This window comes from Lactuca saligna, chromosome 7 (assembly GCF_052625555.1).
Source record: "Lactuca saligna cultivar CGN05327 chromosome 7, ASM5262555v1, whole genome shotgun sequence".
Taxonomy (NCBI): domain Eukaryota; kingdom Viridiplantae; phylum Streptophyta; class Magnoliopsida; order Asterales; family Asteraceae; genus Lactuca; species Lactuca saligna.
In genome coordinates this window covers 19,883,565-20,027,743 of record NC_136423.1, presented here as the reverse complement: position 1 = coordinate 20,027,743, position 144,179 = coordinate 19,883,565, and the positions used below count along the sequence as shown (strand labels likewise).

The following is a 144,179-nucleotide window of genomic DNA, read 5'->3' as shown; positions in this document are numbered from 1 at the left end:
TGTGACCCTTTTGATCCTTGGAGTGTGATTTGGATCGTTGAGTATGTCTGGTTTGAGTGATCGGTATCCGATTTTTGGAATTTGACTTGTTTCTACCAGTAGCCACAAGAGAATCTGAAGGGGCAGTGAGTTATCTGGGCCTGTTATTCGAGGAACCATTATCATGGTGATATCTAGTGAGGGCGGTCTTGCATGGAGACAGACCACTAGAGTTTCCAACTTCTGAAGAGTCAGAAGGGGTAATGTAGCGGCATGAGAGCCTGTCCATTTCAGGTCTTTAGGTTCGATATGTGTGACGTTGAGAAGTGATTTTGAGGGAGACATATAATTCAAGTGGGGGAGAATTGTTACATCTGGACTTTCAGGTGCGCTAATATGTGTTTAACTTTGAGATTCATGAAGTGACTCGACGAGTTGTGAGTCCAACTTGTCGTGTCGACTCGAGTTGTCTGCATGTCATTAATGAATGCACTCGACGAGTCAGATAACTGACTCACCGAGAAGATGTTGGGCAGAGAAACCCTATAGACAAATTGCAACAAATTTAACTTAAATACTGCAAAAAATTACTAATGCTTGAACCTTTTATCATTTTTATAAACACAAAATCTTTAACTAGCTTTGACAACACTACTAATTGATATTTGTTGTTCTTTTAATATATTTATATTTACATATAAAAGAGTGGTTTTGGTATTTGTTGTTTTTTTATATATAATATACATAGAAAACTATATTTATATATATAAAACGATCATATGATTTTTTTTTAATATCGTAAAAAGCAAGTGTTCTAGAAACGTACATAATATTTAATTTAACTTTTAAATATGTTTAGATAAATATAAAATAAAGTTAAATATGGAAAAAGTTTACATTCGACACGAATAAAATAGATTTAATGCTTTTTGGTACCGCCGAGAAACTTATGTTTTATACTAGTTTATAACACGTGAGAACCACGGTTATAAAATTAATTAAACTTTCGTATAAAAAGTCAAAATTATTAATTAATTATTTTAGATAAATTGTTATTTAAGAGATATTTTTTTAGTTATATAAAATTATAATCGTTGATTTAATTAAATACATGAAGTTATATCATTTTATAGTATATATCAATTTTATTTTATTTTTTCAATCTAATGTTATTAATTTAATATAATTAGAATGGGAAAATTTAAATTTTGAAATTTAAATAAAAGAATCAATTATTAGTTTAATGTAATTAGAGTGAAAATTTAAAATTTGAAATTTAAATAAAAGAATCAATTATTAGTTTAATGTAATTAGAACGAAGAAATTTAAAATTTGAATTTGAAATGAATAATTAATAGGTTGACAAGTGGCATGATAAGGAATATATAACATTAATGAGGTGTTTTAATTATATGATACTTGTCAATAGGACATTAAACCTATTCTTTTATTAGAATATGGAGATGGAGATTTTTAAATATGCATAATTATCAGCAAAGATAAATTTCATAAAAAGAATATAAGCGTCAAAGTAGGGATTGAACACGAGTTTCTTTTTTACCAAGTAAGTTACTATTAGATTGTTTTCTTCTTTCAAAACAAAAATACATACACAAACACTCAAACACTAACATATTTAAAATTGGACCACAAAAAGTAAAGGCCCTCAACCGTTGCCTAGTTTGCCCCTTTCTTGGGTCGGGCATGTTGGCCATAAGAGTTTCATTTATTAACATGTTTATAAAAATTCTTATTGTGATTTACATAAAAAGTTCATTTGATTTTTTTTAACAAAAACAGTTTATATGTTTAAAAATTTTGTATATTGGCAGGTTTGATCCTTGTTTAGAAAATAAAGTATAAAAATTGTTCATATAATTTATAGAAAATGTCCTAATGCAAATTTTTTTACAGACACGATCTCTCTCTCTCTCTCTCTCTCTCTCTATATATATATATATATATATATATATATATATATATATATATATATATATATATATATATATATATATATATATATATATAAATGATATGCACATAATAGAAAATTTACAAATTACATCTCCAACAATTCATGGGTAATATCACCCTAGTTAAATACTAGTTCTTAACGATCGATTTTTATTTTATAATAATATGCAATATTTTTATACTTTATTTATATAACAATGTTAAAATATGGACTTTAAATTTAGGAGTACTTATACTAATTTTGCTAATTGTATTATACTTATTTATTAAATTTTATTTTTATTTTTATTTTTAATAATATTATATGTGTCTAAAAGTTTTAGATGTTGGAGATTTCATAAATTACTTTATAAAAAAAATAAGTTTGTTAATTTAAAAATATTTTGAAATTGATCATTGATTAAAAAATTATAATAACAACTATTATTAAATAAAAATCTATGATAGAGAAAAAAATATATTAAAAAATGAAGATTTTAAATAACGTTAGGCGTGACTAGGCGGCAATGTCAAGTTTCGAGCTTTTATGAGCCGTGAATCGTGACGTTGTTTGTAAGGCGTGATTTAAACCGGTAATTTTGTGTATATATTCTATTATTAATCATTTTTATATACATTTAAAACAATATTTTGTTAAAGTTTTACATTAAATACAAACGTTGAAGCCATGATGCGTTATGACGAAAGATGACAAACATGAGTTTTTTAGAACTTTGGAAAAAATCGATATACAAAATGGTTATGTATGTTCTAACTTTCTAGCGTCTCGCTAAGACCATGAGGTATCGGGGATTTCCTACGCGTCAAATCCTATGTGGCAAGCCTTGTATACGTGTAAATTCCGCTCAATTTAGACGTAGTCGTCTTGTAATGTGGTGACCTTCACGCAGTGTTTTAAAACCCGGGTCGACCCGGCCGGTTGAACCGGTTGGACCGTGACCCGGGATAGAAGACGGGTTAATCAAGACCGGGTTTTTGTAAAAATACCGACCGGATCGAACCGGCCGGGTTTATCATGACCCGCGGTTGAACCGGGTATTATGAACCGGTAAAAACCGGGTTGGACCGGTTTATTAGGGCTGGCTTAATTATTTGACTATCTTGTATCGCTCCAGCCTCCAGGCCACAAAACAGACTTCCGTTTTCGTTCTTCTCTGGGAAACAAAATAGCACGTCGCAAACAAGATCGCAAGTCGCCTCCAATCACCGGCGACGCAGCAAGTCGCCTCCATTCTCCTGCGACTTCATTCTCGATCGACTTCACTCTCCGGCGACTTGCAATCTTCTCCAGCCGCCTCCAGGTGAGTTCATTCCTTTCTTTTCTTTTTTCTTTTTGCTGCTAAATCAACTTCCGATTTCCTTTCTGTTCTTTTTTCTTTTCTTTTTTTGCTGCTACAGTGCTACATCGACGGTGTTTCAGTCCTTCTCTAATTGATTAGCTATTGCTAATCAATTGCTAACCCAATGCAGTGACTTTTTTTTTTTTTTTTGATTAGCTGTAGAAACTAGAAATCAATTGCTAGATTTGTTTTATTTTCTTCTCTAATTGACTTTGAAATCAGGTGAACTTACAGTTCATTTATTGTTAATTATCAATTGCAGGTGATAGATTTTGTTAGTTTATTTATTCTTAATTATCAATTACATGTGAAATCAATTACAGTTCATATATTGTTAATTATCATTGTTTCAAGATTTTGTGACAAATTTGGTTATTTACTTTTCATTTATTGTTAATTGGTCATTGTTTCAAGGTTTTGATTATGTAGATTATGAAATTAGGATCCAATTGACATATGTTTATTGATTATAAAATTACTTTTCAATGCAGTTAGATATGGAATCAAGGGAAGAACAACCATCGCAAGCACAATCTCAAGCTCAATCCCATTCTTCGGTTCAATCAAATGTACGAACAAAGACGGATATAGCATGGGAACATGTTACTCAAGTCGTTGATGAGAAGGGGAAAAAGGCATGGATATGTAACTTTTGTCAAAAAGTTATAGGTGGTGGTGGAATAAACAGGGTTAAGAAACATCTTGCTGGTATTAAAGGTGAGGTAGCAGCATGTCCAAAAGTTAGTCCAGAAGTGCAGTTTACAATGCAAGGAAAGTTGAAAGAGACTGCCCAAAAAGAAAAAGAAAAACGCACCACTAGTGTTACTATCTTGGATGATGATGAAGAGATGGAGGAAATAGAAATGTCAACTGTGAAAAAGGGTAAAAGGAAATCTACTTCAAACTTGCATCCATTTTTTACAAAAGGTATAAATGATCCTTCCCAACCCACTATTAAATCTGCAATGCAAAGTAAGGCAAAAATACATGATGTGGATTTAGCTATTGCTATGTGGTTTTATGATGCATGTATACCTATGAATGCTTGCAACTCTCCTTTTTTTCAACTTATGGTAGATAAAATAGCAAGTATTGGTTATGGGTACAAAGCACCTAATTATCATGCTCTGAGGGTTAATTTATTGACAGATGCAAAAAAGTCAGTTTCATTGATAATTGATTCGTTAAGAAGTCAATGGGTTGATACAGGTTGCACAATTATGAGTGATAGGTGGAGGGATGTTTCACAACGACATTTGATTAATTTCTTGGTTTATTGTCCGAAAGGGATATCATTTCTTAAATCTGTTGATGCATCTGATATAGAGAGCAATGCTACAAATTTGTGTAATTTGTTTGCTGAGATTGTTGAAATGGTAGGAGAAAAAAATGTGGTTCAAATGGTAACTGATAATGCTGCTAATTACAAGCTTGCTGGTACTAAGTTATGTGAAAGATATCCTTCTATTACTTGGTCTCCATGTGCAGCGCATTGTCTTAATCTTGTATTAAAGGATCTTTCAGAATTGGATAATGTGAAAAGTTTGGTCAATCTTGCATCGAGGGTTACTATTTTTGTTTATAATCATAAGTGGTCGTTGAATTGGTTAAGAAAAAGACCCGGTTGGAAAGAAATTATCCGTCCAGGTGCTACTCGGTTTGGTACCGTGTTCATAGCATTGCAAAGTTTGTATGACCATAAAGAAGATTTACAAGCAATGGTCATATCTAATGAGTTTAAGAAGATGTTGAAAGTGGGAAATGCGGTTGAATGTAAACAGATTGTCTTGAATGAAATCTTTTGGAAGAATTGTTTGATTACAGTGAAAGTGATGACTCCTTTGTTAAAGCTTTTGCGGTTGTGTGATTCGGATGAAAAACCTGCAATTGGTTATGTTTACGAGGGAATGCGTCAGGCAAGAAGAGGGATTAAGGAATTATTTAAGAAGAAGAAGGAATTATATAGGCCTTACACTAACATAATTGATAGCCGTTGGGATAGGATGTTAAGAAAAAGTATTTATTGTGCGGCTTATTGGTTGAATCCTGTTTTCCAATATGATCATGCAAATCTTTGTAAGAAGAATGAGGTGTTTCAAGGCGTTCTTGAAATGGTTGAGAAGACTTTTAAAGGTGATGACGTGTTAAATATTACCTTGAATTTAGGGAGGTTTCGTGATGCTGAAGGTACCTTTGGTAGATCTAGTGTCGTTGCTTCTCGTAATCTTACTCGTCCAGGTATGATTTAAACTTAACGTGTCATTATTATATATAAAATATTGTATTTTCTAATATATTTTTTTTGCTGACTATATCATTTGTAGATGAGTGGTGGAAGTTATTTGGCGGAGATATTCCGGTTTTGCAAAAGTTTGCTATTAGAATATTAAGTCAAACGGCATCTTCTTCCGGTTGCGAACGTAACTGGAGTGTATTTGAAAGGATTCACACGAAACGGAGGAATAGATTGGAACATCAAAGGCTAAATGATCTTGTATTTGTTCATTACAACTTGCGTTTACAAAATAGGTATGGTAACTTGCTAAGATATACTATGCTATAAAATGACCAAGTTATATTTGAGATTTTTTTGAATGTTTTTGTAGATTGAAGGTTGATATGAGGTCTTACGATCCTGTTGACTATGAAAATATTGATAAGACGGGATTTTGGGTGGTTGAAGAAGAGCGGGAAGGAGAACTTAATTATGATGATTTGGAAAATATGCTTGATGAGCAAGAGTATGAACCGGCTTCTGAATCACAAGGTGACCATGTTGATCATGAAGTTGATAGTGAATTTCAGTTACTAAGTGACCACGAGATCGATGCTTATAATACTCCAATTTCTCAAGATCCATGATTTGGTTTGGTCGTAACGTGTTTGGATTTGTCTAGAACTATGTTTTCTTTTGTTATTTATACTTTATGTTGTTTGTTGTGTTAAGATTGATCTATAACATATTATTAATACTCTATGTGGTTGTTTGTTGTGTTAAGATTGTTTTTTGTGTTTAGATTAAACTTTGTTGACATCAAATTATTGGTATTATATGTCTATGTAGTGTGGAGGAAAGCAAAAATATATGAAAATAAAAAAATGTCATAAACCGGGTTGACCCAGCGGTTGAACCGGTTGACCCGTGAACCGGTCTTCACACCGGGTCAACTAAAAACCCGGGTTTTAAAACATTGCCTTCACGGATGCTTACCAGAGCGCTGATTGATTGTTGAATAAAATAGTCACATCACAGGTAAATTGGATGGACACCTTCGTCATTTTCATTTTCAATTTAAAGTTAATTTTATATAACACCCCTTTTAAGTTATATGTTATTTACATATATCACCTCTTTCATTTATATATTATTTATATATCTTCTTTCTATTTCTATTTTTCCAATATATATCATTACTAATTATATTATATTAGTTTAATTTTCTGAAAAATATGTAACAATATGAAAAACAAATTACACAATTAAATTTCTATGTTTTCATGTATTTTCATTAAGTTAGGTTTTAAATTTCTACATGTAATATTTTTTTAAGTAATATAAAATATTTGTTTATGTTAAGTAATTATGTTTTTTATTTAGTGATTTACAGGGGCGGACCTAGGGGTGGTCCACGGTGGCACCGGCAATTCCTAAATTTTTCAGCCGTAGTGGAAAGGTTTTTAAAAATTTTAAAAATTTTTATTTTTTCTACTACCGTGCAACCTCTAAATCTCCCGTGCAACCCCTACCGTAAAATCATGCGTCCGCCCCTGGTGATTTAGCTTTTAAATTTCTATACTTTTTAAGTAATGTAATGAGTTTTTAATTAATGCAAAATATTTATTTATATTTTAAATTATATTTTTGATTAATGTAATAGAAAAAAGTTAAAAGAATAAAAAGATTAAAACTATAAATAAGATGTAATGGTAAAATGGCTAGTAAATATATAAAGAAGGATATATATATATATATATATATATATATATATATATATATATATATGTATATATGTAGGGTAAAGTGAATATACCTAACAACCTTATATAAGTTTAGGTACCTAACCACATCATATTACGTAATTTTGTATCATATTTGCATTGTAATCACCCAAAGTTCTTAAAAGTCAACCTCATAACTTGATTGCTTCCAAAATCTTTGGAGTTTCACCATTATCTTTCTTCAAATGACGTATTTCTATCGGAGACCCCTTGGTGGGCTTCATATACTACCGTTACAAATCAAATGGAGTAGGAGGGATATAATGGTGAATGTCTGAAAATCTTGGAAGTAAATCAAGTTAAGGGTTGAAGTTTAAGAACCTTAGACGATTGCAATGGAAATATAATGCAAAACATGTTAGAAATATGGTTTAGTGGCACTTGGAAATCTGAGAATCGTGATAATCACTTTCAAATCGAAGTATTTGGGTGGTACTCCTAAATCCTCAATTGGATAAGACTCAGATAAAATCAAAGAGAAAGAAAGAGAGAATGAGATGGTGTAATTTTCGTGAGTACCAGAAAACTGACTAAAATTGGTTATATACATTCCTTGTCTGAAAAACTGTCAAAACTGTCATATAACAGTTTTCTCAACAGTCAAAACTGTTATAAATCCGGGTTTGGTATAAGGATTAATGCAAAGTCAAAACCGGGTCAAATATTCAAAATTTGGATTTTCTGATGCATTTTTAATACAGCAATACAAAACTCGATCCCAGCCAGGGGCTCTGCCCCTTGGACCCCGCCAGGGGCGCTGCCCCCGGACCCCCGTTCGTTCAGGGGTTTCGACCTTAAATGACAGTGTACTTTGATACTTGATCAAACTTAAACAAGTGTGTACTCCACACCTTCCTTACTTGTTTAATATTTATCAAGATCATTTTTAGTCAACAAAGTAATCACATTACACTTAAATAACATTGATGATAACAAATCACCAACAAAACAATGTAGTATAATGTGGTTAGGTACCTAAGCTTATATAAGGTTGTTAGGTATATATTCATTTTACCTATATATATATATATATATATATATATATATATATATATATATATATATATATATATATATATATATATCTTTACTATATTATTAAACATATTGCCCATTTCTTGAAAATTAAGAGGTACATCTATTATAACACCATGTACAAATCTATTAAGCATAATGAAAACATACCATATCCTTATCTTTAAACATCCCTATGTCTAAACATGTAAAACCCTAATATCATCTACACACCATTGTTTCTCCCAAATCTCTTCTGTCTCTTTACTTGCTCTCTTGAATCTTCAGCATGCCTCCATTACCATCACCCTCACGATGCCGTCACTACCACCCGTAAGTATGTTACCGGCCACCATGTTCTTCCCTATCAACTAGATGATCGAGCCCCTGGAAGTCCGCCTTTTCTGTCATCGCCCTTCACCACCTCGTCTGTCACGCTGCTTCTACATTCTGTCGAGCCTAAAAACCCTAACCCTATCCCGCCATCCCTATCAACCTCAATGTCACAAACCTTAACCCCTAACCCTAAGTCGTGATGAACCACACCACAAGAAAATGGAATTTCGGTATCTTAACTCTAAGGTGCTTCTTCTTTATTTTTTCATTAGTCTCAATTGTGATTTATTTGTTTTTTTTTTGTTGTTCCAATTAGGGTATTTTTTAATGCTGATTTGGTACCGTCACGACATTTAGTTTCAAGAAAATCTGCCTCTTAAATATCTTTCCAAGGCTGAATCCGCTGCTTATGCCTTTAATATCTATGTGTTATTGATTATTGATCTTCTCCAAACTCCAATCAAGTAAATCGATAATTACTTCACCTTTCTTGAATTTTGATTTTTTTTCACTAATCATTAGGTTCTTTATAAAATCATATGTGTAATTGTTGATATATTCAATTGATTTTTAAGTTAAGGTTGGTTGGGGGTGCACCCACTTCTCCTGTTGTCATTCTTTGCTCTCATTCTCCTACAATCTTCAATTCTAAATATCTTAAATTTTAACAGGAGGAGGTAAAAGTTATTGATCATTCCATTTACTGTTGACTGGTTTATGTTTTGTCTTCTTATTATTGTATGACTAATTCGTGGAAGTATGACTAATTATGTTTTGTGGTTAGTTTCATATCTTTCATCTGCTAAAATTATGTTTCTGTCAAGTTAATGTTTTTCTGTTTTGTTGTAATCTCAATTATTTTGACTGTTTTAACCTTATGTAAGTGAATTGTGATTGCATGAGTTCACATTTCTGAATATTGGAAATTAATTTTAGTAACCTCTGCCCTTCATTTTTTCATATCAATTTGGCCTATCAGGTCCATTAGTTGTATTTTATTCGTCTAAATTTCCCAATTTACCCTCCATTTTGTTGCTGAAGTGACATATTTGCCCTTTATTTGGCCTATTAGGTTGGAAGCAAAAGAAAAGTATGTGAATAGTTTTAATCTAGAGTTTATTGGTATGTAGCAAGTATTACATTGCTATTTCTTTCAGCTTATGTTATAATTATCACAGGATTAATTAAAGTCATTATCTTTCTTTCAGCTTGGAAGCAAAAGAAAAAAGAATGATTATCATGTATCGAAAAGAGTCCAGGGGTCGCAGGCTTCCGTAAGTTGACCATCTTTCTCTTTCACAATTACTAATGATCCAAAACCACATTTAGTTGGGTATTAAATCATATTGGTCCGATATGGAGTTTTTTTTTTTTTTTTTTTTTTTTTTTTTGTAATATTTAACATAGAATTTTGGAGAAAATGGTGAATAGGAGGAGAGTTTCCATCTAGACTTGTCTCGCTCATATACACATTATTTTTTTAACAGATCTCGATGTATTTGTATGTATGCATGTGTATTTGTATGTGTAGATTTGTGTGTCCTCTTAACATCCTTTGTAAGACCAAGCGATAATTTTGAACTTTTTTATAGCAATTAATTTCATTGTTTTGTCTATTTAAAAGAAATGGAAGTATGATGCCAAAATTGTTAAATAAACATAAGCACGATGTTATTCATGTTCTGTGTGTGGAAATATCAGGTGCTATAACTACTTTTCTGATTTAAGTCAATGTAACAAATCTGGGACAAAAGGATGGGATGTATGTAAATGTGTTGGGGTAATTTTTATAAGTTCTGTCATGTTTCTAGAAATCTGTAGGCCTTTCTAATATAAACTGATAAGTTTTATTCAGTTTGTTGCAATAGTGCTTTCTATAACTTCTGTCATGCTCCCGGGAGAAGTGATATTAAAATAGTCATAAATTATCGTATTTTTTTCTTTATTATAGCTTAATATAAATATATTTAACTCTTTGGACCATTTTTTTTCCATTGCAGGTCATTTCAGAGTTAGTTTGCACCATAAAGTAACCTATTGGTGATTTCAAAGTATAATGTTTTTTCTGTGTATGAACTGAAAGTACATTTCCCCTTTTAAAGTAATCTGTTTCAGTACAACCCACCTCCTACCAATTTCTTCAAGACATTTTACTTTTTTTGTTCTTTCTAGAAATGTTGTCGATGATGCTCTTTTTCGGAACAAATGGTTGCAAATACTTTCCTCCTCTTGGATGATCCCAATTTAAACAATGGTATGGAATTTGCCTTTTTTGTGTTGTATAAGTTCTTTACACGTAGTTGATTCTTTGTTTTATTTATCTTCAAGCTCTCTTTTGTTAACAGGTAAAACAAGTTTCAATGACATCCAATAATCTTATGAATTTTGATGAGTTTCTCATTGATGTTACATGTTTTTTTATAAATCTTATTTTTAGACACGAGTTATTGAAGAGGCAAAAGAAAGAGGCATATGTATTCGTATGTTTATTTATGTTTTTAAGTTTGTGCACCTATGTGCATTTCTGTGTGTGCCTTTATGTGTATTTGTTTCGTATTAGCTTAAATTAGTGTTAAGTTGCTTGTGTTGTAGATATGAAAGAGGCATGTATTGCTGAAAGAGACAATAGCTTCGTTCAAGCAATCAACCATGTAAATAACAATAAAAAAATACTTTATTTGTAATCTTTTTTAAGTTATTTCTATTTAATATTGTTTTGTATTTGTTTTGCAGGGTTCTAATGATCAGCAACATCTTTTGTGCTTTAAGTTCTAAAAGTTTTGTTAGACTTAGTAGGCCAATAACTCTTATTCCATGTATAAACTTATTTTGATTGTGTTGTATTGTCTATACAAAAAAGTTTTTACATTGTTTTTGTAATATACAAGTATTGGCTATATTACAATAACTATTCCTCCAAATTTCCAGCTTTCTTCCTTTCCTACTTATTGCATGTATTTTTCGTCCTTTACAAGTACGGTAACTCGAGATCACGAGCTATTTAGTTAATAAAAATTATTATAAAATATTTTGATAGTTAAAGATAAGTTTTGAAATTTTTGTAGAGGGGTAACTAAAAACTGTATGATTACGAATCATACCAAACGTTTGGAAATTATGAAAATTTTATGATAACTATTTAATAACTTAGAGTTGATAATATCTACCATTTTAGACTATGAACGCAATACAAAGAAAATCTAATAAGAAAATAAACCATATATGAAGTAGTTTGACTTTGCGTTTTTTATAATTCGGTTATTGATATATTTAATATCAAATTTTTCTTGATAATTGTGTTTTAAATATTTACATTTTTATTTTTATTTTTCTAATCAAAGATTAAAATTATAAAAGGAATATGTAATTTGTAAAGATATTATTACAACCAACAAGATTTTAAAACTAAAAAAAAAAACAAAATATCATTATGTTATGTTAAAATAAGTATAAAACACCAGTCCAAAAAGTCAGAAAGAGCCCCCTCTCTTTCCCACCCCGAAACTCAATTGGAAAAAGAGCATGTAAAGACAAAAAGACTAGACTAATTATTGAAAAAACTATTCGCACCCTTCGCTTAGCGCAGGTAAACGACTAGTATATATATATATATATTGAACAGCCGAATCACATCGTCTAATTTCCTTTTAATGTGATTTGGCCGTTCGAAGAAAACAAAATGATTATGTCATCATAATAAAGTTGAATGTCGTCATAAATCAATTCGTCCACTTTGATTATGGTTTATTTGAATTTTGTTTTCACGGTTTTCAAGATGGATAGTACAATTGGTTGTATGGAGTATGGACCACACGAATTTAGAACCTTTATTTATATATATATATATATATATATATATATATATATATATATATATATATATATATATATATATATATATATATATATAAATATATATATATATATATATATATATATATATATATATATATATATATATATATAGGTTCATGTGAGACGGCTTAATTTTGTGAGACCGTGAGACATATTTTTTTATTTTTTTTTTTATTTTTTTATATTTTTTAGTTAATTCAAGTTCCAAAAATAATATTTAAAAAAAGAATTTTTTGATTTTTTCATTTATTTTGCATTTTAAAATTATTTTTAGAATATATACAGTGTAATATTCTATTTAAAATATTTCACGTATTTTTCAAAAAAAAATAGAATTTTTTTTAGTTAATTAAAGTTCCGAAAATAATATTTAAAAAAAGAATTTTTAGATTTTTCCATTTATTTTGCATTTTAAACTTATTTTTTAGAATATGCCAGTGTAATATTCTATTTAGAATATTTCACGTATTTTTCAAAAAAAAACGGGATTTTTTTTATTTTTTTTTATTTTTTTTGGTTAATTCAAGTTCCGAAAATAATATTTAAAAAAAGAATATTTTGAATTTTTCATTTATTTTGCATTTTAAAATTATTTTTAGATTTGGTCTCACGGTCTCACAAAATTAGAATGGTCTCAAATGAACCTGAACCTATATATATATATATATATATATATATATATATATATATATATATATATATATATATATATATATATATATATGAAAATGATCAAATGAGAACACCTAAAAGGTTGAGAATGCAAGAACAGTTCTAGACCAATCAATATATACGTGCATATTAGTAATTGTATATTTAAATTAAATTAAAATAAAATAAAATCAATCAAATTCCCTTAAATTTAGGATCAGTTACCAGAATAGAAGGAAATATTTGATTTTTTATTTTTCTTATTAATGTAATATAAAAAAACATTTTTATCAAAAAAAAAATTAACTAAAAAATTTAATTTTTATTTCTTAAAAAATGTTTTTTTCTCCAATTTCACATCTATTTTTAAACAATCAGATTATTAAAAAAACATTTATACCATGATTAAAAAATGTTTTTATTTTTTATTTTTTACCAATATATCAAAAAGATTAATCATTTCAACCGAATATGTGTAATCATACAAAAATAAAAACATGTTTATAGTCATATATGAATCTGTTGTAATCGTGAATGAATAGATGAGTTAAATTATAATAATAAATGAATATAACACAATTTATAGAGAAAAACTACAATACAACTATAATCATAAATAAATAAAAATATATCTAGATTACACATCTATTCATAAATAATAACACAACAAGTTACAATGTAATATAGATCTATTTTTCTATAATCACATTTGATTACAACATAAACAAAAACTATAATAAAAATAATTAATTATTCATAAATGAATATATATCATTGATCACAAATGAATACAAATCCAATCATAATGAATACCACTCTAATCATAATGAATACCACTCTAATTAGAAGAATCAGAAGAATAACTCAACCAGTCAAAAAAAAAAGCCTCAAGTCAAATTTAACCCTGGGGAAATCAAAAGAGGCAGCAGCCTCTTGGCTTTTCCTCCTCACCTCGAACGCTTGTAGTGGAAAGGATGACAAAATGTGACGCGAGCCAGAGGAGCACCACAGTCAGGATCGTGGATGATTTCGCTGATTACACCCTTGAGGTAACCATTGTGTTCTCCAAAGTCGAGGTTGCGGAACCTAGCAAGCCCCATCCGGTGGTGGGTATGGGGCTTAAAGAACGACCCTGCTGCCTTACGTTGTGCCCTAATCACACACCTGATTTCTGGTTCTCTCTTACCTCTTTGTCTCTCTCTCTCTCTCGCACATACTCGGTGGCTAGGATTTGGGGACGACGACAGCATCTGGGGAGTGAAGATCCTGATATATGGTTTAGCAATCGACCGTAAGTAGTAATATGGGCCGAGCTATGTTGTATGGATAATTTAGATGGCTGTTACAGGCATCAAGAATCCGTATACTAATCTTCAAGAGTCAAATTTCAAACAAAATTGAACCATGATAAATTCACAGCAACAAACCAGCATAATCGGTGGTCCTTTTTCCCCCTCCTCTTTGCGATCAATCTGCCACCACCGAGCCCCCTTCTTTCCCTTTCTTCTTCTTCTTCATTCACTGCCAAGAATAACCACCGTGAAGTTCTGATTTAGATGGAGCAATTGAGACCGATGTACAGGTGAGGAGGCGTGCCCTAGGTATAGAGAGAAAACTGAAGTTGAAAATAGTGGAGTGAATAATGAAGTCATAGGTTTATAGAGAGATTGAGAGATTTTAGGAGTTGTTTAAAATAAGGGAATGATTAATTACTATGATACCCTTTTCTTATTTTTAATTCAAATTAATTGAATTTAAACATTTTAATAATAACAAAATTCCTAATTAATTATAGCCTTAGATCTAAGATAATAGATGGATGAGATTTGTTATCGTGTTCTCAACCTTTTAGGTGTTCTTATTTGATCCTACTCCTATATATATATATATATATATATATATATATATATATATATATATATATATATATATATATATGATTTTTTCTGACAGTTAGTTCCTTTTCAACATACAATGATTCGTTTTAATTTATTGGTTAGTGTGCTTTATGAAAAATTTCATATAAAAAATAAAACACAATATATTGGCAAGTATGCTAAGCACTTATTTTCTGCATACAATGTATTAATCACTTTTGTATACATTAGATAGGTTTCTCCATTGTGTCTCAAATAAACCATTTCTAATTCAATATAACATATTTAAAAAAAACATTTTCTATAATGGTTAAAAAAAATAGACATTGGTTTCAAGGGTGCATATTTATAAGCACGTCTTTGAATGTTTTTATCTAACTAAGACATAATAAGAAAGTGTAGAATTTTCAAATCTTATAATGTTTGCATAATTCATAAAGTTATTGTTTAAGATGACAATTTCAAAATGCTATAAATAAAATTTAAAGCCAACAAATTAACATGAGTGTCAATGAGCATATCTCATTTTGTTGCATACGAATACATTCAATTATAGCATATTGGGCCATATTATATACAAATAGGAAAAATAACTAACCTTGATTGTTTAATTTGTGAATGGCATATTCCTCACAAGAACGACTCTACATGAAACTTTTTTTTATCAAATCAAGGGCATTTATGCACAGAGCAATAAACATAAGAAAAAATCAAGTTCAACTTTTCTTAGGAACTATTTAATATTAAAATCTTTATGAGGATCAATAGAACCAAGTTTCATTTAGTGTAATGAAGAACTGGAGTACAAATCAATAATTATAAGCACAATAAATGAAATATCTGGTCCATTGAACCTCGAAACATAAATTATTATGCACTAAAGTTTCACTAATCCTTCAAAATGTTGAAAATGTTATGCATAACACTCATCATCACCTATCTAATTTTTTTTATTGTTTTTGCACTGATTAAGGCTTTGCCTATTTATTCTTCATTGGTGCTTAATTCACATTTTCAGTCTATAAAAAATCATTTGTCTCAATCTTCAATTGGCAGTTTTCATTTTCCTGATCCAAATACCATGAAGATCATCCTAAACAACAAAATCACCTCAAGTATGTTGTCAAATGTTCGTATTGAAACAATAATCATCAGTTTTCAATGTGGATCAACCAACATATCTGCAAAACCAGAAATAATATCATTATTAGTAAATAAAAAAATATCCTTGATGCATGCATAGCATTGAGCTATCAAATTTACTATTATCATTATCGACTAATTTAGAAATGATATCATTTGTTGAGAGTGGGAATAACTTACAATCACATTATAATTGCAAGACCATTATCTACAAACATTAAGAGGGAAAAAGCCATGTCATCACTAAAAATGCAAAACAAATTGAACTGAAACCTAAAATCCCAAATCACCATCAATTTGTAACTATTGGAATTATACATTAAATGCACACAAACATGAAAAGAAAATTAGATTTCCTTTGGAAGCCAGGAAACACACATCATAACTTGTATTAATCTTGACACAGTTACAATTATCCATCAAGAAACATACAAATTGAAAACCTGAAATTTAGAAACATGGAAAATATAGAATGTCTAATATCAAGTGATGAATCACTTGCTTTCACACTTCCACATACACATATAGCACATACATATACACATGTAGCACATACACATACACATACACATACATTACATAAAAGTACAAATTTCAAATTCTTAAAGAACATAAAAATAAAAAATTATGAGAACGATGGAAATACATACATTGTATTTGTATTCATGGCCTATCTCCATGAATATGTTGATAGTTGAACCCTCCAATCACCCGATTACATGGAGAAAATCACCAACAACCTACCACGAGAAGGCCTAATTGATTTTCACTCATAATCAATTAGAAACATATTTGTAACAATAATAAATAATTCAATTATAGATAGACAAATTATAAACTAAAAGTGTTTAGTCCATATCTGGAATTGCAGGTCCAAAAGTGATGTCAATTCACCTATACCTACACAACATAGATGACTTTGTATCTATTAACAATAAAATCATGATACAAGCAACATTTAAATCATATAAAATATAAATAAATACTAACATGAATGTAGCAACAAATTGTTTGCACTTTCCTGAAAGACACATATTATAACCTAATCTCCTTACTGAGCAATGTAATTAATCAACACCACATTAGGGGTTGTTCCAAGGCTTTCTGTAACTTTAACATGCAACATTACAATCACAACTAAAACCCTACATTAGCTATTGAGATAAAAAAAAAATATTGTAATAAAATTAGATAAGATATTTTAGGGTTAATTTTTCAGGTAGAGAAGAGAGGGTACCATGGAGAAGGCAGGATATCTCAAAGGATCTAACTTTTTTAAAAAAATGTTCCAAGTTTAGATGGTCCTATAATCTGCACAAGATTTACCCAAATAAAGATGTTTTGACAAAATTAATACATACACATAATATTTTAAAGGTTAAATATCAAACGAAAATCCCAAACATCTAATCAATTTACAAGAAAAACGTTTGATGGTGGTGAAGCGCATACCGGAGATCGAAGAAGAAAAAACTGTGAAGCATATTTGATAGTGGTTGTGGGCTGGGCGGCTACAGTAACCGGTGATTGTGGTGGCGGATGTGGTGATCGATAGTAGTGGTGGTGGTGGTGAGTTAGGGTTTGTAGAGAGAAGGGATGGAGAGAATTAGTGGGGGAGATTGTAAACCTAGTTCTGATAACGTGAAGACTGGCCTGATATTCCGGTAAGTGTCTGGTAACATGAATGTGTAGAGGTAGAGATCAGGTCATTGTTTTCAGCGGACAGTGGTCGCCTAGGGTAGGATTTTTAGTAGAGATTACGTTTAGAGAGAGGCGTAGGGATAGAAATCATACAGAAGAAATATGAACAACAAAATAAATCATACAGTCAGTAACATAATGGGAGGATGGCATGCGTAGTGGTTTGATGACACTCTTGGGGAAACCTAATCCTCTTTTGTTCTGATGATGATCTTGATGTTTCACACACTTATTGAAGGTCGATCTAGGTTTCCTGGATCGAGAGAGGTGGGAGAAGAACACCGACATGATGATGGATGATCTTGCGGTGACTTTATAGCAGGGAGAGAAACAAAGGGAAATAGACTTCAAATTTTGTAAATTGAATCAAACATGCGACATTTAAGGATATTTGCGGAAGCCTATTGGATCTACAAGGTTCAAATTTTAAATACACCCGGATATCAATGGGAAGGACTCAATATGATCAGATTTTGGGAGAATTATAAGGGGTCAAACGTGGATAAAAGGCTAAGTTATAAACTAATATTATTTTATTGATGATTAGTTGTACATTAAGCTTAGAGACTTGAACGTCTTAAAAAAATATTATTATTATATTCAATCTATTTTTAGAAATAGTGAGATTTCTTTTATAAGATAGTAAATATATATATATATATATATATATATATATATATATATATATATATATATATATATATATAAGTTCAATTGAAAAAATAAAAAAATGTTGATAACGGGGGAATCATTCTCACCCAATCATTTAATTAGCATCTTAGCATAAAATACACGGTGATAAATTTGTAAATATGATATATTAACCTTCAATCATAGATACCATTTCTTTTGGATCGTTTATCTGTTCTTCATCAAAACCATATATTATTCATTCATCTCGATTGTTCCTTTATGTTCTTCATCAACATCATACGTTCTTCATCAACACCATACGTTCTATTACTTGTTCGCTATCAAAGTCACATGTTCTTCATAAAAAAAACATCGACACTTCATAAAAACATAAAATCTACATCAAAAATCTTCATTTATTCATCAAAATGTTGTGATTTGTCATTAAAAACATTTATTCGTACTATTAAGTTTAAATTGTGATTTAATCCTGTTAAGTTTCGTTGACATCAAGCAAAATTGTTATAAATAATCCACATTTATCGATGTCACATCATTTAGCGATCACCAATCATCGAAACTTCATCAAAGGAACCTTCTCCGATATCAAACAACAGATAACAATCAAAAGTTCATCAACATAACCATATATTTGAAGATTTTTTTAAAAATCGTTTTTCATACATTTTTTTCACAATTTTTGATATAAACCTATTGATTATTAATCGATTTTGATAGGATTTGATTTGTTTTGTAATTATTGGCTTCAATGGTGAGTTTTTTTTACCATAGTTATATAAGTTAATTTACACGTCAATTGTTCGATGAAATGCATAAACTAAATAAATCATGTAATATTCACAAGTGAATATGTCTTTATACGAGAATCAATGTATATCTTTTAAAAACACAAAGCAAGTATGTAATTAATATGTGAATAATATATAAAAAATATATTCACATGCGAATACATATAATATTCACAAATAAATACAGGTAATATTCATAAATGAATACGGGTAATATTCATAAATGAATACAGGTAATACGTCATTTTAAAGTCCTAAGCAAGTTTGTAATTCATATGTGAATAACATATAAGAATTATATCCGCATGTGAACATATGTAATATTCACAAATGAATATATATGTAATAATCAAATGTGAATATATATATATGTATTATTCACAAATAAATACAACTGTCATTAAAACCGATGACTACAAAATATATAAAATTAAAGATAAAAAAAGTATTTGATAAGAATATATATTTATTCACATACAACTAATCTTTTTAGGTTAATAAAATAATTATATAAGCATATAATTATTTTGAGGCCCGAAACAGTCCCGAATTGCCGAAAAACACCGTACGTCACGGCGAAGCGGTGAGTTTTGTAAATTGCACCCTTTTACATAAAATATGTGAATTTCGTCCAATTCTGAGACTAAACTTCGTTGCGGCAAATTTTCATTCCTAGTAGTGATGACATGATCATGACATGCTATTTATTCCTATATGAATAAAGTTTAGAAATCATTACGACATATTTACTGATGATGTTACTAACTTCAATCCCACTAATAAAAATATCATTGTAATCTATTATTTTTATTTATGTGAATAAACTATACATGTTGATTTATTTATTTTGTGAATACAACCTTTATATATAAAAATAAATAATACACTATAAGAATTGGTTTGTGAATAGTTTTTTTTGTATATTGTAACAATCTATTCACTTATGAATATTAGATGATATATTCATATGTGAATATTACACATGATATATTCACTTATGAATATTAGATGATATATTCATATGTGAATATTACACAGTTTATTCACATATGAATATTATACAGGATATTAACATATGAACATTACAAGGTATATTCACAAATATATATAATTTTTATATGTTATTCACATATGAATAACATATAAAATTGTATATTTGTTTTGTGTTTTAATAATCATATACTGATTAAGGTGCGGAAACATATTCATATGTGAATATAACGTGGTAATTTAGTTCATGCATTTCATCAAACAGTTGGAGTGCACACAAGTAAGCTTTTTTTAAAATGCTAAAAACATGATACTTTGACTATTTAAAACTTACAAAATAGTGGGTAGAGAATTATATGAAATTTTTCAAAAAATAAAATGATTTGATGTTTTTCTAACCTTAATTTTGAAGTTTTGTTTGATGATCGATGTTGAAGGAATGATATAGTTATTTTACCCTTAGATGGATTTGGTCATGGTCCAATTTAGATCAAAGGGGTAAAATAGTCATTTTACCCTTAGATGGATTCTCAGTTTTTGACTAAGTGTTTATTTTAGTCATCATAGCCGAGGAGTCATTGGAGCAGCTGACAGAGATAACCTCGCCCGAGTTTTCAGCATCCAGTTTGAGAGGTGAGTTTTCCTCCAGTAGGAACGGGTCTAAGGCACCAATGTCAGCCCATTTAAGTAGTAGAGGATGTCAGGGTTAGCCCGATGCAGTCTATATGTTTTTGGACTCCGGTCCGATGCCGTGGCGGTCCCGAGAAGTAGTTAAGTATGCTTGATGTCTTTGTGATTCATGCATGTTTATGTGTTATGTGTTATGTGTTCCGGACTCCGGTCTGATGTCGGGCAAACCCGATTGCTTGGTTGTCAAACCAACAAATAATGGGATATAATAATATTAATAAAGCTCAAATCACTGCTATTTCTTATACTAAAGTTAGTATAGAGTAAGCAGGGTCGATCCATAGGAATACAGGACTTCTTATCTTGCCATATTTTCACACATAATACAAATAATATTAAAATAGGGGATTGTGTTTGAACTAGATTTAGACTTCATGAATAAACAATATTTTAAACAGAATATAGTAAAAGAAATACATTTCCGATTCTGATTCTTATACATGTATTATGTTGAAAGATGCAAAATGAATATGATTATGTTCTACCTAGGTTGGTAATTTAGATACTAATAAACTCTAATATCCAAGTTGACAAAAAATGTTTTATTCAAAACATGTTCTTCAAATAAAACTTCATTTAATTGATTTAATTCAAACAAGCTCTTTCATCAAATCATTAAATGACTTCAAGTTCTTGTAACAATTACCAACAATGATCAATATTCCTCATAAGCTTGGGATTATGAACATTTAATATTTGATTACACTCATTCTGATTTAATTACAATCAATTAAGTGCATGTTACTAGCATCAAATCATAAAACATATACGAATTTTACAATTTGATTAACTAGATTGATAAGAACCCTAATTCATTGATCAAGTGAAGAAGAGAATAAACCAAACACATGATTAAGATCAAATCAAAGATTACTAGATATTAACACAAATCAAATTTAAGTTACAATCTAACAACACGTACCTTAGAATTCAGATTCGGAAACGATAATGAAATCAACCACACATGTCTAGGTTAAACTACAAATCAAACAAGTTTAAACTTCAAATTGACTTACAAAAAGGAAATTTAAGTGTTTCCAAGTGTTAATCTACTTCCAAAAGTTTTGAAAATCGCCTTCTCTCTGCCCAAAATCCGACTTAACCTCCCACTAAACTGATTGTCTAAATTATATGAGAGTAAAACCACTTTAAAACTGTCGAGACTTTTACACGACCTGTGTAAACTAAAGGGTGTCATTTACACAGCTGTGTAAACTAGAAAAGTAGAATGCTCAATCCTTCCAGGCATTCGAAGTATAATGCTCCTGTATATGCATTTACACGGCTCGTGTAAACTATAAGCTATCATTTACACGGCCGTGTAAATTCCTGTGAAGCCAAATTCTTCATTTCTTCATTCTCTCTCTCTCTCTCTCTCTCTCTCTCTCTCTTCAATGCTCCAAAACTTCTGAAACGTTGTCTCCAACTCTTTTTAACTTCCCCCATCAAGATCCAACCATCAAAAATCCCTAAAATATCATAAAAGTGTGTGAATGGAATTGCATCATGAAAAATCCCGAAAAATATGCAAAATGCATGAGTTTAAACCTAAATGCAATGCACTTTTATGAACTAAAACTACAAAATGAATGGATGAAATGCATCTAACACCGATGTAGTATTTGTGATTATGTTATCGGTTTATGATATATGTTATGTTGCATATGTGTCGGGGTAAGCCCGATGTCGGGGCAAGCCCGATGCCCGATGCGGTCGGCTGCTGGGGTGAGCCCGATGTCGGACAAGAGCCTGATGCCAGATAGGATTCCGATGTCGGGATTCGTCCCGATGCAGTTACGAGTAGTCCCACAGTTATGTTATTTGTGATATGTGCTTTGTATGATGCGGTAGTTTGGGGGGAGCTCACTAAGCTTCGTGCTTACAGTTTTAGTTTTGATTTCGGGTGCTTCAGTTTTCAAAAGAGGAGCTCAGGAAGACTGCAGTGCACACACCATTTGTTCAGCCTGGGATGTTTATACTATGATATATTAGACAGATGTTATGTTATTCTTGAGATACATAGTTATGATTTTTATATGTTGAAATATAATTATGGTTTTATTAATGAGTTAAAAATGAAATTTATGGCTTGTATTTTTGGGGTGTTACAACCACATTTATGGATCTCATGAACCACGTGTTTAGACCGATGTTCGATCGGTCTGTGATTATGTTCATCGATGATATCTTAGTTTATTCCAAGACTCAGGGGCAAAATAAGGAGCACTTATGGGAGGTTCTGGAGACTTTGAGGAGGGAGAGACTTTTTTAAAAGTTCTCCAAGTGTGAGTTTTGGTTGCGCGAGGAGCAATTTCTAGGGCACCTTGTTAACCAGAACGATATTTTGGTCGATCCGACCAAGGTCGAGGCTGTGATGTAGTGGGAGGTTTCGAGGTCTCCATCTGAGATTTGGAGTTTCCTTCGTCCTGGAAGGTTATTATCAGAGATTCATCTAGGATTTCTCCAAGATAGCTGTTTCTTTTACTCGATTGACAAAGAAGACAGTTACTTTTCGTTGGGGCCTGAGCAACATGAAACTTTTGAGACTTTGCGACAGTGGTTGTGCGAGTCATCGATTTTGACCCTACCAGGAGGGTATCGAGGATTTTCTGGTTTATTGTGATGCATCAGTCATAGGATTGGGGGCAGTGTTGATGTAAAGGGTTCGCGTGATCGCTTACGCTTCGAGGCAGTTGAAGCCTCATGAGGTGAATTATTCGTCATATGATTTGGAGTTCGGGACTGTGGTTTCTTCCCTTAAGATTTGGCGACGTTACCTCTATGTGTTCTGTTGTACTATTTAGTATTTAAATGGATCACAAGAGCCTGAGGTATTTGAAAGATCAGCGAAATCTGAATAAGAGGCAGCGTCAATGGTTGGATGTGGTGAAGGATTATGATTGTTAGATCTTTTATCACTCGGGGAACGCTAATGTGGTGGCCGATGCTCTCAACTGCAAGGCGGTTGTGGCTCCGATTAGAGGCATATGTTTGAGGATGACCATGATTACTCCACTTTTGGAGCGGATTCGTGAGGCTTATGTAACATCCTAAAAATACGATCCAAAAATTTCATTTTAAAACATTAATAAAAACCATAATTCTCAATCATAAACATAACTCGTTATATCAAATCAGTGTATCATCTCAAAACAAGTTATTTTTATCAGAGTAAACATACCAGGCTAAACCTTCTTGGTGTATGCCTATGCAGTCATCCCAAGCTCTTCCTTCGCTACCAAAAGTACCTGAAACCAAAACTGAAAACTGTAAGCACGAAGCTTAGTGAGTTACCCAATCTACCACATACCATACATAATCACATAACACAAACATTGGGCCTAGCCCGCTACATCAGGCCCCGCGTGACATCATATGAATCCGGCATCAAGCCCCGCCTGGCATCAAGCCCCGTTCGATATACATATATGTTTCTACCAAGCCATGCCCGCTACTCACATACAACAATAACATATAAACATGCTAACACAATCACTATATTATAACTGCTCGTCTCAAGGCCCCACCTATCTTGGGCTCCGCCGCTATTCTGCTACTAATGAGATATGGAACCCTGTTCGCACTCATATAGTGATGAGATACGGCCCCCATCCCACACTCATCCCCATACCAGGAACATACAAGTATCACAAAGAAAACACGTATAACTACACATACACTACTGCCTCGGGTACCACCCGATATCAGATCTAAATCTAGTATACAGTACCATACATAAACGGGACGGCAATGGTGACTTAGACCCGTTCCTACTGGAGAAAACTCACCTAGCACTGTTGACTGTAGAATCCTGCGAATAACCCCTCGCTACTAGCTGACAGATCCTCAAATTGCTGATTACTCAACTCCTCGGGCTATCAATTACCAAAATGACACTTAGACCAAAATACCCTCCAAAAGTCAAACCAAAACAACCCTAGTCTAAGTCAACGGTCAAAGTGAACGCTCAAGTTGACCCAACTCGCCGAGTTGCTCCTTCAACTCGCCGATTCCAATAAGTCAGAATCCTGAGATCGCGATCTAACTTGTCGAGTCAACCCTTGCCTCGCCGAGTTCACATGATACTCAAGGTCGCAATTTATCAAGTCAATTCGTCGAGTCATCCCTCAAACTCGCCGAGTCCCAGCATAAACAAAACTGGGACAATACACTTAGACTCATCGAGTCCCTCCCTAGACTCACCAAGTCCCCTAGTCTAATTGACTATCTTAATATATTAATCCCTTACACTTCAGATCCAGACCCCAAACTTCGTCTACATGTCAAAGATGACCTCATGAGGGTAAAGTTTCCAACTTTACCCATTCCCAATCCTTCTTAATGGGTCAAGCCAAACCCTAGCTCCTTAAAACATAACTCTAGGTCCTAAAAACTCTTATTACTCCAATCCAAGGCATAACAACATAGATCTAGGCCTTATGCACCAGAAGAACACATCAAGTCTCTGCCTTTTCTTCCAAGCATGGCCTTTTGAGGCTTAAAAGGCCATAACAACACCTTAAAGATTGCATGAGTGTTCCAATGGCATAAAGCTTTCACCTTTATGCCTTAACCACTCTTATAGACTCCATATTTGAAAAGATCTTTCCTTGGGACATCCTTGCCCCATAGATCAAGCTCTATGGACCAATACTCTTATAAAGTGGACATAAAGAGATCTAAGAGGCTATAAGTCAAGATGAAGACTTGATTACTAGAAAATGATGGAAATGAGTTGGTGTTGCTGGATCTACCAGTTCCTCCTTGAACTTTCAACCTCCTTCTTCTTCTTCTAGCCTCCAAGAACACCAAAACACTCAAGAATGGATCATACACTCACTAAACGATCTAGGGTTTCGTGGGTTAAGTTCTGGACAATGGGGGATGGGAATGGAATCAATATGAGGAGAATAAGATGCTTAAATAGGGTGCCAAGTCCCGAATATAGGGTTTCCAAACCCTGACCAACTCGTCGAGTCAGTCCTCCGAATCGTCGAGTAGGTCACTTAACCCACGACCCGGAATGGGCTCCTACTCGTCGAGTCGCCTTATGAGTTTGAGGTTTTCCTTTCTTTTCTAGGTCTTATAAATTCAAGGTGTTACAAATATCCCCCACTTAAACTATACTTCGTCCTTGAAGTCCGCTTTGGCCCACTACCCTGCAACCTCTCACGATGCTCCGATACAGTGCATACTTTGTCCGCTCAGACCAGTCCTCGAAGCACCCATTCCATTTGTCTTCTATCCGACCTTTCTTGAGAAAGATGCTAACCCTAGAGGGCATCCTCTGGATAACCATCCAATTTCCATAAACCTTTAGTGCATCTCTCTTACCCAACCAATACTCCTTCCGGAGATCCTGCCATCTCTTATCGGCTTTCAGGATAAATCGAGACCACCCTAGTCCCAAATAAACTACCATCCTCCCGGTTTCCGGACTTCCATTGGTTACTAAACCATAGACCACTCTCCAGGTGCTCCCAGCGACTTCTGTATAAGGCTTCAACTACCGAAACTACTTTATCCCCATTCCCACTCATGGCTCTATAGATCCTAGAATTCCCGATCCTGAATCTTGACCCTAAGGTCTCTACCAAGTCCCACCCGTGCTTCTTTAATCACACGGGACTCGCCCACGGGTCTCACCCAACTATATCTCGAAGTGGACTTTCCTACAGGTCTCACCTGTCTAGGGCTATGCAGGACCAACTCCATCCTAAAACTCAACAAACTGTCCTTCCTATATCTCTATCCGACTAACTAGGAGATACGAGTCTCGCCCAAACTTCGCTAACTCAACTGCTAATGAATGTTACGACTATCCAGCAGTCTTATAACACTTTCCCACACTGTCTAACTGTTGGCTACTAGCCTAAAAACATCCAAACATGAGCGCTCCACAGCCTAACATCCTGATTGACTCGCATGCTACCGGGCAAACACCGACCTGGTTTCCCAAACCAATCCTCAACTAATGTGAGTACATGAACTCAACGTCGGGATGTTTCTCAAACCCTCGATTTCCACGCTGCTCTAACCAAACAGCTACCTAGGCTGGTTTCCTTCTCAGCAAGGATGTGAACGCATCCGAGTTGCACTCCTATCCCAGCTCCTGACTATTGGGATAACACTCCCCCCCCCCTTCGATTCAACTAGATCCCTACAACTCCCATCTTAGAAAGGATTCCCAATCTTTTTCTCCATCTAAAGGTCGATCTGCTGAAAACCACCGCTATAGCTCCAAAACTAACCAATATCACATCTAAACCACTCTTGCAGACTAAAAAAACACCTCTCGAGACCTACTCACACTTGCTACAATGACTGCATCCTAAGAACCTGCTCTAAAGGGAAACATCTTCGAACTACTACTTTCACATTCATGGTATGTAGATGGCATATAACTAAATCATAAGCAGGAAACATAATATTCTAAAATAACCTTACCCATATCGATGTAGTACCATAGCAATAAAATCATAAACAAAAACTGATAAGAAAGGGAAAGACATGCATCTGCCACATCAGGGATTGCTCACGTCTCCTCTGTAACCAACCAGAATGCCCTGCTCCTCACCGTGGGCGCCTCTTCCTGGCCTTGACGGTCGTTGGTGATTCTCAAAGTCGTAGGGGCAGGTGCTATCACCTATCTTGCAGTAACCAAACTCATACACTGGGCCTTCTTGTGGCCACACCGACTGCAATGAAAACAGATCAAATTCGATCCCTAGGTAGTGGTAGCATTACAATCCCTGCTATAATGACTGATCTGGTCGCACCCGAAACAGCCAGAATCACCACCACTGCTACTCCTACATGTACCCTCGTGCGTCCTGCCACACCTTCCACAATGGCTACGGTCTTGATGGCCTCTTGATCTAGAATATGATGTCTTGGGCCTCTTGCCCGGCCTCGCGAATGTCTGCACCTCGACTAGTTTCCTTTTTCTGTCTGCCTCTAAGTCAATCTCCCTCTCCCTGGCTCGAGCAATCATATCCTCCAAGGTCTTGCAGCTCATCCGACTCACAAACTACCTGATGTCGCACTTCGGCATCTCGTGCTACCGTGCCTTCTTCATCTCCTCATTCGCCACATACTGCGGAAGAAGAAGGGCTCTCTCTCTCTCTCTTTGAACTTGGCGGTGATCTCCACCACTGTCTCAGTAGTCTACTGGAGGTCCTGAAACTCCCGTGCTAACTGTTGCACCTCAATAACTGGTGCAAACTCGGTCCAAAACCTAGCCGAAAAATCGGTCAATGTCATCGCGTCCAACATGGCATCATCTCTAATTGTATGTCCAACCTCCTCCCACCAATCACGCGCTCTGTCCTTTAGGAGACAGGAGGTGAGTTGGACCTTGTCCCGCTCGGGACATCGGCTAGTGTGAAAAGCGTTGGCAACATCTGCCAACCATCTACTTCTAGCAATGGGGTCTCTGGCCCCATGATAACCTGGAGCTCCACAAGCTCTAAAATCTCGAAATGTCAGTGCACGCGCCCCAATCATGGCTACTACCTCAGCGCAGAAGGCTCCCAGCCTCTCATCCAAAATCTCCAATATGCCTTCCTTGACCGTACCAAATATCATAGGAGTCTAATCTAGAATATTGCGCGTAATCTCGGCTAATATAAACTCTCTCATCTGCTCCCTGAGCTTTTCGGCTCCAGAACCCGAGCCTGATCCCTCATCGGCGCCTGAACCGCCTACTGGTCTCTCACACAACGTCACCATTCTGTACATAGCATAACTATTATCATAACACTCATCTCTACTGAGGGATCACACACGCATTACAAGTTCCTTGGTCTTACCTTAGCCCTTCTTGAATCGAGTATGGATCCTCTGTTTTCAGTAGTACGGGACTATACTACCTTCCACATCTATCCGTACTTTCCTTGAAAATTACCTCGACTCCACCAAGTCCCTTCACTACTACTATTGCTCCCAACACTACTCTTATCCTAGGCTTGAACTAGGGTGACCTTCAAATTGCACCCAGTCCTCAGTTACTGAAGTTATCTTCATGATGCCAATTAGACACTACCAGAATACCATCACGTGTGACGAGGCTCAAATAAACCTTCAAGTAAAGGTCTCATCCCTACGACAGTTAGACTCAAACAAGAGCTGCGCAATAGGGCCAAATCCAACACTCTGAGATTATTTAACACTGGTCACATGTGACTTGGCGTATTCACCTAATGGCTAACTCCCATCACTCAAAGTCCCAGAAAGCACAGAGCAAGTAGCATTCAGACAAAAAAAATCTAACTACATAATCCAATCATATTGTTCTATCCCCTACTCAGGAATCTATACTAGCATGCAACTCATAAAGCTCATACACATAACAGGCACATAAGGAATCCTCCTAGATCCTTAGTCCTAATCTAGCATACAATTCTCATAAGCGTATCATATCTAAAGTAATATGTATGGGTAAATTGGGAGGACTTCCTTGACCCCGACTAATTGCATGCACCACACCCTTTTTCTTCTTTTTCAAAGTTCTATTCTCTTTTCAAAACTCTTTTCCTTTTTTTTTTTCTCAAGCTTGTTTGTATAAAAATGATTTTCTTTTGAAAAATTTTCTCATACCAATCCCTTAGTTTGAGTCCAAACACACTCGAGAGTGTGTCCGAATCCCTCAAACCAAGGCTCTGATACCAACTTGTAACATCCTAAAAATACAGTCCGGAAATTTCATTTTAAAACATTAATAAAAACCATAATTCTCAAACATAAACATAACTCGTTATATCAAATCAGAGTATCATCTCAGAGCATGTTCTTTTTATCAGAGTAAACATCCCAGGCTAAAACTTCTTGGTGTGTGTCATGCAGTCATTGCGAGCTCTTCCCTCCGCTACTAGAAGTACCTGAAACTAAAACTGAAAACTGTAAGCACGAAGCTTAGTGAGTTCCCAATCTACCACATACAAAACATAATCACATACTGCAAACATTGGGCCTTGCTTGCTACATCAGGCCTCACATGTCATCGAGTCCAACTCGGTATACAGATCTGTTTCTTCCAGGCCCCACCTATCTTCGGGCCCCGCCCGCTACTCACATACAACAATAACATATAAACATGCTAACAAAATCACTATACTATAACTGCTAGTCTCAACGCCCCGCCTATCTTGGGCCCGCCCCTATTCTGCTACTAATGAGATATGGAACCCCGTCCACACTCAACTAGTGATGAGATACAGGCCCCCGCCCACACTCATCCCCTACCAGGCACATACAAGTATCACAAAGAAAACAAGTATAACTACAGATACACTACTTCCTCGGGTACCACCCGGTATCAGATCTAAATCCGGTATACACTAACATACATAAACGGGACGAGATTGGTGCCTTAGACCCGTTCCTACTGGAGTAAACTCACCTTGCATTGTTGACTGTAGAATCATGCGAATAACCCCTCACTGCTAGCTGGCAGAACCTCGAACTGCTGATCACTCGACTCCCCGGGCTATCAATTACCAAAATGACACTTATACCAAAATACCCTCCAAAAGTCAAACCAAAACAACCCTAGTCTAAGTCAACGGTCAAAGTGAACACTCCAAGTTGACCCAACTCGCCGATTCCAATAAGTCAGAATCCTGAGATCGCGATCTAACTCGTCGAGTTAACCCCTGCCTCACCAAACTTCGTCTACATGTTGAAGATAACCTCATGAGGGTAAAGTTGTCCAAACCCTAGCTCCTTAAAACATAAATCTAGGTCCCAAAAACTCTTATTACTCCAATCCAATGCATAACAACATAGATCTAGGCCTTATGCACCAGAAGAACACATAAAGTCTCTGCCTTTTCTTGCAAGCATGGCCTTTTGAGGCTTAAAAGGCCATAACAACACCTTAAAGATCGCATGAGGGTTCCAATGGCATAAAGCTTGCACCTATATGCCTTAACCTCTCTTAGGGACTCCAGATCTGAAAGGATCTTTGCTTGGGACATCCTTGTCCCATAGATCAAGCTCTATGGACTAAAACTCTCATAAAGTGGACATAAAGAGATCTAAGAAGCTATAAGTCAAGATGAAGACTTGATTACTAGAAAATGATGGAATTGAGTTGGTGTTGTTGGATCTACTAGTTTCTCCTTGAACCTTCAACCTCCTTCTTCTTCTTTTAGCCTCCAAGAACACCAAAACACTCAAGAATGGCTCACACACTCACTAAACGATATAGGGTTTCATGGGTTAATTTTTGGACAATGGGGGCTGGGAATGGAACCAATAGGAGGAGAATAAGATGCTTAAATAGGTTACCAAGTCCGAAATTTAGGATTTCTCAAACCCTGAAAAACTCGCCAAGTTGGTCCTCTGACTCGTCGAGTAGGTCACTTAATCCGCGACCCAGAATGCGCTCCTACTCGTCGATTCACCCCATATACTTGACGAGTCGCCTTCTGATTTTGAGGTTTTCCTTTCTTTTCTAGGTCTTCTGAATTCGGAGTGTTACAGCTCAGGTTAAGGCTAGGAAGGAAGAGCACCGGAAGAGTATGCATATTGTGGGTCATGTGTCTTCCTTCGATTATGGTAGTCTTGGGTTGTTGACTCTGCATCGACGGGTTTGGCTTTCCTATTGGGGCAGTGTGCGTCAAGTTTTGATGGAGGAGGCACACACATCTAGGTTTTCCATTCATCCCGTCGTGAGGAGGATGTATAGGGATCTTCATCTTGATTATTGGTGGCATGCATGAAGAGGGATGTGGTTTGGTATGTGGAGCGGTGCCTAACTTGCAGGAAAGTCAAGTGTAACACCCTTAAAATCATGCCAAATTAAAACTTTTTTGACACACTAAAAAAACCATTTAACCATTACTTAATTTGTTTTCAAAATAATAATCATCAGAGTATCCCAGTTTCCAATCATAAAACATAGCAACAGGAGGAGCAGTATGATTAGGCCTTCGCCTTCCCTCGATCACCAGAAGTACCTGAAACAACAAACTGAAACTGTAAGCCTAAAAGCTTAATGAGCTACCCCAAGATACCAACACCATACAAATACAACCATATCATATAACAAATATAGATTACCATGCATAATGAGCCTTCATCCTAACTGGACCACCTCACAGGGCCTACAACCTATTTGGATTGCTCTCGAGCCTTCGACATGACTAGACCGCCTTGCAGGGCCTACAGCCTACCCAGACCGCTCACCAGGTATGTTGGCCTACAACACAAAGCAGGACCGCCTCAACCCAACCCCCAAATGAAACAAACATGTGCACATAAATATCATATGCTAGCTCATATCATATAACAGTCAAACCGATCTAATGGATCACTAATCATAGCAATATCCCAAAAATCCGGGATACAGACCTAACCGGTCACTAACATAGCATCATTCTATAATTAGGACACTGACCTAACCAGGTCACTAACATAAGCATATCACCATCCCAACTACCTGGACGTAACCAATACACATATCATGCCATAAACTAGATACAATCATAAAGGGCCAGCCTTGGTGCCTTAGACCCTACTGATATAGTGAGGGTAACTCACCTCACAACTGTCGACTCGTAAGATACGCTCAAACTCTTAGATCACTGCCACGAACTCCACCACCTATATTCAATGTAAAACAATACTTGTAAATTTCCAACCTCCCAAAATGTCCCTAGAAGCCCACTAGCTAACCCTTAGTCAAAGTCAAAGTCAACTGTCAAGGTCAACAGTCCATGTTGACCTCAACTTGTCGAGTACCCTCAGCTACCCGCCGAGTTCCATGTACAACTCACCAACTCGCCGAGTCACTAAAGTGACTCATCGAGTTCCTAAGGTTTGCGTCCGTAAACTCCTTGGCCGACTCGCCGAGTTTCCCTTGCAACTCTCTAAGTTCATATATGTCCAAAAGTTAGGAAAACCCCATCCGACTCGCCGAGCGCACGACAATCTTCATCGGACTCACCGAGTTGACCATGCCACTCGTTGAGTCCCTCCAGTCCTTCATCCATATAGATGCTTTTTACGCCATGCAAAGGCTCCATATTACAGATTAATCTTCCCAAGACATGCTTATCACGCAAAGTTGCAAACTTTATGTGCATGCAAAGCTCTAAAGCCTTAAAATGACAAAACTAAGCTTGCAAAGAAGCCTTACACTTGAGGGGAGGTTCATACTTGCCAAAGCTGGCAACTTTATGAACTTAGAGACCAAAAAGAGTTCAGATCTGAAGTTGCAACTTCATATCTTAGCTCAAACACAAGATAAGCTTTTCCAAAAACCATCCAAAAGAGATCTAGGAAGAAATTAGTCAAGGTAACAGCTTAATACCATCAAAAAGGGTGCCTACTGAAGTAAATCTCTGATTCACCATGAGTTCCTTGCTTCTAATCAATTGTATTCCCCAAGCTTCTCACCAAAATCCCTATTTAAATCTTAACACACCAAGAAAGCACACGCACACACACACACACATAAATTTGGGGTTTGTAATAGCAAGAGGTTGTAGAAGGGAGGATGGGGAGGCTAATGATCCTTTAAGTAGGGTGCAAAACCCCAGAAATTAGGGTTTCATCCTCTAGCTCCTACTCGTCGAGTCCCTCCTTGGACTCGGCGAGTAGGTCACTTAAACACGTGGACCAACCCGCTGCTACTCGACGAGTTGAGCCACCAACTCGTTGAGTAGACCTTGAAATCAAAAATATTTTATAAAAAAAGAAATCAATACCTGGGAATTGTGGCGTTACAATTAGGCCGAGCATAAGAGACCTCACGACAAGATGCAGCCGTTGGAGATTCTCGTATGGAAATGGGAGGATATTACCATGGATTTCATCATGAAGCAATCTCAGACTGTGCAAAGTGGATTTGATTTGGATAATCATGGATCGTTTGACCAAGAGCGTGCATTTCATCCCGATTCAGGAGAGTGTTTCTACAGAGAAGTTCGCTGAGGTTTATATCAGGGAGATTGTGGCACGCCATAGGTTGCCAATTTCAATGTTTTCCGATAAAGATGTACGGTTTACTTCCAGGTTATGGAAGAGGTTCCATAACAATTTGGGCACTCATATCCATTTTAGCACAAACTTTCATCCGCAAACCGATGGTCAAAGTGAGCAGACTATTCAAACCCTAGAGGATATGTTGCGGGCATGCATATTGGATTTTGGTGGGAGTTGGGATATGTATCTTCTGTTAGCAGAATGTTCATATAAAAACAGTTATCACGCCATCATTGATCGACCTCCTTTCAAGATGCTCAACAGGAGGATGTGTAGGACCCCGGTTTCTTGGGGTGTGGTTGGTCGGCGGGTTATGGGTAGTACTGAGGTGGTACTCAAGACCACTGAGCTGATTCAATAGGTTTGAAGTAGGCTCTAGATAGCTCAGAGTCAGAAAAAGAGTTATACCGACAGACGCCGATCAGATTTAGAGTTTTAGGTGGGAGATATGGTTCTTTTAAAGGTGTCACCTTGGAAAGGTGTCATCCGGTTTAAGAAGCGGGCAAGCTGGGCCCTAGGTATATTGGTTCTTTTAGGGTTTTTGCCCTGGTGGGCTGGGTTCCTTATTGTTTGGATCTTCCATAGGACCTCAATCAGATTCATAGCACATTCCATGTCTCTCTACTGTACAAGTGCTTAGTGGATGATTCCACAGTGGTACCATTGGAGAATATTCAGGTGGATGACTGTCTAAATTATATTGAGAGATCGGTGGTGATTCTAGATCGGGAAGATGAAAACCTTGAGTAACAATGTTGTAGAGTTTGTGAAGGTGCAACGACATCACCGAAAGGGTTCAGAGTGGACTTGGGAGCCGGAAGATGAGATGAGGGAGACCTATCCGGAGTTATTCGGGGCAGCAGACTTCAAGGACGAAGTATGATTCAAGTGGGGGAGAATTGAATGATTGGATTTGGGTATGTTTCCTTTTAGCCCCTTTATATTTAATTATTGCAATTTTGGTCCTTAGGGTTAGTACGTGGGGCGTACCATTAGGTACGCTTAGCGTATTAGCTGAGAAGCTAGTACGCGGGCTACACCATGTGGTAAGCTTAGCATACTAAGTGGTATTGATCGCGGGACTGAGGCCTCGTACCTTTGGCGTACGAGGATTACTCTAGGAGTACGAGGGTTTAATGACTCCTTAATTTTAAGGTGTTGCACCCTATATAAACTCCTTAAGTCCCTAGGACTAGCCTCTTTACCAGCCTCCATATCTCCTAAACCCTAGATTTCGACCCTTAGCCATCATTTTGGGTCTTTGAGCTCTTGAGCAGAAGTTGGAGTTTATTTTGCTCATTTTGAAAGGATAGAAGAATATTAAAGGTGCATTGCTTAGTGTGAATCTTATAGATCCAGAATCATCACTCCTTTTGCAAGTCTATTGAGGTATAAAGTTCATACATTGGCTACTTGTTATTTATATCTTTTCATGTTATGGTTACACGTAATGTTCTAAATGGCGTGAGGCCTGGCGTGGCGGAAAGGCCAAGCCTCAATCTTAACGAGTCATGGCGAGCCATGACGTTTTTCAAGACGTGATGTAAGGCGGTGATTTTTAATTAATTTAAAATTATATTACCACATAAATATAACTTTATATTAAATATAACTTTTTCTTAGAAGTGTTAGATCAATAACTAATAACAAAAAGTTACAAAAACCACAATACTTATATCTCCGATTAGAAAAAGACATAACAAAGAGCAAAAAACCGTATCTCAAACGAAAAAACACGCGCCATAACACGCCATAACGTGCCATGGCGCACCATATCACGCATTGCCATGCGTCACGCCTAACAACAACGTTATGAGGCTTTTCCTAAGGGTGAAACCACGCCTCATGCCATGGCACGCCTTTTAGAACACTGGTTATATGCTTCTTTGTCCCTTTTTGGTTGGTCTCGATGGGCCAAGTTCGTTTTAGAAGCTAAATCTTATACATCTGGATGTTTGAAGAGCTCTTTAAGCTTAAAGGTGAAAATTTTATGGTGTTTATGGTCTCATGCATGCATTAAGTCATCTATTAAGTCTTTTTGAGCTTTAAGAGCTTCATTTAGCCATGCATGCACGTAAAGTTGACAACTTTATGTGGTAAACCACCTCAAGGATGTTAGATCTATGTTTTGGAGTGGGTATTAATCAATTAAGAGTTGGAAAGTGCAAGTTGGCCAAATAGAGGAATACGTTGGGCATACAAGCAGGTACGCTTAGCATATGAGCCATAAAGCAAGTATGTTGTGCGTACGTGCTGAGCACGCCCCACGTACTCAGCCAGTTGGGCTTCGGATGTTTGGATCTTCGGTTTGGTCCATGTTTAGACTTAGATGCATAGGGCCTTGTTAAGTCATCGGGTTTATGGGTTGATGCTTATCCTAGGTTCGCTTGGTGAAGGCCCACAAAGGGATTGGGGCCCAATTTGGAAAATTAGGCCATGATTGGGGCCCAATTTGGAAAATTAGGCCATGATTGGGCCTTGGTTGGTTATTTTGGATTTTAGGCCTTTTGGATTATAGGTTGGGCTTAGTCTTGAACCAAATAAGATAAGGGGTAAAATGGTATTTTTACCCTAATTTTGTACTGATGGTTATGGATTTTAATCCAATTATTAATTGGATGTTATGGTATTGATAGCATCGTGATTTTTCGGACCAGCAGCCATAGATTTATCAGTGTGATTCAGAAGCTCGAGGTGAGTTTCTTCACGGTGTAGCGGGTTGAAGGCACTAATATCGCCGCATAATTTTGTTATGTTAGGATTCTAGATGTCTATGTGACTCTTGTATGTGTTATGTACTCGTATGCTTATTGGGCGGGGATCGATGACCATTTTGTATGCTATGTATCTTTGTGATTATTGCATGTGTATGTGTTTATATGTTATATGTTTATATGTATACCGGGCGGGGCCCGATGACGGGCGAGGTCCATTATATGTTTATTATGTATGCTATGTGGTATCTTGGGGAACTCGCTAAGCTTTATGTTTACGGTTTTCAATTTATGTTTCAGGTACTTCTGGTTCCAAAGGGAAGGGCTCGGTATGATTGCAGAGCACACACCACTCATTTCCGCATCTTTATGATTTACTCTGATTTTTAAGGATGTATTGATACATATTGATAAATTTGGTTTTATGATAATGATTTGGGTTGATGTTTATTAATCTAAAAACAAAAAAAAATTATGGACTTATATATATTTGGGACCTTTCAGTAGGCAATAGGTTGCAACCAAGTTTCGTAGGTACTTATTAGAGAACTAGTATTGAACTGAAATGTATCAAGATCATCTCATGGATCTCTATCATGAATGATACTTGATTAAAAGGTATTATCTTTGTATCCTTGACACCTGAGATCATAGTGGGACGTAAGTGTGGGGAGTACTGTGCTTAGATATGGTCAAACGTTGGTCCTTAACCGGGAAATTATAAAAGTCATTTTCAAGTATGGTATGAACTATGCAAGAGGTTTGTAACGTCCCGATTCCAGGTATAAATTTAATTTAAGAATAATTGGTCTTATGTCCTACTCGGCGAGTTGGTTGCCCTACTCGCCGAGTAGCAGTGGGATTGGAACGCGAGTTTAGTGACCTACTCGGCAAGTCCACCAAGGGACTCGGCGAGTAGGAGCTGGCAGATGAAACCCTAAATTCTGGGGTTTTACACCCTATTTAAAGGATCATTGGCCTCCACCAGCCTCCCCTTATGCCTCTTGTCTCTCTCAAACCCTAAAACGTGTGTGTGTGTGTGTTCTTTGGTGTCCAAGCTTGAAGGAGTAACTTTGGAAGGAAGCATTTGAAGAAGAAAGGAAAAACAAGGCCAGGAACTCGGGAAAAACTAAGGGATTGCATCAGACATCACTCTCTGGAAGGCAATCAACTATCCCTTTAAGCTCTTTTCACTTTGAACCTCCCTTGGATGGGTGTTATGAAGGACTCTCCATGTTTAAGCTAAGATCTGAAGTTATAACTTCAGATCTGGACTTCCCTTGACCTCTAGATCCATAAAGTTCCCAGATTGTGCAAGGTTGAAACTCTCCCAAGGTGTAAAACTCCATTAAAGAGATTAAATTGATCATTTCGGGCTTTAGAGCCTTGCATGTACGTAAAGATTGCAACTTTACGTAATAAATGTGCCTTAGGAGCTTGGATCTGTAATTCGGGGCCTTGCCATGGCTTAAAGAGCATCTGCATGGATTAAGATCTGCATGGACTCGGCGAGTTGATTAAGGGACTCGGGGAGTCCATTGAAGATGGCCATAAACTCAGCGAGTTGGATGAACAACTCGGCGAGTTCGTTGAAGATTGCCTTGAACTCGGCGAGTGTTAGAAAATTCGGCGAGTTGGCTAGGGTTTCTCCTAAAATATTGGCCGTATATGAACTCGATGAGTGAAAAGGAGACCTCAGCGAGCAGGTCGAGGATTCCACGACTTCTCGAACTCAGGAAGAACTCGGTGAGTCGGAGACTTGCACTCGGCGAGTCGAGTCAACATGGACTGTTGACTCTGACTGTGGACTTTGACTTGGACCAAGGGGTTGACCAATTGAATTCTGTGGGATTGGGAGATTTATGAAAAAGGTTGTGTGGTATGTTTAGGTGGTGAAGTTCGTGTTGGACCCGGGAGTTGAGCTTTCTTATTTCTGACGACAGTTGCGAGGTGAGTTATCCTCACTATACTAAGGGGTCTAAGGCACCAAGGCCGGCCCATTGGATTTGATATCCTAGTAGTTATTGTTATGTAGAGTTTGAGTTAGTAATGCATGCCAGTTGATGTGCTAGTCGGGTAGATCTGTAGGACTGTTTGTGATACTGATTGATTACCTGTGTGCGCATTTATCTGTTACATGACGACATGTTATGTGGGGTGGGTTGAGGTTGTACTGCTCCGTGCGGTAACTAACAAACCCGAGAGCATTCCAGATACGAGCTGAGGGCCCGGTAGGCATTCCAGACTCGTACTGAGGGCTCGATGGCATTTCAGATACGAGCTGAGGGCCCGGTAGGCATTCCAGACTCGTACTGAGGGCCTAGGGGTAGTCCAACTTGTAAAGTTGTGGACCTAGTGCACGCTGTTCTGTTTTGATTGATATGATATGCTAATGTAGATATTGTTATGTGAACTGTATGTGTATCGGTATTTTGGGGGTAACTCACTAAGCTCTCGGGCTTACAGTTTCAGTTTATTGTTTCAGGTACCTCTAGGGATCGCGGCAAGGCTAAGACTTGATCGTACAACTCCTCCTATTGTGTTATGTTTTTGGGAAAACTATGATATGAATGTATTTTGAAAACAAAGTTGTAATGTTTTGATGAATTTGTCGTGTTTTTAAAAATTTTAAATTTGGCTTAAATATTGAGTGTTACAAGGTTTATGTAGTCAATATGAGATTTTTCCTTTTGTGTATTGAGAGTTAGACATCTAATGCGCCTTACCAAAAGTTGAACACCATATGATATTGATTGCGATTCATATCTCATGTTTAACATGACGTGTGTGACAAAGGGATGATTGATAAACTTACCTTATACACCAATTGTAGCTTGGAGCTTTAAGGGGATTGGGTGGTGATAGAATGGTACAAAGTCGTATGTTGATGGGGGCAGTGAAATGTTGCTAGACGTTCACCACCGTCTATATCAGTGTAATATGAATCTTGCGCAAGTGGGAGATTGAAAGATCTGGTATACTCAAGAATCATATTAAAGTGATATTGCTAATTAACATATGATATTAAAGGGTTACATTAACAACAACTTAATATAATTGATTATTTAGAAATTGATTCTAATAAATATTCAATAAACTCTTATAATTAAATTGGAAATTATTTATTTCTAGGAAATAATAATTTTCATTAGTAAGTAACATTATATATAATTCATATGATATGAATCAATAAGTCATGCACAACATTTTGTACTAGATAAAAAAAATTCTGTTACCAAAAAGTTAAAGTTTATATTTTATAAATTCGTTTTATAAAATATAAAGGTTTTGTCTTCTTCCTTTTATTTATTATTATCTTTTTTTATAAAATAAGAGTTAAAATACAAGAGTATGGTTTTCATGTTAGTTATTCTAAAGTAATGTCTAACCATACAAGCATGGAGGATATGGTGGTCTAGTGACAAGTAGGGGTGCAAACGAGCCAAGCTACTCGCGAGCTACTCGGGATCGGATCGTTAAAAGCTCGACTCGAAATCAATTTTAAACGAGCCCGAGCCGAGCTCGAGCTTAATATTAAGCTCGTTTATTAAACGAGCTCGAGCTCGAGCCTATGTCATTAAGCTCGATTAGGCTCGCGAGCCTAAACGAGCCTTTATATAATATAATCTATTATTATTTTTATATATATTAAAATAAAAATATATTAGAGGAATTACGGATTTAGGGTATTAGTAAACGAACTTCTTAACAAGCTCGAGCCGAGCTTAAGCTTATTTAGGCACGTCAGATAAAAAACGAGTCGATCCCGAGCCCGAGCTGAGCTTGGATAATTCTTTACGAGCTCGAGCCGAGCTCAGTACAAGAAAGCTCGAATCGAGCCGAGCTCGAGCTCGAGCCTCATATAACTTAAACGAGCCCGAGCCGAGCCTGGCCAGGCTCGGGCTCGGCTCGGCTCGTTTGCACCCCTAGTGACAAGAGATGGCTTAAATGGTTAATAACTTGTTTTCAAAAGACAGATTTTATGAAGGCTTTCAACTCTCTCTCTGGTTAGCTGAAAGACCCCAACTTTCGTATTTTTGAAAGACCCAAACTTTCATACTTCACAATATCATTACTCCAAAACATGCTACTTGCGTATTCATAAAAGCAATATTTTACATTGATGAAGGGATTACAAACTATTGGATACAAACCGTCTATTACAAAGTGTTATATATATTACATAACTACCCAGGATATTGTAATTTATACAAACATAAACTGTAGTACAAAAGTACTATTACAAACTATTCTAAATCTTTCAATAGTATGTGAACATATTAGCTACTTATCACTTACAATTGTTAAACATTGATAGGGTAAGCGATGACGCTTAGTGAGTTCAGTAATAGATACAATATAACGTTATGCCATATATATACTTCAATGTGACAAAAGCAAAGAGGAACAAGACATATGTGAGATCATGTGACAAGCGTTCATATCAATCAAAGACTTTATTCAAAGATATACTTTTCAATGCTTGATATACATCAATAAAACTTTGGCCCAAATGGCATAGAAGACATGCAAATTTCTGATCAACATCTTGTTAGATTTCAGGCTTATAGTTCTGTCTAACCATTTGCCAATGCCATAGAATAGAAGTCATTCTCTTACAGAGACATGCTCTACATGGCCAGAGGCTACGTACCAGTACCAATGTGAATCTAAGTCCTTTCACTGATCACATGGTCAAAGGTATTACAATTTCTATAAACATAGAGAATAAAACAACATGGGAAAATAACTCAGAATAATAACACTGAAAAGCACATAGCACATATAACACATAACATACAATTGTTCCTATATATTGAACTCACCTTAAGTTAACCAGGGGTTAAAATAGTAATTTGGGCAGCACTTCGACTTTAAATATGACTTTCTATGTTGAAAACCGAGAGCTTAATTGAAAACCGGGCTCTACGAAGGGATGCGTTTCGGGTGCTAAAATTGATATCGGGGCTTCGGGGAAAGTCAAAATAGTGAATATATGAAATTAGGGTGAAAAAGTGTTAATTTTTCAAAGTTACCCGAGAAGGCTTGCAGCCTCCCTTTATATAGGGTGAGAGGGTATGGAATTAGTGGCTGGGAGGTGTCCATGTTGCACCTGCGAGGCTCGGTCCGGAGGAGGGTGACGAAGCTACTCGGTGGCATCAGCAGCGAAGGGCAGGTGGCGCGAGAAGAGAAGGCCACGAGGCCTGCTGCGAGGCTCAGACGTGGAGGTGATGCGAAGGACGCGTCAGGGGCTCGTGGCTGCTTCGGATTGGGACATGCGTCGCTTCTCAGGCTGGGCCACGTCTCCGGTGACGCACCTGCTTCGTGCGAGGTGACGTGGTCGGTACTATTCATGCGAGATTCCTCGGTTTTCGAGCCCCGAACTTCTAAAATCCATAACTTTCGCATACGAGCTCCGTTTTTGACGTTCTTTATATGCACGTGTAGCTAAAATTACGCTCTACAACTTTCGTTTAGACTTCGTGGGCTAATTTTGACTTTATTTTTAATATTATTATTTTTAACAGATCGGGACAGGAAAATCCGTTAAAAATTCACAACTTCTTCATCCGACATCCGTTTTCGACAGACTTTTTACCGTTGTACTACAAATGACGAGACCTTCGATTCTCGTTTAGGATGTATCGGTTAAATATCGCTCGATCTGAAATTTGAGTTTTTAGTTGTCTACTGCTAAGTTGAAACTTCGAAAAATCATAACTTTTTCATACGAAGTCAGATTTTGGCGTTCTTTTTATCGAATTTCTCGGTTTAACAAATACCACGACTTTCATTTAGATTACTAAGGCTAAAAATAGTTTATCAAAAACTCACTTTCTATGTCATTCGGTGCCGTGTCGGTTTTGTCGCGGATCTTCGGTTGGTCATAACTTCTTCGTTATAACTCGGATTTCGACGAGGTTTTCGCCTACAAGTTTCTAACGAGATTTTCTACAACATCAAATAATAAAATTTTATTTATTTAAAATTTTATATTTTCACTATTTGACTTTTAATTGGAATCTCATAAGACTTCCAATATTTTCTGAGTGATTCTAAACATAGTTTTACTTCATTTCTAGTAAAAATCATCTGTTAGAACTCAACACTCAATTTCACATAGTATTTCACAATTTTATTCATTATAAAACATGATTTCAAAACGTGTATGTTACATTAGCACAAAAAAATAAAATAAGCAGCATGCATTTGTGTATGCTCTCTTACTTTTGACCATCTCTTGAAGTACACTTGCATCTTTTGCTCTCTTTGTGTTCTTATTTTGATAAAAACATAAAGCTTAAGAGTTAAGAGCTTTAGACTAGCATCTACATCAAGTTGGCTTTTTGTTGGTGTCTCTATAATTCATCATTCTTCATCAACTTCCAAACCTCTCAAGAGAACCTAAAGAACAACAAATATGGTAATTTCTCAATCCCCTTATTTGGTTAATGTTTGTTTTCTTTCCAAACTTTACAAGAAGATTCTTAATGGATTATAAACTTATTTTATGTTATTCAAGTTATAGAATCTTCTGTAGCTAAATTTGATGTTGTTGAAACTAATTTTTGAATAAAATCCAACACTAACATGATATAGCATTATATCATGTTAAAATTGTTATTTTAAAAACTATTATGGTTTAACGGTTTTATTTCGATATTTAATATGAAAAGTTTCAATAAAACTCTAAAACACAATATTTTTTTTAATATTATTATTTTAATCTGTTGTAACATGTCAAATCAAATCGATGAAAAAGCTAAAATCTAATGATTAAATCTTAAAAATGTTAAATTATAACGGTTTTTATATAATTTGACTTTTTAATATTCTGTTGTTTTTTATTAAATATCAAAAAAAAAAAAAAAAAAAAAAACAATATTTGTTAGAAATTTGGTGGGAACAGAGACAGAGGAGAAAGACTATCTGCGCCACCGTATGACCATTTCTATTTTCTCCCACGCGCAGTGGAACAACATTCAATATATTGAAAAATCAGAGAAGGTATTGACGGATTTATCCTGAATCAGTGGTCGAATCCTCTTAAACTCTCTCGTTAATTTAAGCAAGTCAACTATAATCGCTGATATTCTCGTTTGATCTTTCAAATCATCGCATTCGTGGTTCCAGTATGCTCCGGTGAATTCGTGCATAAAAGGTAATTTCTGCATCTTTTTTATGTTTATCATTCCCGTTAAGAAGTTGTTTCAGTTAGTGGTTGTGGATCTGAGCTTGATTTTGCTTTGAGGAGCTGTTGTTGATGAGTTTTAGTGATTTATTTAATTTATCATATGATTCCAGAGTTAAACGATTGAAATCTACCTTTGCTTTGAACCGATTAAGCCGAAAAAACTTTCTCTAGTGCTTCGCTTGTATTGATTAGTTAGAAACTTAAGACTGTTCTTCGCTTAGCAGCAGATGAAGATGAAAGCAAACTCCGCCTTATCTTTCGATTTGATTCAGCTCACTTGTACGGATTTGGTAATATGAAACTTTTGTTGCTTTTCTTAGACATAAAGAGGTACTTTCAATTAACAACGAAATTGAAGCAGAGAGTAATCTAGCTTTTTCCAGCCTGTGACTTTGTAACTTCTTGTGACTTTAAGAAAAGTGGTAGTCCTTTTGTAGATGGTGAAACACCGACAATTATAGGGCAAACGACAACTTGTACCACATGCGGTATAAATGATGTGTAATCAACTATTGTCCTTCAAGAATTAATGAACATTGATGAATAATTGAGCTTGGTAGCTGCTACAAAATATGACTTTTCACACATCATTTTTTCTGTGTTACAAGGTTGAGCATCACAAGAAAGTGTTTGTGAATCAAACAGACATGGGTTGGAGCTGCTTTGGTTCCAAACGCGTACAAAAGAAAGAGATAAACACTCATCCGGAATTAGAAGGTATGCTCATAATCTCAACTGTTCATTTACAAATCAATAACTTCACTCTTATCCAAAAATAAAAACCCTAAATCTAACCTTTACATAATCACACAGGTTTTCCTCTTGATAACATAAGGAATTTTTCATATAGAGAATTAAGATTAGCAACCGATAACTTTGATCGAAGTGCAAAGATCGGGCGAGGTGGTTTTGGAGTCGTTTACAAGGTACACACACTCACTCTCTCTCTCTCTCTCTCTCTCTCTCTCTCTCTCTCATATACATATACATACATACATACATACATATGAACTGAACATATATGCTTGATAAAAAATGTTAGGGAATCCTGAATAATGGAACACAAATAGCTGTAAAATCGCTTAGTGCTGAATCAAAGCAGGGAGTTCGTGAATTTTTAGCAGAAATAAATGCGATGTCAAATGTGAGACATCGAAACCTAGTCGAGTTGATCGGGTGTTGCGTTGAAGGAAGTCATCGTATTTTAGTGTATGAATTTTTGGAAAATAACAGCCTTGACTCGGCACTTTTAGGTAATCAACAAACTTAAAATGAGTTTTTTTTTTTTTTTTTTTTTTTTGATTGTGTGTGATGTAAGTTGATTACAATGTACAGGTAAAAAAATGCATATTGCAGAGCTGGACTGGAAACGAAGATCTGAGATCTGCATTGGAACAGCACGTGGTCTTGCATATCTTCATGAAGAACTTGAGCCACATATTGTGCATAGAGACATTAAAGCTAGTAATATACTTCTCGACAAACATTTCACACCAAAAATTGGAGATTTTGGATTGGCTAAACTTTTCCCAGATACCATCACTCATATAAGCACCAAAATAGCTGGAACTACGTGAGTTTCTAAAATAGCAATGTACTTTCATTATATCATTCTACTTTCCATATTTCCTAAAAGTTGAAAGTACAATGATGTAATAAAATGAAACGAAATTAAATAAATAAAATTCGTTATTGTTGTTCCTTTTCAGTGGTTATTTGGCTCCTGAATACGTATTGGGAGGGCAGTTGACTTTGAAAGCGGACGTTTATAGCTTTGGGGTTCTCGTTCTTGAGATAATTAGCGGTAGAGGCAGTTCAACGTCAGGCTGGGGTCCATCACAGAAACTTCTATTGGAATGGGTATGTTGTTTTCTCAATGAGGGCAAATTTGTAATTTTAAAAAAAAAAAAATTAGGGTTTAATGGTCTAATTTGAGATTTATTATTATTATTATTATTTTTTTTTCTTGTGATATAGGCGTGGGAGCTGTATGAAGAGGAGAAACTGTTGGAGCTAGTGGATCCAGAGCTAAAAACATATGATTCGGAGGAAGTGATAAAGTACATAAAAGTAGCTTTCTTTTGTACGCAAGCAACCGCCAGCCGTAGGCCAATCATGAGCCAGGTTGTCGACATGCTGTCAAGAAACATTCGACTAAACGAAAAACAACTGACGCCGCCAGGTTTTTTCCAAGATTCTAACGGGAATAAAAAGGTATCTTCTGACGCTTCCACCAGCCGCCAGATAACTTCTTTTCCCACCACAATTACACAAGTAACCCCTCGATGAATTATAAGAGAACATACATAGTTGATCATTTATTTATAAGCCGCCATATTCCTGTGGCTGTCTTCGCTTAGCTGTCATTTGTAACCGACGGCTAATGTTGATCTCAGTCGGTGACGGCGAACCTGCAACAGACAAACCTGACGGGGTCCAGGGACGGCTTTCTTTTCATCGTATATGTCGAGGGATGGCAGTTTTTTATTTTTTGTGGTCGAAAATTGAAATATTAAAGTAATTATGGGTTAATTTGTATATGATTAACACTTGATTAGACTAAAAGATATTGGATTGATTAAAGAATTTATAAGGGTATTTGCAAATTACAGGTTGAAGTTGGAAAATACAGATCAAACTTATGTTCAAGAAAACAGGTTCCGTTTAATGATTTAAGATCAAGTGGAATTGATATGGTAGCACGATAAAGTTTTGGTGTTGTCTCGGATTGATCATGCAAGTTTTTTTTCACAATTAGTCCCTCAACTTTTAAATTACCTGTCAATTACGCCATGTTGATCGTTTTTAGTCGGTTGTCCAATTATGAAACTTATTTGGCAGTGCAAACGTGTGAGAGAAGTTAAATTGTTACTGTAGCTACTCAGCCACATCACAACCTGGTCATCACACACCTAATAAATGATAGAGAAATCCACAAAAAAAGTCTCAAACTTTTACGAAAAAATTCAAGAAAATCCTAAAAGTTTTTTTTTTTTAAATAGAAAAGTCTCGATTATTTAATATTTTGCCCAAATTGATAAAAAAAACCATTTTTTATATTTGAACAACAAATGACAGATTATATGATTTTCTCAAAATAATGAGACTTTTCTGTTAAAAAAAAGACTTTTAGGATTTTATTGAAACTTTTCCCAAAAGTTTGGGATTTTTCTATAGATTTTCCTAAATGATATCCTCATATAGCACACTCACGGTTACGTTGTTTCCTTAATCCAACCATTCGAGCAAAGTTTTTCAAGTTAAGAGATCTCCTGATGGCTTCCTCATCTTCCTCTATCAGTCAAACGCTTTGACTGAGGCTACGAGCTGGGAGCACCGGCGACTTACACAACCTTCCCGATTGTGTCTGTAACAAACCCTCATTGCAACGAACTTTGTGGTGCATTGGAAATCCTGAGAGGAGATTATTTAACTATCAGAATAAAATGGTGAGCTTCCGATCTACCCAAATTTACTTTTATTTTGATAACCCTTTACTTAAACTAAGCTTTTTTTAGAAATTAGGGTTTCGAAAACCCTAATTTGTCTCATAAATACAAACCTTAGCATTCTTTGTTTGTTTACTGGATTAACATACCAAGATTACTTGATTAACAACAATGTTTTGTGCTTGTTAAATTGATTAACAGACCAAGCTTATGAAATGCAGATTCTTTGAGTGGATAAATGATTTGTTAGAAAATGGTTGCTACAAAACACTAATTTACTCAATGAAGCAAAAGTTAGATAGTAGAGAGGATTAGTCTAAATTGTGTAAGTGCAGGACTAAAGTAGTAGAGTTGGAGTTTCTCCTATCGAAAGAGAAGGCTGAGGTTGAGAGGTTGCAGGAGCTCCTCGATCAGTCAAACAAGGTAGCTGGTAGGTTGAAGCTTGTGATTCTGGTTCTTATAGTGGTTGTCCTTTTCCTTTGGCTATTGTGAAAGTGAAGTTAGTCAGTCAGGGGTGGGGGTTTTTATATATGTCTTAGGCTTTGGTTGATGATGAAAATTCCAACCTAATTTTGGGGGCTTTGGTATATCATCGGTTAATGATAACAATTCCAACCAACTTTAGGGATCATTGTAGTATGTATGCGATTCATAAATACTGCCAAGACTGAATGATGGGGACTTTTATACCAAAAATGCATGCTTTTGTAAAGTTTGTTGACATTATTATAATATTGGAATGAAATGTGTCTTATATTATTGTCAATTGGAAAGTGTGTGTATTAGATTCTTTGACCTTATAAAAGTACACTGTCTATGTTGTTTACAAGGAACTGAGTGTATTGCATGTGTAGAAATTGACCACATTAGTTTAATAATAATATGGGACCAGAAATGTTGTATTATCCCGAAGTAGACCACTTTGATCCCTTTTTATGTGCAGAAATTGACAAAGTAATAAAAAATAAGGACCATATTGTTTTGGTCCATGTATATCATGCACATTTTAGCATAATGTACCATATTACCCATCCGTGTGCATGCATGCATTAATAAGGCAACCTACTTTCATACATTTTAAATTCAAACATAACTTATACAATCAAGTATCAAGGGATCCACATTAAAACATCGCCACCAGACTGTCTTGCCTAACTTCAAACATAACTTAAAACTACCAATTATCCAAATTAAAAACAACATTATCGTATTAAAACAAGATTACCAACAGTATCCTACTCTATATCAACATTATCGTATTAAAACTACCAATTATCCTTTGAGTTCACTAGAGCATGCTTATCACCCACTCTCTTACCCAACTTCAACTTCAAGATTATCTCTAACTTTTTATTCCTAGTCCTCCTCAATAGGTCAGATATGTGTGGTACTAGTGGGACCTCTTGAACTTGAACATTAGCACCATTATGCTCTTGAACTTAAACATTAACACCATTGAGCTCTTGAACTTGTACATTTCCAACATTATCCTCTTTAGTTTGCACAACATTAAACAAATCTTCAATGTCAATAACATCATCATCTAATCCCTATTCAACTTGCACCCCACCCAATTCATCTTTAATTTGAACCGACCTACTCCATCTTCAACTTGAACCTCAACTTGGACATCCTCCTGAACCTGTGTTAGAGTCACTTACACATCAAATGGACTGACTTGAATTTCTTCGTGTTCTTAACCTTCATTTGTAGTTACCTATATAGCAAGGTAAAAGATTCATATGTAATTCATGAAAGCCTTAATTTAATATTTGGGTCTTTCTACTAAACAAGTAGCTTTATTGAGACTTGGTTCCTTGCAAATGTTTCACTTCACCCCTTTCTAGTTTTGGAAACCTTCTTGGTGTCATTAGTAACTATTGAAGCCTCCTTCTCTTTTGTTTGTGTTCTACCATTATTTTATGTGGCATCCCTCATCCTTTTAACAGTTGGTCTTTCAGGCATCCTTCTATTCACAAGGGGTAGAGGTGGTGTGTATTCAGCTTCTGGCCATATGTTAGACCCATTCATCCCCGCAATTCTATACATATATGATTTCATGTAGGTATTGCTACTGAACATTTTGTCCATATAATCATCTATATTCCAATTGAGATACACTACACTAGCAACAAAATGGACACAACCATATCCATTGAGTTTCCATAACCTACATGAGCAAGTTCTCTTCTCCAAATCAACCTCATATACATCTCCAATTCCTCTCATGTAACGCCCGTAGATCAGGGCTAGTCAATTTAGAGACAATAAGCGTCAAAAATGACTTTTTGATAGAAGATTATTTAGGATGAATAATCCTAACTAAGTTGTAGTATATGTTACAAGGTTTCCGTGCATATAAAGAACGCCAAAATTCGAGTTATAACGAAGAAGTTATGACTTGTTAAAGTTTCGCGACAGAATCGACACAACGCTGAATGACGTAAAAAGTAAATTTATGTTAGAGTGATATTTAGCCTTAGCGATCTACACAAGAATCTAATATCTCGTTGTTAGTAGAGAAACGACGAAAAGTTAGGCGAGAACAGACGTCAAACGAAGAAGTTATGAATTTACAACGAAATTTTCTGTCCCTGCCTACTAAAAATAAATAATAAAAATAATGTCAAAATTAGCCGACGGGATCTAAACGAAAGTTGTAGAGCGTAGTCTCACCTACGCGTGGATATAAAGAACGTCGAAAACGGAGTTCGTATGAAGAAGATATGAATTTTCGAAGTCTATTAATTAATTAATAATTAAATTTAATTATTAAACCCCGGCATTATCCGAAGAGGAGTCAGCGGTCCGATCCGAAGTACGCCCCGCGTACAGCGAAGATGTCGACACTCGCACTCGAGGACTTCGGATGACGCATGCAGTGACGAATTCGGACGCGTACGCCCCGCGTACTCCGAGGCTCCAGCCTCCTATAAATAGGATGCGAGGCTGTTGAGTTTCTTTGCTATTTTTCTCCATTCTCTCTCCCGTTTTGCCTCGATTTGCGTGCCAGAAATACCCCGAAGCCCCGGTAATATTCTCGAACCCCAAAGCAAGCCCCGAGATCCCGAAGATCCCGAGAAGTGCGGTTTCCGAGCCGAAGCTCTACCCGCGAGAAGTTCGATTTTTTGCGGAGATCTTCCAGATCTACCGAAGAATACTACTTCTGCAAGTCGTAGTGCTGTCCGATCATCTTCTGATCAAGTGAGTGTATACTACCTTTCATAAACGCGATAATAATACAAGTATGGTTTGAGTGTATTAAGTTTATTGTTGTTTATATGTGTGAGTATGTAGTTACTTTCTTCTAACACATAAATATGACGTATTTGCTATGAAATACATGCTATGTGTTTATATGTTATTTGTCTATTTGAGATGGGCATGGAAATTAGAGTTTTATACAGGTGTTAAATGATTTAAACTGTGTAAGTATTTATGTCTACAAAATTGTTGGGTAGAACATAGGTAGATGGAATAGTTGGTGACTATGGAGTTAGCGCCTATTGTATAAACCTTGGCGACTATGGAGTTAGCGCACGTTGAGTAAACCTTGGTGATTATGGAGTTAGCACACGTTGAGTAAACTTTGGCGACTATGGAGTTAGCGCTTGTTGAGTAAGCCTTGGCGACTATGGAGTTAGCGCTTGTTAAGTGACCTTGGTGACTATGGAGTTAACGCCAGATAACTATGGATTTAGTACTTGATAAATAAGCTTTGGCAGCAATGGAATTCGTGCCAAATTCCTTACGAATAAATGAATGAAGGATAGTTAGTTCTTAGGGTAAAACCTTAAGAAGATAATGGGGATGGGTAATTGGGTTGATTGTTTGCTAATTACATATAATAATTATATTATTGTGGGTTGAAAACCTTATATGCTCACCAGGCTCCCAAGCCTGACCCACTTAGTTTTCTTTACATTACAGGTGATGGCACAAGAGTATAAGTTGGTGGACTTGACGAGAGATTTTGGATTATAGATCAGTAGTCATAAATAATTGTTGTAAGATTTATTTTATATTGTTTATGCTTTTGGTCTGTATCGAACATGACATCCTAAGGTTTTATTATTTAATGAGAATACATTCTCTTTGAGAAATGTTTTGATAAATTTTATCATATTTTATTTTGGGAACAAATTCCGCAACTCTTTTAATCAAAAGATTACTCTGATTTTATAAAATAAAGGATAAACAAATCGGTCTTTTCTGGCCATGAAATTGGGGATGTCACATCTCACCTCAAACTAATTCGAGCTACTTGGTAGTACAGTGTAATTCCTATGATAAATCTTTAGTTTATTGAGTAGTTCTCTTAGTTATGGGCATACTTGATTTCCCAATGCTTGTCCCTTTAACTTTAACTTGTATAATCTTTCCATCATATATGATCTTCATTCCTCTAACATGATGATAATAGGCTTTTTCTAGCATCCATTATGAGGGCTTTAAGGCTTTTATGCATACCATTCTCTACAGCAGCACAACATCTTCCAGTTTGGTAAAATGACAATGATCAAGTCTTTGGGTCTTTATCCATCAGGTACTTATTGTTGGATTAGTGTCTAAGTCTATAACTATTTTGGTATGTACTTGACCCGATGGTGCATGGTCCTTTTGGGTTGCCTTCACCAAAGCAACTTGATTGGAGAAATAAATAAAGAGAGAGAGGTTATTATGATTTATTAATATGTTATAAGAATAATATATTAAAGGAAAAATCATATTTGCTTAATTAATATTGGTCAATAATTAATTAGGAATTAATTTTGTGATCAAGTGTAATTAATTAAACTAGAGTGGCTAAATTGTAATTATGTGATAGTTACAAAATATGGTAATGGTTATCCTAAATATGGGTTGAACAAATTCAAGGAGATAAGGATCCTTGAAATTATCCAAAGGATAAAGGATAAGGGTTTTCAAGGCTTATCTTATGGGTTGCTTTGTGGATAAGCAACTAGATAAGGATAATGACTGAAACCCTATCTCTACACCTATATAAAGACCCTAAGGCCTTAGAATTCGTGTACTTGTTCCCAAGGAGTCCTAAGGACGAATTCTAACCTCTCTCCTCTCTCTTTATACCTTCTCCATTTGCTCTTGGTGTTTGTAAGCCATTAGAGGAGTGACACTTGTGACTCTAAGCCTTCCAAAGTCAATACAAGGAGATTTGGGATTGTTATTGCTACATAACAATCAAGGTAATATTATAAACCTATTCTAGTGTTAATATGATTACTTATATGGTAGAATTAGGGTTTATTTATGTGTTCATAATGTTGTGAATCTAATAGTGAAAACATAGATCCAATGCTAGGGTTTGCATGAGCACTTAGGATGTCTTATGACCAAAACCCATCAGTGGTATCAGAGCCTTTGGTTAACTTGTTTTCAATTAGTATTATACAATTGTATGAACTTCACATATTAGGGTTTATAGCCAATAAACCCTAGGAGGCTAGAAATTTTGAGATTAGGGTTTATATACCCTAATTTGCGAAAATTTGAAAGGGTTTCAAATCCTTTACTTAAGCCTCAAGATTTTGAAATCTAGGGTTTGAAAAAACCCCATGATTTTCGAAATTTGCCTCCTCCCCAAGATAAGGTCCTAATTTTTTAGGGATTTGGATTATCTCATATCTTGTAATTATCCTCAAATTATTATATATGGTAATTCAAGATCTTGCATTATCCATCCATATTTTCGAAATCTATATAGATATTTAAGGGATTAGGATAACTTAAATGTCTAAATGGTAATTATCCTCATTATTTAGATAATCCCTTATGATTTAATAATTAAATTAATAGTCTAATTCAAGATAATTATTAAATCAAGAGTTTTAATATTTAAAATTTTAATTTAAATGTCATAAAGTCGAAATTTTAAGATAGATTAAAACTAAATTGTTTTGAAATGTTTCAAAACTTGCCCTCAAGTTTTGAAATTTAAAAGTTGATTAAAAGTTTAATTAGGAATGTTAAATTCTAAAACCCTAGTAATGTTTTGAAAAGTTCAAATCACACCCTTATGGTTTTATTAATCAATTAAGGTGTATAATTAAAAGAAGTTTAATAAATCCATAAAAGTTTAGGTTTACAATTTAATTGAATTAAAAGTATAATTGTTCAATTTGACCACCTAGTATTTTAAAAGTGTAAAATGCACCCTATACTATATATATAACATTAAAAGTCTAAGATTATATATATGTATGAGTAAAAGGCAATCTTACCGTTAGTAGGCCTCATTCACGAAGTTGGTCTATAAGGGGTGTTTAAGGAAATTGCCTATAAAATGGCGATTGAATGGGTATCCACTCTTACCCACCGCACTCTTGACTAGTGGAGGGTCGTTAGCCGAACGGGTAGGATAGGACGAAACCTTCCATTATAAGTATAATGAAATACAAAGTAACTAAATGTTTTTCTAATTCCCAATCTTAGTTACTTAGGCAAAAGTGAATTGATGTAATTCCATGAAATTACACTTTGTGCCCTTGCGAAGACGTTAGTGGAGCGTGTGTGGTTTACCGGCACACTAAATGGTTCTAAGCAAAGATAGCAAAGGGTGACTCAATGTTTGTCATAGTTCGGTGGAGCGTGTGTGGTTTACCGGCACATCGAATAGGTGATTGTAACATGTGAGGGCATCGTGTAAGTTTGCATGGTTATTCACACCCGCTTTGTGATCCTCGGTATCCCAGTCACAAACAAGAGGGGAATATCAAGATTTAAACATGCCATTGAAAGTTCAATGAATCTCAAAGGATCTAGGAATTTTCATAGATTTAAAACTTAAATTTCTTTTTCGTTTTTCGTGGTGGAAATTAGTGAATCGTCATTCACTTACCTTCAAATATTCTGCAATTAGGGTTACGGCATCCCTCTCCCGAGTTGTAGAATATTGTGTTGGGTCCTAGCCTTAGTATTTCATTTGGGTGATTTACTAAGGACTCAATCTATCAACTAACTTGAATTTGTTTTTCTCCCGTTCTGTAGATGTCATAGTTCGACAACTATGGTCTTCTCAAATCCCGTGGAACAAGCATTCCACATGAAGATGATATTCCATGATTCGATCGAGGAACAAGAAAGCATGCTTCACTTCCTCCTCCTCCTCCTATTATTCTCCCTAACCCACAAGTTCGAAGGCTTGAAAAGTTCAAGCTCACTCAAGCCCTTTTGGCAAGTAAACATAAAGAAGGAAAGTCCGTGTGTGCACACGTCCTAGGGATGAAGTCACACATTGATAAGTTAAGAATGTTGGGATCCGTTATCTGTGAGGAAATGGTTGTTGATTGGGTTCTTCAGTCACTTCCTAACTCGTATAGTGAGTTCGTAAGAGAGTACTATATGATGAACCACGACGTAACCCTTATTGATCTCACCTATATGCTTATTGCTGCTGAATCAGCAATGGTTTGGCGCAATAGAAAAGCAAAGTTGATTGGTGAATCTGCCTTCAAGACCTCTGTGGATATAGATAATGGCAATGAAAGACATGCAATGATCGAAAAGTTTGATCATAAGAGAAAGGCGATGTCTGAAGTAGTTCCATGTGTTGTTACAAAAGAGTCAATTTGCTTTTATTGCCAAGAGAATGGGCATTGGAGACGAAGTTGCCCTATTTACCTAAGAGATCTATGAGATGGGAGAGTCAAAAGTATGACTACACTTCAGGTAAAATCCACTATCTAACTCCGTTAAGTTCCTATTTATTGATTCTTAATACATGATGTGATAAGATTGCATTTGAATGTTTTGCAGGAGCGGTGAAAAGAAAGGAAGCTTGATGAGAGAGCAAGATGAATCTAATCACAAGAGATGGATCTCGATCGCATGGACTTGAAGATTGGATTTTGAGCTTAGATAGTTATGATAGAGTTGTTAGAAATTTTCCTTTTACATAGTTTTCAATAGATTTTGCATTGTAAGGACAAATGTTTTTTCGCTGCTTTTATAAATAAGATAAATTTTGTTTGACTTATTTATTTATTTGTTTACTTCCTTGCAATGAAATCGTTATGAAAATTGATGTTTGCATATTTCTACAACGAATGGATATGATTCTTAGTTATGATATTTATGGAAATGTCGAGAATTTACCAAAAAGGGAGAGTTTCTCATTGCCCAAAGTTTCAACTGGACTGAAATTTGGAATCACGCAACTTGGTTGCATGGTGAATGAGAAATTTCATATTTGGAAATTAGACAAATTCGTTGACAAAGTGTCAAGTGAAGGACTAGGAGATCGAGTACACAAAGTTGTGTGTTGATCAAGTTCACCATAAGAGTAACAAAGATATTTGTCATGATTTACTAATAGCTTAGTAAATATGATTACACTTACAATATTAAGTGTAATTCTGAATTGATTAAAGGGTTTAGATCAATAGTAGAACGAACAAGAAGAATCAAGTAGGCAGAAAGATAAAAGTTTCTCCATTCTAAAAAGAAGGGAGAGTAGCTTTTATGCTTTATAATGGGTCTTAATGATTAAGAACCATGTCTCAATTGATCCTCTAAGTAAGTCTTAGTACAATTGTATGTTTAAGAAGAGGAATCAAGGATTGAAGAAATGGTTAAATCAAGAAGTCGATCATACTTCGTTCCAATAACAAGTCTTAAAGTTAAGATTGTGGCAATGAGTGAAAAGTATTAAAGGTTTATAACATTCATAAAATGTGGAAAGTTGTGATGTCTTGAATAAGACAAATACCAACTTAGACCAATTTATGAAGTGTTTTGATAAAAGCTACACTAACTCTTGAATATTTGGTTGTCAACAAATGTTTATTGACAAGAGAATCTTATATGTCAAGGAGTCAGTGGGAGTCTTAATGGTCTTGAAAAGTTTCAAGAACAAATCAAATAAACCTTATCGATCATCACTAGCACAGGAGTTGAGTTTTACAACCTATCGTGTTGACAATATTTTGATTATGTGCTGTTCCAATTGAGTTAATTATGCATGTGAGTCCTATGAGTACTTATTTTGAACGCATAAAAGGCAAAGCACCTTGATCAATGAAAGGTACATTGATAGGAAAAGGGTGAGATGCTTAACTACTTGGAAGACGTGGTGGGCAGCTGTGCTACCATAAGGCAAGAAATCAAGATTAAAAAAAGGCTCGGTCCATATGAGTTTGAATTTGTCGTAAACTTTGGTTTTAACAAATTTACATGGATAGGAAAAAATACACCATTTAAATCTAAGTGTCATAAGATTTCCTCCTTCATGAAAATGATTGTGAGGAAATGCTTTCACTAAGAAAGATTTTAAGAAGATAGTGATTGTAAAATTGCATTCTCAAATTCGATCATGGTTACGGTATCCCTTTCCATAATTTGAATTGTGAGGTTTGGCAATTAGTCTTAATTGTTAAGACACACATATGAACTATCTAAGGCAAAGGTGTATAAGTTCAAGAAACCTTGATAAAAGATTATCAAAGCACTAAGTATTAGAAACATGGACTTAAGAAATTCAATAGGTATTGTCTTTCTGAAAGTTAAGATGTTTATGAATACATGTCGAAGCTAGTGGGAGCATAAGTGTTATGTTTTATAGTAATCATCATGATAGTGGGAGCATAAAAGTTATGATTGTATGATTATTATAGAAAGTATTGCAAGTTGGCAATATTAATTATAGAAAAACAAGAGTTATACCTTGCAAAGTCGTAAGGGTTGTAAAGTTGTTTTGCTATAATTAAGGGAGAGAATATTATGCTTCATTTCAAATCTAAAGGATTAGGTTGAGAAATGTTGATAAATTTAGTCAAAGGTACATAGTGTGTTCTTAAAATTTCGATTATGATTACGGCATTCCTCTTCACAATTCGAATTTTGAGAACAACGCAAATAAAACATTATGCATTGTGTCCCATACGCTTCGGGTATAGGATCGATTGCAAATGCATTAATGTTTGACCATTCTAAAATTTTCCAAATGTCTAGCGCATTTAGAGGGAAAAGGGACTAGAATTGGTTTTGACTAAAATAATTAAACAACTATCAAAGGATAATCCAAAGTTCAACGAGGATTGGTCGCTTGTGAGTAGTTGGAAGTATAGTATTGGAAAATATGGAAATGTTTCCATATTGGATGGACCATATCGACATCATTACAAATAGAAAAGATTCTATTAAGAATGAGTTGTCATGAGGAAAATATGGAAGCGTGTTCATATTAGGAAGTAAATATTGAAAATCTATGTCTAGATTAGAAACTTTTATGCAAAAGGATGTTCAAAGGAATGTACTTTGAGTGAGAGACATCATATCTAAGGAATTGTCTTGTAACAATCTCCGATAGAGGAATTTGTAATATCATTGACAATAGTCTTTGTGACTTTGGTGCAGTGACATTACGAAAGAATCATTGCATAGGATGTTAGAATCTAGCATATTCTATAAGTAGAAAGAATTTGATATTCTTTCACTTATGAAAATGGATTTGGAGTTGTGAAATGAGAATGATTGGAAATGTGTGCACTTTATCTATTTCACAAAAGTAAGAACTATAGGTAAACATTGTGTGCATGCTAGGTGCATGGGACAAGTGTAATAATTCAAGTAAGAAGTTGATTACCCGAAACGACAAATAATGAGTAATCGATATGGTGATAAATAAAAGGTGTTTTATTTATGCTCAAAGGGTTGAGGCCATATGGGATTAGTATTATTCTTGTGTTTCACTTTGCATGTTTTGACTTCCAGAATAATTAAGTTTATTAAGAATAATTGAATTATTCAAACGGGCCACAGTCGTTCATATGTTGGAAGTAGATATGAATGAAGACTGTCGTGAATTGGTGTGTGGATTGTCTAGAAGAGTATTAGACATAAGCAAATGTTTGTTGCAACGTTCATGAGTGCTTATGAATATGATTTGAGCATTGGATTAAACCCACGCTCACTTGGATCACTCCATGAATTGTATCACAAGTGATTGGTGAGACGATAACATCTTATATTCTTGAAACCGAGATGTGTGAGTTGTATCTTGCGAATCGGTTGCACATTGATAATATGTAAACGCACTAGTAACTTGGTGTTATAAAACATATTATTGTGTGTAATTTGGTTAGTGAGTGCAAGCGAGCATTGTATCAAAGTTTATCCGTTCCTTTTATCCAAAGAAGGATAAAAGCGATATCTTTTGGGCCCCTCGATGGTTTAGTGATGACAAACGTAAATGCTCGGCCGGGCTAGGGCTAATTTTATTTGTTCAATTAGTCTGTCATCATAAATCGGAAATCGAGAAGTAGTACAAAGAGAATGATTTGAAATAATATCTCATACGATATCTAGAATGGAGGAATATATGATCCCTTATCTAAGGACACGCGTATCTGATAGGATCAGAGTTGACAGCGGCTTTGGAAAGCTACGATTGCAGATCAGGATCTGAAGTCATACGCAGAATAGTTGTTAGACTTATCCAAGTGGGAGACTGTTGGATTAGTGTCTAAGTCCATAACTATTTTGGTATGTATTTGACCCGATGGTGCATGGTCCTTTTGGGTTGCCTTCACCAAAGCAACTTGATTGGAGAAATAAATAAAGAGAGAGAGGTTATTATGATTTATTAATATGTTATAAGAATAATATATTAAAGGAGAAATCATATTTGCTTAATTAATATTGGTCAATAATTAATTAGGAATTAATTTTGTGATCAAGTGTAATTAATTAAACTAGAGGGGCTGAATTGTAATTATGTGATAGTTACAAAATATGGTAATGGTTATCCTAAATATGGGTTGAACGAATTCAAGGAGATAAGGATCCTTGAAATCGTCCAAAGGATAAAGGATAAGGGTTTTCAAGGCTTATCTTATGGGTTGCTTTGTGGATAAGCAACTAGATAAGGATAATGATTGAAACCCTATCTCTACACCTATATAAAGACCCTAAGGCCTTAGAATTCGTGTACTTGTTCCCAAGGAGTCCTAAGGACTAATTCTAACCTCTCTCCTCTCTCTTTATACCTTCTCCATTTGCTCTTGGTGTTTGTAAGCCATTAGAGGAGTGACACTTGTGACTCTAAGCCTTCCAAAGTCAATACAAGGAGATTTGGGATTGTTATTGCTACATAACAATCAAGGTAATATTATAAACCTATTCTAGTGTTAATATGATTACTTATATGCTAGAATTAGGGTTTATTTATGTGTTCATAATGTTGTGTATCTAATAGTGAAAACATAGATCCAATGCTAGGGTTTGTATAAGCACATAGGATGTCTTATGACCAAAACCCATCACTTATGAGCATCTGGATTAATCATCTCAAGCTCTCTCATTGCAGGTTTGAATGATTGTCCAGTTGTTGATCTTGCATCTCTCCAAAATAAGGTACTATAATAGTCACCACTATACCTTTTCTGAAAATTTTGATTTATGTGTCTAGCACATTGTATGTGCTCTGCAAAGGGTAGCATCTCTTTTACAAGTTCTATAAAACCCTATAACAACAAACCTTAATAAGATTAGATGCGAACAAACAAAGTATAGATAATCCATAATACTATGATAAAAAATTGATAAATACCTTGTGTTGAGCTGAAATTAAGTTGTATTTACTTCTTAAATTCAATTACAAATCATCAATCAGATTATCCAAAAACCACTTCCAATTCTCTTTGTTCTCAACACATACTATTGCCCATGTAATAGGATAAATTTGATTGTTTCATCTTTTCCAATAACACATAGTAATTCTCCCTCATACATCCTTCTATCCATCATTTTTTCACTCCATCAAAGTAAACATAAAATTTGCTAAAGTACTTTTTCCCATATGGCATGTTGTTGATATTAATTTTAACAGTTGAACTTGGATCTGATCTCCTAATCTCTTATCCATATGACCATAACTTTTCATAATGTTCCACAAGAATTTCATGTGTTAGTTGCAAAGCATATTTCTTAGCCCTCCTGTATTAACCAACACTCACATGAATACCAAACTTCCTAATAACTTCTAATCTTAATTTTATCGCACTTATCTTTTGTATTTATAAGATTTGTTTTGTATAATGACTTCCGATCCATGAATATGAAACCAATGAACATAACTTAAAGTTCCAAGCATAATTATGTTCTAAGTTCAAAGATTTAATCTGGAAGTTGTCTTTCTCACTCACCCATGATGCCCATAACCTAAAGGTACACTCACCCTTGCAACAATGTGCCAACAACCTTTTCCTATCATTTTTAACAAAGCATAATTGATACCTATTGGCTACGACATTGTAACACAAAGTTTGAGGTATACACCACTATTGAGTTCTCAATCAACTTTTAAGGTTTTAGCCATAGTCACGACATGAGAACTTGTGTGTCACATCTTGACCGTGCCCGATGAACGCGCATCCCATTTCGTTGTCACGACGTGACTACATGTTGTGCATAACAACTAGGTATAATCCTTCAATGTAGTTATAACGACTAGTCATAATATCATTCTTAAAGTTTAGGCAGAGTAACTATCAAGCATAATATTATCCTAACGTTTCAAGTATTATATAAACTACTTATACATTACAAATAATAACATTTTGTCAAAATCGATAAAGTAGTTTTATGACATGTATCCCCCCCCCCCCCCAATAAAACAGGTAAAATAGTAAAAATGAGGTCGTAAACTCACATTTGTAGCGTGCTTTACTATACCCTAGGATCGCGGCTGGTGGCGTTGAGGATGGGGATCTACTGGACTTCAGAGTCTACCTTACTAATAGCTTAAATATATAAATATAGAATTTCCTAAGGTTTTATAAGGAAATTTCAAAGTATAAACAAGAGAGAGAGAGAGAGAGAGAGAAAAGAAAGAATTGAGGTGTGGGAATGAATGGGATATGTTACCCTTTTATAGCCGGATTTTTCAGAATGTACCACGTGCAACTTAGTGCGTGTCGTGCACTTCCTACGTCGCTCCAGTCTGTTGTTGTCATGTGCCACATTCTTGTAGGTCCATGTCGTCCCTGTAGAAGACGTGCGCGCACCGAAAACGCTGATTTTTGTAAATTGCGTAGCTTCTTCATATGATCTCCATTTTGAATATTTTTTATATCAACCCTTAGCTATCAACGAGTACTACAACTTTCCTTCAAGTGGCATTGACTAATTCTGAACTTTTTTTAGCCTTATTTTTATATGATTTAATGTTTTGCAAAAATCATATCTCTTTTCTACGAACTCCGATTTTGGCGTTCTTTTTGCTCAAAATTATTATCTTGATGAGTACTACGATTCTACTTTTGGTGATTTTAACTAAAAGTCAACCATTTTATTCGTAGCTTTTTGACATGGTACATTCCTTATGCAGGGTTGACTTTTATATCTTACAAAAACCATATTTAATTCATACGGAGTCGGATTTCTACGAATTTTATATTTTCGGGATCATGACAACATGTACTTTTGGAATATGTTATAAATAACATACTTTTTGCGCACCAATTTTTACGGAATACAGACAATTTGGTTGATTTTTTCTTATTTATCTTAATACTAAACTTTATATTTTTATCATAGATTGATATATATATTACGTATTAAGTCTATTATACTCAACGTTTTTCACTTTCCGTAAGTAACGATCAGTGATAATTATCGCAATTGTTACACTACCCCTCTTCTTTGACACACAATTTAGTCAAGAATTCATCATTACATGTTCTATTCATAGTAACTATTTCCTTAATAAAATCCATTGTCACATCCTTAAGGGTGCCTATGTCATCATCCCTACCACTAATATAAGAATCATGGTCATCATCTCCTCCTAACTTAAACATATCATCTATTCCATCACCGATATATTCCACATAAAGGGATATTTGACCATCAGTTCCATATGCATCAAAGATAAAACATGCATATTACATTTCATTCGAGATAGGCATAAGGTCACTCCAAAAAGGAGCACTTGGCTCATAGTAGTATAACTTCTTTGATAGGTCATAATATAGTGGTTTGGGCTAGGCATCCATCTTGTATAGGTCTTGGGGTTTGTTATGGTGGTTGTAACCTTTGTGTTGTTGTGTACGGCCGGACATGTGTGTACGGTCGTACATGCGTGTACGGCTGTACACTCGTGTACTGCTGTGAGTGCTATAAATAGTAGGTGTTTGTGTCAGTCTTAGGGTGACGCAAGTGTGTGTTTTCCAAGGTGTATTTAATGTTTATGTGATATAAATGTGTGCATGTTTGGATTAATTCTTCTTCTACACTCTGATTGATTGCAATATCATTTGATCACTGATTTGGATCTTAGAATTCGGGACCTTACAATTGGTATTACAATCTAATTGCATGAAACGTTCGAGAAAAGTAATACACTCTGAGTGTGTCATACCAGAAAAATCATGATCTGTGAAGGTGAATTTCATATTGTTAGTGTAAGATAAACAACAACGAATAAACACCCTGTTAAAGTTTAGTTCCACTATATGACATATTGCATGTTGGTTAAAGGCTGACATAACTTTTGCTTCCTCCTACTTCACTTCATTCTGTGGAGAACTCGTAAACCCTAGCTCTAGCTGGAGGTGACGAAGAACAGTTAAACTTAAGTTCATTTACACTCGTCTCATTTAACTTGATAACTATGTGGAATTGCCAACATGACCTTATATTTTCTTTTTATTTGTATTTCTAATTAACACGTAAGCAATATAACCGGCTCGTCCAATTTTTTGCTCAAAATTACGGGTAATTTAAAAGTTGAGAGATTAATTGCACAAAAAAAATAACTTGGGTGACCAATCCGGGACAAAGCCAAAATTTTATTGTGCTACAGTATCAAACTCTTTTAGATCAACTCAAAAATGTATAAAACAAAGTTTTAATTCATTATTTGTCATTTAAAGTCGAATTACATAAATCTAACTCTATCAAGCTTGCGTATCTCATTATAGACACGATTCATTTCAATCATACTTCTAGTTGTAGCCTGCAGGTGAGCATTCAGCCCGTGTATCCAATTCGGGCTGGTTCCCCAAGACAGGTTAAAAAAATTGGGCGATGATGGAAGATTTGTTGGAGGCCCATCAGTCCACCAGCCGTTGTGAGGAATTCCGAGGCCATTTTTCATTTTTTTTTTACCATTATGTTCCTCTATTGTGTGTAAACAGAAATTAGTTGGTTTGCTTTCAAGACAACTAAAAACTAAATCACTGATCTTGTATTCTGACTAAGGTGTTGTTTGATTTTCTGAAGCAAAAATTCATGAAGTCTGCGGACCACCTCTGCAACCCTCTGCAGTAGAAGAGGTGGACCAAACGGCTGCAGACTATAATAAAAAGCATGTTTGTTTTTTTAACATCTGCATACTATTGCAGATATTAAAAAATTAAAATAAATTAATTTTATGAACCGAAAATAGCTTTTTAATACGTAAAATTTAATAATGTATAATATTTCGGTAAAAATTAATGATATTTCAGTAAAAAAGAATGATATTTCAACAAAAAATAAAGATATTTTCGGTAAAAAATAATGATATTTTCTCAAGAAATTATCATTATTGAATATAAAAAAAATGAAAAATAAATTCAATAAGAATAAACGAAAAAAAAAAGGGGAAAAAAATGTAAAATAAAATTTTAATAACATATAATCAAAATTTCAGCAATAAAAAAAGAAGAAGAAGAGGTTGGAAGAGGCAGTACAAGTGTTGCGCCAAACAGAGCACGCACAGAGGTTTTTTGACTCAGAAGACTTCTAAAAAACAAATAGCTGCGAGATGAAAAGTGATGCGCGTGTGCTGCGCCGCGCAGCAGTAAGAGGTTTGAAGAGGTTTTTTCCAAAAAAACAAACAGCACCTAAATTTTCCGTTCTTGGATTGTTCAATTTTGTGATTTCGTGTTCTTGGCTCTTTTATTTCTATTTTCGTCTCAATTGTCGAGTAACAATATTCCATAAAATATGATTCAATATATTATGTTTTATCACAATTGTTTTATTTGATAAATGGAGTGAACATCAACAAGTAACCGTGCAAAACTTACCGAAATGGTCCTGAAAATGGAACTAACGGTTAATGGAATGTTTGAACCGATGCTTGAACTGATCACAACGGTTTTTATGATTTCTTAAAATAAATGATGTTTTCACAAGGGGATCATCTAGCGGAGAGGTAAATACATCGGCTAAATAACAAAATTTATAATATAAATATCGATTTCATTGAAGTTAAATTTATTTTTTGAAAAATTGGATTATCCGATTTACCAGTTTGTATCCAACCCAAATATTTCTGTCAACAGATCACACATTTTACACACCGTTCTGGAGTTTTGGATAAACCGGTTTGCCCATTTACAATTAAATCCGATCCAGGTACGCATCTACAAGTTACGGTTATATAATAAAATCTATTCCAAACTGGTTTTAACCTATTCTCAAAAAAATGGCTTGAAAGGTGCACCTCTAATATTCAACTCCAATTTTGCAATCAATATATGTCTGTTTAGAACTTTTGGTAGAGTATACAACCAAAATCCATGGTTATTACAAAAATTTTAAGTGATTTCAAATTTTACATTCAAGGAAAATATTTCTTGACCGAGTAATCATCTATGTTTCTAAATCCGAATTTTGAACGCAAGGTAATCATGTAAGTCGGATACCAAAAAAAAGAAATACTCTAAAAGTTTTAACTATCAGGATTCAAAATTGCAAATATCACCTTTTGCAACACATTCAAACATAGCAAAAAAAAAAAAAAAATCAAATAATATCTCAAAAGTCAAAACCATTAACATCATCATCATCATATAAGCAAAAGCAAAAGAAAAAGAAAAAGAAAAAGCTCTTACACCACAGTAATAACAAACTTTAAACAAGTAACAGTAACAGTTCTCCAAGAAACACAGCAACATAACAGACTAATCATAACACAGAAGCACCAAATCATACGAGTTCATATCATAGACAGAATGGTCCAAAAACTAACCTGTAATCTTTTTATATCAGAAAAGAAAGGATTTAAGCAACCACCGGTTCAGCAGCCGGAGGAGCTTCAGTAGTACCATTTGAAACCGCCGCCACTGTTTCAGTAGCTGCCGCCGCATCCTTTCCATCTTTAGCAGCAGCACCCGTTTTCTCATCTTTAGCTGCTTCCTTTCCGTCTTTGGCGGCGGCAGGTGGTGGTGGTGGTGGTGGGACCATATGGGCGGGTGGTGTGTGTTTGAGTTTGACAAGGATGTGACGCAACCTTGAAAGATCAGTGGGCTTTCCAGGTTTAGGTCCTTGGACAATTGTGATTGATGGTTTCTTGTCCTTGTCCTTTTTGCCTCTCTTTTCAATGTTGGGAACCTCACGTGGGATCAGCTCTGCTATTGCTTTCCAGTATTGTTTATCAGCTTCTTTGTGGAATGTTTCTTGCTTCGCCACATACATCTACATTACAATTCCAAAACTTTCTTCTTGTAACAAATTCATAACATACCAATTTAATTAACATAATACTAATGTTACAGATATTAAAGTTATATGTGGTAAACATTAAAGAATGAATTTATTATGATATTATATGAATGGTGGTTTAGGAAAATTACCTTCTCGCCTTCTCTATTGGTGAGTTTGTTTGTCTCAATGTTGCGTAGTCTCTTTTCATGGAAAGCTTTTATATAATCTTCACCTTCTTGAATGATCTGGGCACGTAATTCCTTCTCTTGATTCTCCTTCTCCTCCAATCGAATTGCATTCAGCCTGCACATTGAAAGCCATGTAAGCTTAAACATACGAAAGGACTGAATTCCATGGCCTGAATTAGTATCATCAATTTAACTTTTATATAAATCTGAGATGATGCTCAAGAGATCTGTGGAATATTGATGTGTTTACTCATTCATGGCAAAATATCAATCTATATTTCTATAGAAGACATAGCTATTTTTATAATACAAGTATACAACCCTCTTTTATTCATGAAAAGCTATGATAAATTATGTTCAAGATAAGGTACATGTTGTTCTTATATTGTATACGCTGACTTGGTGCTGAAACTACTATAACCTAGGTTCTGGTAGAATTTCAATTTCTGAATTTTGTGTGTTTCATATTGAAACTTACAAAAGCATCCTACAAGCTACACATTTACAGTGACTACTGCACGTGTCACTCAAATGTAAATTTGATCAATATAGATCTCACATCAATTGCATGATATATATACATTTAGATAGTGAAAATAGCAACTAGCAAGTACTATAACCCCATTTAAAAGATCCCAACAATATACTATCCTCCAATTACCTGATATATACATTTAGGTAAACTAGAGCAAGAAATAAACTCAATACATAAAATTTTAATCTTCAATTTGCAAAAATTGTCGTTTTAGTCATCTGCAGATCTATGCTCTGCTAACAATTTGATATCAGGACCAGCTACAGCCTACACATATTCTTAAGATAATTCAAATTGAATGGTGAGTGTTAGTGTTCTTATAACTAGGAACATAGAATTCATCCTGGACCTAGGTGGTATGTCTCACATGCTTGCAAGGAATCTTAGTTTTTGATATGATTCGTTTGTCAAACTAGATAAAACACCGATGAAAACACTTCAATATGATACAAGAGAATCATATAACACATTAGCAGCCTCAAGGCCACCAAATCTCGATTGTTTTCAGAAGATTAGAATGGTAACGTGAGCACTAAATCTCGATCAAGCAGGTTTAGCAACGTAATTATGATTAGATCTAGTGTAATTATAGCTGATCAAGTGAATACTCTAAGATCTATGATAAATCGGAAACGAAATGTAATATAATCAATATGAAAGTGCTCCAGATCCAGAGAATTAAAACCTCACCTCCGCCATTCGCGAAGAGCAAACCCCTCCTCCCGCATCTCACTCGGAGGCGGGAGCACCGGTCCATCAGAACTAAAAAGTCCATCAGCATCCTCTCCAACATCGTAATCCTGACTTACACCATTCGAAATCGGGATCGAGGAAGAATCAAACGGTGAAGAGGTCGGAGGCGGCTGGGAGTACTGATCCGCATCTGGATTCGAACCGAATCCAAACGGATCTGCACTGTCTACAGATTGGTGAGAGACATGCTCACCGTCAGCAGGGAATTGATACGCCGGAGTATCGGCGGTGGAAAAGTTGGAGTATGAATCGTTGTTGTCAAAGTAACCTTCATCAAATTGACCGGAAGATGGAATCGCTGTCGATTCTTCGCCGTCGACGCTGAACGTATCAAACGACGACATCTCTCTCTAGATTTGCTCCTTCTTTCTCTCTCTAGATTTGCTCCTTTCTATCTCGGTATATCTCTCTCGCTTCTTAGCCTGTTTTCATGGCTGCCTTTTATATCCCCTTTTTCTCCTTTCTAGCCCTTTCTTTTTAGTGTAAACAGCTTATCAAAATTCTATATTATTACTAAAATTTCTTATTTTATAAAGATATATATCAGCATCGTGTAAAATTCACAATTAAGAGGGTATTTGGATTCATCTTTTTGATTTTTAAATTTTTCGAAAAGTTAAAAATTATTTGGTAAATTGAAAAGAAAATCAAATTTCAGTTAAGAATGAAAAGTTGGGGGTAGAAAATATATGAATTCTTTTCCTTTTGTGACTTTTAATTTTTATCATTTAAAAGTCATAAAAAGCAAATCAAACATATTTTTAATACCATCTTTTAAAAAAAATCTTTTAAAAAAAGACTTTTATGTTTAAAAAGTAATCTCAAATACACTATAAGACTACGTTAAATATCAATATTCTACTCGCATTTAAATTAAATTATGAAAATCAATAATAAAAAGGTATCTTATAAATCTTTATCTGCTTAGTTAATCTGAATGATCATTATTATATGTGTTCTCAGTAGGGATGTCAAAAAATCTCGTAAGACCCCGATACCGTACAGGATTAAATTTAAAAAATAAAAAAATAATAAAAAAAAAAAAAACGGGAGAGAGAGCGGGGGCAGAGGCAAAATTAAACCCTGTTTATTTTCAAGATAAGGGTCGGGAGTCGGTATTTCCGTCTGTACTCCCGCGGGGATCCCGGTTGTACATTTATGTAAAAAAATATATATTTAATATAAAATACATATACAAAATAGATTTTCTAATTTTAAGTTTAGGTTATGTTTCACTTTCCCGTTCATGGATATTGAAGATCTAGTGAATTTATCATATATTTTTGGACATGTAAGTATTTTATATTTGTAATGTTGGATTTGTCGTATTTTATACTTGCAAGATTGTTGGAATTATCGTTTTGTGTTGGATTCGTAATGTTGGATTTTTAATTTTTTAGTTTCTAAAAAATTAGATTTTAAGCTTTTAAAGTTATTAAAAATAGTATTTTTAGCCTAAAACAAAGCAAAAAAATCGAATTTTAAACCTATAAACTGGGAGAACTGGGGTACCGTGGGCGATGGAGGTAACCGAGAGCTATGTAAACGGGGAATCCATGGGCGGGGTGGGGACAACTATTTCTACTCCTGTTTGATCCGTTGGCATCCCTAGTTTTCAGAGAACGTTCTTACCTTTCAAAATATATTTTGTAATAAAACAATTATATGTATCGTTTTGTAGTTTGATAATATGAATAATTATTAATATGTATGGTGCAATAATTTCATGAATGTCATTTAAGATCAAATCAAGTCATTAAAAAACAAACTTTTTGGAAGTATTTACATATGATCATTATTACCGGCTGTAGCAGGTTATATCCGGTCATAATAATCATATGTGAACACTCCAAAAAAAACTTTTTACCTAGATGTATACAAAAAGAAAAGATAGTTACCGTGACGTGAACAAATCGAAAAGGTAAGAGTAAATTACACGAATGGTCCTTGTGATTTGGGTAATTTGTGTGTTTAGTCCCTAACATATTTTTTAACTTGGATGATACATACTGTTTATTTTTGTTGTGTGTTTGGTTTCTGTCTGACTTCAAAAGATTGTTGTGCCTTTTTTAATTTATTCTGTAATTAATTTTCTTATTTATGTATCTACTTTTTATATATTTAAAAAATTAATATATCCTACATATTCGTATCTCCTCACTCTAAACCTGAAACCACATTTTTGGAAATTTAAGTTGGGTCCCACCGATCACCATCTCATCTCTCATCGTCCTCAACTTCTATTTTTTTTTCCATCTTTAGTGATATCGACGTCTTCACCATCCTTTCTTTTTTCGGTCCTTTAACTCCGACGAACCAACACCATAACCCTTCTATTGGGTTATGGTGGTGGAAAATTCAATGAAAATACAGTGGATTGTGGGTGAGGAGATACACATATGTGGAGTTTATTAATTTTTTTTAATATATATAAAAAATAAATACATAAATAAGAAAATTAATTAAAAATGACACAATAGTCTTTTGAGGTAAGACAGAGACAAAATGTACAACAAAAATAAATAGCAGGGATCATACGAGTTAAAAAATAAGTTATGGACTAAACACAAAGATTACCCAAACCAAAGGGACCATTCGTGTACTTTACTCTTATTTCTTCTGTTTGTTCATATTTGGGTAACTATCTTTTTTTTGTAGACATCTAGATAACGAACTTTTTGGAAGTGTTCACATACGACCATTATAATCGGATGTAACCTGCTACAGTCAGTCATAATTGTCATATGTGAACACTTCCAAAAAGTTCATTACATAGATATGCACAAAAAAAGATAGTTATCTAGATATGAACAACCCGAAAAGTAAATTGCCTTAATAAGTCTATTTCCCGTTAAAAAAACTATAAGCGTGTTCGGCAATGAGCGTTTGACAAAGCACTCCGTTTTGAACAGAAAGTCTTGTTTGGCACTACAAACTTTTAGCGTTTAGTTTAAACAAAACGCTACAATTCCAAAAGCTACTTCATGTAGCGTTTAGCAAAACGCTATAAACTACCAGCTACATGCTACATGTTACAAGTTATCTGCTACCAGCTAGTTGGTCGAACACACACTATATGAAAACTCATTTCATTTTATTTATTCAAATAAACCAAGCTCTTTAAATAGATCTAATCAACTACTTAAATTCCATGAAACTAAATGTTTATTGGATTGCATAATAAAAGAAACATGGCTTGGAAGGTTTAAAATCATATATGTTAATAATGGTAATTATATCTTTTACAAAAGCATTATCATTATTTGCTACTTATAATAGATCAACTCTTAAAATAAATGTGTTAAAAAAAATTAATTTAATAAGGAATAGTTAGAATGCTTTGTAAAAGATATAAATATATTTTACTTGCTACTCATAATAGTTGATTCTTTATTATTTTATATTACTGGAAAAAAAATTAATTACGAAATTACAAACAACAATTTCAGAGCGTCAAATTGAAGAAAAAAAAATATTCTAATTGATTATTTATAATTTAAAACATTTCTAAATTAGATAGATTTTATTATAAATAAAAATTGATTATGATTATTGTCATAATCATTGTTTCTTTTGATAAGGCTCCAAAAATCGTTCTTACATTCACACCATAATAGTGATTCTCAAAAGAATTATATATACAATTAAATCAATAACTTTTTAATATATATTTATGAAAACCTCTCTACAAAACTATAATTTATTCATAACTTATAAAATAATTTTAAACTAACAAGATTTATAAAACTATAAAAACCAATTGTAAATGTATATTGTATACTACCTTCGTCCCAAATTGAATTTTAAACTAACAATATTTATAAAACCATAAAAACCAATTGTAAATGTATATTGTATACTACCTTCGTCCGAAATTAATAGTTTACTTTTGACTTTTGAAGTCCTTTTTCTTCGACTTTAACCTTAAATATTTTTGTGTTTGATAGATAATATTTGATGCAAAATATATGAATGGATTGTATTTTAATTTTTTTTCATTGTTATAAGTTTTATCAAGTTATATATAACACAAATAAAAATATTTAAGATCAAAGTTGAGGAAAAAAAGACTTCAAAAGTCAAAAGTGGACTATCAATTCAGGACGGAGGGAGTATCAAACTGAAAATTAAATATTTTGACTAATGTTTTTTGAAAAATTTTATTCATTGTTGAACTGTCAAAGCATCGTCGTCGTCGTGGCCTATGTTGTTGTCGCACATCATATCGTAGTGAACCACAACTATTCGATGCCACCCCTACTACATTCATCCTCCTTTGCTACAAGATATGAAAGCCTAAACCCTAGTCGCCACTCCTCGTACTAGAACACAAATGTTCGCTTACACCCCCTATTGTCATCAGCACCTCTGTTGCAAGATCTGAAACTCTAGCCGACACAAGATCTGGAAAACCTAGGAAGCCCCCATCAGTCGTTGTCACACGACCTACTGCGTGAACCACAAAAAAGGTTTTTGTGAAAATGACCCAGGATGTAATTATGTTTAAAAATCGTTCATAAAAAATCATCCAGATAAAGTTTATATAAAAAAACACCTACAAATTATACATTTTGTTCAAATGTTATCCATTGGTAACTAGTTATTATGGGTTAAAGAATGACTTTGCCTAACTATTGGTGACATGATATAATAATTACTAATATGATATTAGTTGATACATTCCTTATTTAAAAATCAATTTTAGCTTCTTTATGAATGGACGATTGGAATTTGTGAAAACAAATGGATAAATGTCCATAAGTAGCACAAGGAATGAAATTTGTTGAAACTGGAAGATGTGTAATAGTTTGCAATCCATTCCATTTTAGTCTTGACCAGTAGTTAGGCAAAACGCAAACAATACATAGATTTCACCACACTACAAATTAACATAAATATTCGTGAAGACATTGTTGTAGTCACATTACCAATCAGCATATATATATTCAAAAATGTACATTGCCCAAGATTGTTATACTACCCATATCAAAAGCTTACACACACACACACACACACACACACATATATATATATATATATATATATATATATATATTTTCAAAAAAAATCACATAACCAAGCAAATATATAAGAGAAGGATATGATAAAAAATTCAATTGAAGTTACCATTCATTTTAGACAAACCTTGAAGTTTTTGTCATGATTAGTCTGTAGTTGATGTCCAAATTTGAGAAGGATGTCCACAATTATAAAGGTGTGTATCATCAAATATCTTATGTTTCTTTAAAATGTGTGAGCTTAAGTTGGAGATTATCGATTTAGTGGAAGAAGAAGCCATCAGAGGAGATTAAGAAGTCATCCGTTCATGAAGAAGCCCTAAATCGATTTATAGAGGAGGATTATATCAATTAATGTCATGCCACTAATTATTATGCCATGTCACAATAATTAAGCTAAGTCTTTCTTTAATCTGCAAGAGTCGGTTACTAGTGGGTAACATTTGAACATAACATATAGCTTGTTGGTGTTTTTTATAACAAACACCTTACTTGGATGGTGTTTTTTCTAATAAACCAAACTTGGTTGGTATTTTTTGAATGGTTTTAAAACATGGTTACCTCATGATTCATTTTCCTTTGTTTTTTTCTTTAATTAGTTTTTACGGTAAATGTCAGTTACCAGAAGGCAACATTTAAACAAAATATGTAGTTCAGTGATGTTTTTTTTATGTACAAAAATCTTTATTTGGATAGTGTTTTTAAACATACCAAACTTGAATCATGTTTTTGATCAATTTAGAAACTTAGTTACACTTTTTTTTCTTTTGTTAAAATATGGGTAATGGATATATGAATGTTTTTTAAAATTTTCTTATGAATATATATTTTTTGTGTTGCTTAAGTATTTATTAATGTAATAATTTTCATAACTGTCTTGTATGAATAAATGTATTAAATGGTAATCAAAATGTGAATATAGTGTTGTTTGAAACATGAAAATGACATTTTGGTCATTATTTACCAAAAATACAAAAAACAAGATTTTAAAACTGTATGAGATCCGTCCATTTGTTTAGGCTAAGATTAGCACATTGATTCCTAGCCTTTTAATTGTTCCTATCCGAACTCCAAACCCCTCCCTCCCTCATTCATGGAACTTGATGATTTTAGTAAAGGAAATGCAACGCAAAAGAAACGATGGCATAGTTGTTGAAAAAGGAAGCGTGGCCCGTGATGCATTAAATAAATATTGAAAGAACCTAGACTTTGGACAACTACAAATTACAAAATTACAGACATCATCACATCTTAAGAGTTAAGGAGTAGGGGCAAAATCGTCTTTGGCGCAGCAACGGTCCTGCAGACACCAATCATTGATCACGCCAAATCAAGAAAACCGTATTTGTTTCCCAAAAATGCTAGTTGGCGGAGCTATTGGCGGCACCCCCATCTCGGTGGCAATGAACAAAGAATGGGGGAAAAAAACCATCAACAGTTTGGGTTTGTACCATGAGTCATCAGATATAATGAAAATCAAAATCTGCTTTTCTCCATCTTTGTACACCATCTCATCAAAACAAGTAGTAGCAGTAGAGTAGGTAGGGCAACAAGCTCTTGGTGTCTGTCAAATGTCAAATCCATCTTCATGGTTTCTTTCATTCTCGTGTTGTGTATTTACTTTGTTCACACAGACAAACAAACAAATTTCTTTTCTTCATAGTTAGGTTATTATGTCAGTAATTTTGTTTCTTGTCAAGGAACTGATGACGCGTTCTTCGGGTATCTTGCTGATGATGGCATTCGCTGTACAACTCTTGGGTACTCTGGTCTAAATCGTTTGGCTCCCATTCCTTGAAATGATCTGTAGCATCAACATCAACATCAACATATGCCAATTAACATTTCAGATTATTAATAAATAAATAAAAAGATTGAAGTGGCCACCTACCTGGGAGAAGGTTGCCGTTTTTGAGAAGGGTATTGCCCGATCCTTGCTTTCAAATTTACAAAAGCAGTTTCAGCAGCCTGATAAAGTATATAAAACACGAGAGAGAAGAATTCAAAAATTGGGATTGATCATGGATGTGAATAGAAAGAATGAAGAGATAAATACTACACCTACCTGCATCTTAGCTTCATCCCAAGTTAAACCGACTCCTTTACCCCACACTTCCCCATCTATTTCAACCTGAAGGAGACATTGACCAAAACTAATTAACATGTCAAGTTTCGAAAATGACTACAAGACATTAGAATAAGTAGACTACCTACCTGTGCATATAACTCGTTGTTCTGGCCCATGTTATTTGAAACTTGTGGTTGAGGTTGGAAACTCATGCCCAAACCTTCCATCATACACTGAAATAATCGGAAACAAAAAGGTAAGATATGCATATAATAAACCCCTCTGATAATTTAAGTTCTTACTAGTTCATTAAGTGCTGCGATTGACCCTTTCTTGGGACCTGGACCCTCTAACTTAGAATCTAAAGACCTTGTGGGTCCCGATGCAGTTGAAAATGCCATAGACATAGACTCCTCCCTCAACAAAGGCAAAGACTGATGTCCGAAAGAATTCCCATCACTTGTAAACCTTCCCTCCTCTCCATGCCCACCACCAGACTTGGCACGAGACAAATACTTGTCTGCAAAAACATTGCCTAAAAACGGTCAGAATCATTATCAAATTCTAAGTGCTAGGGAAGGGTGGAAGGAGTTCATTTCTATATATTATTTAAAAGACAAAAACATCAAATATATTTTTGTTACCAGCCAAATTCATAAGAGATGCCTCGGCAGCCTGATGTTGAGCTTCCCTTCGTGTTCTCCCACTTCCTTCACCAATTTTCTCTCCAGCAAACCATACCTGTAAAAACACAATTTTCACCCAAAATCCTCTAATATCATTCACACAGATTATCTTATAACTCATAAGTAATGTGCCGTGTAGTTTAAAGGGCTTTTGGCTACCTCAAAAGAGAACTGTAGTTCAACACTGGGGACCAGAGCCTGCCTGAACTCCACCTAGTATATATTTATATAAAAATAGTGAGTTAATAAATCCTTAATTACACATTTGGTAAAATTAAAAGGAAATATTGTTTCGTAATCATACCTTAGTTCCACATTTGTAGGCAATGAAATGCAGATATTCAGCAGGGGATTCGGCAAAATTTTCATTGTTTCCAGCTTCTATCTCCATATCTCTGTTGCTTGATAATGAGTGACCCAAAGAACTCTCCTCCCCTTTAAAATACAATTCCACTATGTTTTTTTATTCATATTCAATATGGTTTAAATTTCAAAATAAATGTAGCAGCTTACCTGAAAATGGAGGGAAAACAGACGACGAATGGCTTAACCTCAACCGATCATCCCTTTGAAACACCTGCATAAATAATAAAAACACATGTTCATCATTTCCATTACATTATTAACAATATCCAGCTATACATGTGAAATTCTTTTATAGCATAATATAACCTCAATTACCTCTTTAGGAAGCCTCTGACTTTCAAGAACTCTATCAGGCAATATTGTATTTTCCACCTTATGAACAAAGGGTGGTGCACGAAGAGGGTGTTTTTTGTCAATATGTAAAGGCTCAGAATGTAAAGGAAATTCTTTAGGAGGTGGTACTATCCGGTTTAATTGTCTGGGACCCATCTCTTCCCCCATTGGGAACCAGCCGCCACGTGGCGGCTCAACCCTAGGAGCTGAAACTTGCATTGGAGGTCTTACAGGAAACTGAGGTTCACTAGTGGTTTGATCTCTCATGTCCATACCATGTTGCAAAATGAGAAGTCTTCTTCTTGTATCAGGATCCAGTTCAGATTCAGGCACCTCACCTTCTTCCCTTGCAGGTGAACCATGCAAGCTTGTTTCTGCAAGATTGACTTGAGCAAATGGTTCAAGAACAGGGGTTGACTTATTGGGATACTGAACAATTGGTCCTGGGATAGCTGGTGGGATGATTGGTATCGATGTAGGTGGAGTGTTGTACTGAAAGGTTGTCTTAATAACTGGATCAAGAGTGGGAGGTATCACTGTAGGGATGGTTGAAGAAGCCATAGCTTCCTGAATATCACCAAAAGACAAAACATGTAAATCAATTGAGTATGATGTAATTAGCATTGTGAAAACTGAAAAAGACTAGTTACCTTTAGCCTTCTTTCTACTTCAACATCCGCCATTCCATCAAAACCAAGTGGTTCTTTACTCCCATTTAAAGCAGAAGCATCATCCTTGTATAACATTTATGGAATTAGAAGCCATAATTAAAATAAAGGGGAAGGGATAAAAATTGGAACTTTATATATCACTAACCTCGGAAATCAAATAGTTGCTCACATCTGGAGGAAGAATGTCTTTAATTTCATCTTCATGAGCGACTTCATTGATTCGTTGCAGAAGGCCATCATCGAAGTCTCTGTTACAAAGATAGAGCACTTTAATATTTTATAATGAAGATTGAAGCATAATGCAAAAACGCTAATAGATGGAATTAAAGAACACCCTTGTGTGGGAGTGTGTGTATGTGGATAAAGATGTATACTTTAGAAAGTGAATTCACATTCTTACTTGAAAAAACCACCTCTGACATTACAAGCAACGTTTCGTGCAACACAAAGGATAGGAACAGGACTGTTTGCCTAAAAGGACAAGGATATATATATATATATATAAATGAGTACTATAGCACAAAAAGGGGTAGTACAAGTGTACAACATTGAATTCTATATTTACATTAAGAAAAGTGAGACAAAAAGATTGATGAAGGTAATTATTACTTCAGCCTGAGGAGCATAATATGGAGCAAAAGCAGGAACAACATGAACACGAGGTTGATCTTTCTCATCCCACACTTTTAGACGATCATCAATAACTAAGGACATCTTGGGATGACAGTTTCCATCTTGGAAAACATTAAAGAGTGATTTCTTCAACCCTGGTAGATTGGAAACATGTTTGACCATAAATTACTCATATACCCTTTATGAGTTTTAGAAAAAAAAACAGTAAAAACTAAATTATACAAGTGAAGAAACACACGCTAGGCAGTCATATTTCCCAACACTTTTTCCATTCATGTGGACAAGCATAAAGTGTGCAACAAGAAAGATAATGACACAACAACAATATCCAAGCAAGGGTAAACAAGTGAATATTGTATGGATACACAAACAGTGCAAGGTAAATGACTGAAATGAGTAATTTTCACATTAGTTTACCAGATTTCACACAAACAATGCGGTTCAATAACTCTTTTGTGGTTATTAGATTTGAATCTGGATCAAGAAGCCTCCACATTTCCAAAGCATAATCTCTTTCAGCCATTGTACAAACATAAACCTCAAAACGTTTTCGTCCTCTTGCAATCAAGTAGCTTCTAAGATCCTCCCATGCAGGTCTCAGTCTCACAAGAACACTCGTATCACGAATCTGCAAAAAAGTGAAGGTTTATGTAAGATGTTCAATAGACAAATGTGAAGGGGCATGTTATAATGGTGAAGTAAGTAGAATCATCATACCAGTGGATTGATACGGGTGAGGATGATGTTCTTGTCTTGTAATCTTATAAGTGGTCGGACAAGAGGTTGATGATTGTCTGACAATGGTGGGACAACCTCAGACTGTGCTTTAAGTAGCTTGCCATTGTCAACAACTTGATCACTATCTGCATATTGTTTCAAAATGTTTCTGTCATCTTGATAGCGTTTAATCTCTCCAAGCATACCAGCAACACGTTGTGGATCAGCTTCACAGCTTACTTTTCGTTGTAGGGCTTCAATTCTATCCTCAAATGATCGCAATGTATTGGCCACAATCAGTGTCTCATCAAGATCAAATACAATGCCAAGACATCTAAGATTTAGCATCACAAGGCATGATTCATAAAGACCTGGTGCAACACTAAACCCCCAAAAGCATGGAAACATGTCATTTCTTCTAGAACGCATGGCTACTAAATGGAGCTCCTCTCCACCAAGTGGGATAACAGCAGTCTGCAAAAGTATGTATGAGATTAGAACAAGAAACTAAATACAAGTTATACTTCTGTGACTACCATGAATTAAGATCAAACCCCATATGCAGAAGCGACCAAAAATGCAAAGGTCAACTTATATAAATGCTAATTATGACTGGTCTTATCAAAAAGTCAATAAGTCATTACAGCTCTGCGTCGTGCTTTAAATATAGATCTCTATTGTAGTATTGTCGCAACCATCGGTCAAAATGGACTAAATGAGAAAAACATTTATTCAAAGAAATCTGTACTTTATTTTGTTTTAGCATGTCTTTGTTCAGCTTCAACGAAGAATTATGACATGAGAAGCAGATGTTTTCTTTTGATTTAAGAGTTTCTTTTGACTGATAGTATAGTATGAAGAAAATTTGTGTACAGGTTTCCAGTCCACTACATTAAGTTATAAAGGCAAGAGCCTTTTACACAGGTATGGTTTATTCTTCAGCACCAAAATATTCCAGCAAGAATCATTCAGATTATAAGTTTAGGTACTCCAGTACAATTTCCAGTCAAGAGTTCTCTGAAGAGAGTAACATCCGTGGGTCGTTATTTGTGGAAAACTGCAGATTGTAAGTCCGCTAAGGAATTATAAACTGGTTCTTCATTTTATTCTTCATGGATATAAATTCCCAGAAGTGCAGATTTAGTCTCGGAAAAAATATGCTTTTATTTGTAGCTTTCGTTAGCAACAGAAGACAGTCCAAAATTCAGAGAAAATCAGCCACCCTAATTTTACTTTGTGATTTGTTCATTAGGTTCAATCCGAAGTTAAAAGGTAGAATGAAAAAGTGTTCAAAGTTCCAATTTTAGGTTTTCTTTTAAGGGTCTTATCTTTGTCCAACAAAGTCCTCGTAATAAAAAGTTTGCAGCTCAAATTAGGGTTTGAGTTTAAACTCCGATTACAATTTTACAATTTCAATAGATTGTTGTTTATTTTCTTTTCTTTTTTTAGTTAATCTGTTTATTCTGAGGTTGGGCAAATATACCTTGTTCTCCCTGAGACATGTAGAGTGCAACAGGTTGAGCTGCGAGTTCGAGTTGATGGTTTTGCTGCACTCCATTTTCAAGCAAACCCCAGTTGTTGGTGAAGTAATTGTGTGAAGAACAGCAAGTGGCGAGCACCTCTCACTCGGTGTCGAATAGTACGAAATCCTGATTTTGTCCTTGAGTTTCTCTCTCATATTCAGATTCATCAGATGAGGATTAAAATAAACCTCAACATCACCGATGACTTTTTCACCATCATAAACAGCCACCACCGATTTATACATTCTGTTTTTCCTTCAAAAATCAATTTTCTTTAATAAAATAAAAGAAAAAGGAAAAAGAAAAATTATCAGAATCCTCAGAGATAATTTCTCTCTCTCTTTTCCCCTTCGTCTTCTTCGATTTGTTCTTGTTTTTCAGTGTACAGAGTCATATACATACAGATCAGTAATCAATCATCAAGTTTTTCCGTTCGATTGATTGAATTCATCTTATGCGTCTCAATTTATGCACAAAAACAACACAAATTATAACTGATCTTGATCCGTTGTTTGAAAAAAAGGAAAAATTAGGGCAAGATTTTTTAGATCTGTAACGGAGGCGGTGATGAACCGATCTGTGCGTCAGGCGAATTTTAGATTTGGATTTTTACATCCATTTGGGGGAATTTTAGATGGAGACGATGATGATGATCGATGAACAAAACCCTAGATTAGATGTACGATGAAGAGAACGGGAAGGTTCGTCTACCTCTAAAACTTTCTCTCTCTATGAAAGCTTTGGTGTATCGTGCGCTTGATATGTTGGGTTTGGGTGATGTCATATATATGGTGTGATTAGGTGTTTGATTGAGAGGCGTAGGTTTAGGGTTACCAATTTACGGCCACTTCCAATATGCGCCGTTCATTTAGGTTACCATCCCTCCCTCCATTCAGATAATAAATATTTATAAAAATCAATACGAAAGGGTAAAAGTCATAAATGACACCCAACCAACATATGTGCGCTCTTATCCAATATATATATATATATATATATATATATATATATATATACTAGAAATATTCGGTCCATTAAAGGTAATTTGGGTTTTTTTAAGTTGTATAAAGTATATTGTGTTAATAACCAAAATAGGTAAAACTACAATGCGGTAAATTGGTGAATTTTCAATGAACTATACATGAATAACAAAAAAGAAATGAAAGTACATTGTTATAATCAAAATATATTGAAAGTCCATTCTTATTTCCTTATATGAATTTTTTGCCTTATGGAAAGCCTATAAATGGCTATTGGGATTAATCCTGAAATATTATCTTGATTTTTTTATTTGAGGCTTGACCACTTATTCCTTGGTTGCCCCTTGATCTTTGTTGCTAATTTGCTATGTCCATTGTTTCTTGGTTCGACATAACCTAATAAATTAGATGGATTTGTGAGATTAAAATCTTTCTAGAAAGGGGTGATATTATGTAAAATATATGAAAGATATACTCAACATTATTTCTATGGTTACAAAAGTTTATTATTTAGATAAGTTGATTTCAAGCAATCTTGTTGTCTTGTTTTTCATTCTAGATAAGGTTATTTATTCATAGTCAGAAAGCCTACCAAAAGCTTGAAAAGATTATTTAAAATGAAAATTCAGAACCCTCATTCTTTGTTTCATGGATCTTGCTTGAATGTAATCTACTAAAAAATGTAATGTATGTGCAAGAGGTCTTCCTTATAAAATTAATGTGATAAAGTTCTCCTGTCCTAATAATCTTATTTGCAGAAATAGATATATCCTGCTGAAAGAATGAAATATACATATGTTTTTTTTCCTATATTATACTTGTTTGTAATAATAGAAATATGAATTTTTTTTTATTAATCCAACAAGACCTCCTATATATGTCCAAATCAGAAGGTGACTAACTTCCACATTTGCAATCTTTAATGTTTCTCTTCTTCATTGCATTTAATCACTTTTCCATGAAACCTTTTTAATAACGATGCATTCATATTGTTAATTGTCACATTTAAATGAATATAATGATAAAACTGTAAAGATTATTTCAAATTAAAGGTTTACCACTTTACCTTCTGCAACAAGATAGTTGTTCTTGAAATTAAACCAAAGTTTTCAGATAAAAAAAATTAAATAAATTGGATAATTGTCTTTGTTTTACATCGAAATCGAACCTACCAAGCTTTAAATTGACAAAGACAAAATATCATTTTGGTGGCAAAGATCAAGAGAAACTTAGATGCATTTTTAGTTACACAGACTTCAAAAAAAAATATCAACAATAAGCATTATGCCACTTGTTTGAAAATTTAAACAAACAACTAAACTAACTAAAATCAAATTGAACTACTTCATTAAAAAATTTATGGGTCTATAAATATTTATTTATATCAAAGTAAACTGATAAACTACAGTAAAGGGGACAACTTTAAAGAAACCAATGGTAGAATCAAGGAGTTAAGCACACATGTAGAAGACATAAACTAATAAGTATTATTTATATTAGAAATAAACATGTACGCATAATAGTCCAGCTAAACTTTTATGGGTTCAAAACCTTATGCAATATTTCAAAATAGTCAACAAATTAATATTCATAACTGAAATAAACTTATGTATAATAATTCACAAAATAGAAAAGAAATACTATTGAATAATTAGGAAATGAAAAAAGAAAGATTTACCTTCTAGAACAAAATAGTTCTCAACTTGCCCTTGAAATCAAGAAGCCTCAACTTTAGAAAAGAAATAAAAGATAATGTTAGATAACAACCCTCGGAAATTCTTAACGACCAACATCATAAAAAAAATCCTACCTCCTATAATATGCGGTTTGAAGGAGATAGACCAGATTTTATGATACCCTGTAGCCACTACTCTTGAAATTTGAATGACTTTCAAAACAAAAAAAAATACAAACTTGGCAAATCTAGGGTTTCAAAAGAATAGTAAAAAGGTGAAATCTTACCTGACCATCGTTTTTTCAGAGATTTCAACAAATCAAACTAAATCTAAAAATAGTTATAGTCTCGAAAAATACCCAAGAGACCATGTAATCCAAGAATAATTTTTCTTATTCAGGCTTGAACTGCTCATGCTTTCGATCATCTCTATTAAGACCCTGAAAAACAATAAACATTGACGATGGTAATAGTTGATGGGGAAGAGAGAAGACTATGGAAAACCAAAAAGCAATTGAAACAAACTGGTCGCAAAGCAGATAAGAGGGTATATATATACCCTGTGTATGAGGGGTCGTGACGATTTGATGCAACGTTTTTGGAAGCATTGGAAAAAACTTGGCGATTAACATTAGTTCCATTGTCACGAATTTGATTCGTGTCGTTCGAGTGTTGGGTGATGTGGAGTTGTACGAAACGTACAAACGTTTGTAGAAGGCTCCAGAAAACAAAAAGCTTATAGTCAGTAGGAACAATTTTGTTGTTCTTCTTTAAATCCACCATTTGCGATCAACAAAATGGAGAAATTATGTTGGTTGCATAATCAAGGTTTTCTGTATTCTTTCGAATTCCAAAAAGAAGGCGTTCAGTAGGATGCGACGGTCAGATTCAATCGACGTTTTCAAATGTTGCGTCGTTTGGATAGTAGGTTACGTGGCGGTATTTGGAACCCTATGAACTTCTTTTGGAGGCTCGAGAAAAATAAGGCTTTTATATATAGTAATGATATATATATATATATATATATATATATATATATATATATATATATATATATATATATATAACTTAACAAAATTTTAAATTTGATTCATTGGTTTAAAAAATAAAATAAAAAGGTAAGACCATTCGGTGTAGGCCTGGAGGGCATTTGCTTCTCGTTATTACCGACATGGAGGGGTATAACGAGATTAACAACACCCCTCCCTTCTCGTTTAGTCTCGTTATGGCGCTTCTCTTTGTCGTTTTTATTGGATGAAACAAGCAAAAATCCGATTGTTTTTGAATTCAACCCGTTTGACTACGATCAATTTGATTAAAAAAAAATTTTAATTAATTATTCTTTTCCTATATAAATATTTATTATCTAAATAATTATTACACATAACTTCTCTTTCTATCTATATAATCTCAAGTATCTTCAAAAAAAAATTACGGATCCTTTTGACTCGTCCGATGATTTTGATGACGATATATTCTTCAAGATGATGTATCATTATTACACTAATGAGCTGCTACAGCCAGACTCAGTCCCGATACTAAAAAGATGTGTGATGTTAAATAGAAATCATGAGGAAGGACACAAGCATCTATATCGCGATTACTTTGCAGATAATTGTATACGGGTCGAAGGACTTCAAAAGAAGATTTCATTTGAGTAGGAATATGTTCCTACGGATCATCAATGCCTTGAAAAGCCGGTATCGCTTCTTTACTATATTTTTATACAAAATAAATACAAATGTACTACATGTTTCTTTAGTTTTACAACAAATGTACTATATTATTAAATTGTAGTTAATTTATGTTTAAGTATGATTTTTTTTCAACTGAGATATGATGCTAGAGGTAAACGATGGTTTACAACGTTGCAGAAAGAACTGCAAGGGATAGTTTTTATACATTGTCAATGGGTGTTGTTGAAACATTTTGAGACGTGTATTTGCGGAAACCTTCATTGCATGATTTGCAAAATTGTATGTGGCGCATGAAGAACGCCATGGTTTCCCAAAATGATCGGAAGCATTGATTGCAGACACTGAAAATGGTTAATTTGTCTATTAGCATGGAAAGGGCAATACGCAAGTGGTCCTCACGAATAGCCTTCGTTGGTTTTAGAGGTTGTTGCTTCTCAATATTTATGGATTTGGCATACATTTTTTGGGGTCAACGTCAACGTTCTTGATCAGTCGCCAATATTTGACGATCTTTTGAATGGAAATGGCCCCGAATGCTCTTTTCACGGTGAATGGAAACGAATACAAATATGGGTATTACCTTACGGATAGAATATATCCTCATTATTCCACATTCGTGAAGGGATTCCGATACCCGGTTGAAGAAAGTGACTAATTTTTTAAGATAAGACAATAAGGAGCACGTAAGGATGTGAAACGTGCATTTGGAGTGTTGAAGGCAAAGTGGCATAAAGTTGAACATGCAGCACAACCATTGGATTTAGAAACTATATGATATATCATTTGTGCATGTGTCATAATGCATAACATGGTAGTGGAAGATAAATGATGAAATATTGCACAATATATCCCAACGGAGCCAAGACACATTCAATTTCAACTAGAAACAACAGAGTATTTGCATCGAGTCATTGACATTTAGGACGCAAATAAACACATACAACTTCGAGAGGGTTTGGTGGATTATATCTTCTATAGTTAGGCCATTGTGGGTCAGTTCGTAAGATCGTGGCAAGACCACAACAGGATCAAAATTAGGAAATGATAGGTCGTTGGGATCCGAGGTGGGGCTGGGTCTATGCAACCCTAGAGAGGTGGGACCTGTAGGCAAGGTTGCTCCGTGATATGGTTGGGTGGGACCCGTGAGCGAGGCCCGCATGCTTATAGCAATGCAGGTGAGACCTGATAGGGACCGTTGGATCAAGGTAGGGAATCGGGGATCCCATGATTTTTAGAGTCGAGAGTGGCAATGTGGATAGGGTAGTTTTCGATAGTCGTAGTTTTATTCGAAAGTCGTTGGGAGAGACTGAGAGGGTGCTCTTTGATTCAACAACCGGGTGGGAATCCGATATTCCATATATTTGGTAGATAAGTCGTAACATCCGGACTCCCAGGTATCTTACTTATGCTTTAATATTGAGTTTTTGGAGAGAGACTCGACGAGTAGGCGCTCAGACTCGCCGAGTAGGAGCGCGGATGGTCAGATTGATTTAATGGCAGACTCGACGAGTCCACGATGTTTAATGAAACCCTAATCCCCGGGGTTTGAGACCTTAAAGGCCCTTATGGCCTTCATTTGCGGCTACCAGTTGAAAGAGAGAAACCCCAGAGTGTGTGAACGTTTTGAGAGAGAAAGAAAGCCATTTTTGATCTTTATGTGGGTATTTTTGCAAGAAGAAGGTGGCCAAGGCAAGAGGAAACTGAAGAGGGTGCTAATATGTGGATTTCAGAGCTTAGGGACTTCATCTTGAGGTAAATGTTCGATCCTCTTTCAATTTTGGTGTAAGTTTTAAGAGTTAGGGTTTCTAGCCCCTTTTAGAGTATGATTTGTGAAGCAAATGGTCCCTTCTTGTGTCGAGGCTTCGAATTTGGATCCAAAGAGGTCCATAGACCTTTAATCCTTGATCTTTATTGAGTGTCTTTGAGAGATATGAGTTTTGGATGGCATGTTGAGGCCATTTCATCAAATAGAGTCATAGGGTCTTTGCATGGGCATCAAGATCTAAACTTTACGTGTTTATTATGATCAAAGAGGGCAGATATAAGGATTAGAGGAACAGATCTGACATCAGGAGGTCATTTTTGAATAAGCATGGCATGAACTCGCCGAGTCCCAAGAACATACTCGACGAGTAGGGCTAGGGTTTCCCATAAGTCACTCAGTGAGTAACTTGTCGAGTTGGGGGAATGACTCGGTGAGTCAGAAGGGGGTAGAGGATTGAAGGTGGAACTCGCCGAGTTCATAATTGAACTCGATGGGTTGAGTCAGGGTGGCCCCGTGATTCATGCCAGGTGTAACCCGTCGAGCAGGGGAAAGGCTCGACGTGTCATGAGAGGCTAAAGAGATAGTGGACACGTGTAGACTCGTCGAGTCGCCCAAGTGCACTCAACGAGTTGGGTCAAAGTTTGATCGTTGACTTTTAGGGTTGGTCAACAATGGGGTCTTTGAGTCAATAGAGGGGTAAAATGGTCTCTTACCCTCCTAATACTGCTAAAGGAAGGAATGGTCTAGTCGTGGAAATTGTGTTGATGCCAAGTGTTTATTTTTGTATGATTAGGCGGAGGCTAGATCCAATTTCACGGAGACCGAGATTCCGAGTTACCGAGCTACAAGAGGTGAGTCTTCTCACTATACGTTGCCTAGAGTGGTATTATGAGTTAACCGGGAGGTCTTATGTGCTATGTATGAGATTGTGTGCCATGTGTGAGATTATGTGCTATGTGATGTATGTATGATATATAATTATATAGACCGAACCGGAGGGTCCAACGATTCAGATAGGGTCGGATGGCCCAACGAGTTATGACCGGACTAGAGGGTCCAACGAGCTACGAGACTGGAGGGTCTCGTTAAGACACATCGATCGGAGGGTCGTACAGTAGCCTCGAGTGGTGTATGTGTTGTATGTAGTATTTTGGGGAACTCATTAAGCATTTATGCTTACAGTTGTTGTGTTATGTGTTTCAGGTACTAGCGATGACCGTGGGAAGACGTCGGCATGAACCGTACACACCGAGAGAAGATTTTATTTATGATCTTGGGAACATATTTGATTAATAACTATTGTGAAACACTTTTTCAGAATGATTTAAATTTAAAATATGGTTGTTGAAAAATGAAAATTTTGTTTTGAAAATCTCTTCGTTACTAAGTTGGGACCTAGGAGGTCTCGGTTCATTCGGAAAGTGGATAAGAGGCATCAGGATGTTCGGATAGAAGTAGTGATGTAAGGAATCTTGTGAGCATGGTGGCTTGGGAATCGAAATTCCTAATACACTTACAGTTAGATTAAATAATATCAGAGCAATTGATTTGACCATGTTGTGCAGCTCTCGTTTGAGTCTAACCGTTTCAGGGATGAATCTTTTACTCTAAGGATTATATGAGCTTTATGTCGAGTATAAGTATTCTACAGCTGGTTATGGATATGGATTTTGTTTCAAATGGTAGCATCAAGATAATCAGGGTGGGGAGTTTTACGGTTGAACGATTGTTCATTGAGGTTTTGGCATGGTAGTTTTTGGAGCATAGGCGATCCGCCAGGGAGACAAACAATTATAGATTTTAGATCTCGGAAAGATAAAAGTGTTTCTCTGTATGACAATAAGGATTATCCTTTATCGGGTTTGGAAGGTTTTGATGGTTGGGTTCAGTTGCCTTGGGAAGGCCATTGATTGTGTGGGATGATAGTGGTACTTCCAAGATGGCGAGTGCCAGTGGCGGTGGGAAAAACCTGTTGGTCCAGGGCAGGTAGGAGGAAAGCTGTGGACGTGGCGTGTGAGATGTTTGTAGGGTAAGTGATTGTCAATATAAGTATGGGAAAGTTGTAACACCCGGAAACCAGAAGGCCAAATCAGGAAAGCAATTCTCCAAACAAGAAGGCAACTCGCCGAGTTCAAGGGTGAGAACTCGGCGAGTAGGAATGTTGTCACGCGTGTTTTTAGAAGACCTACTCGACGAGTTGGAGGGGGCCAACTCCACGAGTTGGACTGGGTTTGGGAAACCTTAAATCTGGGATTTTACACCCAATTTACACATCTTAAACTCTAGGTTTTCCAACCTCCATTGTCCAAACCCTGAGTCCATAAACCTTAATGCTAGTTTGAGTGTTGTGAGCCATCCTTGAGGGAAACTTGGTGTGTTTTGAAGCTTGTGAAGTAAGGAGAAGCTTAGGTATTCAAGAAGAAGCTAGTAGATCCAGAGACTCCATTTCATTCTCATCACTTTCTGGTAATCAAGTCTCAACCTTGCTTATTAGCTTTTTAGATCTCTTTATTATCATTTTATTGGGTTTTTGGTCCAAGAAGCTTGATCTTTGGGATATGGACATCCCAAGTTAGTAAACCATCATATCTGGAACCATGGAGGGCTTTCATTGCATAAAGGTGCAAACTTTATGGCCATTGAAGCCCCATGCAAGCTATAAGGTGACATTTTGGCCTTTTAAGCTCCAAAAGGCCATGCATGGAGAGAAAGGTGGAAGATTTATGTGTTTATGTAGTGTCTAGGGTCTAGATCTCAATTTGTATGCTTTATTAGAGGGTTGATGGCTTGTGGACCAAGATCTAGGTCCTAAAGAGTTAGGGTTTGAGCTAAACCCATTAAGTAAGGGTATTAACGGGTAAAGTTGGAAACTTTACCCTCAAAAGGACATTTTAAGTATATATGTGAATTAGGAAGCTCATATATGAAGATTTGGGGCTTAATCCATTGAGATGAAGCAACGGATTGAAGAACTCGACAATTCCATAGAGGGACTCAACGAGTTAGAACGATTTGTCCCGATTCTGTAAAGGGTAGAACTGGACGAGTCTGAGGATGGACTCAACGAGTTGACTCGTTTTATCACGACCACGAGTAGCAAGGAAAATCGACAAGTTAGTGGGATAACTCTACGAGTTGAGTCAACTCGGTGTGTTAACTTTGACTTTGTTGGGCGTTGACTTTGACTTGGACCAAGGTTGACCCCGGAGAGTTATGAAGTATGGAATGGGTTCAAGAGGGTTTAGTAGAGTCCATATTTGGACAAGAGCATGTGAGGGGTGGAATGGTCTTCTACCCCAATGAGGACTTATGGTTAAGTTATAAGAATCTCGGACTTATCTAATTTGTATGATGATCAGTAGCTAGGGGAATCGAGAGATCAACAGTTCGGGGATCTGCTAGCTAGCAGCGAGAGGTTTATACATGGGATTATGTAGTAAACTTGTGAGGTGAGTTTTCTCATGTAGGAACGGGTCGAAGGCACCAGTTTCGGCCCGTTTATGTATATTAGTATGTTCTGGACCAAGGTCTGACGTCGGGGCAAGCCTGAGGAATGTTTGTATGTTTGATGTCTTCGTGATAATTGCATGTGTTTGTTTGTATGTTTCCAGACTTCGGTCTGATGTCGAGGTGAGCTTGAGGAATGTTTATATGTTTTCAGATTTTGGTCCGATGCCGAGCGGGGCTCGAGGAAGGTTTATATGTATGTTTCCGAACTACGGTTCGATGTCGGGTGATACCCGATAAAGGAATGCATGTTTAGTTATACTTGTTGTCTTTGTGATACTTGTATATGTCTGGTAGGGAGGTGAGTGTGGGCGGGGTCCCGTATCTCATCACTAGCTGAGTGTGGACATGGTTCCATATCTCACAATTAGCATAGTAGGGGGGCCCATGATAGGCGGGGCCTTAAGACTAGAAGATATAGTGTTGTGTATGATTCTTTATGTACTAGCATGATTATATCTTATTGTTTGTGTGTGCACAGGGGGCGGGAACCAGAGATGGCAGGGCTTGGTAGAAACATATTTATATACCGAGCGGGGCTCGATGCAAGGCGGGGCCTGATGCCGGACATTGTCCGATGCTAGGTGGGGCCCGAGGAAGGGGCGTGGGCCCAATAAGCTTATGCAAGATGATATGTGGTAGTTTGGGGAGACTCACTAAGCTTCGTGCTTACAATTTTCAGTTTTGGTTTCAGGTACTTCCGATAGGAATGGGAAGAGAGCTCGGGATGACTGCAATGCACATGTTGTTGTTTAGCCTGGGATGTTTTTACTCTGATATGTTTTGATAAATGCTTATGATATTTTGAGATACATGACTTATGATTTTTGTGTGATGAATTGTTAACTATGGTTTTATTAATGATTTAAAATGAAATTTTTGGACCGTATTTTTGGGATGTTACATCTAGATACAACGTTCCATAGGATTTTTGCTCTGGATAATCACAAGCATCTATCAATTAGGGATAGTTTTGATTAAGGGTAGGATTTGGACACCTTACGTTACCCCCTAGGGGGGGTGAGCAGACTCAGTGGGATACTTTGTTGGCTACTATGCAGGATGTTTCAGTTAGGAGATGCTCCAAACAGGTTGGGTTGGTCACTTGATCCTCTAAATTCATTCTCGGTGTTGTCAATTGCATGTTTTTAGATAACCGCTTAGTTCTGAGTGGGAGTTTGGAGACACGATGGAATAATTGGATTCTAATTATGGGTAATATTCTCTTATGGTGGTTTTTTTGGAATATTATTCCGACCAGATAGAGGCTTTCTCATAGGGATATTACTTTAGACTCCATCTTGTGTGAAGTGTGTTCAACAACAGTATAGACAATTGATCACCTTTTGATAGGATGCACAGATCTTATGGTCATTTGGCATCAGGTTGCGGTTTTGTGGGAGGTTCAACTTCCTAATTTAGTTTCTACCAATACCTTAATCACTTGAACAGATTCTATCCGTTTCTTTGGAGGGCAACACAAAGCTTTGGATGATGTGGTGATGATAGTGTTTTGGTGCATTTGAAAAATTAGAAATTTCACCATTTTTGGGACGACTTCTCTTATGAACTCTTTACTTTCTGATGAGGTTGTTGATTGTTCGTATTTTTGGATTTCGAATAGGAATATAAATACTAAAATTCATTGGGTTTCGTCATTAAAAACCCTGCTTTAACTTCTAAGTCTTTGTAATGTTTATTTATTTATTTATTTTTCTAGCTCCTCAGTATTTTTTTTAATAAAAAACCACTGTTCCAAAAAAACTAATACGTTCATTTTCTAACTAAACATATTTATCCAACCTCATTTATTAACATTTAATTTTAGAGATATAAACCCAAATTATTATTTAACTAATTAATTATTATATTTTCAAATTAAGTAACTTTGGGTTTTTAAATCCAATAATTTTTTAGTTTAACTAGTGTTATATATATATATATATATATATATATATATATATATATATATATATATATATATATATATATATATATATATAATCAAAATTCACTTAAGGGTTAAAATTTTGAGCTTCTACACTTGTGAGTGTTACATAATATTGGTGCAACGTATCTCTCGGCTAATCATGTTCTCTATGCACAAACACAATATGTTCATATTGATTTTCATTTTATCTGATAAGAGGTTGCATATGGAGATCTTCAAATACAATTCATCTCTACAAATGTTAAGATTGATGATATATTCACAAGACAACTATCAACACTTTGATTTATCATTTTAAGATTCAAGTTGCAAGTTATTCCTCGATGTACACTTACGAGAGCATATTAGACTATATTTACATGATGTAGCATTAAAGTAAACCAAAAGTATTAATATATACCATATTATTCATACAAATACAATGTAATGTGATGGTCAACTAAAAATGAATATTTGAACATTTGAATGATTATTTTTGTGTTTATCTTTAGGTTCTAAAAACTGAAGACATGACGTTCTCTAAGGTGTGATGTTAGAGACGTGTCTTGCTACCATGACATGTCTTGACATGGAAAATAATCATGTAACACCCAAATTTTCAAACAATTTTTCACATTTTAAAAACACACTTTCATTCATAATTTTTGTAAAAATATCACTGTATCACATAAAAATCCATAACATCACATCCAAGATCATAATATGTAAAAACTCCTCGTGTGTGTACTGATCAAGCCGGCACCTTCCCGCGATCCTCACTGGTACCTGAAACACATAACACAACACTGTAAGCATAAATGTTTAGTGAATTCCCCAAAATACCACATATAACACATAATAGCCACTCGAGGCTATAACTCTTTGGACCCTCCGGTCCTAACTCTGTGGACCCTCTGGTCCTCACTCTGTAAACTCTGTAACATACATAGCATAAACCACATATAATCTCATCATTCAAAATCATACAATTACTCTGTCACATAACTCTAATTATCACTCTGGTAAAGTATAGTGATAAGACTCACATCGGGTAACTCGGTATTCTCGACCTCGGTAAAATCTGATTTAGCCTCCCCCTAATCACATGGAATTAGCACTCTAATCAATACAACTCTCAAGGCTAGACTATACCCTCTTTTAGCACTCTGAGAAGGGTAAAAGAACATTTTACCCCTCTCATGGCTCAAGGACCCTAACATTGACCAAACCCTAATGTCAACAAAAGTCAACTCTCCAGGTTACGTTGCGCGTACCAAACCTGTATGCTAGGCGTACCCGACGACCTCACAGAAACGGGGAACGCGACCCCCTACGCCGTGCGTACTGGGATTACGCTCCGCATAACTCCCAGTTTTAAACTCCTTAGCTTTTGGGGTCTTAAACAGTTAAGACACACGTCCAACCTTCAGATATGACCATCCCTAAGCCTCTTAATCCATAAATTTGGTGACTTTAAGCCTTTGCATGGCTGGACAAGTCACTAACACCCATACCATTCCATTTCCAACCCTAGAAAGCTCATAACTCAAGCATGACCCCATAATAACGACCAAGATGGGATTTTTATGGATCTATAACACAAATATCACTGAAATGGGACAAATCTAGGTTCATGGAGTCCATTACACTCATAAAGTCTCCACCTTTGGGACTTTTAACCCTAGAAATGGTCCATGCAACATCACCCGAATAAAGAGGAAAGTTTTGAACTTTATACCTCTAGATGAAGCTCCTTCCTCTGAAGATCTCAGATCCAAACTTGCACTTCAATCCCTAGCCTCCACAAGCTCCTTTCATTCTTCTTCAATAACACACTAAGGTACTTTTAGCTCCAAAACACTCACACTTAAGCTAAGGACGATGGAAGGCTCTGTTAGGGTTTCACTATCTGATATGGAGGCTGAGAAATGAGCCTTAGCATCCCTTATATAGTGCACAAGCCAGATATTAGGGTTTGCATCTGGGCCTGCTACGCCCAGCGTAACCCTGGGTACGCCCAACGTACTCAGGCGAGTCCGCATCCAACTTAAGCGCATGAGTACGCGCAACGTACTCCTCAGTACGCCCAGCGTACTCATTTGCTACAAGAACTCACTTAAGGGACTAATCTTGACAACTTGATAAAAAGGGAAGGGTTAAATAACTTTACCTAATTTTTGGGATGTTACAATTATCCCTCACTAGAACCAGACTTCGCCCTCGAAGTCTCATGCCGAAAACAACTTCGGATGTTGCTCCCGCATCTCTGACTCCGGCTCCCAAGTCAGCTCGGACCCCCTCCGATGCTGCCACTAGACCCGAACTAGAGGCACCTCCTTGTTTCTCAGAACCTTGACCTTTCGATCCAAGATCGCGATCAGTCTCTCAACATAATTCAGACTCGCTTCCACCTGGATATCCTCCAACGACACCACTGCCGACTCATCGGCTATACACTTCCTCAGCTGAGACACGTGGAATGTATCATGGATCTGGCTCAGCTCTGCAGGTAGCTCCAGACGATATGCTACCCTGGCCACCCTCGCGATCACTCTAAACGGTCTAATGTACCGGGGCCCCAACTTGCCTCTTTTCCTGAATCGGATCACTCCTTTCCAAGGAGACACTTTCAGGAGTACAAAATCTCCAACCTGAAACTCAAGCTCGGATCGTCGCCTATCCGCATAACTCTTATGGCGACTCTAGATCGCCAACAACCTTTGTCTAACCTACTAAATCTGTTCGGTCGTCTAAAGCACTATCGTGGTGTTGTCCATCACTCGTTGCCCTACCTCTCCCAAACAGATGGGAGTCTGGAACCTCTTCCCATACAACAACTCGAAGGGAGGTATAACAATGCTCGAATGGTGGTTGTTGTTATAAGAAAACTCAGCCAGAGGCAGATACGTGTCCCAACTCCCTCCGAAGTCCAATACACATGTCCGAAGCATGTCCTCGAGCATTTGAATCGTCCGCTCATTCTGTCTGTTCGTCTGTGGGTGGTAAGCGGTACTAAAATGCAACCTAGTACCCAACTCCTCGTGGAACTTCTTCCAGAACCTGGAAGTGAAACGCACATCTCGATCTGACACAATCGAGATTGGTACACCATGTCGCGATACCACCTCCCTCACATACACCTCTGCCAACCTCTCTGTAGAAGAGCTCTCACTGATAGCAAGAAAATGAGCGCTCTTTGTTAGTCGGTCGACGATCACCCAAATTGTATCGATGTCTCTCGCAGTCCTCGACAATTTGGTGATAAAATCCATGGAAAATTGTTCCCACTTCCACTAGGGAACCTCAAGTGGCTGCAACTTGCCATGTAGACACTGGTGCTCGGCTTTAACCCTGCTCTCTAGATCTCGAATATACCAATATATCATCGATGAACAAGATCACTGAATGATCCAACATAGGCTTGCACACTTTGTTCATGAGGTCCATGAATGTCGCTGGTGCATTGGTGAGCCCGAAAGGCATCACCACGAACTCGTAATGCCCATAACGAGTCCTGAATGTTGTCTTCTGGATATCCTCATCACGCACCTTCATCTGATGATATCTAGACCTCAAATCAATCTTGGAGAACCAAGATGCTCCCTGCAACTGATTGAACAAATCGTCGATCCTTGGTAAGGGGTAATGGTTCTTGACCGTCAGCTTGTTCAACTCCCGGTAATCAATGTACATCTGGTGTGAACCATCCTTTTTATTGACAAAAAGGATCGACACTCCCCACATCGAGTTACTCGGCCGTATAAACCCCTTTCCCAACAACTCCTGAAGCTTCAATGATAACTCCTGCATCTCTGGAGGTGCAAGGCGATAGGGCGCTGCCCCCGGAACCAAATCGATACGGAACTCCACCTTCCTCTCGGGAGGCACACCCGACAACTCCTCGGGGAAAACATTCGGGAACTCATGTACTATCGGGACCTCATCGACTGACCCCGGTCTTTTTGCACCTACTCTCGTATCCGCCACATAAGCCACAAACCCACTACAGCCCTGCTGTAGGCTCTGCCTCGCTCTAGCGGTCGAACAAAATGCTGACCCAAGGCAGGTACCCTCGCCATAAACCGTAAGAACTCCCTCGCTAGGTTCTCATATGGTCACCAGTTGCCGCTCACAGACGATAACTACTCCAAATCTACTCAACCAGTCCATGCCCATGATGACACATACATCCCCCATTGCAATCGGAACCAAATCAATCGGAAACTAAACTCCGAAGATTTCAAGCACACATCCCTGAATCACATCGGCGGCATACACTGCTGGCTCGTCAACTATGGAAACTCACATGGGTAGACTCAACGCCGCTCGACGAATACTGATGTGTTGACTAAAGGCTAATGACACAAAAGATCAACTCGCACTCGAGTCAAATAACACCAAGGCAGGAACAGAACACACAAGGAAAGTACCGACACATAGCATAATATAAACACCATATCTCAAACATCATAGTAAATACGTGAAAGAATACATACCATCCACAACATCGGGCGCCGCGCGGACCTCCTCCGTGGTCAACTGGAAAGCTCTCCCTCGTGCCTTCGGTGCCTCGGCCTTTACCGACCGGCTCTCGGTAGCTCGAACAACAGCAGGGGCAGATCCCTGTGATGCTCCTTGTGCTGATCCCCACATCTACGAACACTCGGCCTTCCGTTGTCCAGTCTGGTTAGAGTGAAAACAGATTGCAAATCCCTTGGGGCAATCCTTGGCCATATGCCTTCCTTACCACACTTGTAGCAAGACCCTGCTCTACACACTCCCTCATGACCCTTGCTGCACTTGCCATAAGTACGACCCTTCTGGTTCCCTAATCTCGAATCGGCGGGCTTGGTCCGCTTGGCTGCCAGCTGGGACTGAGCCGGTCGTTGATCCCTCCCTTGAGACTCCGCCTCCTCCCTAACCCGAGTCTCCAGCTCTATCTCCCTCTTCTGAGCATTTACCTGAAGCTCGACAAATGTTCGGTATGACGAGTTCGCCACGGACTCTCGTATGTCCCTCCTTAGAATACCCAAATACCGACATATACGTGCCTGCTCGGTAGACACGTGCTCAGGGCAGAACATCGCCCTCTCATGGAACATCCTGGTGATCACAGTAACAGACTGTCACACCCCCAAACCGGAACGACGGAAACGTTCGGGGGCGGATGACTTCATGTGGTAACGTAACAAATGAATACATAGTAAAGAAAGCAATACAACCATCATATATATAATTGAAAGTTTACATTGTTTAAAAGTGTACATGCTCAAAATCAATTACAATATGATGTCAAAATATGAAATTAAACTGGCACCGCAACGTCCCTTCTCCAAAATCCGTTTGTTACCTGTAATTACTGAATCCCTGGGACATACAAGTAGTTTTGAAAAGAGTAGATCAACATTTAAGCTGGTGAGTTTCATAAGTATTTAATGACAATGTTTGTATGAAATGAAATGTTTTTGTTCCTTGTTTGCTTGTTCCTAGAAAATCCTATATTTTCTACTAGTATAAATGTAGCCTTCTTTTAAAACCAATGTTTGTTTCTAGTAAATGTATGTACGTATAAAATTTCCAATGCGTCTGAAAAACCCCGTAAATCATTGTGTTTTTAATACTCCATGTGAGTTTTATAACCATGCTATTGACTAGAAATGCCTATACACAACGTTCTTCAGGCGTTGGAATGTTCTGACGTTTGTCACCCCAAATGGTGGGTTGTAGCTAACAGTCAGGGCGCGGGTTGTCAAGCCCGTATAGATCTATACACAAACACCATGCTCCCCCTCCAAGGGATTATGGTATATAATACAGGACTTGAAATGTGTACTCGAACGTACGTGAAGTTAATGTCTCACAAAATTTAGTATAAAACAGATTTACGTGTGAAAACGTTCGTTCGTTATTGTATACGAAAGTAGCTTCTTGAAATAGTATTTCCATGTATGTAAAAGTTCGTAGTATTCTCGTAAAACTATACCTATTATAGTTTCCTAAAAGTGTGTTTCGTTTGTATAATAAACCATTAGTGAAAATGTTCACTTGTTATGAAAAGTGTAGTTTTTGTAGTGCCAAAACCGACACACCGAAATGTAGTATAAGCAAGTATCTGATTTATATAAATACATAAATCGTTTCTCATTTCAAAAGATAAAATGTTGTCGTGGTATAATTTGCATATGAAAGTTTCCATTTGATAGTTTCAAATCACATATGATTCCTTTGATAAAACGCGTAAAGTGAAAGTTTATATAACACACGATAATAATCGAGTGTTTTACTTGTATTCCCCCCCCTAAAAGCATGTAAAAGTACTCATAAAACATTTAAAAGTGTGAATTATAGGGGTATGAACTCACTTGTAAGATCGGAGGTTGCGGGATGAAAACCGGACAGAATTTCGGCTTGAGAAAGTGGATTTCCTCGGGATTCTCGGGGGCACAAACGACCTTCGGGACTCGAGCAAAGTGATCAGGGCTTCGGGGTAGTACGGGCACGGAAAACGAGGCAAGTTCGTAAGAGAAATGAGAGAAATGGTGTGTTTTTCCCGAAACCCTCGCATCTCTATTTATAGGGGGCTGAGGGACCTCGGTACGCGGGGCGTACTCGTGCGTCATGCGTGATCGAGTCCTCGACTGCCTCGGCTTCGGATGGGACGGGACGGGTAGCTCACATAGGGGCGGCGTGGATGAACCGAGGCCAAGGCCTCGAGTACGCGGCGCGTAATTCGGATGGACCCAGTGACTCACCCTTCGGATAATACCGAATTTTGAATTAAATTTATAGATTAATTATTTAGCAAACTTCAGAAATTAATATCTTTTTCATACGAACTCCGTTTTGGACGTTCTTTATATCCACGCGAAGGTGAGACCATACTCTACAACTTTCGTTTAGATTCCGTCAGCAAATTCCGAAATTATTTTTATTATTTATTTTTAAAAGGTTGCGGTAAGAAAATCTCTTTAGAAATTCATAACTTCTTTATCTGACGTCGGTTTTTGCCAGACTTTTTACTGCTGAAATACCATTGTTGAGACCTTCGATTCTCGTTTAGGTCATTCCGGTCAAATGTCGCTCGATCACTGATTCGAGTTTTTAGCCGCCTGCCGTTAATCCGAACTTGAAAAATTCCTAACTTTCTTATACGAAGTCGGATTTGGGCGTTCTTTTTTCGTACGATCACGGTTTAATGACTTCTAACATAATAGGTAATTTAATTAGTGATTTTTGGATATTTTATTTTCGAAGTAAATTTTATTACAACTAACGTGGTTACAATACTTGACTTTTTAGGTCGTTTACATGTAGTTGAAATATCGGGTTGTCACACAGACTCAGTACCCTGCTTGAGGGTCATAAACTCCTAGGTCAAACGTTCCCTCTCCACCGGGGGAACGTACTCATCACGAAACATAGCGTTGAACCTCTCCCAGGTCACTGCGGCAAGCTCAGCAGACGAAAAGTGTACCGTCACAAACTTCCACCAGTCCTTCGCTCCCAAGCGAAGCTGGTTCAGTGCGAACCAAACCCTCAAATGCTGTGGACATGAACACGTATAGAAGCATCACTCAATATCAGAAACCCATCTCATCACAGTAATCGAATCCTGCATCCCATCAAACTCTGGTGGCTTCGTGTTGCTGAACTCCCGGAACAACAACGAATCGCCACCCTGAGGTTTGGTAGCAGCAACAATTGAGGTAGCTGCAGCCTCAATAACCGCTACGTATCTCTCGTCGAAAGTATTAATCAGAGTGGTCTTAATAGACCCAAACATCTATGGAATCTCTGCACGTATAACCTCAGCCACCTCCTCATGGATATTATGGCAGAGCTCCTTATCGCTCACCCCGCTGGTCCTTGGTCTATGGCGTGTCCCAACCATGATGTATCTAAAATACAACATAAAACATATTAGAGACTCGATCGAACATACTCGAACTTGATAACTCGACCCTACTCGTTCCCTGATACCCCAAGGATTCTTACTTGGGTTGCGCACTGCTCCGGTGTCTTTAGTAGTACGGGCCCAATACTACCGTCCACACCGCATCAGTATTCATCCCAAGTCCTCCTCCTAGGATCCCAAATGCCAAGTACTCTACTCTCACTATTCATAGTCTACTCTCTAGCATATCTCTCATAGCTCCTCGATGCTATCTACTCGATTTCAAGCATCTCCTAGCAAAACCCCTAGGCTAAGGCATCACAAATCAGGCCACTATAGTCCTAATAAGAATACCTAGCCTATTCTAGCATGCATATCATATCATAACATATCTCATAACTCATAATGTAAGGGTATTTTGGGAAATCACCGTTCAGGCGCTGGCTGATCGTATACACTGCTCTGCTGCTCTTTCAAAAACTTTTTACTCTGTGAGAAAATTTTGTGAATTTTATTTTGAAAATCTCTCAAATCCTCAGTTTGAGTTCAGATACCCCCGAGGGTGCACCCGAATCCCTCAAAGCAAGGCTCTGATACCAACTTATAACACCCAAATTTTCAAACAATTTTTCACATTTTAAAAATACACTTTCATTCATAATTGTTATAAAAATATCATTGTATCACATAACAATCCATAACATCACATCCCAGGATCATAATATGTAAAAACTCCTCGTGTGTGCACTGATCAAGCCGACGCCATCCTGCGATCCTCACTGGTACCTGAAACACATAACACAACACTGTAAGCATAAATGCTTAGTGAGTTCCCCAAAATACCACATATAACACATAATAGCCACTCGAGGCTATAACTCTTTGGACCCTCTGGTCCTAACTCTGTGGACCCTCTGGTCCTCACTCTGTAAACTCTGTAACATACATAGCATAAACCACATATAATCTCATCATTCAAAATCATACAATTACTCTGTCACATAACTCTAATTACAACTCTGTTAAAAGTATAGTGAGAAGACTCACCTCGGGTAACTCGGTAATCTCGAACTCGGTAAAATATGGTCTAGCCTCCCCCTAATCACATGGAATTAGCACTCTAATCAATACAACTCTCAAGGCTAGACTATACCCTCTCTTAGCACTCTGAGAAAGGGTAAAATATCATTTTACCCCTCTCATAACTCAAGGACCCTAACATTGACCAAACCCTAAAGTCAACAAAAGTGAACTCTCTAGGTTACGCTGTGCGTACCAAACCTGTATGCTAGGCGTACCCGACGACCTCACAGAAACGGCGAACGCGACCCCCTAAGCCTTTGCATGGCTGGACAAGTCACTAACACCCATAACATTCCATTTCCAACCTTAGAAAGCTCATAACTCAAGCATGACCCCATAATAACGACCAAGTTGGGATTTTTATGGATCTATAACACAAATATCACTGAAATGGGACATATCTAGGTCCATGGAGTCCATTACACTCATAAAGTCTCCACCTTTGGGACTTTTAACCCTATAAATGGTCTATGCAACATACCCAAATAAAGAGGAAAGTTTTGAACTTTATACCTCTAGATGAAGCTCCTTCCTATGAAGATCTCAGATCCAAACTTGCACTTCAAGCCCTAGCATTCACAAGCTTCTCTACTTCTTCTTCAATAACACACCAAGGCACTTTTCGCTCCAAAACACTCACACTCAAGCTAAGGACGATGGAAGGCTCTCTTAGGGTTTCACTATCTGATATGGAGGCTGAGAAATGAGCCTTAGCATCCCTTATATAGTGCACAAGCCAAATATTAGGGTTTGCATCTGGGCCTGCTACGCCCAGCGTAACCCTGGGTACGCCCAACGTACCCAGGCGAGTTTGCGTCCAACTTAAGCGCATGAGTACGCGTAATGTACTCATTTGCTATAAGAACTCACTCAAGGAACTAATCTTGACAAAAAGGGAAGGGGTAAATAGCTTTACCTGAATTTCGGGATGTTACAAATCACGATGTTAAGGAAAAAAAAAACATAATTTATTTTATCTATTTGACTAAATAAGTATGTTATTTTTTTTTGCCAAGACTAAAACTTATCAATTATCATCGCCTAAATAGTCAAGACGAGAGCTTTCATTTTCAACATGTGATTGTATTAGTATATATGTGTTAAAACTTTTATAGTAAATTCACTCCGAAAGTCCCTACTATTTATTTTTATTACGCACTTGGTCCCTAATATTTGTTTTTGTTACGCACTTGGTCCATGTCCTACATAAAAAGACTATTATTTAAATATGAAAAAAATTGTAAGGGTAGGTAAGGTAAGATGAGGGGTGGGGTTGGGTGTATGCTTATTTAAATAAATAAAAAAATCAGGTGCAAAATAGCTTCTTTAGGTAATTCCGGGACCAAACTCGTAATAGAAAGAAACAGTAGGAATCTTCCGAGTTAAAAAAATAAGTTAAGGACCAAATACGCAAATTACCCTAAACCATAGGGACCATTCATGTAATTTACTCAAACTTTTATTGTGTATTGATTAAATTACACGAATGATCCCTATGGTTTAAGATAACTTGCGTGTTTGATCCCTAACTTATTTTTCTAACTCGGAAGGTCCTTACTATTTGTTACGTTACGCGTTTGGTACCTGTCTTACCTAAAAAGACTATTTTACCCTTGATTTTTTAAATTTATTTAACTAAACACACTCCTAAACCCATCATCTTCACCTTACTTTATCAACCCATCAAATTTTCTCTATTTAAATAATAGTATTTTTAGGTGAAACAGGGACCAAACGTGTAATAAAAACAAAAAGTAACGATAAAACACGTAACAAAAATAAATAATAAGGTCCTTCCAAGTTAAAAAACTAAATTAGAGACTAAACGTGTAAATTACCCTAACCATAAGGACCATTCGTGTAATTTACTCTTGTGTGTTTGTATAGATGATATTATTATTTTTTAATAATTATGTTATATTAATATTAATTATATAATTTTCGTTCAACTTTAATCAAGTTCATATAAAAGATAAACATTATTAATAATTTATTAAAGATATCCCCATTAAAAATGAACAAGCGACTTTCATCAAAATACAATGAGTCAATGACCAGTCTATATGTCTATCTACTCTTCGAGTCTTCGATACTTTTTCATCGAACAAACCCTCAAACCCTAAAATATTTCAAATTTCAACCCGATTAGAAACGGGTCGGTTACCAATGACCGGTAGTCCGGTAGTATGTTTGTGGTCTATCAACGGTAACCAAGAAACTATCGAAACTATCCGACGGTCAAGATCCGACCCAAGAACTATCAGGGGCCGACCCACGAACAACTTTCGTGTAAACCTTCAAAAGTTCCCAAATTGAGAGGATTTAGCTCATACCCAGAGGGGATCTTCCCTTCTCCGAACAAATCGTTCAAAAATCCAACAGAAAAACCCAAATTCAAATAAACCCAAATCTCACTTTCCTCAAAATTCCAATTTACAGCCTTTCTATCCTTCCTAATTTCACATGAGAGTTTCGAATTGAAATAGAAAAGATGATCGTGAGGACCTACGGTCGCCGGACCAGCAGCAACAGCAACAGTAACAGCAGAAGCAGTAACAGTTTAACTTTCGACGACGTAGACGGATTCGACGATTCTTTATCTCAAGATAGTCCTCAAGAATTAGACAACAGTAACGGCGATATTTTCAGTTTCGCGTTTCCATCTCAAGAATCCATCAAGAATCCTTGGTCTTTTGATTCCGACCCATATAATTTCGATTCGTCCCAGGATTCGCGTAAATTGGCTGTTCTACCTCCAAGATCGAAGAAACCAAAAACTGAAGCGAACGAAAAGAGGAAAGATAAGGGCAAAAAAGCGAAGAAACCATTGATGATGTTGACCGAAACAACTACGTTAATGGAGACACAAGAATTTGGAGAGATGATGGAGCATGATGACGAAGTGAATTTTGCTTTAGATGGGTTGAGAAGAGGGCAGCCGGTGAGGATTCGTCGTGCGAGTTTGTTGTCTTTGTTGATGGTTTGTAGTACTATACAGCAGCGGAGGCTCTTGAGAACCCATGGGTAATTAATTATTTTTTCTTATCAAGAAACTCCATTTGAGAATCAGATGTGTGTGTTTTAGTTTAAAAACTCTTTACATTACGATACATTTATGCAAATTCGATACTTGAGGGCTTATATATCCAACTAAGGCCAAATCTTGGATGATTCTCAAAGTATATGCTTTTGTTAAGTTGTACTTGTAGTGCGTAATTAACATTTTAGTAATTTTGATTACAGGACTGCAAAAACCATTATTGATGCTGTATTGGGGCTCAATTTTGATGATACCCCTAGCAACCTGGCTGCTGCGGCTTTATTTTTTGTTTTGACAAGTGATGTAAGCTGCTTATAATGCTCTTTTTTTTAATGAATTAATGAATTGCCATTTTGATTTTCAATATAGTAACTTTTCTGTAAGTTGGGCATAATCTCCGTATTGGGTTCTTTAGGGGTTCAACTTAAAAATGGGATGCAACTTTTGATCTGAATATATTTATTTAGTGTATAAACATTGAACATCCTCTTACATAAATACATGCACCCTAGGTAAAAGTAAAGCACGAGAAAGCTTAAGCTTAAGCATGTAATTGATTTGTATATATTTAGTGTATAACTTATGATATATTTTCTTTCCTTATAGGTTGGGTTAAATGCTAGAAATAGCAATCTGTTTTTATTATAACATCATGCTTTCATTTTTTTTCTTCATATTACAAGAAATAGCAATCTACTTCCATTGATTTGTTTATTTTAGCATCCTACTTCTATATATCCTATAACATCATGTACTTTGAAAAACCTACTCAATTATAGCGATGTCATCTATATACAAAGCAAATTTCACTGCTATAAATAAAGATTTTACAAAGTATAAATGTAAGGATAAGTAAAAGATAAAAAATACAATGCTATAATTCGAGCAGAAAAACAAGAAGTTGGCCTCCATCAATAGTGGGTATCTAACTATCTTCAGTTATATCCAATTATGGATCAACACTAAAACATAATTTACCAAATTAGCCCTGTGTATCTAATCTTTATTTCATTTCAGGGTCAAGATGAATATCTTTTGGATTCACCTAGTTCCATCCGCTTTTTGTTAAAACTACTGAAACCGGTTACAGCACATGCTACTAAAAGTAAAGTCACAACTCTTGGTAGCAAACTTGTAGCCTTAAGCAAGGATGCTTCTAATTTTAATGACAATAAGGGGGAAGAATCTTCATCTTCTTCTATTTTGAACAAAGTTCAAGAAGTCCTTGTGAATTGCAAAGAGTTGAAGCCAAGAGAAGGAAGTGATAGTGATGCAAAAAGGGCCGAGTTGAATCCAAAATGGATTGCTTTATTAACCATGGAGAAAGCTTGTTTGTCAACTATTTCTCTTGAAGGTATTTGCAAAAGAATTAGTTGATTAAAGTGAAGGATAGGATGGTAATTTTATATTTATCTAAATAATTTGTTTTCTTCTTATATGCTTGTTTGTATTCTTTCAGAGACAACTGGAACTGTTAGAAAATCAGGGGGCAACTTTAAGGAAAAGTTAAGAGAATATGGAGGACTTGATGCTGTAATTGACATCATAAGGGAATGTCATGGTGTAATGGAGGTATGATCTTGTATGCCATTTTTCAAAAGTTTTCAAGAATCAAGATAGAATTTTACCAATTTGCCCATTCTAGTGTTATAAAAAAAGAAATTGATTTAGGTCCAGATGGTTTTTGGAACAGTTTTTTAAAAGAGCTTGGAATAATTTCTACTTTGGGATGTGATGTCCAATGAAGTTTGTAAAGTTTCCATTTTCTAAAAGTTTTTATGGTAAAATTACCTATTTGCCCAGGTTGCTGTTACGAAAAACATTGAAATTGATTTGTAGTCAACACAATATCCTTCATTATTTGAGGGTAGTTTGGAGATTTGATAATTAGTCAGGATCTCATAATTAGTGAAGGGTATTTTGGATATTTGGAGAGAGTGATATTTTTATTTGTATTTCATATTAAAAGAGAAGACTAATGCTTTATGATCTCATAATTATTTGCAGAAATGGCTAGAACGATATTCAGAATCACAGAATATTCTTAACCTAGAAAGCCCGATGCTTCTATTGAAGTGTTTGAAAATTATGGAAAATGCTACATTTCTAAGTACTGATAATCAGGTAATTCTTATAGCAGATGTTCCCCAAGTCTTTAATTATGAAAATAAATAATTGGAATTCATGTTCTTTCACATTACAGAAACATTTGCTTGATATACAAGAAGACTTGGGTTATCAGCATTCTTTCACAAAACTTATTCTTAGTGTCATTAAGATCCTTTCAGGTATCTACTCTTCTATAGATCAAATAACCAAATCTCATTTTTCTTTCTTTCTTTCTTTATTCTTATCCATTTATATAAAAAAACTTATAGATTTGGACACTTGACTGATGAAACTAATACATATAAACAGCATTTTGTATCTTGCTTGGTATTATTGTTGTAAACTTGTAATCATTTTTCTTTTACTTAATGATTTGCAGGTGTTTCTCTACTAAAAAATTCTTCTTCTAATTCTGATGCTAAAAACGATCTTGGTGTCTCAAATGGCACTGATAATAGCTCTGATCTTCCTTCAGTAGCTGATGACAAAGGTACTCTGCATTATTGTGACATTTGACTCCAATAAAGTTTAAGTAAATGACCAAAATACCCATGTATGAACTTGTTTCTCTAATCCACAGATGACAGCAATGAGATCATACATATCAGTTCATCCATAGAGAATTGCAGTATGGATCTTCCTTCCCAAAAGATTTCTACAAGATCCCAGAAAAACCAAAAAGCAGATAAAAAACCATCTACATCAAGTGGTAAAAAGTCGAAGCCCATCATGATTGAATCTGAGGATAGCCAAGATCCGTTTGGGTTTGGTGGAGAAGATCCATTTGCCTTTTTTGAAGATGAAGATAAACCTTCTAAATGGGACTTAATGTCTGTGAAGAAAAACGTGTCTCAAAGTCAGAAAAGTGGTTCGGCTGTTGAAGGGGATGAAGATCTTATGGTGGTGAGTCAGCAAGAATCCAGCAATGTGGAACGTGATGACTCACCTCAAGTTTCTTGTTCACCACTGGATGATGAGGAAAAATTTAACCTTTTGTCTGATTGTCTTCTCACTGCAGTGAAGGTAAATTTCCTTTTCCTTTTTAACCCTTGAATAAAAAAAAGTCAATGAAAGTAGATTTTGCTATTTCTTGCATTTAAATGACGAAAATACCCTTTGTTTTTTGCAGGTTTTGATGAATCTAACAAACGACAACTCTGTGGGGTGTCAGCAAATTGCGGGGTGTGGAGGATTGGAGACATTGTGTGGTTTGATAGCGGGTCATTTTCCATCATTCGGGTCGTTTTTGCCCACTTTCAGTGATCCAAGAGACAAGTCGATTCTTGATGATGATGATGAGAAAAATAAACGACTTACTGATCAAGAATTGGATTTTCTTGTTGCTATTCTTGGATTGCTTGTTAATTTGGTGGAGAAGGATGGTCATAACAGGTCCTCATTTCAATCATTTTTTTTCCTTTCCATATTGGTAATTGTGGGTAAAATGTCTGAAATACCCTTGCATGTTTGTGCAGATCACGACTTGCAGCTGCGAGCATATCGATGCCTGGGTTAAATGGTGAAGAAAATGAAATTACGGATGTAATTCCACTGATTTGTTCCATCTTTCTGGCCAATCAAGGGGCTGGTGAGGCAGCTGAAGAAGGAAGACAATCGAATTTGGTGAGTGCAGTTGCAATTGCGTTTCTTGTTTTTTACGCTTTTAGCTAAATGACTAAGATGCCCTTGAGTTGATTCTTGGTCAGAATGTTGAGGATCCTGTTCTGGAGGGGGAGAAAGAAGCAGAGAAAATGATTGTGGAAGCATACTCGGCCCTTCTTCTTGCCTTTCTATCAACGGAAAGGTTGGTTGACTTTATGAGTTAGTTTTATTAAATAAATAGCATTGACTTTGACTTTCGGTCTCTCTTGTTGTTGACTTGTGACAGTAAAAGCATACGTAACGCCATTGCTGAATGTCTTCCAAACCGCAAGCTGGCTGTCCTTGTGCCTGTCTTGGAGAGATTTGTGGTATGACATTTTTGCCCTTGTAACCAAGCTCAAAAACAAGAAACTTTTCATCGACAAAAATACCCTTTATTGGCAAGAAAGCCTTTTGTGAAATTCAAAAACCCGAAAACAAGAACTATTTCATGGACAGAAATACCCTTAATGGACAAAAATATGATATTGTGAACTGAATTCACTTCTCTTTTGCTAGGAATTTCACATGTCGTTGAACATGATTTCAGAGGAGACACATTCAACGGTGCTTGAGGTAATTGAATCATGTAGGATGCTATGAAAAAGGTCGAAAAGGTAATTTGAGTCATGTAGGGAAGGAACAATAGATGTTGATTGATGGACATCTTGTACAGCTTCAACCTTCCTCTTCTTCAAGAGGAAAACAAATAGGATCATGTTATAGTCTTATTGACCACATTGACATATTTTCCTTCTATTTTATTTCATATTTTTTTTTTTGCTAATATTCATTTTACGTGGGTCTTTTTTTTCTTCTTCTTGTAAGCTGCGTTTTCACCAACTTGGTGGTGTTGTATGCATGGGTTATACTTGTAAGGGTCGAATCTAAGACAGTTTTTAAGTGTTTTTGTAGTTTGTTAATCTACACTTTATTTAGTGAATTGTGGTGGTGCTGTTTCATGTAAAGGAAGCTCCTTTTAAAGCCAGCCCTTGATAATACTTTTTCTGTAGGTGTATATTTGTTGCCCTCACCATTTATATATATTATGTCACCAAGATATGATTTGATGTTTGTCTATTTCATTTTCTTGTCAACGCCGAGTTATCCCGATAGTGGTTATTAAACACAAGGCTACAACTGTAGTATTTTAATAGTATATATAATGTTTCAACTAGAAATATAGTGTTTTTCCGAGAATTACGTCAACGAATATACCATAGTTAGAAGCTGCCATCTTTAATGGCGTCTCCAATGGGACAACGTCCATCTTCAGTCAAACCCTCCAACATTATTATTATTTTTTTATGATGGAAATTTCAAAAGCGATTATATACATGATGATGATGATGATATTTGTATTAAATTACCTGTAAGTAACTTTGAGTGGATTAAAAAATCTTGATTACTCGCACATACTTGGATATAATCAAACATATATATTCAAGTATTAAAGGTAGAAACTTTTACAAAGGGTAGCATAAAAAAGTCCCCGATAAAAATAATAAGATATTTTTTTAATAATACATTTTCATTAAATATAGCAAACTAGTAAAACATGTAACATTTTAAAGTCGACATGTCGTGAAGCATGGGATAAAATAAAAGAACCAATAATAAGGGTTTTTTTTTTTTTTTTTTAAATTGTTGCGGTACCACAATGGCTTTTCCACCGGCTCCTTCTTAATTTACATATTGGGTTAATTGAATACATTGGGCTCCTAAATGGACTTACATTTATTAGATAGATTAATTTATTTGAGCTAGTAGTTGTATTTTTATTTTATTTTATTATTTTATTTGTCATGGGATGCACAATATTTAAAAAAAAAAACCAACTTTGTTCTTTTTCAATTGTAGGGAGAAAACGTGCCAACAAAGTAGCTCCGCCAATGATAATGATATATGTTATATCATCTTCCTCTACATTGTCTCTATTGTCTTCATCAAAAGATATCGTTCATCAACGTTACAAAAATATATGGTTTTGTGTTATAGTGGTTTTTTCTCCCTCATCCCATTGTCTATGGTTGTGTTTGGCACGCCACAGCTAGTTGTTATGCTAGCTTATTTTTCGAGCTTTTTTATGTTGTCGTGTTTGGTAAGCTATAAAGTAGCTTATAAGCTAGTTTTTTTAAAAGCTACTTATACTAGCTTTTTAGGAGCTTTTTTAGAATTTTCCAAATACACCCCTTAGTTAATTATAGAAACACATATTCTTACATGTCTTTTTATGTAATTTTATATATTTCAGCTAGTTTTACCAAACGTTATTTTTTATCAACCAACTTTTCAGCTATCAGTTAGCTTTTCAACCATCAGCTAGCTTTTCAGAACAACTAACTTTTCAGCTAGTCCGCCAAACATATCTTATATATACTAGATTAGATGAATACCATGAAGAGTAACCGTATAAGTGGCTACATGAAGAGTAAATTCCGCTTGCAAAACAAATTTGAGAGTTTACATGGCAAACATATATTCCTGAGTTAGTAAACCTTGTTTGTTTCGCAATGATTGTGGTTGTTTATGCACAAGTAAGATTTTGGTGGTTACCTACAAATATGATCCGGACCTTTATTGTCATTTTAGTAAATAACTCATTTTTCCAATGTGAGATATGTTTTTATACACTCTATCAGTATAGACTCACATCCTTGTTTTCTCCTTTTTATGCTTGGGGTCAGTCGTGAAAGCAAACGCTATCTCATCGGCTAGAAGGGGACAACTTATTATCTCCCCCTTACATGATTCTTATCAAAACTAGGACAATTTTGTTGAAAATATATTGAGTAAATTAAACATACATGATACGTCTTGCTGTTATTACATAAACAACCAATTGCAGTTTTAATCTAATTTTGAAATGCATTCAACACAAAGGAAGATACATGTAACAGATGATACATTTATTCAAATGAAGCAATCTCATGGGACAGTTACATATGTTTACGGAGGAACCCGAGAATTAGCGGGTTTACCTTGTCGGGAAATTGTTCTTGAAGAAAATGGCTTCCTTCAGCCACATATTCTATTTCTAAATGTGTTGCAAATTCTCTAACCATTTCACTCTTTATGAGATCTTTCATTCCTGGAAACTTTAAAAAATAATCCTTCTCCCCTGTTATCAACAACATGGGATTCTTGATTACATCGTCTGCTATGTCGTATACTTCATCCAACGACCTGTAACCACACAATACAAGAGACACAAGAAAGTTAATCACTATTTCTGAATTATATAAAAGCCTAGTATATTAAATATATAATAATTAGTGTGATAATCTAGAGTTACTACATTGTCTTAAATTACCTGTAAGGAACTTTGAGCGGATTAAGAAAGCCAGATTTCTCATACAGAGCTCCGTAGGCCGAAAGATCCTCCTCCGTGAACCACGGTGGCAGAGGTGTCGATGGGCCGACTATATCCATAATCTCTTGGCTCTCATCGGCGATTGGGATTTCACTCCTGGAAAACAAGATATATATGTTTCGCACCACTGTTTTTGCATCAAAACGCCCAAAATCAGCTTCAGCTCTTCCTGGTTCCTACGAGAAAGAAAATATTGTTGCCATCACCAGTGATGATAACATAAGAAACAGAAATTTGAAGTGACAAATAAGATCATTCTGTAACACATTACATACCCTCCATCTATTGATATAGAAACCTTCCGGCATCTGTTTGAGGAACGTAGGGGGTCTGAAGGGCCTATGTGGTGCTCCAAGTGATATAACTCCGGTCACCCTCGTGGAGTATCGCAGTGTAAAAAGAAAAGCTGGTCTCAACCCGAAGTCTTTCGCGATTAAGAAAATCTATATGCAACAACAAAGGAACTGTCATCGAATTTATTATCAATGGGAGTATTTGAGCAAAAGTCTGTAACAATACCTAAATCGGGCACGAAATAGTTATATCACAGTAAAACTCTTATATGTAATTAGTGCACGAAATAGTTATCCCAATGGAACCACAGCCGTTTGCAGGAAAGTGCAACGATGAGATGTATAACCCGTTGGAATAAAAAATTAATCAATGAAGTTATGTAAAAAGCTCAAAACCTACTGTGAGATGTATTAATAAATTGACGCACCTTATCAATTCTGAACAAATCAAGGATTGCGAGAAGATCGTCGACGAGATCGGAGAATACAAATTTCTCGGTATCGGGAGGTGGATCTGATAGTCCATAGCCTCGCCAATCGGGGGCAATAGCTCTATAACCGGCATTGGCGATGGCGATCATTTGGTGGCGCCAACTGTACCATATCTCTGGGAAACCGTGGAGGAACACCACCACTGGCGACGACTCGTTTCCGATCTCGGCTAAGTGAAGCCTCACTCCATTGACTTCCACGAACTTGTGCACTATCTGATCCATTGTTGCTTGATTTTTTGTTGGTGAACTTCAGTAGTGACTTCAGAAAGAAAAAGGTCAACAGGCGTCCACTGTGGTCTGTGGGTAATGATTTTCATAAGGGAGGCCACGACTCCTTTTCATTCATACACGGTTTTTAAACTATATCGACTATTTTACACCTTGGCCTTCCCTTCTCACAGTTAAAAAGACAAAACTACAAAATCCATCTGCTTTGCGAAAAATTATGAATAGGATTTAAAAAGTTTTTAACTACGGATAGGATTTAAAAAGTTTTTAACTTACATTAAAAAGTTCAAAATTAAAAAATTTCTTTAATTTTGGTCCAAATTTTTTTTGAAAAAAAGATGATTATCCCTTTTTATTTTCCTTTTTGTATTTTTTATAGGGTAAATTACACCATTCATCCCTCGTGAACATGCTGAAAAGCGTGTTTAGTCTCTATTTTTAAAAATTAACTTGCACCGTCCCTTGTTTGGTTAATAGTTGCACGCTTCATCCCTTGTTTTGTTAATATTTGCGAGCTTCATCCATTTCGGAACCTAAAATGACTATTATGCCCTTTTATATTCCTTTTCCATTTAATTTAATGTTATATATATATATATATATTATTTTTAATTTAAAAATAAAAGAAAAAACAATATGGCCCCACTACATACCCCTATCCCAACAGATCATCAGATGAACACCACCTACATCTCTCAAACACCATACTTCCATCGCCACCTTCCCAATTCCACCCTTCTTCCTCAATCATATACCTTATACCACCTTAAAACCCTCCAACAGCTTCCTACATCCTCCTTTGATGGGTTACACCACCATCGGAACACCCTTGTTGCACCCCTGTTCATTGTCATAAACCGCAACCAACATGCACTTTAAACCTTACCTTCAAAATCAGAAAACCCACCTCAGTCGGAAGCACCTTCGTATAACTTGCACCATTTGAACATCATCAGTTCATTGCCTCCAAACAACAACTACCACCTGCCTTATACCATCCTTGAAGCCAACCATCTCTATCCCCCCCCCCCCCCCGTTTCTAAACTTTATTTTACCAAAACCACCTAGAACAACCATCGAATTGACCCTGATCACCTTTCCGTCTCCGTTGTCAATGGAGAAGATTTGGGTTCGATCTGAACTCGCTTCTCTGATCTGAATCTCCATCATCTTTGATTTATAAGTTTAGGGTTTAGTTTGGTTTCATTTTTAGGTTTAGGGTTCATTTTTTGAGGTTAGAGTGATGACTAGAGGTGATTGCAGGAGGTGCTGGCGGTTTATGAGACACAGTGAGAGAGATGACCGATTTAATTGAAAGAAGAAGAAGAAAGGGAATTGGGGAAAGGATAAATCGCAAATTACTTCTCTCTTTTCGATCTTCTAATTTGCTGCAAATCGAGAACAATAAAAACGAGAGGCGACTTATGGTTGAGTGGAAATATGAGATGGTGGTGGTGATTTTTGTGTTGTTGATGATTCCACCGGAGATGGTGGTGCTGTTGATGATTCCATGTACAGTTCCTTCTTGAGTTCTAAAGTTTGATAGAGGCGATTGGAGGAGGATGAAGATCGATTGGTCCGATTTTGGTTTATCGCTTTGGGGTGAAGGTGAAGGTGGGGGTGATTGAGCTTCACCGTTGTTGGGAGTGGCTGAGAATGGGGGGACAAAGGTAGAGGAATACGTAGGAGGGGAAGTGGGGAGGGGTGGGCTCATGTATGTACATTTATTGTTTTTTTCTTTTTTTAATCTAAAAATAATAGACAAATAAAAAGAAAATTAAAAAAGAAATAAATAAGGGCAAAATGGTCTTTTTATGCCTAAAGGGACGAAAAATGCAAGTTTTATATGAATGAGGGACGGTCCGAGTTAATTTTTGAAAATAGGGACTAAACAGGCTTTCTGGCATGTGCACGAGGGACGAATGGTGTAATTTACCCTTTTTTATATTTATTCTAATACTGTTTTATATTAAAAATAAAAAGAAAATGAATAAATTATCCCCCACCCACCCTTCACCATTCTCTCTCTCTCTCTCTCTCTCTCTCTCTCTCTTTCTCTCTCCCTCTCTCTTTGGAATTTAAACTAGATACAAACTGTTTGATCTTGAGAAGGAATTAACAAAATCAAAACAAAACGAAGAAGATGTGAAGCTAAAATTACGATTGACAAAACAAGTTGTGTATATCATGGAAAAAGCAGCAGAAGTCTTTTGGGGTCAATTTTGGAAGCCGAGAATGCTTCTGTTGTGCTCAACATCAACTCATTCAATTTAATCTTAATAGGTTCAATCACAGAGAAGATGGATTTAAGTTAAAACTTGAAAACTGTATCAAATTATTGAACACAGAAGACGCTTTAATCGAGAAACTCGATAGAAAAATCACCCAACTTGTTGCAGATAATCTTGAAATTTTAAGTTTGAGAGAAAAATCCGAATCTTTAGAAGAACAATTTAACGAATCGCAATCTAACCTGAAGAATGCGAATTCAACAAAGGAATCGATTCAAAAACATGTAAGAGAAATAGAAAGCATCTACAAGAATCTATTAAAAAAAAACCGAATGGAAGGTAGCTCAATTGACCGATTCAAACATTAAATTAACTGACGAATTAGGGTTTCCGAAAGGAAGCCATGAAAGCATCTCCAAGAAGATGACTATACTTGAAAAACAATCGAGAGAACTCGAGCTTCGATTGTAAAATGCAAAGGGGTCTTCTGAATCATTTAAGAACAACAAAACGTGATGTATTCTGTACCAGTGGCAGTGGAAATGAAATCCAACTTTTTATTAATAATCTCTTCATTCACCTATATCTTCTTCTCAAGAACACCCTCTTTAGAACCAGAGAAAAATTGGTAGAGGAGGATGTCGTCCCTAAGAAATCGAACAGGAAGAAGAGGGTAATTCGAACCCTAGGATGTAGAATGATTTTGTAGTAGGCGTAAAAATGGGAAAAACCAAAAGAAAATGTTGAATGATTTTTGGGAGGGATGGACGTAGAAGATGAATTAGGTGATTGTTGTTGTTGTTGTTGTTGTTGTGTGTGTGTGTGTGTGTGAGAGAGAGAGAGAGAGAGAGAGAGAGAGAAAGAGAACGATGATGGTAGGTGGGGGATAATTCTTTTATTTTCTATTTATTTTTAATGTAAAATAATATGAGAATAATTATAAAAAATACAAAAAAGAAAACAAAAGGACATAATCGTATTTTCAAGTTTTTTTGGACCAAAATCAAAAGAATTTCTTGATTTTGGATCTTTCATGTAAGTTGAAAACCTTTTGGACCCTATCCACAGTTTTTCACAAACCACAGGGGCCAATTTTGTAGTTTTTTCAATTAAAAATCACACAGGATCTCCCTATCGCTTCATAAGGCTGCAACAATCACTGTTCATGACCCTCTGTTTGTGTTTCCGAATGCTGTCGTCGGCTATTCTAGGGCTAGTTGTTACATCTCCTTAGGTTTATTCGTCATCTCGTCTCAGGCTACTGTATATCTATCTGCAATTAAACTAAGTTTTCTGTGGAATTGTATGTAAATTTCATGATTTTTATGTAATAGTGAATGTAGACATCGAGTTTTAAATGGCGAATTTTGTGGATGTTTGAAGTTTACTGTTTAGAACTCAACACACCTTAGTAATATTTACTGGAATGAGGTACGAACTTGATGTCTGATGCTTTGATTGTTTAAATTTATGAAGATTAAGTTTGATTTCCGTTTTATATTTTTTTTGTGGATTTTGAGATTGAAACTGATGTTAGAAGTGAGACTTAAGTGAGAGAGGAAGATGGGCTAAGGATAGAGGTTTCAGCTTAAGTGAGAGAGGAAGATGGGCTAAGGATAGAGGTTTCAGCTGAGAACGGTCGTTACGTTTATATGCCATACATTGGGACGTGTTACTTCCACGGCTCTTTATTGTATTTTTGATTTGATGCAATTTACAACAGATTCGAAGGCACAATGGTTCCAAGAAGAGGGAAAGCGATGTCACTCACATTTTACGCCTGTATTAACCTCGCAAGTATGGCTCTGGTGCTTGCTTACCATCACAATTCCAGAGGTTGACAACAATCGTTTTGTCCTCATCGGTTCCAGTCTGTTGGTGCAAGTCTCTCTTCCCCTCTTGATAGCTATATCTTCCTTTTTGTGTACAGACGACCTAAAATGGGGAATTGAAACAGTATAGCTTATTTCTAGAAGTGGATTAGGAAAAGAGCATATTTAGGTGAAAATGATGGTCGCGGGTGATGAGATTCTGTTGGAGATTATGGTTCAGGGGGATCACTAACACATTGAGATGAGGAATGAGTTCATTTGGTGTAATGTTTTATCAAAAACCAACGTATGCCCTTGAATAAATTAATTGCATTCTAAAGATAGATGTTGAATGGCACAACTGTCAATTTACTTTAAAATCCGTGGATGTATAAAAAGATGTTGTGAAATTATCAGCTTCCTTTTTATAAGTAACCTAAAACCTCTATGTTCCTCAAAATAGAGCATTTCTATCAACTTTTTATCTTATAAACTTTTCTAGTAAATATATTTTTTAATGGTTAAAATTTTTTTAAGTTTTTTTTAAGGTTTTTTTTTTGTTTTTTTTTTTTTTAAATTTATCTTTTATCTATATTAAACAAATGTTTAAATAACGTAAGATGTGGACTTGTCAGTAAGGTCAAAGTTAAGTCATGACGAGCCGTGAAGTTTTCAAGGCGTGACTATTTATAGGGGTGTTCGTTTGGATGGATTGGTTTGATCCGATCCAATCAAGTGAATCCAAATTGATTTAGATTTTCAAAACATGGATCCGAATAGTCCAAACTAAATTTAAATCCAATCCGATCCGATCCAATTACAATTCGGTTGGATCGGTTTTTATAATTCGGTTTTAAAAAACCAAATATTTTAAAATGACAAATAATTATAATATTACTAAACTTTACACAAGAAGCAAAAACAAATTACTTAGTTGTGATTTGAAATTTATAAACAATTAATAAGAAGATATATTATAGTTAAATATTTTATAGATAAAAAACTTTTGAGTGAAAATACATAGTAATGTTATCGGATGAAACGTTCCTATTTGAAAAAATAAATTACAAAATTAATAAATAACTATACATATATATTATAAATAGATAAATAATAAATGTTTATTTGGTTTTTTTGGACTATTCGGTTCTTAATTTATAAACCAAAACCAATCTGAAATCCAAAATAGTAATTCGGTTTTGATGAAAACCAATCCAAAAATCAAAATATCCGAACCAAATAGTCCAATCCAAATTGTCCAATTGGATAATTCAGTTTTATCCGAATAGTGAACAGTCCTACTATTTTATATATATAAAAAAATCTAAATCATATAAAAATTGTATTTTATCAAATATGTCAAGTTTTCGAAGTGTTATATTAATATCTAATATTAAAAAGTTATCAAAAACTCAATTATTTTAAGCAAGTTTGATTTAAAAGGCTTTGTATCGATAGTATAACCCAGGAAATACGATATTTTCTGTAACATTTGTTTACAACATGATGTGATGATTCGATATATGTGTGTATGTGTGATTTCAAAACATGTGTAAATGAATGAATCCCAAAAGTTTTCCTTGTCTTGTATTTGATGTATGTAAAAGAAAGTAAATGATGGTAATTCCCGGAAATCCGATATTTCTCGATCTATAATAGTATTGTAATATTTGTATTATCGTATGAATTGTTTGTATCGCCACAATATATGAATTTGATTTCCCTTGAAAAGTATAGATAGTAATGGATCTCTATGTGAGTCATTATAACCATGCTTGATAAATGACTAATTCGCCTGTCTTGGCATTTTTCCAAAGCCGGTTTTGATCAAGATTTTGTCACCCTAGACTGATCAAGTCTAACTGTAGCGAACATATCAGGTGTGGTGGAGTCACACCTGTATAGATCTATACACAAACTATCGCTCTCCCTCCTAGAGACTCTGATTATAACTACAGGCTACGACAAAACACTCAATGGTGTCGACCGATATTTCTCACTAGACCCCAATGATTTCCACATAAATATGTCTAATGTTAAACGTAGTTTGATTTACTAACACCTGATGATACTTGAATGTGAAAGACACAACCAACCAAACATGAATAAGGACAGTTGTGACCCATTAAACACGTAAGTTATTTCTAGGCTTGATGGCATGCAAACGGACACGTTGAAGCCCATTAAGCATACAATGAATCTCTCCGGGCAAAATTAACATGCGAATGGGCCACTAAGGCCCATTAACATGTAAAATTTAATTTAGACTCATTGAGCATGTCATTGGGTCACTAAGGCCTAGTAGACATGAATTGATTATATTGGGCCCAATAAACATGCAAATGGATCACGAAGGCCCAATAAACATGTATTACGAGTACTCGACCCAATATTTGTACCATTATTCTATTTTTGTATATTTGATATGGTATAATGTTTTTGTATGAAGCATTTACATATGATATTAAGATACTCAATGTTTGATCTATAACAATAATATTAGTTTATAAAATATACTATTTTTAAATTTTTATAAAAACTTATATTTTTGGTCCAATGGTTTAATAATTGACAAGTTTGACTCAAAATATTTATTTGACCATTTCAACCCTTTATTTGTAAGAATTTACATTTTCAGCCTTATTTGTAATTTTTTTTCACTTTTGGCCCAATTCCCGTGAATTTTACATTTTTTGGCCTAAAATCCAAAAACTCTGCATTTTTATCCCCAATTTAGAAATAAATGTTATGTTCACCCCTAAATTTGGTTTATTTACATTTATGGCTCAAACTTTGATCAAATGACATTTTAACCCCAAAACTCCTATTTTTCGCAAATTTAGGCCCAAAACCGTGAGGCCCAAATATTAAGCCCATTAGGCTAAAATTTACACTTTTTTCCATTTGAAAAGTATGGTTATCATGAAAACCCATTTTTATACAAGTATGACTTGTTTGATCCTTATAAAACTGTAAATGTCACTATTTTTCCTTATCTTTTATTTACTTGACAAATATGATCCTTAACAAGATTTTTTGCTTTGATTTTTCCCATCTTAAGCATGTGAGCACTTTTATCTTGGTAATATGATGTATAAGGTGTCTTAGTTCATGGATTTTTACTCATTGTTGTTCAATATGTCGAGATGTGTTAAGATCTAACACATTTTTACAAAATAACTAAGAAATCACACATATAAAGCATATAACACATAGATCTACACATTTTACTTTTATTCTCCCCCAAAAATCATGTAAAAACCGAAAAACAAGGGGTATGAACTCACCTTGCTTAGTTGTTCATGGTTTGAAGAAGGAGTGGAAGACGATTTTTTATCTTAACAAGCTTTCTTGAGTAGATCTTGAACTTAGGGGGGGGGGGGGGGGTTCTAAGAGTATGATCATAAACAATGTTTAAAAGGAATGATCTAGCATAATAATGAAGTTATAACACTTGGATATGTAAGAACTTACCAAGAAATGATGATTTTTTGTGGTAAAACCTTCTTGAAAAGCTTCTGATTCTCGAAAATTCTTGATGAAAGGGGATAGGTGCTCTTGAGTGTGTATTTAGAAAGAGTTTGATATTATGTGTGTGTGCGTTTCTTGTTTACGACCGAAGGGTTAAGAAGAGAGGGGAGAGGAGTGCATGGAAACATGAGAGTGCTTGGTTACATTACATGATGAATAAATGCCTAGTTATACTCTTGGTTACATGATGAATAAATGCCTAGTTCATGGTTTGAAGAAGGAGTGGAAGAAGATTTTTGATCCTATCAAGCTTTCTTGAGTAGATCTTGAACTAAGGGGGGGGGGGGGGGGGGGTTCTAAGAGTATGATCATAAACAATGTTTAGAAGGAGTGATCTATCATAATAATGAAGTTATAACACTTGGATATGTAAGAACTTACCAAGAAATGATGATTTTTTGTGGTAAAACCTTCTTGAAAAGCTTCTAAATCTCGAAAATTCTTGATGAAAGGGGAGAGGTGCTATTGAGTGTGTATTTAGAAAGAGTTTGATATTATGTGTGTGTGCGTTTCTTGTTTACAACCAAAGGGTTAAGACGAGAGGGGATAAGAGTGCATGGAAACATGAGAGTGCTTGGTTACATGATGAATAAATGCCTAGTTATCCTATAAACAAAAATGAGGTGGCATGGTTTAAGTTAATTATACATTTCCCTTTTTTTTACACACATCGGCCGAAAATGGGCCAAATGAAGTGAAAGAAAATTTAATTGGGCTCAATCTCTTGGCTTGCTCGAAATCATGAGGCCCATAGAGAAAATTTTCGGCCCATTGGGCCTTTAGGGTAGTTCACAACCCAAATGGCATAAATAAATGGGTTTTATGGTCCATTACGGTTAATTGGATCAATTATGGTCCAATAAGGCCCCATAAGGGTAAACCAATTCATTTTAGACTGTTAAGTTTTATGAATATGGGTCCAATTACAGCCCATTTATGGGTCCTAAGCCCAAAATAGTCAAATTGGAAGCTTATTGGTCCATTAGGCCCAATAAGAGAACCCTAGTCCAGAATAAGCTTGAACCTGGATTTTTAGGGTTTTCAACCCATTATTGACTATTTAGATACTTTGTATAGAGTTTTGAACTTCACTTGTGAATTTTGATTAAGTTTGTTGTCATAAAATGAACATAGTGCATGGTATCAAGTTAGAGTCGCAAGTATTATCATAGATAACGTTTACATGATCACAGATTTTCCTGGCTAAAAATTCCAGTCGTGACAATACCACATACCATATAAACACATAATGCCTAGCATATCTGGATGCTGGCCTCCCCTTTGGTCTCTTTCAACCAGTAACTACCTAGCATATCTGGGTGCAAGGTGCTGGCCTCCCCTTTCGGTCTATTTCAACCGGTAACTACCTAGCATATCTGGGTGCTGACTTCCTTTCACGGTCTCTTTCAACCGGTAACCGGAGACTATTTCACCCCTACTACTACTACCGCATAATACCATAGTATAAACATATAAATCATATACAACCTAGCATATCTGGGTGTTAGATTCCCTTTCGGTCTTTTTCAATTGGTAACCGAGGACTATTTCACTTCTACCACTACTATATAATAACATAGCATACTAGCACATAAAGCATAACAAATAGTGGCATACCAGATGATTATCACAAAGAAAATCATCTCAACTATAATCACTTGCTAGTGGGCCGACATTGGTGCCTTCGACCCACTCCTACTGGAAGGTAACTCACCTTAATGTCGTGAAGTAGCTGAACTGTCCTCGGTGCTGAGATCAACTCTTCACAAACTCCTACACATAACAATATCTTTTAATTACCCTTTCATACTCATAACCATTTAAGGGTCAACTCTGGTCAAAGGTCAAAGTCAAAGGTCAACCCTCTGGTCAAAGTCAACCTTCTGGTCCAAGTCAACCTTCTGGTTGACTCAACTCGTCGAGTTGGTCCATCAGCTCGTCGAGTTCCCGGGTCCATAAAACTCTCGAGTCTCGATCCTACTCGTCGAGTTTCCCTTCATACAAGTCGGGGTATTTCACTCACAACTCGTCGAGTTTATCCTTGAATTCGTCGGGTTCCTCTTTATATCAGTTGGGACATATTGCTCTCAACTTGTCGAGTTCATCCTTGAACTCGTCGAGTTCCTTTTCATAACAGTCGAGATGTTTTGCTCTTAACTCGCCGAGTTCATCCTTGGACTCGTCGAGTTCTTTGATCTTCAAATCCATAAACACGTCCAACTCAATAAGTCATCTTCTAGACTCAACAAGTTTGACCAGTAACAACAAAAGTTAGGGGACCACGACTAAACTCGTCGAGTCGTATGAACGACTCGTTGAGTCCCCCAAAGTCTAATTTTGTCCAGTCGATTTTGGTCGAGCTTAATGCATCCAAAACACAGATCTGGTTCCCTAGGGTCAATATATCACATAAACTTTCAAACTTTCATGAATGGGTTATCTAGCTCAAAAAGACTCTAAAAGTGATTCATATGATGCATGGGATTCCCATGGCCGTAAATTTGGCACCTTTATGCTAAGACTCCGGAAAGTGGTTCAATTAATAAATATTTGGAGTGACTTTTAGAAAAGCTTTTTTTTTCCTATAGTAAAGAGTTTTTAATTTTTTTTTCAAATAGGAAAAAACTTTTGAATGCACATTTTAGACTTGTTTAAATCGGGTCACCTATATTGTTAGCTTGAACGGTTAATGTGGTCCCCTTATATATATATATATATATATATATATATATATATATATATATATATATATATATATATATATATATATGCTAGATTAAATAAGAAATAAATATGTGGAAGTTACATTAAATAAAAAATACTTAGAATATGTCATGTATCCAAATCAAAAAGAAGAGGTCATGTTACAAAAAGTTCACGAAATAACTTAATTATAGGATTTGTATGAATAATTTAGCCATGAAAAACTAAGATTTATAAAATGATCATGACTTCTGCAGATACCCTTTCTACGGAAGTCTTATAGCTCTGAAGAATGTAAACAACAATGAAAAAATGAGGTGAAGGAAAAAAGATAAAAAAAAAAGTAAAAAAAAACATTTAAAAAAAATGAAATTCCGCAGAGGCTTCTGTGGATCCGCAGAAAGGTCCTTTGTGGATTTGTTCTTCCTCCACACACCTCTGAGAAATTGTTCTTTGGTTAACCATGACAAAAATTGGGATTTACTAACTATTTATTATCAATTAAACTAGGATACACCTTAAAGAACATTTAATTGATTCAAGAAAGATAGTGGTAGTCAAAATCGTAAAAAAATAATTTAAAAAAAGCAACAATATATAACAACAATCTTTAAACTATCGTTCGATTGTTCGTATTCCGGTATTCGTTCCGCAACATCCCCCAAAACGACCTAAGCTGTTCGCACTTCCGCAACCAAGCAAGTTTTTTTTTAGAAACAACAATATATATATATATATATATATATATATATATATATATATATATATATATATATATATATATATATATATATATATATATATATAAACCCAATGCTTAGCAAGTGATTAGGCAATGACAAAGAAGAACAAAATAGTTTTTAGTTTATTACATGGGGGAAAGGAGGGAGGAATTCCAATCTATCCAATTACCGACTCGACCATTGCCCCTGCATTTGAGCCACAAATATGCCAACACTTTGATGTTTTCAATGAAATTGTAGTAGATGCACCTCGAAACAATCTGTCATTCCTGATCCTCCAAAGATTCTATAGCAGACTGTAGTAAATACAAAACAGTTTAATGCGTTTTTTAGGGCAACGACCTCATGAGGCTGCAAAATGAAGTAGTTCACCAACATTATTTTTTTTGTGTGATTTTAATATTACCTCTATCACCTCAATTTCTCAGAGATAGTATCATTCCTTAGGCTTCTATAGTGACTCTCTGCGAAAATCATAGTCATTTTACAAAACATGATTTTTCATGGTTAAAATCTTCAAACATCCTCTTTTATAATCATTTGATGAATTTTTTCTAACAAAGTTATTTATTAGATACGATTACAAGCATTTATTTCCATTTAATTTGTGGCGATTTAAGGTACATCACTATTAATTGAGTCTCATTCCAAGATACACGACCAAAAATCTTACACGAATTTGAGAGCCTTTTCTCACATCATATATAACTTCAAGAACCATTCCTTGAATTTATGGTAAGGTTAGTCACGTCTAATAGTACAAATTGCTCCCAACTTTTGTACCTTGGGAAACAGACGTATATAGGTAGAATTCTTTTTTAAGAGAATTTTGTCAAAACAGGCCTTGGGTAACCAGGTTTACATATAATGTTTCTGCCGTTTCTTTTGTTGTTTTTTACTTCAATATTATAATTGTAATTTTGTCAAACAGGCCTTGGGTAACCAGGTTTACATATAATGTTTCTGCCGTTTCTTTGTTGTTTTTTCCTTTAATATTATAATTGTAATTTTAGTGGGTATGAATAATTATAAGAATAAAAGGTAGGAGGCAATTTAATTTCTCAATCATTTATATTGAACAACTTTCCCAACAACCAAAACTAAAAATCGGACGGTTTGTTTTTTCTAAAGTCAAAAATCGAATTTTGGTTTGCTTTCAGTTTTAATAAAAAAAAAAACCAACCAATGGCAGGGCTGGTCAAAACGTAAATGAGGCTTGGGACGAGAAGAAAAAAAAGGATCTCTTAAAAACAAATATAATATAGATTCAATATACACACGTTCAATTAGCAATAACAAGCAAGTCAAATTGTTTATCTTTTGAAGTGGTTTGAGTTTGAACCAACTTTAGACCTTATATATACTAGCAGTGTACCCGCGCAAAGCGGCGGATCGTGTAAATTATTTCGGTGATATGTTCCATCTACAAAAATGTTATGTTACAAAAGAAAGTACATGTCGAAGACAAAATAATCAAACTATGGTGTTATTTGGGAAATGAAGTCATTTTTTGTTCCTAGACGGTGGGCTTTATAGCAGAGGAGGGAGCAAAGAGGTATATGCGATTGGAGGGATATTTGAATCAACATGCTAAATTTAAGGATATCTAAAAGGGTTCAAAATTTGAATGAATCCGAGATTTGAGGGAACATATCAAATTGTTGAGAAATATAAAGAGATTTGATGATAAATATTTGAATTCAAAATATAGTTAAAATTTAATATTATTTTATTAATGATTACTTGTACTATCAGCTTTATCATTTGGACGTCTTAAAAAATATTATTATTATAATCAATCTATTTTTAGAAATAGTTAGATTTCTTTTATAAGATAGTATATATATATATATATATATATATATATATATATATATATATATATATATATATATATATATATATATATATATATATATATATATATATATATATATAGACACACACACTACATAACCTAGAAATTTTGGGCTCCCTAGAGACGTAGGCCATCGGCGGTCGCCCATGTTGCCCACCGTCTGAACCAGCCTTGACCAATGGTTGTGACTCCAATGTCACTCTCCTCTCACTTCCCCTCTTCTCTATTGTTGTATCTCTCCTTTCTCTTCTTTTCAACTTGTATACCATACATTAGGATTTGTAGATGGCTAAAAGAAAGGTATAATATGGTTGAAAAATGAAGTGAAAATGGAGGAGGAAGTGACATGGCACAAAATGGGTGAAAGATTTTTGAAGACTATAACAATCAACACATAACCTTAGTAATATACTTTTTCCATGGTCAAGGGAAGAAAGAACGTCGCATTATGTAACAAATGTTTCTTTTTCTTAAAAATTATGGTTTTTGAAAAGTTTGCTAAATATGAATCTTTTGTGAAACCTTTTAGAAACATGGATGAATTAATTTTCTGGAAAAAAAAAGGTAATTGCTTTTCAGATAAAAGGTTAAATATAAGAGCTTTTCTGAAAAACTCCCCATAATTATCAAAGTGGAACGTATCAACATAACATGATACATGATACTTGATTGATGAACCAGCAATAACTCCCATATGAGACATTGATATTTAATCATACATTTATTTAAATAAGGTTTAAAACATTTAGCATCAGAAGAGTGAAGACCCCACATGATTATCACGAGCTATGTTTATGCAGGAATGCGATAATTAGTTGATTAGTCTTGTCGGGAAACTGTTCTTGAACAAAATGGCTTCCTTCAGGCACATATTCTATCTCCAAATTCGTCGCAAAGTGTTTAACCATTCCACTCTTCACAAAGCCTTCCACTCCTGGAAACTTAAAGAAATAGTCTTTCTCCCCTACAATCAGCAACATCGGATTCTTGATTACCGGGTCTGTTATGTCATATTCTTCATCCATTGACCTGTAAAAACACAACCCGATAATATTTTGTCATTATTTTTCAATTTTATAAATAATCCATGTATTATATAGGAAATTTGGTGCTAAAAATTGTATCGACTGAAATTAGTTACCTGTAGGGAACTTTGAGTGGATTAAGAAAACCGGATTTCTCATACAGAGCTCCGTAGACCGAAAGATCCTCCTCCGTGAACCACGGCGGCAGAGGTGTCGATGGGCCGACTATATCCATAATCTCTTGGCTCTCATCGGCGATTGGGATTTCAGTTCTGGAAAACAAGATATAAATGTTTCGTACAACTGTTTTTGCATCAAAACGCCCAAAATCAGCTTCCGCTCTTCCTGATTCCTAAAAGAAAAGGTAATGTTGCTTAACACCAGAACTGTTTGGGATGTATACGTATTAGAAATTTAGAACATCGTTTTATGATAACGTACCCTCCATCTATTGATGTAGAAACCTTCCGGCAACTCTTTGAGGAATTCAGGGGGTCCGAAGGGCGTATGTGGTATTCCAAGTGATATGACTCCGGTTACCCTTGTAGGATACCGCAGCGTAAACAGGTTAGCAGGTCTAGTTCCGGCATCTTTAGCAATTATGGAAATCTAAAAAAAAAAGGAACTGTCATTGAAATTGTGGAATCCAAAAGCAGTGAATGTACGTATGTACGATTTCATAACCTACTTATTGGATTAGTTGATGTACCTTGTCAATTCCAAGGGAATCAAGGATTGCGAGAAGATCGTCGACGAGATCGGAGAATCCGAATTTCTCGGTGTCTGGAGGTGGATCTGAAAGTCCGTAGCCTCGACAATCGGGAGCAATAGCTCTATATCCGGCATTGGCGACGGCAACCATCTGGTGGCGCCAACTGTACCATATCTCCGGGAAACCGTGGAGGAACACCACCACCGGCGACGACTGGCTTCCGATCTCGGCTAAGTGGAGCTTCACTCCGTTGACTTCCACGAACTTGTGGACTATCTGATCCATGGTTGCTCACTTGCTCGACTTCTGTTGGTGAACTTGAAGACGATTTTAACAAGAAAAAGTCAACAGTGGCGGGCGTTGATCGCATAACCTATCTACCGATTTTGACACCCGTAACATGTGTGTAATGTTTTATTACTTTTATATTTTACATGTTGTTTAAGTTATTTAGTTATTGTTTTTTAGATTTAATATAACTATTTGTTTTATTATTATATTATTTAGTTAATTATTGTTATATTGATAATATTATTATTTATATATTCAGTAATAAATAGGTTCTCTATTATATAGTTATTTCATGTGTGTGTAAATCGTGCATTAAATCATATTAAAAATGGATCATTCACCTTTCAAATGGTAATAGTTGTAACATAAGTGATGGTTTGTTGTCTTGGATTTATAGCTTGTAGTCGTAGAACAATAGAACAAGTGATGAAAAATTCTTCGAAATTTGTAAAATTATAAAAACATGACAACATATTCTTTGAAAATTATTGTTGAAGAAGAAATGATTGAGCTGTTCTTAGAAATTTGTAAAATGTGGAGAGCAAAAAGAAATTGTTTGAAAATACTTATTGAATTGACATGGATGCATAATTATACCAATCAAACATAATTTTAAAAAAAAGTCTTAAATAGTACTAGATAATGAGCATTAGCAACGTTCAAATCCATCGATATTTTGTAAATATTTTCTCAAAACGCAACATTTTGGTTAAAAACAAGACAAAAAGGATTTATCTTCTATTTTTATTAATTAAAATATATTTTAAATTTATGAATAAACTACAATTGGTTGCTATATATAAAATTTTTAGGGTTTAGTGTAAAGACAAATGGGTCATTTTTAAAAGAAAAAAAAAATAAGACAAAAAGGTCATTTTTTATCTACATTTGCTCATTCAACTTGTTTAACTGTACACATTCAATCCTTATAATTGATTAATTTAGATAAACCGGAAAAATGACTTAATATGATAATATATTTATCACTTTATACACATTTAGTCCTTAATATTTTTTTGCTTGTAAAATAAGTCTTTGTTGTCTTTGTACATATTCAATACTTATAACTTCTTTAGTTTTTCTTATGACATCCTACATTGATCAATCGTTAATAAGTTGTTCGGGGTTATTCAACCTTATGGCCACCACAGTCTCGATTGCTTGGTGCTTAAGTCTTGTCTTCTAGACATCGTAACTTCTTCATATGTTCTCGGACTTTAACGATCTTTCTATCCACACGTTTGTATTTCAGTTTATTACAATTCATTTATATTACTCCCGTTAGAAAGTAATATATGTTTGCTTGCGATCTTTATATCATGCTTTCGTTATGAATATACGTACGAAAAGTTTTTTTTTTTTTATAAAATCGTAAGTACAAATATCTTACTATTTAAAGGGAATAATCTAAGCTGCTTGGTTGCTTAGGTCTTGTGGTTTGACTTAGATATTGTGTTCTAAACGTCGTTACTTCTTCATATAATCTCATATTTTAAGGATCTTTATATTTACATGTTCGTATTTGAGTTTACTATAACTTTCCTTTAAATTATTTCTCTTAAAAAATAATATATTCTTACTTATGATCTTTATCTACATGTGTTCTTTATAAATGTATGTATGAACGTTATTTATTTATAAAATCGTAAATAAAAATATATTATTTTTTAACGAGATTAATCTAAACAAAAATTGTAATAGACTCAAATATAAGTGCGTAGATATACAAAATCGTTAAAATCAACAATCGTGTGAAGAATTTACGACATTTGGAAGACAAGACCTAAGAACCAAGCAACCGAGGCCGTGGTGGCCATAAGCATAAATAACCCTAAACATATTATTAATAATTGTCCTTTGAATTTCTATGATATCGTGAGAAAAACCTAAATAAATTGTTTCAGTTGTACTAAAACCGTGCAAAAATAACAAAGATTTATTTTGCAATAAAAAATATTAAGGACTAAATGTATACAAAGTGAGAAATATATTACCCTGTTAATTCATTTTTTCGACTTACCTGGAGTAACCAGTCATAAAGACTGAATGTGTATATTTAAACAAGTTGAAGGGTAACACATAGATGAAAAAAAAACTTAGTGACCAAATGTGTACAAATTGAAAAGTATATTACCCTTTTATGTATTATCCTAATGATAATTACTTGAGATTTAAACACCGTCATGTTCAAATATGGTGTCCCGCCACTAAAAACCATAAAAAATAACAAATTGAGGTTTTTGTTTTATTACCCTTTTAACTTTATCACCTTTCACAACTCTGACCACAATTGTTGTTACCATTAATTTTAGGAACATTTAAATAGGTCAATGAATGATATACATAAGCAAACTTTAGTTGTCTAGACATAGTTATGTGCCACAAATTGCACCAAATATAACTTCATTTATTTGTCTCAACCTGATAAAGATAATGCATATCCATTTATATCAAACAATAGAAGGCATGTAACTTTGTACCTATATTAACAACCAAGTTAAATACTTTACAAATATAACCAATCCGCAACCTAAAACACACGTTACCATTTAATAACTTGTCTATGTAAAATAAATGTGACATACAAATGGTCCAAATGATACATTCATAATAACATCTAGACCACAACAAGTGTGGGATTTAAACTCAAGATCTTTATATTATTGAAGCAGAATCACTAAAATTTGTTGGAATTGAGAAAATTGAGTAGGATCTGATTGACTTGGTGAGGGAATTGTTCATGAACAAAATGAGAACCTTGAGGCAAGTATATGATTTCCAGATTTGGTACATATTTCTTGACCTCACCACTCTTCAAATATTCCTCCATTCCAGGAAACATGAAAACATAGTCTTTTTCACCCATTATAAACAAAGCTGGAGCTTCCACTTTTGGATCAATCACATTTTGGTTTGGAGATTCAATTTTCTCTGAGAATGACCTACAAAGATTAACAATATTAACAACATGAAAGAGGGAGGGTGATTCTTATTTACAGATTAAGATGATAGGTTACATAACATAAATTACCTGTAAGGAACTTGGAGTGGGGTTTGAAATCCAGACTTGTGATATAAATCCCCGTATATTTCAAGATCCTCCTCAGTGAACCAAGAGGGTAGAGGAGTGGATGAATCCACCAAATCCATAATCTCCTGGTTTTCAGGGGCTATTGGTATTTCACTTTTAGAGAACAAAATGTAGATGTTTCTCACCACTGTTTTAGCATCAAAACGACCAAAATCAGCTTCAGCTCTTCCAGATTCCTGAACAAAATTCAGATCATATTGTTATCAACCAACATTCAGGCTCCAAAAAAGAAGTATTTATGTATGTTTGTTTTTATCAGGAACCAGAGAGAGTGTGGTGTGTACCTGCCATCTTCGGATGTAGAAGCCTTCAGGGAGGGTTTGAAGATGGCTAGCACCACCAGGACGCATGAATGGCACACCAAGTGTTATAACTCCGGCAACTTTCTCTGGGTATGAAAGGGCGAACGGGTAGGCAACCATTGCTCCAAAATCTTTACCAACCACAAACACCTACAAAAATCAAGGTGGTTTGATGAAAAGGAAAAACTGCGGTGCAGATGAATATTGCTTTTGAGGGAGGAAGAAGTAATACTTCTGCAACAGAAACTTATGAGTCATGAATGAGCAAAATCTGTAGCAACCAATCCTCAAATCACTGCTAGTGTATTGAATTCTATGGTGTATAGTGCTCGAATATATTCCTGATTTTGATAGTTAAAACGTAATATTTTTATAATTCACGATTTGCATTCACCGAGTTCAAGCAATTAAAAGTGACATCTGATTTGGAATTAGGATTCGATTTCTTAACATTAGGATCAATGAATTTCCACAGTATCCTCTGTTTCTCTGCAATCAATGATTTACAATTGGAAGACACTAGCACACTTATGTAGATATGTACCTTAGAAATGGCGAGAGAATTTAGGATCGAGGCAGTATCTTTGACCAAATCAACTAATAAGGTCTTCTCCGGTTCTGCAGGGATGTCGGATAGCCCGTATCCTCTGTAGTCGGGTGCAATTGCTCTGAAACCGGCGTTTGCGACGGCAATCATTTGATGGCGCCATGTGTACCAGATCTCCGGAAATCCGTGAAGAAAAACCACCGCCGGTGATGATTGTTGTTATCCTGACCACTAGGGTCAGACCCAATTTCAGCTACGTGGAGCTTTAACCCGTCGACTTCGATGTAATTGTGCTTAATTTCATCCATTGATTTCACAGAGAGAGACTGAGAGTGTGTTGTTCGTTTGAATCCTTGGCTTTGCGTTTATGCTTTTGGAGTGATTGGATTCTACATTCTACGAGTCAGTGAACTACTTCACTTTTCTTTTCTTTTTCTTTTTTAATTATGGTGTACGTACAGACAATGACAACACGAGGGCTGGTTCAGCTAATTGTTTTTTGGACAAAACTGAAAGATTGGTCGCTATTCAAAAAAAACATTTGGATGGAATCAAAAAATTTTCAATTTGTATTTAAGGTTCAAAATTAAATTTTTTCTGGATTTTTGGTCTGATATACTTGAAAAGTCGATTTTGCCTTTTTCATTTCTTTTTCTTTATTTTTTTTATTTTGATATTTAAATAATTAAAAATAAAAAATAAAATTTCATCCGACCTCCCTCTCTCTCCCCCCTTCTCTCTCTCTCTAGGTTTGTTAAAATTCAAGAACGGGATTCTTCAAAAAAACACAAACACTCGTAAATCTAGTCGTGTTTCTGTTTCACTATCAGGAATGCGAATCAAACTTATATATTAATGGATGAGTGGGAGCCTTGTGATGGTTTGCAAGTTAAATCTCTATCCCAGTAAAATTATTCAGAAGGTGTAAAGCTGAAGTTAGAAGAAGGTTGATGAAAATAGATGCACCAAAGGTGTATTTGTGAATCAATTGCCTTTAATTAAACATTGTAATGTTGATTCTTTTGGGAAAACATATGAATCGACTTAAGATTTGGGCATAAAGACGATTCCTAACAAGACATGAGATTGTGAAAGCTTTGTAAGTAAATCAGATGATTTATATACATAAAAAGAAATCAATTAAAGGATTCAGAGCAACAACCTCTCTCTCTTTCTCTCTCTCTCTCTCTCTCTCTCTCTCTCTCATGCTGGAAAACCTTTAAAACCAATTTACCAACTATCATCTTCTTCCCATGTTAATCAAATGCCCCCGGATTGAATCGATTGAACCCACTTGTTGGAAGAACTTGGTATGATTTCTCCAGCAAGACCAAGCATTCGTCACTAACCTTGCCTCTACTGACGACTCGGGATGCTAAAACTCATGGCATCCCTGATTTGATCTTCATTCCTGTAATTAAAAGGGTTTTTGGTTGCTGATCTTACCCATCTTCGTGCAAATCAAAAACCCAGAAGAGAAAATGATGTGAACTGAAAACCTGGAAGAATATTTAACCAAGGTCGGAGAAGATGAAGTGGGCAATTGAAGATGAAGCTGCCGGAAGTGTGTAGTGTGAGAGTGTGCGTTGTGCTGGTTGTAGAAAGAGAGAGAGAGAGAGGGGGGGGGGGGGGGGTTGGGTGAAATTGTATTTTTTATTTTTTATTTTTAATTATTTAAATACCAAAATAAATAAAGAAAATAGAAAAAAAATGAAAAGGGCAAAATCAACTTTTCAAGTGTATTAGGGACCAAAAACTTAGAAAAACTTTGATTTTGGACCTTCCATGCAAGTTGGAAACTTTTTGGACCCTATCCAAAGTTGTTCAAATACCACAAGGACCAAATTTACAGTTTTGTCTTGTTTTTTGACTATTAGGAGGTGGAAACTTTATTTATGTCGTTTATTTAATAAATAATGGATAGGAATATAAATTTTTGTTCGTTTAAAGAACAAAGGTTAATAATAATCTCGTTCGTTTAATTATGTTCGTTAATTTTCATTTATATTCGTCTATTTAAGTCATTTCCATTTTCATGTATGTTTAATTGTATTTGATTACATTACTGTATTATATATTCGTTTATGTTCATATATGTTAAGTTATATTTATTTATCTACGTTCGTTTATGTTTGTTTAACATGTTTACGAACATAAACGAACGAACATGAACAATGTAATTTTTTTAAACGAACGAATATTAACAAAAAAATTTGTTCGTGTTCGTTGGGTTGTTCGGCTAACTTACACAAACAAATATGAACAAGTCTTTGTTCGGTTCATTTACCGCCCTAAGAATATGTATTTATATTGGGCAATAAGAAAATACTTTGTGTATTACTACTCAAAAATTTAAAAACATACAATCAAAAATCTCATCCTAAATGTCAAAATATAATATCGTAATTGATTTGGAATTCTTGCAAAAAAGTTTTTATATTTTGGCTCTTTTGATTTTCAATTTAGCCATTGAAACCGATAAACATTTGTAAAAGAATCATTGTAACCGGCTAGTGTCGGTTTTAAGGGTTAAATTGCAAAAAAAAAAAAAAAAAAAAATCATGAATGACTTTTTCTTTAATAAAATTAAAGTTTAAAGACTTTTCTAGAGATATTGTTACTTATATATACTAAAGTTATTTGAAGACAATATATATTTATTTATTAAAAACTATAAAAAAAAAGATATCATCTACATCTATTTCACTAAAAAACACATATTTTTTTATTTATTAAAAAACATAATAATGATTATTTATATAATTTTTGAGATTTTTTTTGTGATCCTTTTTATCATTACTATAATTATAAAGATATCATCTAAATACAATTCTTAAATAGAACTCCATGATGTATGTGGCATAGAAACACACTTCTAACTACAAATCAACAAAAGTCTTATTAATTATATTTAGCATGTGTTTTTAACAATTGAAACCGGTAAATACTTGCAAAAGAACTCTTGTAATCGATTTGTGTCGGTTTTAAGAGTTAAATTGCAAAATAAAAACTAAAAATCAATGATCACTTTTTCGTTAAAGTTTAATGATTTTTCTGGAGATTTTTCTTATTACTTATATATACTAAAGTCATTTGAAGAAAATTTATATTTATTTGTTAAAAAACATAAAATAAAGATACCATATACACCTCTTTCACTAAAAAAAACTCATTTTTTATTATTAGAAAACATAATAATGATTATCTATATATCGTTTTTGGGATTTTTTTATTCTCTTTAATAAATATAATTACTACAATCATAAAGATATCATTTAAATGAAATTCCAAAATAGAGCTCCATAATATATGTGGCCTAGAAATGCATTTGTTACAACAAATCAATAAAAGTCTTATTAATTGTATTTATCATGTGTTTTTATAACTACTGTAGCTTTTGTGACATCTTCAAATTCACGATCATTTTAAAAATTTTATTTATGCTTATTTAAAAATCAGAGTATCCATTTTAAAGAATAATATTGCAGAATTTGTTCCTAAAAAACATGATAAATATATTATCAAAACATTTCCGATGAAATGTATTTTGTTTATATTAAAACGTTGAGATGTCATCGTCAATACAGAAACATAAGCTTAAATAGACCTTACATTCATTTATACTAATGATTTGCATCTTTGTTAATCTCTCAACGTAATGTAGTTTCGTATCGACACCTGTGATACAAATAAACTGAGTAAGTTAGGTTGGGAAACCTGGTGAGTATATAGAGTTTTCAACCCACAATAATATAGTTATTATGTTCAATCATAAAACAATTAACCCAACTTCTCATCCCCATTATCTTCTTTATTCTAAAGTATCTACCCTAAGAATCATCTATTCTTCATTCATTCATTCCTAAGGATTGTCCAAAGGAATAGACACAAAGTCCACTATCAGGGTTTATCGAACAGACACTAAGTCCATAGTTGCCGATGTTAACTATTAGGCACTAAGTCCATAACTGCCAATGTTCCTTTATAGGGCACTAAATCCATAACTACCAACGTTCACTTATAAGGCACTAAGTCCATAGCTGCCAGGGTTTTTAGAGTACATCTGGTGAACAAATTGTTCACAACACCTACTAGTCACGAGCCTGCTAGCGTTCCACTGGATTGTCTAGAATAGTCTGTGGTCATCATCTATACTCTACTAGATGATTGGATCATCGCTTGGGTCAAGGTCTCTCATCATCTTTCACCTCTTATCATCTATCATCTTTCATCTCTCATTATTCATCTCATCTTTCATCTACCCATCTTTACCCAATATATTTATAGGTATAAACATACATATACATTTTAAATTTATAAAACATGTATATTTTGTTCATCCAACATAGATATCAAGAACACAAATAATATACACACATAGCACGTAATTTATATTAAATGTTTCATATCTATGTGTAAGATGAAAGTAACTATGCACTCACTTGTTAAAGTGATGACTCCAAACTCGGGCAACGTTTCGCTTTTAACAATTTTATTTTCCTTTGACGAAACCTAGTATCATTATTACTAGATTTTAGTCTTTTTATTGCGACTAATTATTAGTTTAGATTTATCATTAACTGGAAGGTAACTCACCTCAATTTCATGCAGTATCTGAACTGTCCTTGGTGTTGGGATCAACTCCTCTCAAACTCCTACACATAATAACCTCCCTTAATTACCATTTCATAGTCTTAACCCTTTCAAGGGTAAACTCAGGTCAAAGTCAAAGTCAAGGTCAACATCCTGGTCAAAGTCAACTTTTGGTCAAATTCAACATATGGTTGACTCAACTCGCCTAGTTGGTCCACCAACTCGTCGAGTTCCAAAACCCACAACATCCTGGAACTTTGATCCTATTCGTTGAGTCTTTCAAGAACTCGTCGAGTTCTCCTTTATACAGAATCAGGACCTTTTGCTTATGACTCGTCGAGCTCATCCTTGAACTCGTCGAGTCCTGCTTCATACAAGTTGAAATGTTTAGTCCTTGACTTGTTGAGTTCTTCCTTCAACTCGTCGAGTTCTTTGATCTTCAAGTCCATATTCACATCCATCTTGTTGAGTCCTCTTCTAGAATCAACCAATTCGATCAGAAACAGAAAAGGTTGGGGAGCCATAGCCCGACTCACTGAGTCCCCCAAAGTCCAAGTCTACCAATCGATTTTAGTTGAGATCAATGCATCCGAAACATAGATCTGACCTCCTAGGATCGATATAACACGTAAAGTTACAAACTTTACATGCATGCATGGGTTAAATAGCTCAAATGGTCCTAAAAAGAGGTTTATATGCTGCATGGGAATCTTATAGTAATAAATTTGTCACCTTTATACCATGAGAACCCTCCAAGGTTTAAGATCTGAATACACAACCCTAAAGATGCACACAATCTCGAAAATGGATTCACTATGACTTAGAAAAGGTAGAAACTATACCTACAAGGTTCAAGATCTGAATATACAACCCCAAAGATGCACACAATCCCGAAAAATGGCTTCGCTATAACTTAGAAAAGGTAAAAACTATCCCTAAATAGAGATCTAAGAAATGAATAGTCAAGGTATTAGCTTTATACCTCAAATGAGTTGGAAGTGTGCCACAACCTATGGATCTACTTGCTTTCTCTTAATCTCCCAAGCCTCCTGTCACACCCCCGAACCAGACGGCGGAAACGTCCGAGGGCTATTGTAACTTAATTGAATACCATCACAATGAATATACATGAATCATAACATCATTCATCACCATGCATTGAAATATTACAACCATCAGTGTTTACATTCAGTACATTGTTTTACAACATTACATTTTCAAAACATAAACCGTTCGATATAATTAAACAAAACATCATGATATCGCTGGATACATTTTCTTCGATTTACCTGTTACCTGAGAATACAAGTATTTTGGAAAAACGTCAACATATGAAATGTTGGTGAGTTCATAAGTAATATTTGAAAAGTAATGATTTGTGTTATTTTGATAAACACCAGAAAATCCGATATTTTCTGAAAAGATTATTATAAGTAAGAAAAAGTGTGAAGATCCGTAAGTATGCTTGTTGATTTCTGTAAGTGTGAATAATTGTTCGACTTTGTATGCATCACATAGGTGAAAGTGTTGAATTCCCTAGGAAAACCCGATGGTTTCCTAATACATCAATTTACATGGCTTAGTTAGTATTATTCCGATACGACGTTGTATTCTATAGTTCCAGGTGACATTGGATTAATTATGGGTTGTGAGTCGTTATAAGCACGCATTAATGAAGATGACTAGTTTACAACTTTACAAACGATCCCCTAGGCGTCGTCGGTACTACTCACTTAATCCAACCACCCTGACTTCTCATAGCCCCACGACCGAGGAGAAAAGATGGTGTGAAGCCCCCGTTATTTCCATAGGTCGTTCAAGGCTATCGTGAATGCGACAGGCACTGGGTCCGACTCGCATTTGACTTCTCGACTTTGCTAGCAGTACCAAAGGACCCTTGGGGCCCAACAGCACAATAAGGCTATTGAAAGTCCTTTTACAAGGAATTAGGTCATATAAGACCCAATAACATGTAAGCGTGTTGTTAGGTGCTATTTGTGCACCTTTTACGCACCTTTTAGTCCCATTTTATGCATATATTTTGCATAATTGTTCTTCCTTTTCTTTGCATTTTATCATATTCATTTTAGTCTCTAGAACAACCTTATTTGCACACTTTTATATCTTTTTCAGGTAAATCGGAGGTTGGAACGCGCTTTGGGAAGTGTCGGGAAGCATTGGTGGAGATTTCGGGACGATCGGGCGAAGAACGAAAAAGTTGGAAAAATCAAGTTTGGAATTGGAGTCAGAGAGGTACACGGGGCGTGTTGAATTTACACTGAAAAGTGGGCACTGGGCGTGTTTGACCAAAATGGGAGCTGTTGACCATGCTGAACACGACCCGTGTCAGTTTAGTGCAAATCAACACGGGGCGTGTTGCTGAACACGACCCGTGTTAGTTTAGCCTATTTTAACACGAGCCGTGTTCGACCCAAAAAACCAACTTTTGGCAGTTTTTCCTATCTTTCATATTACGGGTTGAGGGTCAATTTTACACAGACAGAACATATCAGAGCATCATTGGAGAAGGGAATTCGAAGCTTTTTGCAAGGGTTTGTCCGTTAATCATTTGGAAACATTAATTCTTGTTTTTGTAAGTTGTAATTACACTTAATTTCATCTTTTAGACTTGTGATCTTGTTCTAGCCATGTGTGGCTAGAACCCTAATTCCTCCAATTTCATGTTTTGACTTCTTGGTAGTGACTTCATTCATATGACATGATACTTGTTCTTAATTTCTATCTAATGAATTTGATTTTGCTTCAATCGAATGTTTGATTCTAATTATGATTCTTATTGGCCATTTGAATTAGGGTTAGGTCATTCAAGTTATCTCTTTTACAAAATCCGTAATTGTTTTGTGAAACTGAACAAGTAACAAACATTAAATTTATCTCTATTGAATGAATTTAGTGTAAATCTTATTCATACACTTTTACACTCCCGAGCTTATGAGGAGTTTTTGGTGTTGTTGGGAACATTCACATAAAGCTTCATGCAATCTTATAATCTAATCCTAAGAGCTTGTTTAGATTAAGTTAATAAGGTTAGGATTAATCAAAGAGCTTGTTTTGGTTAATTAATATGGTGAATGGGAAGTGTTAGAGCTTATTAGCACTTTCAAGTACCAACTTAGATAGAATTGAACGAATATTGTGTCATCTTTGAGTCACATTGCTAAATTGTCATACATGGGGTTGGAGTCCTTACAAATTCTGAATTTAATTCATGCATTTAGTTGATTGCTTATGTTTTTAATTGTTTGTTTAATCATTACATTCTAAACCCCCCTTTCTTTACTATTGGTGACCATAGTACCTTGTGCAAATAGGTATAGACCAATTGTCTTGTGTCTCTGTGGATCGATCTTGCTTGCCTTGTACTACCCTTTAGTGCAATATAGTGGGATTATTTTGGAGTATATCGTACCCCTTTATTTGTTGGGTTTGACACGCCTAACACGTGTTCCCTTCGGGCCTAAAGATCATGTCATTGGGCTAGCTAGGCCCAACAAGCACGATTTGAAACTTTTGAGCCCAAAGAATGTGTATTGACTTCTCGCATATTACCGCGTGTGTATTGTAGTACCGTAGTATATTGATTTTTGATTCATTATTGATTCGAGACCGAATCGACTTGTTTGGTAACGATTTTTGGTATTGAGGGTGTATTTATTATCACATTTCGCCGGTAGACGTAGTACTCGTACTTTTATTTTAAGGGATATATTGGTTTAAGAATGTGAGTTTATCTACTTAAGCCCTTCCTAGGATATAATTTACACTTTTAACCCTTTGTGTATAAAAGAATTTCCGGTTTAGTCCTTAAACTATTATTCTTGACACATTAGTATCAAAACTTATTGGAAAGACATTTTTAGCACCAATTTACTTGAAAAACTGATTAGGTCCCTCAAAATGACATTTTCTCGGTTGAAACCCCTATCTTCGCAACTTTTACAATTTTGGCCCAAAAAGGAAAAATGTTTACATTTTTAGTCCCTTTTTAATTTGAAAACATTTTAGATCATTGAAATAGTTTTATTACACTAGTAATCCCATGTTTTTCATAAATGTGCAGTTCAGCCCCTCTATTTTCCGGATTTTCGCAAATTGGGGCTTATTGGGCCAAAAAGCCCATTTTTAGCCCATTAGGTTTAAAATTTACATTTTAGGCCCCTCCAAAGTGGTTTTATTCAGAAAAATTATCATAAAGACTTTTTGGACTTGTTTCAACCTCCAGAAATTATGTTTTGTCATTTTGGGCCCCTTAGTTTTGTATTTTTGACATTCTGGGCCCAAAAATGGGTTTTGTGTTCAAAAATGTTCATCCTAACTAAATAAATCATTTTTATTGACTTGATTAGTGTAGAATGGTATAAGCTATGTTTATTTCATTCTTCATGTTGTATATCTCAGTTTTTAGGTATTTTTTAGCTAGTATAATCATCACATAACACATAAAAACCATACATACATGCATAAAATCACACAAGACATACATGAACTCATAGATCTTACACATTTGCTTGTATTCTCCCCCACAAAAACTTATAAAATAGAAAAAGGGGTATGAAGCTCACCTTTGGGTGTGGTTTCGGTTTTTGGAAGAAAATGGGAAGAGGATTCGGCCTTAGTACCCCTCCTTGGAAGATCTCGAACTTAGAGGATCTCTAAGAGAGTGATCATGATTTTTACATGGATTAGAAGAAGATTTTGATAAAGCAAAGAACTTATATCATAGATCCAAACTTTATCTTACCTTTGATGAAGAATTTGTGTAAGAATTCCCCTTGAATCCTTCTTAGATCTCGAAATTATGGAGGGGGTATGAGGGAGTTTGCTTGAGAGAAAAGTGAGTGAAATGTGTGTGTGTGTTTGGAATCGGCCGAGAATGAGAGAGAGAGAGAGAGAGAGAGAGAGAGAGAAGAGAGAAGTGCTTGCATGGGAGGGTGAGATTGCATGGATGTTTGAAGTGCAAAAGCTTAGATATCCCTCATATAAAAATGAGGTGGCAAGTAAAGTCAACCCTTTCCTCTTGGGTTTGTAGTTTGGGCCGAGAGTTAGAGAAGAGAGATGGAGATTTGGGCTTTTTATGTTTAAGTCCATAATATGGAGTCCAAGTTAATGGTTTTCGCCCCCTTGGCCCTTTTAGGGTAATTCACGGCCCAATTAAATACAAATATGATTCTTGTGGTCCATTAGCGCTAATTAGGTTAATTATGGCCCAATGAGGTCCATTAAGGTGTTTTTATTTCATTTTAGGCCCAATATGGCCCAAAATATTGAATTAAATGGAAATGGGTCCAATTAGAGCCCATTTAAGAGTTCTAAGCCCAAGATAACCAAATTGGAAGCTTATTGGTCCTTTGGGCCCAATAAAGAAGTCCTAGTCCAAAAATGGACTTAAACAAGAGCTTTTAGGGTTTCCAATTGTTTAACGACTATTTGTGTTGCATGGGGTGTTTGATTGAAACTTTTGTTGTCATAAAGTAAGCATCATACATGCTCTTATGTTTTTTATTCATAATTTGACTTAAGTGTTGTAGTTACAAGGCACAAAATTCCTGATTGTGACACATCCTCTTCCTTCTCAAGCGTCAAAGACACACAAATGGCACACAAAGCTTAAGAACACTCAATAATCGATTAGGGTTTCGTGAAGAGAGTTTGAGGGCGGTGGGGGCTGGAATGGAGGCCCTATAAGTTGCTTAAATAGGGTGCAAACCCACAAATTTAGGGTTTCATCCAGACATGTCTACTTGTCGAGTCGGGGATTCCGAATCGGCGAGTAGATTCTTCCACCCATGTCCAAATTTAGCCTCCACTCAACTAGTTGGGGCCTCCAACTCGTCGAGCCCCAGAGTAAAAGTGAAAAAATTCTTATTTAAAATACATACCAGGAACCGGACGTTACATGCATCTTGTAACACACATACACAAATACCATTTCTCTATCTTTCTCTTTATCTCTCTCTTTCTTCATTTGTTAGGGAAAACTCATCGAAGCCGGATCTACAAGACCACTGGCGTCGACCATCTTCATCGGAGATAACCATTGTGGGTCGTCATATTCGTTCTCCCAACTCGTCTGAGCTAAAAACAACTGTTATCATACTTATCACTTCTTTCTTTAACACACACCCATCCTACCTCTCTCTCTTCATCGTGTAGCTACAAACACAATCCTCCTCGTCGAAGATCACCATTATCTGCCGATGGTGACTCTTCAATGGCAGTCAAACAGATTGTCGCCCTTTTCTCCCTCTGTCTCAAATTTGTAAACCATAGCTTCGGTGAAAAAGGGTGGTGTTCATCTTATTCATCCATGGCATTCACAAATAAGAAATTAAAACCACCTCCGTATGTTGTTGTCGAATCGGATCTGCAAATGGTTTTGATCCAAAACCATAGCAAGATCTGGAGAGACAAAGAAACATCAAGTTGGTACCCTAGCGTCGCCGTTACTCACGAATGATGCCTCGAAAACCATAACAGTACACCTAGCATCGTTATCTTCATGCGTATAGATAGATAGATAGATAGATAGATAGATAGATAGATAGATAGAGAGAGAGAGAGAAAAAAAAAAGGTTTTCGATCTGGGTTTAAGGTTTGTGATAAGAAGGGTGGAGTTTCAGCGAGAAAATGAGAAGTTGGTTTAAGGTTTGTGATGAGAAGGGTGGAGTTTCAACGAGAAAGGAGAAGTTCGTGGAGAATGATGGCTTCTTCATATTAGTGGAGGTCCAATGATGACAAAAAATCTGATATGTCGATTTAGGGTTCCTAATATGTAATGTGGAGGAGGGGGGGGGGGGGGGGGGGGGTAGACACACAACCTTTTTTTGTTATTGTAATAAAAGAAAAATAGGAAAAAAATAACAATAAGAGCAAATCCGTCATTTTAAACAAATTTAAAATGTCTTGGACCAAAACTACAATAATTTCTTATTTTTGACCGGTGATATTAGTTTAAATTTTTTTGAACAAAAGTGATAATTTTCAGCTATATACAAGCTAGAGGTGCACAAAAATCGATCCTTAACTGGTCCTGGATCCGTCCTAACTCAATCCCTTTTTTCGGATTAGTCTTTTTTTGGACCGGACCTTTTTAGATCGGTTCCTATCGGTTATTGGTCGATCCTTTTTCAATCCAGTTTTTTTACCGGTCTTTTCGATTTGGTCTTTTTCGAATCGGTCTCGCTTTAAACAAGTTCGATACCGATTCTTGGGAGCCGATCGTGAGAAAATTAACATTAAAAAAATTAAGAATCATGTGATACTTTGTGAACTAGCTTGCTCCCAGGCCCTTCTCTCATTTTAATTTTCGAAGGAGCCCATGGCCACGTGTCCGTATTAATTAATATTTATTAGAAGGAATCAATTACATTTTGTATCAAAAACTAAATTTTATTAATAAATCAATTTTATCTTTAATAAAAAGAAAAATAGATTGGATTGGGTTGGTTATAAGTATAAAAATTTGGATTGGATTAGATTGGATTGTACATGTGAAAAAGAGAAAAATTAATCTTTTATACAAAAAAAAGTTAGGTTGGATTGGTAACGGGATGGTTATATTATTTCAACATTTCACCATCCATCAAGTAAATATATAATTATATTATTTCAACATTTCATAACTTCATATATACATATAAACTTGAACATATCAATAATATATTAAAGTTAAAAATGAGGTTCATAACATTATTCTAGCCGTTTGTATAATTGTCGCCATTAATATATAAAAGTAAAAAATTAGGTTCATAACATTATTCTAACAGTTTGTATAATTGTTGTCGTTGTATTATTCTTGTCGTTATATAGTTCTAGCCCAAAACAAATCAATAAAAATTAATTAGTGTTGTTGATGCCGTTAGCCAATTCTCATTAGGGGTGAGCATGGTGCAGTTCGGTGCGGTTTTTAGCCAAAACCGAACCGAAAACCGCAACTTCGGTTTTTTGAAATTTAGAAACCGCACCGTTCGGTTTTTATGCGGTTTTTATTGCGGTTCGGTTTTTTTTACAGTTTTTTGTTAGTTTTTTATTTTTTATTTTTTTTTTATTTTGCCTTTTTACTAAAACTCAAGTAACTGGGCGAGTTACTTTGACTCAGATGAGGAGTGCTAATCATTTTTTGAAAATGAACCGATACCACCACCTCTTGGTTTGAACATAATACGAATTTAATATAATATTTGTTTCACATGTACATGCAATAATATTAATGTATTCATAAAAATGATACTATCATCACTAGTACTTTTCACATTTAAATGTTAAAAAATGTGATAAACATTATTTGTTATTGTAAATATCACTGATTGTATGTTTAAAAATATAGAATCATCATCTGATAGATAAGATAGATATTTATATTTATAAAATTTTTAATTGTCATAAGTTCTTGGTTCTTACAAATATCAACACTTAATATATATATATATATATATATATATATATATATATGCGGTGCGGTTCGGTTTTTTGCGGTTTTTTACGAGACTAGAAACCGCACCGCACCGAGTATTTTCGGTTTTTGCGAAACTAAAAACCGCACCATCGGTTTTCATTTCGGTTTCGGTTTTTCGGTTTCGATTTATGCGGTTTTTTCGGTTTTTTTGGTTTGCGGTTCGATTTTTGCTCACCCCTAATTCTCATGAGTCATGACTAATTAGTTTGAAGAGTAAAACAAATATTAAAGCAAAGGCAAAGCAATTTGTCCCGCATCATTGGTGGCAAATAAGACGGAAAGGTGGAAGCGGCAAATAAGAAAGCATTATAAAATGGGAAATGAAGCCACAAGAGCATTGTAAAAATATTTATAGACCATCTTTTCTTTTCGAATTATTTAAAATAATAGTCTATTTTTTGTAACATATATTTTTTTTAATCAAAATATCCATCATTATTACTTAACCAATCAAAATATTTAATGATGGAGAAAAGGGTAAACTATCATTTTATTGGATAAAATTAAGGTAATTAATGTTTTCTTAATCCGAATCTTTTTTTATCTGTGAACAATAACTTTGAGACGGAAGGAGTATATTCTTAAAGACTTTATGAATAATTGGGCTACCAAGTTATCTTTGACTCGCCGGACTCATCTGGATTGGATCCGGTCTAAAAAAGACTGATTTATTTTTGGACCAGATTAATTTTGGACCTGTCTGGGATCGGTTCTGCCATGTGTAACATTTTGAAGGACCGAGTAGGACTTCAGTCCACACTGAATGTTCTAAGACTGGACTACGACCAATTTAGTTCATATACATATTAAAGATCAGAATATGTAAACACAGTTATGTTAATCAAAATAACTCTTTGATTATTGTGAGAATATCACTCAAAACTCACGGTGTTTACAATGCTTTCCGATGATCATAACTCGACCTAAAACAATGTATATATATACTCCTAACTACTGACTTGTAATTAGATTACAATTAGGAAACTAGAAACCTACTTGTTTATGATTTCCTAAAAACTAGGTTGCTATTACTTGGTCTCCAAGTCCTACTCGACTTAGGATTCCAACAATCACCCCCGAATCTCTAAGTCCTTCTAGAGAATTCTTCAACTCGGTCAATATCATATTATCTCTTTTCACCACCCCAACCTCTTTATCAAGCTTGTTCTGAGAGCAGCTTTCCACCTAACAACAAGACTAGGTCACAACCACATTTACCGTCTTCCGTCACCCGTAAAACAAACCAAATCAAAGTCAACCACTTTGACATCTTCTCGTCCATTTATTTTGC

The 144,179-nt window shown here is 35.4% G+C and overlaps 8 protein-coding genes and 1 long non-coding RNA gene across 18 annotated transcripts; 4 read left to right on the top strand and 5 right to left on the bottom strand.

Annotated features, from left to right (window-relative positions):
* The first annotated feature begins 2,630 nt into the window (after positions 1-2,630).
* LOC145006723 (uncharacterized) lies at positions 2,631-6,155 on the top strand. The gene is made up of 6 exons (XM_078965781.1): positions 2,631-2,696; positions 3,069-3,254; positions 3,556-3,567; positions 3,785-5,531; positions 5,618-5,822; positions 5,900-6,155. Exons 1-6 carry the CDS (start codon positions 2,631-2,633, stop codon positions 6,153-6,155), a joined length of 2,472 nt encoding a protein of 823 aa, XP_078821907.1.
* Positions 6,156-8,505: 2,350 nt separating this feature from the next.
* On the top strand, positions 8,506-11,550 carry LOC145005484 (uncharacterized). Of its 7 annotated transcripts, none has more exons than XR_013662583.1 (6): positions 8,506-8,888; positions 9,851-9,916; positions 10,643-10,693; positions 10,815-10,896; positions 10,988-11,293; positions 11,376-11,550. It is a non-coding gene; the product is annotated as an uncharacterized LOC145005484 (long non-coding RNA). The 7 variants fall into 7 exon arrangements; XR_013662582.1 differs by having other exon boundaries at positions 10,643-10,896; positions 11,080-11,122; positions 11,235-11,293; XR_013662581.1 differs by having other exon boundaries at positions 10,643-10,896; positions 10,988-11,122; positions 11,235-11,293.
* Positions 11,551-43,601: 32,051 nt separating this feature from the next.
* On the top strand, positions 43,602-46,476 carry LOC145004913 (cold-responsive protein kinase 1-like). Of its 3 annotated transcripts, none has more exons than XM_078963938.1 (8): positions 43,602-43,857; positions 44,001-44,180; positions 44,499-44,607; positions 44,704-44,816; positions 44,933-45,143; positions 45,226-45,463; positions 45,600-45,750; positions 45,868-46,476. In XM_078963938.1, exons 2-8 carry the CDS (start codon positions 44,118-44,120, stop codon positions 46,177-46,179), a joined length of 1,197 nt encoding a protein of 398 aa, XP_078820064.1. In that variant the 5' UTR covers positions 43,602-43,857; positions 44,001-44,117; the 3' UTR covers positions 46,180-46,476. The 3 variants fall into 3 exon arrangements, with proteins under 3 accessions (XP_078820064.1, XP_078820065.1, XP_078820066.1); XM_078963940.1 differs by lacking the exon at positions 44,001-44,180 and having other exon boundaries at positions 43,618-43,703; positions 43,830-43,857; XM_078963939.1 differs by lacking the exon at positions 44,001-44,180 and having other exon boundaries at positions 43,603-43,857.
* An 18,680-nt stretch (positions 46,477-65,156) lies between these two features.
* On the bottom strand, positions 65,157-67,688 carry LOC145004674 (clathrin light chain 2-like). Its single transcript, XM_078963642.1, has 3 exons — positions 67,188-67,688; positions 65,924-66,077; positions 65,157-65,765 (listed from the first exon to the last, which is right to left on the bottom strand). The coding sequence occupies exons 1-3, from the start codon at positions 67,592-67,594 to the stop codon at positions 65,352-65,354; spliced, it is 975 nt and encodes a 324-aa protein (XP_078819768.1). The 5' UTR covers positions 67,595-67,688; the 3' UTR covers positions 65,157-65,351.
* A 5,729-nt stretch (positions 67,689-73,417) lies between these two features.
* CPL1 (C-terminal domain phosphatase-like 1) lies at positions 73,418-80,085 on the bottom strand. Of its 2 annotated transcripts, none has more exons than XM_078963103.1 (17): positions 79,226-80,085; positions 77,743-78,216; positions 77,443-77,653; positions 77,002-77,159; positions 76,793-76,863; positions 76,538-76,640; positions 76,372-76,455; positions 75,704-76,288; positions 75,536-75,599; positions 75,327-75,457; positions 75,182-75,235; positions 74,981-75,077; positions 74,639-74,871; positions 74,483-74,569; positions 74,334-74,399; positions 74,160-74,236; positions 73,418-74,072 (listed from the first exon to the last, which is right to left on the bottom strand). In XM_078963103.1, exons 1-17 carry the CDS (start codon positions 79,508-79,510, stop codon positions 73,964-73,966), a joined length of 2,889 nt encoding a protein of 962 aa, XP_078819229.1. In that variant the 5' UTR covers positions 79,511-80,085; the 3' UTR covers positions 73,418-73,963. The 2 variants fall into 2 exon arrangements, with proteins under 2 accessions (XP_078819229.1, XP_078819230.1); XM_078963104.1 differs by having other exon boundaries at positions 74,639-74,856; positions 79,226-80,078.
* Positions 80,086-102,083: 21,998 nt separating this feature from the next.
* LOC145004522 (wings apart-like protein 1) lies at positions 102,084-107,529 on the top strand. Its single transcript, XM_078963457.1, has 13 exons — positions 102,084-102,820; positions 103,040-103,139; positions 103,854-104,190; positions 104,296-104,408; positions 104,844-104,960; positions 105,040-105,124; positions 105,325-105,435; positions 105,526-105,968; positions 106,075-106,337; positions 106,421-106,568; positions 106,652-106,749; positions 106,834-106,915; positions 107,106-107,529. The coding sequence occupies exons 1-13, from the start codon at positions 102,288-102,290 to the stop codon at positions 107,187-107,189; spliced, it is 2,514 nt and encodes an 837-aa protein (XP_078819583.1). The 5' UTR covers positions 102,084-102,287; the 3' UTR covers positions 107,190-107,529.
* Positions 107,530-109,428: 1,899 nt separating this feature from the next.
* LOC145007565 (epoxide hydrolase 1-like) lies at positions 109,429-111,089 on the bottom strand. The gene is made up of 4 exons (XM_078966477.1): positions 110,681-111,089; positions 110,235-110,402; positions 109,900-110,135; positions 109,429-109,772 (listed from the first exon to the last, which is right to left on the bottom strand). Exons 1-4 carry the CDS (start codon positions 110,966-110,968, stop codon positions 109,526-109,528), a joined length of 939 nt encoding a protein of 312 aa, XP_078822603.1. The 5' UTR covers positions 110,969-111,089; the 3' UTR covers positions 109,429-109,525.
* A 13,409-nt stretch (positions 111,090-124,498) lies between these two features.
* Positions 124,499-125,918, bottom strand: LOC145005307 (epoxide hydrolase 1-like). Its single transcript, XM_078964387.1, has 4 exons — positions 125,586-125,918; positions 125,318-125,485; positions 124,993-125,228; positions 124,499-124,880 (listed from the first exon to the last, which is right to left on the bottom strand). Exons 1-4 carry the CDS (start codon positions 125,871-125,873, stop codon positions 124,631-124,633), a joined length of 942 nt encoding a protein of 313 aa, XP_078820513.1. The 5' UTR covers positions 125,874-125,918; the 3' UTR covers positions 124,499-124,630.
* Positions 125,919-128,343: 2,425 nt separating this feature from the next.
* LOC145006343 (epoxide hydrolase 2-like) lies at positions 128,344-130,262 on the bottom strand. Its single transcript, XM_078965433.1, has 4 exons — positions 129,817-130,262; positions 129,255-129,422; positions 128,911-129,146; positions 128,344-128,821 (listed from the first exon to the last, which is right to left on the bottom strand). The coding sequence occupies exons 1-4, from the start codon at positions 129,967-129,969 to the stop codon at positions 128,557-128,559; spliced, it is 822 nt and encodes a 273-aa protein (XP_078821559.1). The 5' UTR covers positions 129,970-130,262; the 3' UTR covers positions 128,344-128,556.
* Positions 130,263-144,179: the final 13,917 nt, after the last annotated feature.

Excerpts from the sequence above, each read along its gene's own strand:
- LOC145005307 (XM_078964387.1), bottom strand. The coding sequence starts at position 125,873 with ATGGATCAGATAGTCCACAAGTTCGTGGAAGTCAACGGAGTGAAGCTC. Across the intron at positions 125,229-125,317 it reads TCTACATCAATAGATGGAGG|GAATCAGGAAGAGCGGAAGC; the intron begins GTACGTTATCAT and ends CTTTTCTTTTAG. Across the intron at positions 124,881-124,992 it reads CCACTCAAAGTTCCCTACAG|GTCAATGGATGAAGAATATG; the intron begins GTAACTAATTTC and ends GTGTTTTTACAG.
- LOC145006343 (XM_078965433.1), bottom strand. The coding sequence starts at position 129,969 with ATGATTGCCGTCGCAAACGCCGGTTTCAGAGCAATTGCACCCGACTAC. Across the intron at positions 129,423-129,816 it reads ATTCTCTCGCCATTTCTAAG|GTGTTTGTGGTTGGTAAAGA; the intron begins GTACATATCTAC and ends TGATTTTTGTAG. Across the intron at positions 128,822-128,910 it reads CCACTCCAAGTTCCTTACAG|GTCATTCTCAGAGAAAATTG; the intron begins GTAATTTATGTT and ends TAATCTTTGTAG.
- LOC145006723 (XM_078965781.1), top strand. The coding sequence starts at position 2,631 with ATGACGAAAGATGACAAACATGAGTTTTTTAGAACTTTGGAAAAAATC. Across the intron at positions 5,532-5,617 it reads TCGTAATCTTACTCGTCCAG|ATGAGTGGTGGAAGTTATTT; the intron begins GTATGATTTAAA and ends TATCATTTGTAG. Across the intron at positions 5,823-5,899 it reads AACTTGCGTTTACAAAATAG|ATTGAAGGTTGATATGAGGT; the intron begins GTATGGTAACTT and ends ATGTTTTTGTAG.
- LOC145007565 (XM_078966477.1), bottom strand. The coding sequence starts at position 110,968 with ATGGATCAGATAGTGCACAAGTTCGTGGAAGTCAATGGAGTGAGGCTT. Across the intron at positions 110,136-110,234 it reads TCTATATCAATAGATGGAGG|GAACCAGGAAGAGCTGAAGC; the intron begins GTATGTAATGTG and ends TCTTTCTCGTAG. Across the intron at positions 109,773-109,899 it reads CCGCTCAAAGTTCCTTACAG|GTCGTTGGATGAAGTATACG; the intron begins GTAATTTAAGAC and ends GTGTGGTTACAG.
- LOC145004522 (XM_078963457.1), top strand. The coding sequence starts at position 102,288 with ATGATCGTGAGGACCTACGGTCGCCGGACCAGCAGCAACAGCAACAGT. Across the intron at positions 104,409-104,843 it reads AATGTCATGGTGTAATGGAG|AAATGGCTAGAACGATATTC; the intron begins GTATGATCTTGT and ends AATTATTTGCAG. Across the intron at positions 105,125-105,324 it reads TGTCATTAAGATCCTTTCAG|GTGTTTCTCTACTAAAAAAT; the intron begins GTATCTACTCTT and ends AATGATTTGCAG.
- LOC145004913 (XM_078963938.1), top strand. The coding sequence starts at position 44,118 with ATGAAGATGAAAGCAAACTCCGCCTTATCTTTCGATTTGATTCAGCTC. Across the intron at positions 44,608-44,703 it reads CACTCATCCGGAATTAGAAG|GTTTTCCTCTTGATAACATA; the intron begins GTATGCTCATAA and ends ATAATCACACAG. Across the intron at positions 45,751-45,867 it reads AGAAACTTCTATTGGAATGG|GCGTGGGAGCTGTATGAAGA; the intron begins GTATGTTGTTTT and ends CTTGTGATATAG.
- LOC145004674 (XM_078963642.1), bottom strand. The coding sequence starts at position 67,594 with ATGTCGTCGTTTGATACGTTCAGCGTCGACGGCGAAGAATCGACAGCG. Across the intron at positions 66,078-67,187 it reads GCTCTTCGCGAATGGCGGAG|GCTGAATGCAATTCGATTGG; the intron begins GTGAGGTTTTAA and ends TTCAATGTGCAG. Across the intron at positions 65,766-65,923 it reads CCAATAGAGAAGGCGAGAAG|ATGTATGTGGCGAAGCAAGA; the intron begins GTAATTTTCCTA and ends ATTGTAATGTAG.
- CPL1 (XM_078963103.1), bottom strand. The coding sequence starts at position 79,510 with ATGTATAAATCGGTGGTGGCTGTTTATGATGGTGAAAAAGTCATCGGT. Across the intron at positions 75,078-75,181 it reads AACTACAGTTCTCTTTTGAG|GTATGGTTTGCTGGAGAGAA; the intron begins GTAGCCAAAAGC and ends GTGTTTTTACAG. Across the intron at positions 74,073-74,159 it reads AAACGGCAACCTTCTCCCAG|ATCATTTCAAGGAATGGGAG; the intron begins GTAGGTGGCCAC and ends TTGATGCTACAG.